The 144179-nt window shown below is 51.5% G+C and overlaps 3 protein-coding genes and 1 long non-coding RNA gene across 8 annotated transcripts; 1 reads left to right on the top strand and 3 right to left on the bottom strand.

Annotated features, from left to right (window-relative positions):
* The first annotated feature begins 29248 nt into the window (after positions 1–29248).
* On the top strand, positions 29249–34496 carry LOC122373046. Its single transcript, XM_043350783.1, has 3 exons — positions 29249–29296; positions 30219–30315; positions 30881–34496. The coding sequence occupies exon 3, from the start codon at positions 32493–32495 to the stop codon at positions 34119–34121; it is 1629 nt and encodes a 542-aa protein (XP_043206718.1). The 5' UTR covers positions 29249–29296; positions 30219–30315; positions 30881–32492; the 3' UTR covers positions 34122–34496.
* Positions 34497–45558: 11062 nt separating this feature from the next.
* On the bottom strand, positions 45559–48415 carry LOC122373047. The gene is made up of 3 exons (XR_006254965.1): positions 47882–48415; positions 47419–47532; positions 45559–46614 (listed from the first exon to the last, which is right to left on the bottom strand). It is a non-coding gene; the product is annotated as an uncharacterized LOC122373047 (long non-coding RNA).
* A 2282-nt stretch (positions 48416–50697) lies between these two features.
* LOC122373052 lies at positions 50698–54282 on the bottom strand. Its single transcript, XM_043350793.1, has 3 exons — positions 53774–54282; positions 53159–53501; positions 50698–52882 (listed from the first exon to the last, which is right to left on the bottom strand). Exons 2-3 carry the CDS (start codon positions 53478–53480, stop codon positions 51120–51122), a joined length of 2085 nt encoding a protein of 694 aa, XP_043206728.1. The 5' UTR covers positions 53481–53501; positions 53774–54282; the 3' UTR covers positions 50698–51119.
* A 160-nt stretch (positions 54283–54442) lies between these two features.
* Positions 54443–121037, bottom strand: LOC122373051 (neuroglian-like). Of its 5 annotated transcripts, none has more exons than XM_043350789.1 (21): positions 120654–121037; positions 105134–105233; positions 100810–100939; positions 72856–72971; positions 66337–66530; positions 65805–65944; positions 65135–65296; positions 64210–64866; positions 63637–63728; positions 63071–63224; positions 62472–62639; positions 61708–62032; positions 61072–61306; positions 60397–60515; positions 59902–60088; positions 58863–59133; positions 58178–58496; positions 57732–57947; positions 57310–57433; positions 56368–56514; positions 54443–55737 (listed from the first exon to the last, which is right to left on the bottom strand). In XM_043350789.1, the coding sequence occupies exons 2-20, from the start codon at positions 105213–105215 to the stop codon at positions 56405–56407; spliced, it is 3801 nt and encodes a 1266-aa protein (XP_043206724.1). In that variant the 5' UTR covers positions 105216–105233; positions 120654–121037; the 3' UTR covers positions 54443–55737; positions 56368–56404. The 5 variants fall into 5 exon arrangements, 4 of the variants coding, with proteins under 4 accessions (XP_043206724.1, XP_043206726.1, XP_043206725.1 ...); XM_043350791.1 differs by lacking the exon at positions 120654–121037 and adding an exon at positions 116836–117289; XM_043350790.1 differs by lacking the exon at positions 120654–121037 and adding an exon at positions 111893–112104.
* Between the last annotated feature and the right edge of the window lie 23142 nt (positions 121038–144179).

The following is a 144179-nucleotide window of genomic DNA, read 5'->3' as shown; positions in this document are numbered from 1 at the left end:
GGCGATCCGTGCTCTGTGAACTGTGCTCGACCTGTGCTCTGTGCAGTGGCCCAGGTGCTGACTGAGATCCAGTCGATAGCTACCCGGCCCGTTTTGCCGCACACGCTGCACAGGTTCGAGGCCGCCCGGGTCGCTGGGGCCTGACGCCAGTCGTCTTTGTTGGTCGTGGCGGCATTGGCGAGTTTTGTCCCCATTACTTCCGCCGCGGTCTGACGAGGTATTGTGGTAGCGGAGCATTGATGCAGCAGTGTCGTTTATAACCTCGTTTGATACTGCTCTGAGATGATTAGGTACTTCTGGACTCCAAAGCACGAGCAAAACTGCAAGCAATTACATAGCAGCAAATCCCGTTCCTAATCATCGAAACCTCAGTAGCGTTTCAGAAGACGCACGATTAACAATTTTCCAAAGTTTCAAAATATAGGCCGAAGGGTTGAATGAATGGTTGTGAGTCCGGGTGCACCGCTAAGCGCAGCTTGCATGACATTGCTGACTCATCAACAAACTAACTCGCGCAGACCCGATAATTACATACCTACCTACATATATTTTGACCGAATTTTAGAAACCGACAGCGGATCGCAGTTAAGTTCTCTGACTCTGTCACTAAGTCCCAACTAGATTAGTTTAGATTGAAAAACTGCCTCGCTGTTGCATAGATCTCCATGACCAGTCACGGCCGAAGCCCTTGCCTTTTTCAATTACAATGCAATCATACAGGGGTGTCGTTTTATGAAAATGATTGGTAGGGCTCAAAAACGGTGGACGGCCATTTATGACGTGCTTACAAAGGTAGGGTACCCCCAAATTTGCCTTTCTCATCGGATTTCGGCCACTTATATTTCCGCTTTGAATTTGAAATTTGAAAACTGAATTTGACAATCAAAACTAAAACACAAAGCTTCTTGGAAATCTTGGTACTACCGAACCAATGCACAAAATATGCATTTATAGAGGCATTTGTGTCAGAGGACACGCTCGCTTTTTCCGTGAAGCTCTACCTCGATCAGGGACCGAACGGTTCATAACTGCCCTTTTCATCAAGTGATATCTGACAAAAGATTGGTAGGGCTCACGGAACATTGATAGAGCCCATATAAACATTGGTAGGGCTCAGGCCCTACCAGGCCTATACAAAACGACGCCCCTGCAATCATACCAGTGCAAATGCTCAGAAATGTGTGGCAAGTGCTACATCAACAGCGAGAACTTCTAGTTCTCCAAATGGCCACCAGGGTAAAATCACAAACCACAGCGCCAGCCTCCGGGTAGAGATTCCCCAAAGCTCAGCTTCGAAGTCCACTCGCCAGGTGGCGGAGGGAGCACTGGCTTCCCGCAGCCGGGCACGTGAGGAACCGGGGAGGGGAGTGGGGAACAACAAACCCTCGAGGTTAGGTCGATGGTGCATGGATGGCCTGCATCGGCAGTCGGCACCGCAATACACTGTGAAATCGAAGAATTCAGCAAAATAGCCGAGCATTGTGAAAGTCGAAACACTGACAACAGAGCAACCAGACAGGCAGTCGAAAATCAGGCCAGATGACATGACCAGGGAAGGGAAGAAGCTATAAGGACTATAAGGACTATATAAGGACTATAAGGACTATTTAGAAAAAATAAGCCAATATGTGACGAAATAAATGAGAATTATTTTCAGGGTGCAGCGGCTAACTCAGCAATGAGTCACGGCCCCTGCGGCCCAACCTTTGACTTCGTCGCTGAGAGCAGCCCCTTAAATATTGAAATGAACACTCGTCTGCTACCCGTGATGAGCGGAGGTCCACTGTCCCAGTTACTCGGCGCATTGCCGTCACCGCTGCCGTCCAGCTGAGTCACCGGTCAATGATCACCCGGACAGCGAGGTCCGTGTCCCGTCCATTCATACCGTGTCGGAAAATAAATAAAGCCACTGCCAGAGAGCTATCCATTCATAGCAGCGCGAGAAAAATAAATAAACCGACGAGCTGCTGGCACTGGTGAAGGGGGAGGGTTGGGGTGGGCGCAGCGCCACCATCGACCGGCTAAGAGTTGCAAAGAGCGGTGAGCACGCTGGCTCCCTCTCCTCAGGCTCAGCCTGACGGTCAGGACAGGAATACATACAGTGTCTTAGAGTGGCAGTCGACAGCCGCCACCATACTGGCTAATACAGGGAAGGTATGGGGCGTGGGCCAGCCCATGCAGCCGGACAATGCATTTAAACACCAGTGCGGTAGCAACATGTCCGATTCTGCCCCGACGCAAAAACGGATTCACATGCTGGTACTCGATCTGTGTGGTGTTGTGAAAACGAGTTGGCAGCTGAAACACCGATCCGACTGTTTGAGTGATGCATATTGCACGAACCCCACTTTATAGCCAACACATCTGTTTCTTTCCAGAAGATCAAACATCTGAGCCCGACTTTATCTAAAAGCCACTGTCCACGATCATCCTATCGTCACGTACGAAACGCTATTGAATTCGGGATTGATGACATCCAGAAGGTATGTAGTTAGGCCGTTAGTGCGTCAGCGGAGTAGTAAAGTAATCTTGCGTCAGCGATGCAGCTGCTATACGTGATGGGGGGGGGGGGGAGTCGTCAACGTTGGCACAGTGGAACGTCTATGAGTCAGGACGCCCTCGGTGACAGTGGCTGGTCAGGCGGGCACCAGGTCAGCTGGACAGGAACAGAGACCATCTGTGTGTGAGAGGTACCGCTGTAAAACCTTCCCATCTCACAGCATAGAGGCGGTCTGTTCTCTGGTCTCAGCACTAGAGACGTCAATCGGATACCAACTTTTTGGTATACCGATACCAAACCGATACCAACTTGGTATTTGGTATTTCAATCGTAATGTGTTTGGTATTTTGTTGGTATCATAAGCCCTCACTAATGCATAAGAGGCTAAGAAATCGGTAAAAGGTTGGTATTTCCCTCAGTTTCCCAAGTTGGTTTGGTTTCGGTATTTTCCCGTGGTTTTGGTTGGTATTTGGTTTGGTTTCGGTATTCCGATTTTCCATAATTGACATCACTACTCAGCACTGACGACGGGACCGGACCCGGCGCTCTTCACAGCCTCAGTGCGAGGTGAGAGCCTGATACAGGCCATCAGACTGAGATCCATTTATCACCGGCACCACCTTCTGCAGCGGCACAGCTCTAGCATCCGGCGCAGCTGGACAAACTCATCAGACATAAACCATTATCGGCGAGAGAGTCCACATAATGCACATCATTGAGCATGACCGGGTCCAATGACACAGCGGGCGAGGTGGTTTATACCACAAACAGTGCAACGGGGACATCTGCTGCTCCATCCAGTGGTCGCCAGAGGAGCCCCGCAGCCCGCCGTGCCTGCTTGACGTCCCTGCCGTGGCTCAAGCCGGCTCTGTTGTGACCGGACGGTCCCTGACCTATTTGAACCGGCTCCATCCCTGCCACTCCCTGTTGAAGCTGCAAGAAGTCGCCAAACTCTGAGCGCACGCCTTTGTGACCGCGCTGCTGGCACGCCGGCAGCGGAGAGCGGTTTTTCCAAGAGGCCGGCGTCGCTCCTTCTGCGCCCGGCCGGCCCGTGTGACATGTGGCCGCCCTCTGTGTTGGCCCGGCGCGCCTCTCATTGGGATGCGGCGCGTGCTGACGGGACAATGGTAACGTCAGAGCGGCCCGTCTGGTGCCGTCTCAGACCGGCCGCCACCGCTGCGCCGCTCGCCAAGTCAGCGAGGTGCATCGGGAGGCTGACCCCGGTCGGCAGAGAACAGACGGCGCGCAGCCACGCGGGGCTAGACTAAGCGGACCTGGCAGCCGGCGGCCAGCACCTGGCCACTGGGCATCTCGACGCAGACAAGCCGTATGAAGAACAGCCAAAGGCGGTTCCTATAGTAGATGTGGAACATTAGCCGAGCCGAACCAGACTTTACCGACAAGCCGATTTTTATCTGACCGATATCCGACATGCGCCAGCCGTCTAAATCTCTATCACGTTTAGTTGAGGCGTCAGACCTCGGAGCTTCCTACCCCCGTGGTAAGACCGGACGGACGAGCTGATGAAACTCGACACCAACACAACTTCCTTCTTCCCAGAGTGCAACTCCCATGGAGCTGTTCAGCATGGAACCTTCCGCCCCAGCCGGAAGCCGTCAGATTGTCGCTGCACTCACTTCGCGACCGACATGCAAGCTCTGCTGAAACCACCGAGCTGCATCCGAACAAGCATACCAAAACATCCTCTGTGCACGACAGCGCAGCATCTTTGCGCTGCCTCGCCGACCACACTGACAAATCGCGACCAACAACGCCCCGCGAAACGGCCACCATGTAACTACCGTCCAACCAACAGCGCTCACACTAAACAAAGAACCGCCGTGTTGGCCACAAACGCCGCACGCGCCGCACTCCGACGGCCACTACCCGCCCACCTGCGGCAATCAATCGCTCCCCGACCGAGGGGTGTCGACTGCTGGACTGGACTCCCGACAGCCATCAAAATAAGAACCCTCGGCGACGGGGAGGGGTGGGGAGTTGAAGAAGGGGGACGAGGCGGTATGAGTCGACCGCCCGGGCGGCAGTCATAGCCGCGGGCTTCCAATCAACAAGCCCTGCACCGGCCGGCCGACAGGGGAACAAACTACCCCAGTGCCGCCCGGGAGTGAGCGCATCGATTGCTGGTTTATTTATGAGCCGTCCACCTGGCGACAGGCTCTCCCCGACAGGGGCGGGGGAACAGGCCGGGGGCGGGAGCGGGGCGGGGAGGGCGTCAGTCGGGGACGGCCCTCTCAGTGTTCATGTTACAGCCACAGACAGAGCCTATCAAATATGTTTATTTATCTTATATATTTTATCGATGTAAAGCCTAGAGCCTATCAAAGATGCTGGAGCTACTACTAAGGACCTAAGGACCTTGAGGATCCCTCCCGTCTACCCTAAGAATCATCCCCTCCCGTCTCACTCCTGATGATTCCCTCCCATCCCCTCCCAAGGATCCTCTCCCCGTCCGACCCGCTCCCACGGCCGTAAATCAGAGGGCCACAACAGCGCGGGTCGGCCGACGACCCTGCCGGCCGTTTCAGTCCCAGCCAGGGGTCTGAGTCATGACGACGCCCGGCTGGTGGCCACATCGTCACATGTCCCCGCGAGGCAGCTGTGCTCCCAGCCTAGCTGCCGAGTTTACCGAGCCGAATCATCCACAGAAGAGTCCCAGAGCTATGCTAGAGATTTCCGGACACATAAATTTCCCCGGATGTATTACGATAGAATGCCTTAGCTTTTTTTCACAAAGCGCAAAAATGACAATTTATCTGGAAACATGTATTATGGCACCATCGCATTACGACTTACGATGCCTACAAATAATACCCGGCGCCTTAGGTTTTCTGGCACAATAAATACAATGTGAAATATACATTGATTATGAATTTGGCAAAAATAATCAAGTAGCCTCATATATGCAAACCATTGGATATCTGAAACAACAAAGGATTGTGGCTGAAACTCAGAAACGTGACGATATCAGCCCGAGCCTTACCAAAATAATCAACACCCGTGACTAGTAAAAATACCGCAGCCGAAGGGACTGGCGCAATGTGTGACGAAACCCGCTCCGCAACGCGCATACCTGCCACACGAAGGCGCCGCAGCGTCGGCGATAATGGCTTGGAGGCCATCCAAAGCTATTCTCGACCACTCTCTATCTGCTAATGTCCACTCAACAGCTCCCATCGAAAGGTCAACCAACTGAAGTACACCTACTCGTTCAGTGAAAGTACTTAATGTTATATTTAACATGTCTGGGAGAACGACAAATGGTGTGTACTGTTTATGGTTAAAACGTTTTTACAGCGTATGAAATGTAAACAGAAGATGAGAAACATTAGGTCAGCAAACGACATTAAGGGTTAAAATGAAGTTAAAAACACTAGAATGTTAGTCAGTCTAATCAATAAACATGCCCTAAAGAGAGACAAAGACGTTTCCCTGACCTCATCAAAACCAGAGCCGGTCTCTGACCAAACAATGACAATGTTTGGAGTTAAAACAGTTCACTCGGCGCCGCACATAGTCCGTCAGCAGAGACGCGTCAAAGTCCGCAGAGGTTACATGTGTACATAAATCAGCTACATCTGGTTAGTGACGGCACAAAAAAGTGTCGTATACGCACAGCCCTATGGTTAAAAACTGGAACGAGTTAGGGAGGGGGGCGGAGAAACGCCTCTAGGCGAAGCCTGACCCGCAGTTTTCGCTGATCCTGTGACCTTTACAGCCGAATGGTTACAGACCAAACGAACAATAGACAGCTCCCACAGGACCGGCAGGGAGCGGTAAGGCACGGCAGCTTCCTGAGCCACCGCAGAGTGCGAGAGAGAACCCACCAGGTTGACAAAGAGGCACTATGGAAAACGCAGTCGTTCTGCCCGCACACCTGAGACTGAATAAACGGCCGACCGGGACCGCCGCAGGCGCCGTCCCATTCTCTAAAATCACCTCGCCACCTCGCTCCAAACCTCCACACCTGGTCCCGGGCGGCCCTCCCTCCTCCGCAGTCCCCTTTCCAATTCAGTCCCAGTTTTAGGCCCGCCACCCCTCCAACAGTTCGTCGGACGGCGACGGTCGGGCGGCAGCCCGCCCAGTCGATACTCGGCAATCCATATACCGCGGCACTCATAACGACAGCGTCGGCCCGGCCCGGCGGTGAAGACGCCAAAGCCATCGACCCGTCGCATCGGCGACGACAGAACGGACAGCGCCACGGCACCGCCGGGACACAATAGACCCGGGCTGTCGGAGCGTGCAATTCATAGCTGATCGCCGCGCCACTGAATTACGGCTGCAGATCGGTGCAAAACCTGTAGATCAGACAGGCGTCCACTAATTGGCTAGCTAATGAACCAGCGACGGATCAATTGCGATTAATTTGACAACGACGACGAATGTATTGCGTGTGGCTATGACTTGAGTACGACCGACAGAGAAATAGGCTTAATAAAGTTGCCCTAAATCTTACTCAAATAGACACAATCCGAACCTTTATCCCAACTCTAAATCAGATGTGATTAATAAGGGCCTTCAAAACAGATAAAGCGTTATCATTGCTCGGACACCACTTTCGACTAATGTGCCTAATAGCGCCAGACTGAAGACACCTCAACGATCGCTGATTCGTCGACTCGCTGACTTGTCGACCCGCTGACTCGTTGACTCGGGCTTCCCGCAGAGTGCAGACCACTCGGCGCAGCTTTAGTTCCGTTCCGACGCCCCGCTGAGGTGCGTGCCAAGTCGCACACCCGGCCGGGCCGTAACAATGGCCGGCGTGGTGGGTCTACCGGCGGGGGGTGGTGTATTGTTCCCACCACCGCACACCGCGGTAGACGGGAGAAGGGGTGCCACAGCGACCTACAGGGTCAGCGGTGATCCATCGCGACCTGTGGGTCACCGTAGGAGGTCATCTATCCAACGCTGTCCTGCCATAACCCGCCTTACAGCCAACCTGTCACAGCTGACGCAGCATTACAAAGCCAGCGACGTAAATCTTTTTGACAGTGCCGCCCAGAACCGGAAACTGGGCCCGCTGCGCCACTCGTCAGTCAACTAACCTACGTTCCAATCGGAAAAAAATGCCGTACCCAATGCCCTGGGCAGGCACTGAATGGGTGGAGGCCATTCGCTGGCGTCCCCGCCGCCTGTCGTCCAATATCCTCAGGAGCGACCGACGTCATGAGCCACTCCCGGCCGTCACACAGAGCCCTCGCTGGCCTCCCCGGAGAACCAGACCCGGTCGCCAGACGCAGGAACATTGGCGGCCCGCCGCCGGGCCCTCATTAGCGCTCCGTGCCAATCAGTCCGCTGCAATGGGCGCCGCGCCTCCATAAACAGCCGGGCGAACGGAGCCGACCGACAGGCGGGGGCGGGGGCGTCGACAGTCGACCTGTCGTCAGCACGCTGCTCGGTGCTGCAGCGCGGCATCGTTTTTCGGCCGTCAGCACGTCATCCGTCAGTCCGTCCTCGGAGGCGGCCACACGCGGCCGTCAGTCGTCAGTCGTCAATCTCGGCCTCCAATCATTACTTTCCAGTCACATTCGTCAGTCCGTCGGCAGTCGCCATCATCTGATCGATCGTCAGACGATCCGGACGCCGATCTCAGGTGCAGCTGCCTCTCGTGTCCGCCCCAGCCGGGCACACCTGGTCCGCCGCGGGTCAGACGGAGACACTCCGCCGCCCTTTGGACCGGCAGCTGCAGGCGCAGACAACGACCTTCAGAAGGCACTTGGACAGTAAAACAGGGTGACCTTCACAAGGCACTTGGGGCAACATAGCAGCGCCCACGCGAGCTGAGGTTAGCAACTAACAAAAGGACGGTCCATGCTGGTTTGTCTTCTTAACTCTGATTTCTCTCAGTCGTGTCTAATAAGCCATGAAGCATGCATGTTACAGCGTGCTGCGGCATCCACTCGTCCCAGCACTCGGTGACCCCACTTCCATCATCCCCTTGTGTACCCGATAACAGTCGGACGTGACCCGGCATCCACTAGCCGGGCCTCCGCCCTCCCTGTTGTTTCTCTCTAACCCTGGGCGGTGGCCTGGCAGCATGGCCGCTGACTGAAGGGTAACTGGTGAGACATCTGTGCAGTGGGTAAAAGTTTGGTCCATCGGGACCCGACCTTTCGATACGAGCTCAGAAACTTCCGTGTCGGGTTACGGGTTAGTTCAAGTTGTAATGTCGCCACAGATGGCTGCCGGGTTATTCGATGACATCTCCGACACAGCCGTGTGATTGGGATCAGAACGATCCGTCTCAGTAGCTGTCAGGCCAACAGTGAAAACTGGCTATCCTATCGGTGGGGCCACAGTTGTTTTTCCATTCAGCCCATTCCGACACCACCCTGGTCCTATCACGATCGAAACGACTGATCACTACACACTTTGTTATCTGACAAAATCGTCTGAAATAAGCGTCAGCGTGAACTAAGCGTGGACTCTCACTTGAGCTCCAAGCTCTCATTCTTTCTGCGACATCTACCTACTTCAGGCCTCCTCTCCACTAGAACCAATCTAGCCCATTTCGAGTCGTCTCTGTCACCCAACTCACTCTTGCGGCCGCGCCAGACGTTCTCTGCCAGACCCAGACACAACCCTCGCCACGAACCTCGACACATCTTTCCCCACACCATCGCTACAAATACGTCAACTCAGACGACACTCGCGACCGCACATTCCCAACGCGTCTAAGCAGATCGGACACAGCCGTCGCATAAAACAGCGTCAGATATACCGACGGTCATAAAGTCACCGTAAATCACAGACAGCTCTTAGTGCCAGCGAGTCGCGCCTGGTTCTCAGCACGGGTGGCCAGTCAGGTCAACGGCCGCCTTGTGTACGGTGGGCGTGTGTCAAGACCCCCCGTTCTTCATCTGCACTCAATGATGGTCAGCAGTGGCCGCCGTATCAGGCAGAAGACGGCGTATCGCGGCACGCCCGTGCTAATGAGAGGGCGGCGGCTCGCTGCACCGGTCTATCTCCTCCCCCACAGGACTAGGAGCAGCGGCAATCGCGGTAACGGCGGCAGCAAGGGAGGAGTCGACAGCCTTACTGCACAGCCGCCGGGGAGGCTCTTTGCCAAATAAGGCGTTGGGAGATAGCCCCGCACCACGGTCGCCACCAGCGCGCCATGGTCATCGGCAGTGCGCCACGGTCGCCGCCAAAGCGCTACGGTCGCTGGCAGCGCACCATGGTCGAACACTCACAACAGGCGCACATCGCAGCTTCCGCCAGACGCGCTCCACGTGATCATTTTCATCGCGCAGCTTCTGTAACCGATCACTGCTCGGCGGCAGCCGAGCCCACACTCTCCTCTGTATAACACACAGGCGATACGAGCCAAGTGGGCCGTAAATTGGAATATACAGCCGGCCGCAGTTGGCGCATGGCCGCCCGGCCGGCGTGATAAGCGTGTCCCGCGAGGGAGCCGAGTCACTGAGCAGGATATACACAGAAGAGGATCGGTAACAGCGTGCGGTACTTCAGACGCTCTGACCTCACCCTCAGTCTCAGTCGAACGGGCGGTCACGGGACAACCATTACACGGACTGACTTTGCTGTCTTTACTCGCCACCTCCAGGCTGAACTCTCAGCCGGAAACGGTTCCAGTTGGTGCCAACTAGCTCTCAGCACCCGTGGGCGGCCCGTCCGTCCGCGCTGGAGCGGGGGCGGGGGTTCGCCGCACGCCGCAGGCACATCTATCGTAGCCGGACGAGATCAATCGGTGCCGGGTGCGTGCCCTCCAAGGTCGTCCACTTGACCGACGAACTGGCGACGACGGCGGGTCGTTTGTGACGGGCCGACACTGATGATGACAGCCGCCACAGGAATGTCGGTGCGCAGCGCGCAGAGGAACGGACAGAGGACAGAGACAGAGCCTGACCGACGGACGGACGGACTTGTGGGCCGACGGGTGGACGGGAGGAAAGACAAGCGAGCTAGAGCAGGAGCGAATGCAAAGCACGCGGTCCGTATCCTGGACATTTGTCAGAGTTTGACAGAACCGGCGCCAGGCCGGTGGGCTCTGTGCGTCACCTCGTGACCTCACTGACCTCGGGTGACGCAGAGAAGGGTCACAGTAACGTCATGATAGCTTGGCGTTATGGCTGCCCTCAGGGTTTAACAGCACGAGATTAGTTGACGATGTGCATACCGAGGATATGAAGTCACACGCAAGGTCATAGCAATGCTGAGTTATACCCCGGCCATTAGTGCCTACGCCGCTGGGGTTTTGATTAACGAGACGTTGCGGTCTAATATCTTACACTGGTCACTGTGTGTGATGTTTGCTCCTCCCCGGGGCGGGGGCGGCTGGTCGCTCGGCCAGTGATCAATGGTGTCTGGCGCGACACCAGCCGCCTCCGAGCGCCTGTTTACAGTCGCCTCCGACAGGCGACAGGCGCCCACCGGCCGGCCGGTCACAGTCCCCGCGTTATCGCCGTCTGCACGGCCGGCCGAGTGTCGCGCCGGACCACACGGCACGACCAGCGCCGTCCGCGAGCCGTCACGAGCAGTCATCTACAGTCTACATACCCGCCCCAGGCTATGTCCTCAGGCGTCTACCAATCCGGCAATCACTCCTCCCTCCTCAAACCGTCAGTCCGTGTCATCTTCCACCACCCCTCGCCAATTGGTTTCGTGTTCTCCGCGATAAATTTAGCACCTGCGTGGGCCTGGTTCGACCTCACACAGCCGTCAGCTCGATAATCAGAGCCATCGGTGGATAATCAGCAGCTTAATACACCATCAGCTGGCGCTATATTCAGCCGCCAGCGGCGTAAGGAGGCGCCATCGTCATACCTAACCCGAGCCGCCGCCGAGCACTCAGCGCCCGAACGAGCTCACATCCGGCAGGCATCGGCACGGCCGACCGGCCCGGCCTGCTCTGATGAACCTGCACCGGGCGCCGGCCGGGCGAGGGGCCCGAGCGTGGGTGCACGCCCGCTGCCGACTCGTGCCAGCCACGTGCCACGTGCGGCTGCTCCGAAACGAGCCATCAGCGCGGCGCGGCAGGGGGCTGCACGGCGTACGCCGCAACGGCGCCGGCGACTTCAGAACTGGATGGATAGATAGATGGGCAGACGCGGAAAGGGGAGAGTGTGAGAGAGGGCAGAGCAAAGAGAGAGGATAGGAGAGGGAGATGGCCTAGACAGCAAGTCCATCCCGCTCCGTTTGCGCTCATGTTCATCCAGGCCTGTCTCCTACCTTTCCCAGTTGCTTCGACAGCCTACCGTCACACACGCGCGGCGGCAGCCGTAGACCACAGCACAAGGGCAAAGACCGGACGTTCCAAAACAGAGGACCACGCTCCACGCAGCAGCTTCTGCCCCGTCACAATTAGGCGACCATTTGGCACCAGTGACTCGTCGTTCCAGCCGTCGGTCGTCGCTCCACAGCAGCCTACGTCACAGCAAGCTGAACGGGGCTGGATGGTGACCGTGACACCACCCGGCTCGACACAGGGTCGAGAGGAGCAGGGCGGGGCGGCATCCGTCTGCAGTTCGGCTGGGGCGGTCCCACTCGGCCGCGACTGACGGAGACAATGCGGATGACATGGCTGGCGCGGTGACGGCCGTGGGGGCGGTGCCGAACCTCCACAGCCACTACCGTCCCTGTCACCGCCCTCCGCTCCGCTCCGTCTCCGCGCCCTATTCTGCTCCTCCGCTCTGTCTCCGCCCTCTGTTCTCTCTCTCCAGTGGGCAGAGCAGTGAGGACAGAGCGGGGCCGCGCCTTCGCTCACGGTCACACCTCGGCTGCCGCCTGCAGTGGCGCTACTGACGTAGGGCGGACGCCGGCGGCCCAGCGGTACTGAGTTGTGAGGACAGCTCGACGGGGCGCCGCCACAGCCCCACAAGGACAGAGTCTGCGGCTCTGGCATTGGCTGCGAGAGTAACGCCAGACCGCCTGCGAACCGGCAGGAGGCCGCGATAGGGAGCGGAGCGATCAGCAGGTCAGCGAGGTCAGCGGGGTCAACAGAGGTCTGCCGGGGTCGGCCGCGGGGGACGCCCGCCGGCCTCTCCGCAGTAGATGCACATAACGCTGCACACGAGCGCGTCTGCCGACCGCCGCGGTCAGAGGTCAAGTGGCGCCGTCCGTCGGGTCACAGAGGTCGTCACGACCCGGCTCTGTTACACACCTCACACCGCGGACGGAGGCGCGTGCCGGCTGGTCCATAACTGATGCTCGCAGAGGGCCGCAATTAGCGGTAATTGGTGATCGGCGCGCGGTCGGGCCGGCCCGGCACTCTATTAGGCCGGGGTGTGGCGTGTTTTTGTCAGCGGCGGAAGTTCGTTAGCGGATGCTTCCGTGGCGTGTTCTACACCAGCAGGTACAGGGGACGAGTACATGGAAACTGGCACCTCTGACATGGAGGGAGGCGGGCTCCCGTCCCAGAGGACCGAAAATGAGCCTCGAGCATCAGAGACCAGGAAAAACAAGTGACAGACACGGGAAACAGCCCTAGGAAAAGGCTGCATTCATTCATACAGTTATAAAAACGAATAAACGAGCCTCACCCTGAGGTCATGTAAACAGCATTTCTCCCCGACTCCCCGACTCTTTAAAAAAGTAAATCAAATATTTTCGTCCTACATCATAACTCGAGACTCCGGAAACCGTTCAACGATCCGAGACATGAATGACGTCAGAGGCTGTCATCGAGTTCCATCAGCGAGAGCCGCGCAGCCACTCGGGCCACTCAGTTGAGTCCACAAACCGGCGTCGGTGCCCCGGGGTGCAGTGAGGTCACTCACCTGGCTGGAGCCGCGCCCAGCGGTAATGGCAGCCGGCAGCCAGCCCACAACCGAGGGTCGCGAGGGCTTCATCACGCAAGGATCAGGAAAAAGATGAATGGATGAATGACAAGTGGATGAAGAGACATAGAACCTCCGCAAGCCCACTCAACAAACAAGGCGCGATCTTTTTCCACAAGTGGTTCTCCTAATGGATGTAGCTCTATTGTGATGGAGTGCTACCCGGCGCTTATCCTCCACGGTTATTAGCGTAATCGCAGTAACGTACCGATAATTGTGTTGTTAAGCCGCTATGGAGTATCCTGAATTGTTATCATAAATCACCAGCTCATGTTAATAAGCCGATAGCTCTTAGGTCGGGATATTGGCCCAACGAATAGACTTATACTCCAACAGCTGATGAAGTGCGCAAAGAAAACGCATTTTAAGGAGATCCGTCCCTGCGTCAGACCGCGATATTACGAGTAGACTGAAGCATCACTCCATAATGCTTCAATCGCTCAACACGACACAGCCACTACAATATTATCCACATCGCCGTCCGGCGCTGCCCCGGCGCCCCAGCCGACTGACCTGGTGTGCGCAGTGAGCTCGCGCAGCTCCAGCTGACACCGCAGCTGCTGCAGCTCCAGATGCAGCATGTCACGCTCACCGGTGACCGTCTCCAGCTGTCCACACAGCTCGGCTATTCGCCGGCTCTGCAGCGCTATCACCGCGTCCCGGTTGTCCATGGCGGGGGATCGTCCGCCCCGGCGGCGGGCCTGGAAAGTGAGGTCACCGGTCAGGTCAGGTCAGGTCAGGTCAAGTCAGGTCAGGTCAAGTCAGGTCAGGTCAAGTCAGGTTAGGTGGGGTCAGTGATCACCGCGTTTCGATTGTCCATGGGTTGCGACCGACCGACCGGATGACGAATCTGGAAATAAAGTCACTGGTCAATGACCAGGGCAGTGGCCACGGCATTCCGGTTATCCGGTTGGTCAGGTCAGGACAGGAGATCGCAGGTCACAGCACGGGAAGGACAGGTCAGAGCAAACCAGATTTTGGTTACTTTAGCGATCATTGAGCGATCGTTGTCCATAGAGAGTTGGAGGGCCATACCTACTTGCGGACGGACCTGTGGCAGAGGTCCCGTGATACCGGACATACCGTTAATAGAGAAAAGTCTTTGGCTCCAACAACCAGCGACAGCTACCGCTTAATCGAGGAGAGACCTACAGCGCAGGTCGCATCAGACTTTAAACCAAGTTCGAAGATCGAATGCTTATGCCACGATGTTTGAACTTTGCTAGCAAAGGATTAGACTCGCAAATTAAAATCACTGCTTGGCTTCCGAACTGAACAGAAGATTCAGTTCGAATCATCCAGCCGATCAGTCAGACACGAGAATTCCATTTGCCGTCTCCAGCTACTCGGAACTACGAACTGGGTCTCTCACCCGGAAGTGTCACTGATCGTTCGGCTGCCCGTTCGATCAAACCAGCCCTCCCCTCCCACCTCTGAAGTCCCGGCAGTGCTGTTCGACTGGCTGACCCGTGGGTCGACTCCCCCTCCCCAACCCTCAAGCCAGTGCACTGCGGTCTGAATCCCAAGCCGACCTCAGCCTCCCCCCCCCCCCCCTCCGGCTGAACGGGCAGTCTTGTCGGCTGGTATCGACTCGTGTAGTACCGGCGAACATCTGAGGTCGGGCCGCCCGTCTGGGGCTCCCAGAAGTGTCCAGACATTACAAGGACGGCACGCCCCTCCCCCTAGCTCGGTCAGCCGTATCCACCGAAATCCAAACATTGCACAAATATTCGTACACCTAACACCACCCTTACAGCGTTATGAACTTGGTTTCCGTTGGGTATAGTGAGGGGAAAAAATGTTCGTCTCCGTGTCATTTTCCACTCAGAACTGTTGCTAGCGCCGACCATTGCAAAGCGGGAGTCACTGACTGGAATACAGTTTGTGCGACTGCCTGGCTGTCTACGCTGTTGACAGTTGACCGAAACGCTGAGGTTTACATGGTGATCAATGTGCCCATATTTACAGGGCAGCGCACAGTCACTGACTGGGCACGCCCGACCGATCCGGCAGTGTTCAGCCGTCAGCGGGATTGTTTGAGCGTGACGACCCGGTGTCAATCATATAACCGTCCAAACGGCAGCGAATATGGAGTGGTGGAAAACGTGTGCAAGTACAATGTGCTAAACAGCGTCGGACAGAGTTCGCTGAAAACGCTGTGAATGGCGTGACAAGGGACAATCGATTTCCCTCTTCGTATGTTTCAGTAGCGAGTACTGTAAGCAAAGTGGATGGGCTGTGAACATTGAACGGTTACGGTGGCACAATAGTCAAAGTCCTGGAACATTCACAGCAATGAAGCCAAAGGTCGGGCAATGGAAGCTACATCAGCGTCCTTTGCAACTTTCGGATACAAAGTCATATAGACGGATTCTATTGCGCGCTCGGTTTCGGAATTTATTGCAGGTTTGCACTGATGTCCGACGTCGTTTGCTCACTTCGAACTGGTATTAGCAAACAGCAGGCAATTTGAACCGCAATTTAACCGGTGTAAGCAATAACCCTGTGACAGAGATAAATACAACGAAACAGCCGGCGGTAACCGTGTCCCAGACAAACATTCCACGAACCGACAAAATGACCACAGAAAATGACACTGGAAATTTGTCAAAGACGCAGAAACTATTCGGGCAAAGGTCAAGAGAGGACGGAACTAATAAGAAACAAAAATGCAGAAGCCTCATAATTTGAAAATGAAATAAGAAAGAGGCGACCCAATATGACGGAACAATGCATTTGCTGCTGTTAACCCGCGCACCGACGGGGGGGCGGATATCCGCCCCCCCCCCCTGAGGTTTTTCGCGAATAGCGGGAAAACCGCGGCGCGTAGCGCCGCGAAATTTGGTACGACTATTCTCTCATCAATTTTGCACATGGTGTGCAGGTTTAAACCTCCTAACTTTCAAGGTCAGGTCACCAGGTCACTTTGAATGACCCAACCTCGTCACTTTTTTGCAACTTTGTCACCGTGCCAGAGCTACAGTAGATGTCGGAGGCCTTTGAAAGTCGCAGGATATTATAAGGTCATTAGTAGCTACAATTTGTATATCTCGGAATTTTGATGTCGGTGACCTAAGGTCAGGTCAATTTCGCGACCTCCCCATTATAAGTCAATGGGGGAAAAATCAACTCCCTGTTTTTACCACTAAAACGGGTCGGAATGGCCCCATATACCATACATGACTTCATATACGATCAACCTTCACTGCCTTGAGGCCTGTTTTGCTGTTGGGCAGCTGTAAGAGGTCATGTGACGTCATCAAAGGTCACCAGCGGTTTTTTGCCAATAACTCCGTACAGGAACAAGATACAGCCGCGCAGATGGTCTCATTGTGTTCAGCTCGTCAAGACGCATCGAATGATATGCATGATGACCTCGAGGTCACGTGACCTGAGGTCAACCTTTGACCTTGACCTTTCGAGGTCAACTCATATATCATACGATGCGGACTGACGAGAGGATCACGATGATGCCCTTAGTTTGTTCCTATCTTGACTAATTCGAAAGTTATTCGAGAAAAACTCTCTCCATATCTAGCGCCGCCATTTTGACTTTTTCGACCCCTGTGACGTCATCTTTGACCTGACCTGAAAATGACCTTAGTAAAAATTGTAGACCTTGTCCGTGCGTATCCGATGCCGTTTACCGCTTGTCGCTATCTAGCTTCGTTCTCGAGATCTCAGGGGGGGGGGGCGGTCATCCCCCCCCCCGTCGGTGCGAAGTTGGCGCAGACCCCCGTCGGTGCGCGGGTTAATAAAGATCGAGTTGGGATATACCTGGAGCAAACCAAGTGACCACTGAGTTCTTCAATCATCGACCACCAAAGCGATTATGTGGTGCACCACAGACTGCAGAGGTAAACAGTAAAATGAAACCATGCATTGACCGCCGCCACTTTATGAGCCTGTTTTTTAGGGCCTTACCGTATAAGATTTTTAATTTATGTAGTGCAAGCCCTTCCCATTGACTGCGTCACCATTTCATCGACCGATAGATCAAAAGCGATCACCACGGCGATTGGTAATAAAAAAAAAATAATGAAATACAATAACAAATGGATCCACGTCCGGTGTTATTGTAGGTATGAATGCCCAAGTTGATAAGAAACATTCCTAGGCTAGTCACCAACATTGACTCGATAAAACTTTGTTATTGGACACTGCTAGACATTGAACAGTTCTGACAGGTAGGTATGCTGTATGCATTCATTTAGGATAGAACGCTTTCCGTGATATAGCGATTGATGACACGATGGACATTTTTCTCTCGTACAAACTACGTAGCAGATGGTAATTTCGGACCAGCCTTACACCATACAGCTACCACTGGCCAACCGTATCGCACTTGCACCAAACAGCAAACACCACACATCCGATAGCTTACCTCGCGGTCCAATCGGTGGCCCAAAGACTTCACAATCGTAGAGTGATTCACCCGAACTGATACCCACTTCTACACAGTCTCGTATCAATAGAAGTCCATTCACTTTATTTTCCTCCGGTCTCTAGGAGTCAGCCCGCCAACTTCCTTTCAGTTCCACGGTTCACTGTCCTCCCTTTTCCGCTCTGGGAGTGGTCCACCGGTAACCTTGTCAACTCAGTATCTGGGCACTGCACTGCGCAGAATAATCACAGTACGCTACTCATTCGTCCGCAATCCACACTCTGAACCACCGCTACAACAGTCTGCCGTTTCCTCGCGACCTCTCACCAGTGCCCATACGCTCCTCCTCCGACGGCGCTCGGCGCACGACTGACGCCCGCCCGGCGCACGACTGACGCCCGGCGCCCAGCCGCCCGGCGCGGGGCGCCACCCAGGCCAGCCGACGGCGACCGGTGCGACCCGGTGGCGACTGTGGGGCGGCTGGCAGACTTCTCCGTGGGGTGGCTGGGGGGACTTCTCTCGTAAGGCGGTGGACGCGTGGGGTGGTGGAGTGTCTAAGAGCCATTCTCCGGCGCAGACCGGGCGGGGTGGTCGGAAGCGGGTGATGGTAAACGGATATGGCCACTGTTTCCTGGCTCTGTTCACGCCAACAGAGGCGGAGCGCGGCTGAGTTGAACGCCAAGACAGCCGCTTATCTGACGGGATTCGAGTTACTCGAGTGGAATATCACTTTTGGAGCCTAGGATTTAGGAAGAAGCGTTGAAAAGCTTAATTTCATTTCTTATCAATATTAAGACATTTTAAATGGAGCCAATTCAGTCCAACTGAAATGGAGGCTGCTTAAAATCGGACTAGAATTAGTCCTAATTTCAAGTAGATACCACCGAGCAGCCGAGACGGTCACCAGGCGGCCCGGGACGCCGGAGGAGAGACCGGCCGGCGGTCCGGTGACTCACCCGTCCACCCGTCGCCGACGACAGAAACGGACGACGCGCCGCTGCACAGACATCCCCCGAGCACCCTGCACGGGGCAGTGTTGACGCAGCGAGCATAAACAGAGCAGGGACAACATTTCAAGGCTGCCACAGCAGCGGCGGACGGCGCCGGCATCCCGAGACTGCCGGCCACAGGGGTCACTGGAAACTTTCCGAGAAAAACCGTGGGATGTGGAAGAGTATAAGGATTAGGTACTACATATTTGCTTACAGTATTAACCCTCGCATGTGTGCGGCGTTTGCCAGCTTCTAATGTGTAGGGGGGGGGTCGCTTGGACCCCCCCCTTGCCGTTTGGCCCCTGATCGAGCTAGAGCTTCGCGGAAATAACGAGCGTGTTGCCCGTGACGAGAGGAAGCCGATGATACCCAATTTTAAGGTCCTAGGTCATTGGTTGACCTTCCAGGTCAGGTCAATGACCCAAAGTCGGGAAAATCGGGACCTGTTAGAAAGTCGTAAAGTGTGGCTGCTAAGGGGTTTTTCGGGGTGCTGATCACGAATATCGTGTTAGTTTTGATCACAGATGATGTCTTGAAGCATTTAGACCAGGTCGGGTCAGGTCAGGTCAGGTCAACCAGTAGGCGTCGTGACGGGTATTCGTAGTACGTGTCAACCGCCTCTGACAGCTTCGTAACATGTTACGAAGTCACCAAAACTACTTCGTAAATGTTCAAATGGCTGCTAAATTCGAATTCAGCTCCAAAAACTAGCCTAGAAACATGTAAAACTCGAAAAAGTGACCCGAGGTCACCCGAGGTCACCAAAGGTCAATGACCTGACCTGACCTTCAGGTGACCTTGACACACACGGGAGTAACATCAAATCACATGTTTGAACGTTTGAAACCACGAAAAGCTTGCAAACACGCGGCTAGTGCGAGCCGACATACGCGAAATCGCGATTCCGGCCAAACATGGTCTCGGAAAAGAGGTCACAGGTCAAAGGTCATTTGGGTCAGGGTCATGAAATTTTCAGGGTAGGTGTCAAATTAATCAATGCGAGGGTACTGAAAGTTTCGTCGCGATCGGCCGCTTTTTACGCGAGTTATTCGCGAAAAACCATGGGGGGGGGGTCCATCCGACCCCCCCCCCCTACACATGCGAGGGTTAATCGATGTTTATTTTTTTTCAATTAATGATTAATGCTTTATTTGTGTTTCTAAAAAAAAATGAGCGAACGGAATCCTCGAGTGGAAAAAAGTATCGAGTCATCACAGCTCGAAGAGATCAAATCACTTTATCAGACTAACACGCTAAGCCCATTATGTGGTCTACAAAACCACTGGGACAACAATAAACGTCTAACCACAGCCGACAGAGACTGTGTGAGTCATCTCTGCCGGTTCTTGGCAGACGGTTCATAGTTCACACACTCACAACTGGACCATAACTCCAACTGAGTCAGATGTTCCCCGGAGGGGAGGGCGCCCTGCAGGCGCCGCCACTTCATCACAACAGACTGGAACGAGCTACACGCAGGCTGCTGTCACCCGCAGCGCTACTCCGGCGAACCGCCTCAGAGGCCAAACCGCTCAAACCGTCCAGCCACAAACCACGGAAACCGTCCAAAGCTGACCGCGGAGCGGAGCCACCCGCAGTGCCACCGGTCGACCGCTAACCGAGCAGGGAAGGTGTCGGCCGGCGGGCGACGCACCCAACGGGGGCCAGATGGGTCCGCAGTCCTCAGCCGGCCCTTTGTAAGTATGCACTGAAAAGCCCAAGCCGACCCCTGACACTACCGCAGGTCTCGAGCTGGCGTTTTGTCCCACTGCAGGACCTAGGCGGTCTCTGCCACTACTGCAGAACTCCAAGTAACCCAATAACTCCTCGTGACTACAGCAGTGTTGTTTCGAGCCAAGCCTTGTAAGTTGCAACTGGTAGTGTGCCACCTTTGAAAGATTTCCCATTTTATTTTTCCTAGGATAAGAAGCTTCTGTTTTTACCTAATTTCGCAAAAAAATCAAAAATGGGCCTGGAAAAGTGCCTTTTTCGCCTAAAAGTTTATCGGTTTTTCGATATGTATAACAACTGTAGTGGGCTGACCTGCAAACAGGCGTCGGCAACAATCGCGAGTGCGGCGCACATGTGACAATAAGCAAAGGTCATTATAGAGTTACGACGTACGGGAATGAGTTATCAGCTGTCTAATCGTAGACAACACAATGTCGAGCCTTAAACTGTAAGCCTGTATTGGTATTGTTTCTTTTATTTGGCTGTCGAACATTATTTATGGTTTGAAATATGATTTTATGTAAAATAATTGATATGAAAAAGCCGTCTCTTAAGGTATGACCCCATTTCACCACGCGCAAGTGGCAGAAATGACAATGATCAGCTGACGCATTTTTCTTGGCCGAAGTCAGAGCGCGCGGCCCGACGCACCACCACCGCACCACAAAGTATGAGCAGAAGCCGCGCCCAAAGCCAGGGCCCCGGTAACGTGAGGTAGCCGAGTCGGGGCAGCGTGCGCTGACCCAAGCCGGGGCCGCAGCTTTGGGCGCGGTCTACCGCATCCCCGCGGGCAGCCCCGGGCTATCACATGACACCGGGAGGACGCGCGGCCCCGGCTTGGGTCAGCGCACGCTGCCCCGACTCGGCTACCTCACGTTACCGGGGCCCTGGCTTTGGGCGCGGTCTACCGCACCACCTAACAGGCGTGTTCGAAACCGCAGGAGATGATGATGAACGGGTTTATCGAAACTTGATTGGATGAGCATATCGGTAATAGCGATTTCAGTGTGTGCATTTATTGTTCATAGTGGTGTGAAATGTGGTTGGGGTACGACCGACAACCCGTCGGGGCGAATTTCGCACTGGGGTACTCAAAATTTGAAGAATTTAAGACGTTTCCATGAGTTTTGAAGGTATGGATATTGGATAAGTTCTAAAAATCCGGTTCTCCTTATCTGGGCCATGAACTCCATACGGTCCAGGAAAGCTGGCACACTACCTTTAAAAGCAATGCCTGGCCAACCCCTGTGCAAAATCTTCAATGCAAGTCCTGACCCTAACGTAAAGGGTCCTAAGCCGGCCGTCCTAGCCCCAAACGATCCTCTTATTCATGACCCCGCCCCGGCCGGTGACGGAGAGCTAAAGGTGGGGCCGGCAGACAGGTCGTCCGTCCGACCGACAGCGGCGCCCCACCGACCGCCGTCTGACCGTCCGCCCACACGGGGATCCATCAGAGACGTGCAGCACGATCAGACGCGGAGGCGGCGCCTGGTAACAGCGGCCCACGCATGGCAACATTGGGTGGCACCGGGCGACAGAGTCGAGATAGATAGTGAAACCTATCCTATCGTGACAGCTTGGGACAGATAAACTCAGAGGACCACGTCTGATTGCATCAGGTGATCCCAAGTGACACAGAATGACATCATATGACTACATGCCACAGCTGGTCCCAATTTTCTCATGTTTCTCATATTTCTCATCTCATAATTCTCAATGACAAATGCAGGTGACACCTAGTGGCAAGCGGTCACGCTTGATGACGCTTGTGACCCTACTCGACAAAGAGTGCACGGAGAACACCGGGTACACCATCAGACATACAAATACACCAAGCAAGGGGCTGGCCTTGTGACATGGAGTCATTCGACGGACTCCGGTAGCTAAAAGACCATGGCTCTAGGGGTGGGATCAGACGGCCATATGGCCGCGACCAGTTCCCATCAGGAGACGAAAAGACATCTGGAAACGTTTAGTGTCAATGAGAGGGCACGACATCTTTCGGGTTTTACGATATCGTAATAAAATCGTCACGAAGTCGTGATCACACAGATGGTCGGCAGCACGGCGGCGGTAGATCGACATGCAGATGACACGAGTGTCTGTGTGACCCGGTGTCGACGCGTGTGCTATCCCGGCGGTGCTCGAGGAGGGGTGTCGCTGACGGGCAGCTGATTGGCCACGGCCGCTCGCACCACGGCGCGGCGCAGCGGGCCGACGAACGGGGCGCGAAGATGGCACGTAGACCGCGTACATCATTCCGCGCACGCCTCACCACCGCATGCCTCCGTTGATAGTCCGTGAGACGGCGGACCGTCCGGTATTATGCAGATCACCTGTTGCGAAAGACGGACGGCCGGCGCGTCTGGGAGAGCCATTCAGCGGACAGCGGCCGGGCGCGGCTACAGGCGCTCCGACACTTGTCCAACACCGCCGCGACACGCGAGATGGCACGCGATGGTGCACTAGAGCAGGTACTCGTGTCACCTGCAGATGGCCATCAGAGCGGCTACTGCAGCATTCTGCCCGGTGTGGAGCTGAGCGACGAGCTCCGTCTCCCTGCCTCTCAGGACCGGGGCCGGAGCGGCCGCTCCGGGGACGGGGCAGAAGAAACCCGAGCCGGTCTTCGTTAGGCGCCGCGGCGCATGTCGGCGGCCGCTCACAAAAGCCCCGTCCGACGATGAAGGAGTGCCCGGCCGCGTGGGGTCCGCCGGCGCTATTTCACGCCTGGACGGCGGACGCTGGTCTGGCTGGCAGAGACCGATGTCGGCGAGCTGGTCCGTAACGAGCTGAGACCGCGGACCGGGCAGCTGTCAGCTGTCCGGTCCATCAGCCGGACCAGAGTCGTCCACGGTCTCCGAGCGGGTGTCCCCACAGCTGGCAGACCACTGCCCAGGGCTGCGGAGTCGATGGATTTTCGGCGACTCCGACTCCGACTCCGACTCCGGCTTTCAAAAACCAGCTCCGACTCCGACTCCGACTCCGGGCAGAATTGTCAACTCCGACCGACTCCAACTCCCGACTCCGACTCCGCAGACCTAGCAGGGCTGCGGAGTCGACAGATTTTCGGTGACTCCGACTCCGACTCCGGCTCGGGTTTCTAAAATCGACTCCGACTCCGACTCCGGTCACAACTGTCGACTCCGACCGACTCCGACTCCGACTCCGACTCCGACTCCGCAGCCCTGCCACTGCCGTCGTCTGCACTGCAGCCGTCGATACCAGAACGGATGGTCCCCATTCGTTCAAACGGTGATCAACGGTTGCAAACGTCGGTCACGTGATGAAAAACGATCGGCGCACTGCTGGGCTCGGGCCAGCGTTGACAATTAATTTTAGGTGTTTACATGTGAGCCAGCTGGCCTAATACTTAATTACAAATTCATCTCCTTTACCGAAGCTTTACCTAATATAAAACGCAATGTACCCAATTTTACTCAGAAAACAGTGAGCGGATGATCGTTCAGTATATCCTCCCCACAAAACGGAAACATCACTCATCCCGAACAAATACGTTGCCCGCGTATATCTCTCGCATCAGCGGGAGATCTGGGATGCGTAGCGACCGACTGCGGACCTCCCAGCCTCGTACTGCCTCCGAGACGCACCGAGGCCAAACATCTGCCCCCGGTGATTTCTTATCGCTATCAAATAATAAACGACGATTCAGCGGATACTATCCGTCACTGGCCGCCGTCTGAGACCGATGGAGCCGGCGAGGACCACAACCACAGCCGCCGCGGCCGAGCCAGCGGCACCGAAAGGGGCTGCCTGGAAGCGCCGCTGACCGGAGGGACGATTTGTCGAGCAAACTGCCCGGCGCCGCGTGGCGTTACCATACACACAGACGAGCCAATGATACGGCCGGCCGGCCTGGCGCCAGACGGAACATCAAAAACCGCAGCCGGCGCCGGGGGGGGGGGGGGGGCACAGCGTGACCGCTGCGGAACCGGACTCACGGCACGGGGGTCAGACTCCAGTACGGCTCGACAGCTGGCGCGCAGGATCCTGAAGAGGTAAGATACGCCGGCTGCTTCAGCACGGCTCGTACTAGAGAGGTATAGCGGAGAGGGGGGGGGGGGGTAGCAGCAGCGAGTGCCACTCATGGCCAGCGTCTGCCGTCCGACGGCGCTCGGTGGTAGAGCCGTGATGAGATCGGGATGGGGAGGGAGTGTTGGCCGACCCGCAAATATTGGCTGACATCGACCCGGCCGACGAACGAGGCACGGGCAAGTCGGCAACACCAGCGCGGCGGCCGGTCTGTGAATCCAGTCAAGAGTCCAGAAATAAGATAAGAAATAAGATTTGCAGGTCAGTTTCGCGAATTAGTTCATATTTGCTGGAAACAAAATATACGTTCATCATGAACATTGGACAATCTAGCACTGTACTAAGGTACGACAATGTGCTTGCTGGGAGCTGCAACTTTGAAGGGCTGATCGCGATCACGTATGATATAGTATCTAGCCCTAACGTCTTGTCGTCCAAAACTCATCTCCATCCGCTAGCCCACTTGTTTCTTAGTCAGTCCGAAATCTATGGAGCCCAGCTTCGGATTCGAAAATCTCCTTCATTACGGGCAAGTTTATCCGTTCTGAGCCAAGCTTCATCTTAAACAAACAAACTTGACGGTTAGTTCATTAGAGGGGACATCAAAACTAGCACCAGGCGCGTCCGATTTCCGAAGGAAAAAGTTCGTACTACATTGGGGTCCACAGGTCACATTAAAGGAGCATTGTGAGCCTTTACTATCCCGGATTGCTTCCTAGATTTGGTGGGGTCCGTGTTCAGTAAGGGAGGTTAACAATCTTTACGTAGTAGTGCAAACTTTCCGGACTCAATCAGGGTGTCAATCTGAATCAAACAGTACACGGAGCTTGTTAAAAGACTGGAAAACAAGGTACAGGAAGCAGCTAAGTGGTAAACTATACGAGGAAATGATGTAAAAATATTTTGCTTCAACATCCCCATCCCATTGTCCAGCACGGTGAATGAGGCTATACGAGGACGTATAACACCTTTTTTTCGGCAAAAAGGTTACACTCATGGTTTCTTACGTATAGGTTGCGTATAGGTATACTACTATGGACGTCAAACCCCTTGAGACCCCACTTTTTTGCGATAATTTTTAAATGCGTCAACTCTCGTTGACAATATTTTGGCAATGTGTGTTTCAGAACCTGCCGAAACTTTTATTACTAAGGTATTTTGACGCCAAACGATTATGAAAGGTACTTCTCATTCACTCGTAATGTTAAATTTCACGGAACGAATCTGCTGTTTGGGTAGAGGCTACGCGCTCATGGGGCGGAGCCACGTAATGACGTCAGCGCTAAGCTCCGCCCTACCCCTCCGGCGCTCCTTGCCCGGCGACCGGTCACTCGCGTCTCTCGTTCCATTCACGGTAGATAAAAATACTAGGTAACGCCAGTGGCGGTCGCAGGGGGGGGGGGCCATCAGGGCCATGGCCCCCCCCCCAAAGGCAAATCAGGGGGGGCCATCATATCATTTGGCCCCCCCAAACAACCGATGGGCCCCCATGGCCGTATGGGGCCCTGGCCCGTATTCGATTGTCACGAGGCTCGAGAAACCCACGCCAGCTATTAGCAGCTCCCATACCAGTCTTTGAGGGTCCTACACTGACCTCTGAGGGCCCTTCAGTGGCGGTCAAGCGTCCACATTGACCGCTGAGGACCCGTATTGACCTCTGAGGGCCCTCCATTGGCCTTTGAGGGCCCCTAAACCGGCCTCAGGGGCCCAACCGGCGTCTGAGAGCCTCACACCGGCCTCTGGTGGCCTCATTTCTGTCTCTCGAGTCCCAAGACTAGCCTTTAAGTGTCTCTGAGGGCCCCGCACTGGATTCTGAAGACCAGATGTCGAGCCAGCATCGGCCTCTGGGGGCCCATCTTGGCCTTTGAGGGCCCTCCGCTGGTCTCTGGGGTCCAACGCCGGCCCATGCCGGCCTTTTAGGGCCCCACACTGACCTCTAAGGGCCCATGCTGGACTGTAAGGACCCACATTAGCCTCTGAGGGCCCCCCGCACTGGATTCTGATGACCCAATGCCGGCCGCTCAGGGCCCGCATCGGCGTCTGAGGGCCCATCTTGGCCTTTGAGGGCCCTCCGCTGGCCTCTGGGGTCCAACGCCGGCCCATGCCGGTCTCTTAGGGCCCCACACTGACCTCTGAGGGCCCATGCTGGCCTGTAAGGATACACATTAGCCTCTATGGGCCCCACACTGGATTCTGAAGACCCGATGCCGGCCTCTAAGGGTCCGCATCGGCCTCTGAAGGCCCATCTTGGCCTTTGAGGGCCCTCTGCTGGCCTCTGGGGTCCAACGCCGGCCAATGCCAGTCTTTTAGTGTCCCATTCTGATCTTTGAGGGCCTCATGCTGGCCTGTAAGGGCCCATATTGGCCTCCGAGAGCCCCCCGCACTGGATTCTGAAGACCCGATGCCGGCCTCTAAGGGTCAGCATCGGCTTCTGCGGGCCCATCTTGGCCTTTGAGGGCCTTCTGTTGGCCTCTGGGGTCCAACGCCGGCCCATACCGGTCTTTTAGGGCCCCACACTGACCTCTGAGGGCCCGTGCTGGCCTGTAAGGACCCACCTTAGCCTCTGAGGGCCCCGTACGGGCTTCTGAAGACCTGATGCCGGCCTCTAAGGGCCCGCATCGGCCTAGTCTGAGGGCCCATCTTGGCCTTTGAGGACCCTCTTCTGGCCTCTGGGGTCCAACGCCGGCCCATGTCGGTCTTTTAGGGCCCCACCCTAACCTCTGAGGGCTCCATGCTGGCCTGTAAGGACCCATATTAGCCTCTGAGTGCCCAATTCGGTCTCTGATGGTCTCAAACTGCCCTTTGCAGGCCCTGTACTGGTCTCTGAGGGCTCTAAACTGGCCCTTAAGAGCCCAAACCAGCCTCTAAAGGTCCCACGACCCACACCGGCCTCTGATGGTCCCATTTCTGTCTCTGGAACCGAAACTGCCCTTATGTGCCTCTGAGGGCCCCGTACTGGCTTCTGAAGGATCGATGCCGGCTTCTGAGGACCCATGCCGGTCTTTAAGTGCCTCATAGGGACACCTGAGGCCCCACACTAGCCTCTGAGGGGCCCGCAAACTGGCCTATGAGGTCTCTACACCGGCCACTGATGGCCCTATTATGTTCTCTGGGGGTTCAAGCCTTACCTTTGGGCGTCACGCACTTGCTTATGAAGGCCCACATCAGCCTCTGGGGCCCTACCTGGGGCCTTTGAGGCCCTTCGCTGACCTTTGGGTCCAACGCCGGCCTCTGGGGGTCTGACACCGTACTCTAAGGGCCCCATTGCAGCCTCTAGGCGATAGGTATCGCCGAAGCGCTATCGATGGGCCCATAAGTGTAGGAACCATGGGTACAGTGGGCGTAGTTGCACCAACAATAATTCTGCAGTGAGTGCAGACAATGTATTCTGCATCCACAATAATCTGGAACAAAATCCCCTTTCTTCATCCGTCTTTCGAAGCATTTGCTACTGTAATGGTCTTCAAAATTTGCATTTGTGCTCAAGTAAAAAAAAAAGATTAAACGGAAGTCGGAACACATGTGATTGAACAGTGAACAGATACCGATGACCCACTGTTCAAAGTTTTAGCATGATGATCTTAAAAAATGGCAAAGTTTTATTGGCAAAGAAAATGGCAAAGTTAGCCGCCTTTACTTTTGCGGTAGTCCATTCACAGTTGCGTGAATTATTGACATAATCAATGCTTCAAAATGCACTTTTCGGTACCTTTTCCACATGGTGCACCCTCAAAGTTCTCAATGAGCCTCCGCTCGGGTGCCGCTCCCTACCCCCCCCCCCCCCGCTTCACCGGCCATGGCCTAGATTTCTGCACCCGTGCACTACGCCCGTGGGCCCCTTTAAGCTAGCACCGGGCCCCCCGGGTCAGCGCAGGGGCCCCTTTGCCAAGTTGGCCCCCCCCCAAACTCCAAGTCTGCGACCGCCCCTGGGTAACGCCGAGAATTTCCTTCAACATGGACCCTATTGGTTCACATTCCTGGCATTCCATTAGCAGCATTTACATTTTCAAAATCGATAACTACACTACAGAATTCGCCCAAACTGGCAAAAAAGCCGCATCTTTTGATTTCATTGGTGAATTATTTATCTCTTGACTCTTGCCCATCTAAATTTTACTTACGCAGAAAAGTAATTAAAATCAGGCACTCAAAAAGCCTTTTTGCCAGCGTCGATTTCGTGAAATCCAAAGATTGGGTTGATGATATTAGGACACTCGTAAATTCAAAATCGCTCAGAGATTTCAATAAGGTACAACAATCCACTCAAATAAGATGTTAAGGTTAATTAAAATGCGGAAAACCCTGGGGCACCCTCAGCCATCACCTCCTATTTTCCAGTATTTCAGCTATTTTCTTCGCTAAAGAGGTCTTGCTTTGATGATTTTTTTACTTCCACAAAATCCTCAGTTATTGATTATTCCAGCTATATGGTCAGTAACCACTCAGTTAGATGTTATCGGCTATAACTGACCCTTTCTTACAAAAATTTTGCTATGAAAAAAAATGATAAGTACTAAGGAATTCGCCCAGTTTCGAGACCATGGGCTTCCGTTTGATATTTTCTCAGCTGAATCTAAATAAAATACTAGAAACAATTTTAACTGCATTGACGTTTTACCAAAGTTTAGATGTTAAGGAATCACAAATTGGAAATAAAATATTATAGAATTTCGTCGGCCGTAGGGAAAGCATGCTTCTATTGTTTTGGAGCTGCGTCTCGTGCGTCTCGTGTGCGTCATTTCCGCCGCACCGCCAAAACATGAGAAGTGGGGAGGGAGTCACGAAGCTATCAATTATAATTAAATTAACTCGTTATCAGGTGAGACAGAAGTTGAATTTCGTGTTTGAAATCAGATATGTATTCATATCAGTTAAACTTTGAAATATTTTTCCATTGGTTGTGGCAATTGTGCTTGCTGTTGCGTGAAATGGTATGCCTGGTTACATCGCATTTTTGACTAGGCTCTAGCTTATTTATTTTGTGATAATTTCCATGCAGTGATCTTCGCATATTTAGAGGGGATCATTCTGTAAATTGTTCAGCACCATTGCCATCTTTTGCAAGATAATGGATGAAGCCAAGGCCCTAAAAACAGATGGAGCTTGCAACGATCTCTATGTAAACACGGCTATTGTCCTTTTAGCAGCACCAAAAAAAAAAAAAAAACAATACAAACAAAGAAGGCAAATGTAAAGATAAAGTCCTAAGAAGATTTCAAGGATAATGTTATTCATATTCTTACATTACTTAACATCCTGAATCCTAAAATGATACTTACGCGTCTCGCAAATAAAAGAAAAACAATCAAACCTGACCTTACCTTACCTACTTACCTATAACCTACCAACCTACAACCTAACAACCTACAACCTAACAACCTAAAACATACAAATCTACAACCTAAACTAACCCAAAACCTGAAATTTCTGTTGTTGCATATCAACAGTGTCACAATTGTAGTTAGGACTTCATGTTGACAAATACCAGAAAGAAAATAATAGCCGACAATGTCCTACATTTTACCAGCTACAAGAATTAGAAATGATATTATTTTTGAGAAGTGCTTTAGCTTGTGATGTAACATCCAAATATAAATAGGTATGCGCCCCCATATGAGGGTGCATATTTGGCTTCACATGGCTCAGGCAACCTCTCCATAATGGCCATTCTTTGTATGACACCCACACTGAAAGTGCATCTTTGCTGTAGTTATTGCTGACATGCATTCTCATGTTTGCAGGACAATCTCCTATCATTTATGAAGAAACCAGGGTTATTTTGAAAATATATCACTCAGAAAAAGCAGCAAGCCTATAATTCTGGCCAGTTATCAATGGGTAAGTTTATTAATAAGCAAAGGTTTCCTCTCTTTCTTCAAATACATGAATGTCAGTGAGGTCAGCCTTCTGGTGGTACAAAAGGAAGCAGCCACTAAATATTTACAAACTTTTGGTTGTGCTTTGCATTGTTATCATTTTCATTTAGAAGCACATATTCACATTGCTCATTGTCATCTCAGCAAATATGAATTGCTTTAAAACATCAAATTTGAGTCAGTTAGTTGTGCAATCAGCATAAAATGTTCATGCAGTTGAAAATATGAAAAATTGTTGACTTTCCTGGATATGGTTGAGTCATCAACAATGACTTGAGCCTGGAGTACTTGGGTGGCCAGTGGTGTTGGGTTGCTGTGAGCATGTGCTATTCTTTATTATTGCAAATAATACTGAATGTATACAATATATGTTGTATGGTGCTCCATTATTCTTATTAAGCCCAATGTTAACTTTTTTGTTCTGTGTGGAATCAATGCAGGTTGTATTTTTAGTCATGACAAGGTTCACTGGCAATTGACTTCAGTGTGCATACCTTTTGAAACCACTTTTGTTTGTTTGTTTTCAGATTAGAGAAATGAGCTTATCAAACAGCACGAATCCACGATGCTGGCGGTCTAGGCCAGTAGCCAGCTTCAGCTTCTGGCGATGGAAGGGGCCTTCGGCTGATGCAAGACAGCCCTGGCCCCTGCCAGCCTGCCCCGCCACTGGTGACGAGCGCTAGCGCGTCAGCGACCGCCCGAGCGACTCTGATCATCAAGCTGTGCAAGTAATGCTCTACCTGCTGATCTACCACCGAGGGCTCCGCGCCGGCCGCATCCGAAGGAGGATGCGCCATGTACTGCGCAGCCGAGGAGACCTACTGGCCACTCGTGAGGCCTACAATCTGCATGACCATCGAGTACGTCCGAGGCGCTCTTTCTCCCAAGCCACCTGGGTATGGACGGACGGGCCGGCTGACGCAAGAGTCCGCAGCGGAGGGGCCGGGGCCTTGGCCAGCTCTGCACCAGCTAGAGCGCGGAGATGGCTGCGCTCCGCTCAGCCATCAGCGCGACCACCTGTGGCACCTGAGCGCCCCGGTCGTCTTTTGCACAGGCTCCCAGGCGGCGCTCGCGACACTGAGGGAGGGCCCAGCCACACAGAAAACCTCGATGGGCGCCGCCGTGTGGACGGGGCTGGCAGTCCTGTTCCGCCAATTCCACCTGCAATTGATGCCGTCCCATTCCGGCATAGATGGTAACAAGCGCGCCGACCAGGCCGCTAAGGAGCCTCGAGCGCGAGCCTCGAGCGCGGAGGCGGCCCCGCTCCCCCAGGCGACAGTCCCGGGGGATGTTGGCACTGCCCACCGCGCGGCCATCAGATTGGCCCGCCACTGTGCCACCGCCGCCTGGCCGGACAGTTGGTGCCAGTTTCTGATGGGGGGGGGGGGCTGCCTGCCGCCGCTAGCGGTTGCGGAGTACCGAGCATCGGCTGCCGATCTCTACCGGCTTCGTACGGGCCAGTGGTTGGGCTTCCGCCAGTATCTTCACTGTATAGAACAGAACCCTACTGACGAACGCCGCCAGCGCTCCGACATCGATTCCCCCCCCCCCTCCCCCATCACCTATTCTTTCGGTGCCCGGCCCTCATATGACGGAGCCTCCGTCGATTCGTCACCGTCTTCCTGAGCCCCGAGGCGGTCCGTGAGCCGTGAGGACGAAGAGGTGGCGGCCCTGACGACCGCCGTGAGAAACCTCGAGAGCTGTACCATTACGCCGCGGTAGCGGCTGGAGGAAGCAACGATAACAACACTGAAGGTCACAGCCGCCGCGTGGTCCCGTGCGGCGGCGTGCTGGCTGATCGTAAAATGCCCACGCCGCGCGGCGGTCCTGGCAGTGGTGGACCGGGCTGTGGTCCAGTCGTAGCCCGACTAATGTTCAGATTGGCGAGGTCTGCTAAATGCCGCCGCGCGCCGTCCGTGCTCCGTGACCGGGACCTCGTCCGCCCACTCCCTCTCCGAGCTGACTGATACGCCGATGATACTGCCACCCTCAGCGCCGGCGCGACGATCCAGACAGCACTAGCTGCAGCTCAGCACTCGGCGGACCTCATGGTGGGGTGGGCGGCGCGCAACAAGATGACGATCGCCAGCCAGAAAACGCAGATAATGGTGTTGTCCCAATGGAGCCGGGACGCCAAAGATGCCGTCATCAAGGTATCGGACGTTCCTGTCCGTGCGACCTCCACCATCAAGCTGCTTGGGGTCACGTTTGTTTGACAGGCTGCTCCATTTTGGAGAGCACTGCACCAACCTCAAGAGGAAGGCTCGCCCTCGCACCACCCAGCTGCGCAAGCTCACAGGACACTCCTGGGGACTTCAGGAGCACCACCTACGCGCGGTGGCCAACGGCTACGTCCGCGGCGCCATCGAATATGCGGCGGCCGCGTGGCTCCCCGCAGCATCCCGCTCCCACCTGGAGCTGGTGGACCGGGAGCTGCGCGCAGCGGCCCGCGCCGTGACGGGGTGCCCCAGGTCAGCGCCGACCCACGCTCTCATGGCGGAGGCCGGCCTGCCCACCGCGGAAATGCGACGCGCCACCCTCGCGACGAGGTTGCTGACGCGCGCATCCGCACTACCCGCCGGAGATCCGCTCCGGGAGCTCGCCGAAGCCTCACGTCCCTGCCGACTCCGCAACATCACAGGATGGCGCGACGAGGGCAGACGGACGCTGGACGCCCTGGGCGTCACCGCCTCCCAGGTGGAACCCATGGTCGTTGCACAGCTCCCTCCGTGGACCTCAAGTGAGGGGATCACGATTTCCTGTGCCGTTCCGCCCGACTGCGTCCGTAGCGCCGGCGACCAGGCTCGCCGCGCGGCAGCGGAGGCCATGCTGGCCGACCTCCCCGGAGCAGAGCGGGCGACGTGGGTGTGGTCTGACGGCTTGGCGGAGGGAGGCACCGTGCGAGGAAGGGGCGGCGCCCTGATCGTCCTCCCCGCCGGAGCCGAGTGGACGGTCAAGACCCCCGCCGGCGCCCTATGCTCCAGCACCAGAGCTGAGCTGGTGGCCCTCCGTGCTGCCCTGGAGGAGATTGCCGAATCAGACCTCACACCGGACCAGGACACTCACCCGGACACCATCATCGTCTGCCTCGACTCCAGGGCGGCACAACAGACAGTGGATGCGGGACCGGCGGCGCAGACGAGCCAGCTAGGCGACGCTATCTGGCGGCTCCTAATGCAGCTGGCCAACCGCGGTCGCCGTCTCCACCTCCAGTGGGTCCCGGCCCACTGTGGTCTGCCGGGCAACGAGCGGGCCGACATGCTGGCGATGGAGGCCGCCGAACTCGAGCAGACCAACGCCCCCCCCCCCCCCCTGGATGTCAAGAGCATCACCCGCGCCGCCGCCAGGTCTGCGCGCCGATCATGGCAGGAGAGCCTGCCCGGCGGCTGGTACCGCTCTATCTTCCCGGATCGGACCCTGCCTGCACCGGTGCGACTCGACAGCAGAGAGGCAGCGGTGGATATTCACCAGCTACGGGCCGGCCACTGGAGCGTATCAACACAGTACCTCCACCGCATCGGCCGCCGGCCGACCCCCGACTGCCCCGGCTGCATGGACACCGCCTGCCCTGCCGCTCGGTGTCTAGTGTGCGGGGAGGAGGCGGACACCCCGCAGCACGTCTTGCTGCGCTGCCCGTGCCTGTGCGGGGCCCACCTGTGGCTGGCGCGATGTCTGCCCCGATATGCTGATTACTCGACGTGCCCCGCTCCTCGATGGAGCATGTATGGACTGCCTCATTGCCGACTACTGGCAATCCTTGAGTCCTAATTGTCCCCTAGACAGAGGGCTGCCGTTGGGGACCGGGGTCGCGTTATGCTCCTGCTGCTAAATTAACAGGCCACAGGGTTACTCTTAAAATGGAGTGGTTGCTGGATAGCGTAGGACATATCGGGCTTAAATAATATTTATGAGATCTGCGCTAGGATCAACATTTTTACTCGTGCCAACAATCATTCGATGCGTCAGGTACAATTATGTTGTTGACTGAATTGAATGTGTGTAAGGATATGTATGAGTTGTACTCGTAATTTTATTGTGTCCTGTATTTGTTCATGAGTTGTGTGAGGGTCAGTGAACTCTCTCCTGCGTGGCCTTAGTGATCCGAACCGGGTTTTTGACGTTCAATAAACGACCGATGATCTATATCGATTTATTTCTACTTGTGAAACTGTGTCACATTACCTGCGTATAATAAATGCAGTGTGAAGAGACATGGTTTGCTCGAATGAGTATTAAACGGAGGCGTGGGTTGCGCTCGCTACCTTCAATCATTGGCTGACTGATCCTAGTTTGGTTATTGTGAGGACATTGCTTAAGACTTCCTGGATTTCTGAAACATTCCTGATTTCCCGATCGGAAAATGTTAATGTTTCGCCACTGGTTTCAATGGAGTATACACGAGTTCACAAATGGAGTTCGGGTACGCGGCGCTTCACCGTAGGAATCACAACAGTTTCCTTTTCGTCATATATTCTAAAATCGAAAACTTCCCAAGAATCAAACCGTTTGGAGTCATGGCGTAGCAATATCTTCGGGCTATGTATAGGTATTAGTGGCGTCAATTTCAGAAAACCTTTGTCCAAAGTCCGTCCAATGTCCAATGCTTACGTCGACTGTCCGTCCAAAAATGTCCAAGCCAGCCATTTGTCCAAAGATGTCCGACACCTACGCAATAGTTAAACCTCAACACTGTTATTTAATTTGCTTTTCATCTACCGTTACCAGCTCAAAAGTGCTAATCATATGGAAAGCTGAGCTTTCTAACAGCCAATCAATGTTAAACACGATTACTTTTTAAAAATGTTGAGGTGTAGCAAGCGATTGTCCAAAGTTGTCCAAAGCCTGCTGCCACGGTCCAACCAAATTCCGAATTGGACATTGGACAAAATCGGAATTCCGAAGATTCAAGTTCCGATTGACACCACTAATAGGTATTGTAGATGTTCTTCGTGACCGGTGCTTATCCAAACTCTGGCTTTCAATCAGAAATGAAGTTGCGAATGCACATCAAAATAGATAAAGGACTAAAATATCGACTCTTCTTATTATGAAAGTAATAATCTGTTACTTAATCTCAATAGTAGTTCAAGCATTCGGATCCATTCTTGTGGCATGTGATGATAGCAGGTATTATTTACTAGCCACGACTAAACATGGAAAAAGTGAACCAAGGCATCCCCAAAGTCTGATCTAAAATTATTTTGATCATTTTTATTCTTTTAGAATGTAGATAATAAAAATTGTAAATGTGGTGAAGTAAAAAGAAAATTATCTATATGTCAATTTAAATAAACAACTCAAGAAATCCAACACTTCTAACTCCATTTCCCAAAAATATAATTTACTAGCCACGACTTTCTCCGTACAGTAAGAAAAACAAGGTGTACCCGTAGATGACGCAGTTCAAAAGCAGCAAACATATAATCAGTTGGCGCTGTTTTCCCGTTGAAAATGCTCACGGTGCCCGCCTGGTTCCATTCAGGCTTCATGGTGGACGGTAGCTGGTAGCGGTAGCGGGCGCTGGCAGATGGCATTTAGAGCAGATGGCGCTGGTGGCGGGGCTCGAGTGAGGCCGAGCGCAAGCCTCTGCCCGGGCCTGAATTGATCTTAGCATTACGAGTGAATGAGAAGTACCTTCCATAATCGTTTGGCGTCAAAATACCTTAGTAATAAAAGTTTCGGCAGGTTCTGAAACACACATTGCCAGAATATTGTCAACGAAAGTTGACGCATTTAAAAATTATCGCAAAAAAGTGGGGTCTCAAGGGGCTTGACGTCCATAGTAGGTATTCGAAAATTATCTATCGTTAACGATACTTGTGTATCGGGCAATTGATCCGCAAAACAGCACCAGACTGTGGAGTGTGGACAATGAACTTGTGCAGTATGAAATGCGAAGGTCGGGCAAATGGCAGTTGGGCATTTTAGGATGCTATAACATCCTAAGATGCCCAACTGCCATTTGCCCGAACAAGAGGAAGGGAAAACTAGTTTTCCTTCCCTTCCTCTTGTCACAGGCAACGCGCTATTTTTGCGCAAAAAGCTCCGCAGCTCCAACAGCCTCCCAGCCAGATACGTTAGACGCTGTTAAACGGCCCATATGAGCGAGGAATCATAACCAAGTTCATGCTTACCTGTTAAGCAAGTAATTGTCATCCATGTTTTTTGCACTCTTAATTGCTTGGTTTGGGAAGCACATTGTACCGTTCTTCCTTCTATGCATTTCACCCTCTGTAGTCTGCACCAAAAGTACCTATGGCTTGCTTAGATGATGGAATACGGAAAAAGGCTTCTAGAGGACTTTGGGTACTCTCTTAGCAGACGTCACCCCAGTTGCCAGATCTAATGGCCACTTTGAAAAATCTAGAGACTTTTTGAAAAGTCTCTAAATGGGCAGGAAAATCACCCCAGGGGTCAATTAGGGGGCGGGGAACACGAATTTGACACTTATTTTGGCCTAACTCCCCTCCTTCATCCCTTAATCCTCCCTTAAAGGACGGGGTGTGTCAAAAGTGCCTCAAGGATTCGTCTGATCGCCAAAATAAGGGTCGCAATCGATTCCTCGCGTCAATATGTGGCCGCAGCCTCACGTTCCAGATGTGTGCAGCGTACCCCTTATCCCTTAATCGTCCCTTAAAGGACGGTGCGCGTCAAAAGTGCCTCAAGGGCTCGTCTGATCGCCATAATAAGGGTCGCAATCGATTCCTTAGGTCGATATCTAGCCGCAGCCTCACGTTCCAGATGTGTGCAGCGTATCCCTTATCCCTTAATCGTCCCTTAAAGGACGGGGCGCGTTAAAAGTGCCGGAAGGGTTCGTCTGATCGCCAAAATAAGGATAGCAATCGATTCCTCAGGTCAATATCTAGCCGCAGCGTTGGGTTCCAGATGTGTGGCACCGGTCCCTTACCCCTTAAATGCCCCTTAAAGGAAGGGACGCGTCAAAAGTGCCTCAAGGGTTCGTCTGATCGCCAAATAAGGGTCGCAATCGATTCCTCAGGTCAATATCTAGCCACAGCCTCACGTTCCAGATGTGTGCAGCGTATCCCTTATCCCTTAATCGTCCCTTAAAGGACGGGGCGCGTTAAAAGTGCCTGAAGGGTTCGTCTGATCGCCAAAATAAGGATAGCAATCGATTCCTCAGGTCAATATCTAGTCGTGGCTTCACGTTCGAGATGTGTGCAGACTGCAGCGTAACCCTTATTCCTTAATCGTCCCTTAAAGGACGGGGCGCGTCAAAAGTGCCTCAAGGCGTCGTCTGATCGCCAAAATAATGGTCGTAATCGATTCCTCGGGTTGATATCTAGCCGCAGTTTTGGGTTCCAGATGTGTGGCACCGGTCCCTTACCCCTTAATCGCCCTTAAAAGGAAGGGGCGCGTCAAAAGTGCCTCAAGTCTTCGTCTGATCGCCAAAATAATGGTCGCAATCGATTCCTCGGGTCAATATCTAGCCGCAGCCTCGGGATCCAGGTGTGTGGCACCGGTCTCTGGCCCCTTAATCGCCCCTTAAAGGAAGGGGCGCGTCAAAAGTGCCTCAAGGTATCGTCTGGTCGCCAAAATAATGGTCGCAATCGATTCCTCGAGTCGATATCTAGCCGCAGCCTCGGGATCCAGGTGTGTGGTACAGGCATCCAGGCAGACATGTGCATGGATCCGAGAAAATGGATCTGGGATCTGATCCCACGGATCCTGATCTCGGATCCGACGGGATCATAGATCCAGCTCTGTAATTTATCGAGAAATCCGTAGGGATCACAGATCCGAGTCTCATTTTTTGCTTCAGATCCAGTGAGATCACAGATCCTCACTTATTTTTTATCAACACATATATCCCAAAAAAGCACTTGTTTCAACTCACAAACGTTCTGTTTTAGTGATTTTATGTGATCACACGTCATAATCCATAGTTTTGTGTCACTTATTGGCATAGAAACCCTTTAAAACATGGTTTCAAATGTGGTGCATAGTGGGATCCACTCAGATCATAGATCCATATTCTTAATTTATCGTCAGATCATATGAGATCATAGATCCAAGATGTATTTTTTCACGCCAGATCCGGTGGGATCATAGATCCCAGCCTGTACTTTGCTTCGAGATCCACTGAGATCATAGATCAATCGCTCGGATCCATGCACATGTCTGCATCCAGGTACCGGTCCCTGGCCCCTTAATCGCCCCTTAGAGGAAGGGGCGCGTCAAAAGTGCCTCAAGGTGTCGTCTGATCGCCAAAATAATGGTCGCAATCGATTCCTCGGGTCGATATTCTGGCTGGTGTAGCCAGTAGAAACACTGTAATATACAGATATCTCTTGTATTTCGCCACAAAATCGAGACATATATAGTTTTACATACGAACTTAGTTATCTAGTATTGCACACATGTGGCGAGAACATCGAATGTAATAAACGAATACATATGGTTTTCAATATACACATTGCCAATACAATTGTCCAAACAATACAGCAGTTTAAGCGAACGGAACGTAAAAAAGGGGGGCGCACAACTTAATCAAAGGCTTTAGCAATTTCGAGACTGGTAAAAGCGACATCTATTAGAAAAACTGAAACTCGCGGTTCACAGCATCTAGCGGCGACCGGCAGAAGTACATGGGCCTAGCGGTGACCGGCAGAAGTACATGGCTACATCACTCCCCCGCCCTAGTTAAACACCATAAAAAGAAGTTTGACGGCGAGTACGCGATGAACGGCGGAGAGGGGGTGGCGAAGCAGGCGGCGGGTCCGGCGGCACGCGGCGAGCCGGGCGAGAGCCGCCGGGGGCACCTGAGCGGCTGGGTGCAGGCGATGCAGCAGGCGGGCGGTCCACCGAGCTGTCTGTCGCTGTAGTAGGCGTGTCGTTCACCAGGACGTCCGGTGCTGCAGGCGGCGTTGCGGCAGGCATGTTGTCCGTGAAGGCCGGTTTACACCGAGCCAGGGTGACGGTGTCGCGTCGCCCGAGACGGTCGATGGTGACGGTGTGCTGGTCGCGGGATAGGACACGATAAGGACCGTCATAGACGTATTGGAAAGGAGAGCGATGCGAATCGCGTCGGATGAAGACGTGGGAGCAGGTTTGCATGTCTTGAGAGATGAAGATTTGGCGGGAGCCAGGACGAGGAGGAGTTGGACGGAGCTCCGACATGGCGGCACGGAGACGAGAGGCTAGGGAAGCCGGATCAGAAGTGTCCGACGACATGGGGGAGAGGAAGTCACCAGGAAGTCGGAGACTGCAACCATAGACTAGGTCTGCAGCGGTGCATCCGAGATCCTCCTTGAGGGCCGTGCGCACTCCGAGTAGCACCAGAGGAAGTCGGTCCGACCAGGAAGCGGCGTCGTCATCGGTCCGCAGAGCTGACTTCAGTTGGCGGTGGAAGCGCTCTACCATCCCGTTTGCTTCTGGGTGGTAGGCGCAGGTCCGGATCCGAGAGGTGCCGAGAAGCTTGGAGACTTCTGTCCAGAGGCGGGACTCGAACTGGGATCCTCTGTCGGTGGTGATGAGTTCGGGTACTCCGAAGCGGGCGATCCAGCCGCTGACGAGATGCCGAGCCACCGTGACGGCGTCCATGGTGGGCAGAGGAATTGCCTCGGGCCATCGGGTGAAGCGGTCGACGACAGTCAGGAGGTAGGAGTTGCCATGGGACGGAGGAAGTGGTCCGACAAGGTCGATGTGGATGTGCAGGAAGCGAGAGTCAGGTGGCTGGAAGCTGCCCATGGGTGGCTTCGTGTGGCGCTGGATCTTGGCACGCTGACAGTGCTGGCAGCTCCGGACGAAGGCACGGATGTCCGCGTTGATGTGGGGCCAGATGAACCTCGATGAGATGAGATGACGCGTAGCGTTGATGCCAGGATGAGATAAGTCGTGGAAGCTCTTGATGATGGAAGGGCGGAGTCTGGCTGGGACTACAGGTCTAGGTGTGGCCGTTGAGGTGTCGCACCAGAGACGTAGATGCGGATGATCAGGGACTGGGAAGTCACGGATGATCAGAGATGAGGATTGTTGCAGCTTCGGCAGGTCAGGATCGTTGGCTTGGTGTAGGGCGATGTCGGCCAAGCTCAGAAGGCCGGGTGAAGGTGTAGCTGCGGCAGAAGCTGGCGCAGACACTGAGCTGATCCGTGAGATGGCGTCAGCTACCGGGTTGAGGTGTCCAGGAACATGTCCGATCTTGCTGGTGTGCTGCAGAATCAGGTCCATGTGACGTTGTTCACGGAGAGAATGGTTGGCGTTGCCGTTGGCCTTGAGAGCAAAGACGAGCGGCTTGTGGTCCGTGAGGATCTCGAAGTCGCGTCCTTCCAGATAGGGCAGGAAATGTCGCACGGCGAGGTACATGGCGAGCAATTCCCGTCCAAAGGTGCTGTAGCGGCGTTGGGTGGGCGTGAACTTGCGCGAGAAGAAGGCGAGAGGCTGAAGAGAACCACCAACTCGCTGGTGGAGCACGGCGCCGGCTGCCGTGCTGCTGGCGTCAGTGCTGAGGCTCAGAGCTGCATCTTTGACGGGATGAGCGAGCTGGGTGACGTCAGCGAGGGCGGCTTTGGCTGCAGAGAAGGCGGCGTCTGCCTCTGGGGTCCACGTGACTGAAGCAGCTCGGTCGTCTGCGGCAGTCAGGCCGTGGAGAGGTGCCAGAAGAGCAGCAGCGTGTGGGATGAAGCGGTGGTAGAAGTTGATCATCCCCAGGAACTTCTTGAGGCTCTTCTTTGACTCTGGACGGTCGAAGTTCTTGATCGCGCTGACTCGATCGTCGAGAGGAGTGATGCCTCCGCTGGAGATCTGGTGGCCGAGGTAGGAGATGCTTTCCATGCCGAAGGCGCACTTCGATGGGTTGAGGAGCACACCGTTGCGGGAAAGACGGCTGAAGACCTCTCGGAGGTGTGTGAGATGTTCCGAGATGCTGCTGCTGGCGATGAGGATGTCGTCTACATAGACGAAGGCGAAGTCCAGGCCACGGAGGATGTGATCCATGAACCTTTGGAAGGTCTGAGCGCAGTTCCGGAGACCGTACGGCATACGGAGGAACTCGAAGGCGCCGAAGGGCGTTGTGATCGCTGTCTTGGCGATGTCTTCTGGGGCCATCGGTATCTGGTTGAAGGCCCTGACGAGGTCGAGCCGAGAGTAGACCGATGTCCCAGCGAGGCAGGCAGTGAAGTCGTGGAGATGTGGTAGTGGGTACCGGTCAGGCACTGTGATGCGGTTCAGTGCACGGTAATCACCACAGGGTCTCCAATCTCCAGACGACTTGGGCACCATGTGCAGCGGTGATGCATACCGACTGCTGCTGGGTCGGATGACTCCGAGACTGAGAAGGCGCTGGAACTCTGCCTTGGCAGTGGCGAGTCGAGCTGGATCCAGACGGCGTGGGCGGCAGAAGACTGGAGGGCCGGTAGTCTCGATGTGATGTCGGACTGAGTGCTGTGGCTCCGGATGATGTGACGGCTGGGTGAGGCTGGGGAATTCTCGAAGGAGGGTAAGGAATGCTGGGTTGTCGGTTCCGACGACGGCTGTCAGTCCGGTGGATGGCACTGAGGAGTGGGAAGCAGGTGAAGACAACTCAGTTAGGTGGTCGATGAGACGGCCTCTCTTGGTGTCGACGAGGAGATCATACGAGGAGAGGAAGTCGGCTCCTAGGAGAGGATGGGAGACGTCCGCGATGATGAAGATCCAGTTGAAATCTCTTCTGAGGCCGAGAGAAAGCGTGAGCATGCGCTGACCATAGGTCTGGATGCTGCTGTTGTTGGCTGCTTGCAGATCCAGTCCGTTGGTTCCGCGAGCACGATCGGTGGGTGTCGCTGGAAGAACACTGTACTCAGCTCCAGTGTCGATGAGGAAGGTGATGCCAGTGTTGTTGTCCTTGAGTCTCAGAAGGCCGCTGGCTGGAGGGACGTCAGGGTTGAGCAGGGCAGGTGCAGACGTCTGTGTCACCTGTCCTACTGCTGGTTTCCCGAGGTCTGAGTTGCGGTTGCAGACCACGAGCACGGTGACTGACATGAGCGCGCGTTGGTACCGAACTTGTGGTGGTACCAGCAGAAGGAAGCACCAGCGCCGGTAGACGTGTTGGTTGCAGGGCTGGGTGACCGGGCAGCAGCAGACAGGTCGCGTGGTGGACGGTGGCGAGCGCGGCCGGGGGCACGGGATGCAGACCTCTCTCGGCGGCGCGTCTCGTCCACCAGTGTGGCGACTGATGTTGTGAGGGCCGTGATACCAGTCAGCAGCTGGCTCATCAGGTCTTGGAGGTGGAAGGGTCCTGCAGGAGCAGCAGGTGAGGCTGCAGCAGACGCAGAAGTCGATACCGCGGCGAGAAGGCCTGAGGTAGGTGCAGCGACGTCCGACTGCTGCGGAAGCTCCAGGAGTCGGTCGGCAGTGCTAGCGATGGTCGCAAGGTCCGTCCCAGGCGGCAGGCACTGGAGGAAGGGCTGAGTCCGAGGCGGAAGAGCATTGAGGAAGATCTGACGGATGAGCGGGGAATCTTGTGAGCTTTCAGCTTCAGCAAGGTCCAGGAGATGCCGAAGGAATTGGGAAGGACGTCTGTCGCCGAGTTGTTGGCCAGAGAGCAGGCAGCGAAGACGCTGTTCGACTGATTTGCCGAACCGCTGACGGATGGCGTCGGAAAGGATGGTGTAAGGTCGGTCTAGAGGAGGGTTGCGGAGGATGTCGGTGAAGTCGCGCAGGAGGTGGCCAGGAAGGAGAGTAGCGGCGATCCGGAAGCGGCTGAGCTCATCGTCCACAGCTGCCTGAGAGAAGAAGAGGTCGAGCTGGACGAGCCAGATCACGGGGTCCTCCTCGAAGAAGCGCGGCGGCGCGACGTGGCTGCGTGGCGCGGTCGCCACGCGGAGGTAGTCCGGTTGGGCGGCAGCGGCAGCAGCAGCAGCAGCGGCATGCGTGGCGGCGGCGGCGGCTGCACCGGCGCCGGCGGCTGCACCGGTGCCGGCGGCTGCACCGGCGCCGGCAGGCTGGGTCTTCTGGTCCATGGCTGCCGAGAGCAATGGTCGGGAAGATCGGTGGCGGCGACGGCGACACGGCGATCGGCAGGTGCTGCGGTGCAGCTGCAGAGGTAGCCGGACGGTAAGGTGAGCCGATGAAGAAGCTGGTCCGTAGTGCAGCAGTAGTAGTCGGCGTCATCCAGTTTCACACAGCACAAAAAAGGATCCTCGTGGAGACACACCATCCGCCACTTCCTTCCTACACAAAGAGAGCTGGAGGAGATAGCTCAGGGTGCAGGCCAGTGTCGGTGTGACTGGGAACACGAGGGGATAGCGATCCCTTAGTGCGTAGAACGCGGGGTCACCAATCTGGCTGGTGTAGCCAGTAGAAACACTGTAATATACAGATATCTCTTGTATTTCGCCACAAAATCGAGACATATATAGTTTTACATACGAACTTAGTTATCTAGTATTGCACACATGTGGCGAGAACATCGAATGTAATAAACGAATACATATGGTTTTCAATATACACATTGCCAATACAATTGTCCAAACAATACAGCAGTTTAAGCGAACGGAACGTAAAAAAGGGGGGCGCACAACTTAATCAAAGGCTTTAGCAATTTCGAGACTGGTAAAAGCGACATCTATTAGAAAAACTGAAACTCGCGGTTCACAGCATCTAGCGGCGACCGGCAGAAGTACATGGGCCTAGCGGTGACCGGCAGAAGTACATGGCTACAATATCTAGCCGCAGTTTTGGGTTCCAGTCCAGATGTTTGGCACCGGTCCCTTACCCCTTAAATGCCCCTTAAATCGCGCCCCGTAGGGAGGGGGGCGATCAGACGAAACCTTCAGGCACTTTTAACGCGCCCCGTCCTTTAAGGGACGATTAATGGATAAGGGATACGCTGCACACATCAGGAACGTGAGGCTGCGGCTAGATATCGACCCGAGGAATCGATTGCGACCCTTATTTTGGCGATCAGACGAGCCCTTGAGGCACTTATGACGCGCCCCGTCCTTTAAGGGACGATTAAGGAATAAGAGATACGCTGCAAGTGCAGTCTGCACACATCTGGAAGCCGAAGCCACGGCTAGATATAGACCTGAGGAATCGATTGCGACCCTTATTTTGGCGATCAGACGAACCCTTGAGGCACTTTTAACGCGCCCCGTCCTTTAAGGGACGATTAAGGGATAAGGGATACGCTGCACACATCTAGAATGTGTTATGTGAGGCTGCGGCCACATATTGACGCGAGGAATCGATTGCGACCCTTATTTTGGCGATCAGACGAATCCTTGAGGCACTTTTGACGCGCCCCGTCCTTTAAGGGAGGATTATTAAGGGATGAAGGAGGGGAGTTAGACCAAAATAAGTGTCATATTCGTGTTCCCCGCCCCCTAATTGACCCCTGGGGTGATTTTCCTGCCCATTTAGAGACTTTTCAAAAAGTCTCTAGATTTTTCAAAGTGGCCATTAGATCTGGCAATTGGGGTGACGTCTGCCAAGGCCGTATAAGTTAGGTAAGATCGTCCGGGCTCGCTAATGTTACAAATCTGCAACACTACGGTGACGTCACCGGCGCATACGCTCCCTGGCTCCATCCTGACCCTGATGCGGCGGCTGGAATCGCTGCAAATCGAAAAATTACTTGTGCAATAGCGCTTTTAAATGACTTTAAAAAGGGGGAAAATATGATAACAAAATAATTATGAGAATCCCCTGTCCCGACTTGGATCGTACGACCCCGCCACCTAGCGGACAACGCCGTAATTAGGGTTGAGTTGGCGATCTCCAGGTGGCTCGTCACTCGTCAGCTGTCAGCCGCAGGCAGGCGAGGGCCGGCAGGCGCTTAAGTTATGTTAACGCCAGGTCATGCTCAGGAAAATGCGACATGCTTCATAACGGTCATTTATCTCGAAAAAGATGCGGTGCCCTGTGGTGCTATGGCCCACATGACTCGGGACCCGTGAGGCCCCTGTAGTCACCAGCAGCTCCCAAGGCTGCTACGGACGCGATACCGCAGATACGTACTCAGAAAATTGCTAGACAAAGGACTGCGATGGAGCCTGGAGGAATGCATTGCAAGGACTATGTTTTGGTTTATGTTCCTGTGCGTAATCGCGGGGCTATCGGTGTTAGGGTCCCGGGGGCCAAAGCCATGCGGGCAACTGGGGTGTATCTGGATGGTGAATGGTGATGATATCGTGTTTTTGTTCGGCCACATGGGCACAATAACGAAAGCATTGATTCACTCCGTCCGAAAGCCTAGGTACCGAACCAATTAAGAACCACCAACAGATGTATTCCATGACAGGAAACAAAACGACCCCAACACTGCTCGCGCATGTCTATCCAATATCCATCCAGTGAGGGAGCACATGTGGTCCGTGTCCCCGCACACACGGGCACACAGACGATGGGTAACGCAACCACGAGTCGGCACAACGCAATCACGAATGGTTAACGCAACCACGAGTCGGCACAACGCAATCACGAATGGTTAACGCAACCACGAGTCGGCACAACGCAATCACGAATGGTTAACGCAACCACGAGTCGGCACAAAGCAATCACGAATGGTTAACGCAACCACGAATGGTTAACGCAACCACGAGTCGGCACAACGCAATCACGAATGGTTAACGCAACCACGAATGGATAACGCAACCACGAGTCGGCACAACGCAATCACGAATGGTTAACGCAACCACGAGTCGGCACAAGATGAATGAGCAAAAGCGACTGTCAACCACGCAACCACGAATCCGCACAAAATGAATGAACCAAAATTACTGTTCAACAGGGGTCAGCACTGCGCGCGTCCAGAGAGGCCAAGCCGGCAGCTCGCGTGATCACGCCCTGGGTCCGCGCCCTCAGCCGGGGTAGGCTCACCGTGCCATCGCCGAACTGGATGACCATCGTGGAAGAGTTCGAGGTCATCTTCCGGTTGATGATGGGTGCTACCGTCGACGGTCAGTCCGGTATCGTGCAGAGGCTGCTGGCGGCACTCCAGGTAAAGCGTCCATCTCTGGACGCCAGGATCGCGAGGAAGCTGGTGACGACGCGGGTCCACCTTCGGATCCGCTCACTAAACCAGCGCCAGGACGAAGTCGTAAGCACAAGTGATCCGCTCCTCGCGTAGGCCGGCCTGGCTCCCAGTGATGGTGCGCCGGGAGCTGCTCGCTGCCCGGCTGAACTGTCTGACAGCCTCAGAAGACAGAAAGTGACGGCGCTCTCCACACTGGCGAGTGATGCCGGGGTAAAGATGTCGGCACTGGACGCCGCCGGCAGACGCAGTGCGTTCTCCATCTGATTCAGCTGCTTCCTGCCGATTTACCTGAAACAAAGTCAAGTGAAATCAATGATCCTTCTTACCTAAGTGGTGGCCTGAGCTCTGCAATACGTGGACGTATCAATGGCCACAAAATCTATCTAATTAAGGTGCTGTTTAAATAAAGATAGAATTAATAGTGAATAGTGATTGTTGAAATGGCGACGGTCGGTGAGCTTAAACTAATGTAAAGTGGGAAACCCCAAAATTTAGTGTGTACAATATCTTAGCGCGAGCACCACTGAACATTACGTCAGCTCGCGCAATTTGATAGCCGCGTGCTGCTATCACCGGTGAAACAGGGCCCAGGTTTAGAGCCTTGCCCACAGTTTCCACTCAAGTGATTCAGAGGTAAGCTTAGTCTGAGTCTGATTGCAACATCATTCTCAAAGCTAGCATCTGAGTGTATTCAGTCTCTATCAAAACTACTGATTGCTGGAACCCTTGGCCCTGTTTCACCGGTGATAGCAGCACGCTACCTACTATCAAATTGCACGAGCTGACGTAATGTGATGAGGTCACACTAATGACGTTTCGTGCAATCCGTGAGCTTCGTTTGGACCAGAGTTGCTGTCTCGTTGAATTGCGTTTGATAGGTACATTTGTTTGATCGCATGGCCGTGAAGATGCTAACAGCAATATTTGATGACATCACACAGATTGACTGAGTCATGCTTTGTTGATGTTTCCATGGAAACCCAATTTGACACGTGTAATAGCAGCGTGCTGCTATCACTGGTGAAACAGGGCCCTTGTATTGACAGTTCAAGCACCTAACAAAGAAAATATCAAATTCAATTATCTCCTCACCTTGATCTATCACTCAGAGATGAGGACGCTCCCTCAGTGTTGATGATGTCCTGCGCAAGGGACTTCATCTGTCGGCGATCACTCCTTGAAGCCCGAGTGCTTTGTTGCGCCGGTCTGTGAAAACACCATTTACATCAACATTCAAATAGGGCACAACTTCAGTGAGCTGCTTTGAGCATTGGTGACTGATGCACAGATTATATTTGATATGCAAAATGTTTCAAGTATCATGCAAATATGTCGGTAGCGGTACCTAACTTGGTACCTACCTGCTTACTAGCAACCTAATTTACAAATTAATGTGTCATGGTACATATCTGACAAGCGCACACAGTCACAGTGCAAATCCAAAAGCAAATATAAATTTGTTACAATTTCCATCACAATAAGAAAGATTCGAATTAGTACATTACCAACTGAATAGTTGGCATTCATATCAAATCCATTAAAATGAAATACATACCCCGAAGACCCAGCACTGCGCAGATTCTATGTTGGAACCGCATCAGTCTTCAGACATGGGCTCACACCTGGCATCAGGGATGCTTTCACAAGGTAGGAAGGATCATAATCTGAATCAAGAAAGTGGTCTGAGCAAATCCTTGCCTGCAACACATTTATAGGATCCTGCCTCGAACATCTATGCACCCAGGTCGCACATGTGGCTGGATCCTTCGGGAACCGAAAAAACGATTTTGTGCAGAACTTGCCAGTCCTTCGGTAACTTCGGCATGTAGCCACCGCACAGTACGACATCCTGAATCAAGTCCTGAATCATTCAATCAATTTAAGTTTCAATGGTTTCAAACAATCAACTCGATGGTACAACCAAGGTACAACACAAGCAAGAAACAGGAAATGAACTTGTTTTCAACCGTGAGTCCGTGACCCTCAAAATCGAATTCAAGGCCAAATTTGCGGGGAAGGCCAGCTGAGAAGTGTCCGGTCCGCTGACGTCACGGGTAATGTTAAAGATCCGGGTGCCCGGCAAATAGGAAAGCTCGGGATGACAGCCCCCTGACGTCTGCTAAGAGAGTACCGGACTTTGTACTCTGCATGCTTGGCAGTCTATCTAGTCAAACATAAAACCATAACTCACTACAAAGTTTTTGCAGCATGCAAAACCAAACTTATACATATCCTGCAGCATATAAATAAAAATGTTGTGCCCTGTGGGCTGTGATCAATCAGATATTAAAAATGAATGCAGAAGCTGGTGCATATCACTGAAAAAGATGAGTGAGATCAAGACAGGAACTAATTATGGATACCCCAGCCTTTAGCTTTTTATCTACAGGATGTCATTTTAAGGTCTGCCTTCCCAAACTCAAGATGTATGCCAATACAGTTCCACAATGAGATGTATGTTTATCATTTGATACCTGTTGAAACTTGAAACATGAATTTTGATTTAACGTAACTGTAAAATACAGTTTCAATCATACTGACGAATGCATTTGTTACTTCTCAATGCACTTACACCTCAGTCCTCACCATTGATCATTAAATAAACTTAACATGCAAATATATATGATCTTGACAACATTCAATCATTGAATTCAATCACTGCTTAGCATGGCATTGACTTAAGGTGCAAATGTTACAGGTTGAGGTCACCAAAAATCAGAGAAAATGAATGCACTTCAATTTTCAAGCACACTAACACGATAACAACAGCACAATAGCAAGAAATAGAAGATGAGTCAAAATGTGATGGTTGCTACTTGTTTGTCAGATGATGAAATATCGATCTCAAAAGGTTGAAGTGACCCCGGAGATGTAAAACTCCAACTTTAACTTTGAACTCACCTTTCAGATTGACGCCATGTTAATTGATTCTTGATCTATATATATGATGCAACTTTTTGATCAAGCACGATGGGGGTAAAATGTATGACACCAAAGTCCTAGCACACACCGGGAAAAAGCCAATTAAAATTCAAATTGAAATGCACAGAACCCCCCCACAACACACGCGTGCACACAGCGCACACACGCGCCCCACACAAATGTAAACAACTTACCCCGCGTTCGATGTCTCTCGGACGGCGAAGATTCTACGCCGTCCGGCCAATCACGTTCCATAACCGCAGCCGAGCCCCCGCTAACCTTCAACGGGATTGGCCGGACGACGTAGAATCTTCGTCGTCCGAGAGACATCGAACGCGGGGTTAGACTTCAACTTATCAATTTGTTTTTAAATTCATTATCATCAAAATAGCAAAACAAAGCCTACGATATTTTAAAAATTAATGATAAAAGATATATAGGAAAAATATTTTTGTTGAGTTTTTACAACGTAATGTTATCGCTATTCAGACAAGAATCTGTCGGTTCTGTAGTAGCGCGTCCTCTATATACCGATGACAGCGACATCTGTCAAAAGGTGAAGCGACACCGCTGCTCCCAGGATCTATATATATGTCATATACGTCATATATACAGTGCTCCCAGGGGAGCACACCCGTGGCCGGGTGCAGTCAGTGCTTGGGGGGCTAATAGGCCTATCCTCTGAACGGGCTCAGCCCCGGCGAATCACTAGGATGCCTGCCTAGACCAATGGTAGCCCGGGATGGTGATGGACTGGCCGGCAGCCGGCTGGACCTCCTGAACAGCGGCAACGTCCGTCTTAGTGGTAGAGAGCCAGCGGTGGAACTCATCCCTCTTGGGGCGTAGTCCTTCCGCGTTCCAACTCGCGATGAGTAGTCGGCTTCTGTTCTGACGGTTCAGACGGTACCGTCTGTTCTTGGCCCGCCTGCTGCGGCCCCCCCAGGCTCCTCGCGCGCCGCGTCCGGTCGAGCCCCCGCCATCGGCGCTCATGGCGGGGGACGCTGGGTTCACTTAGTTAGGCGGACCGAGCCGCGCGCGCGCGGCCGGTCCGCAGGTGTTGCCGAGGTCGAGTCGGTCGAGTAGGTCGAGTGTCGAGCCGGTAGGTAGAGCAGCTGAAGACGACGGCCGGTGGCGCGTCGGCCACCGGCATCCGCCCTGGAGGGGCGGTTGTCCCCCGTTTGGCTGGCTCGGGCGCTGTCCACGCACCGAGTCGGGGCGAGGCCCCACACCGTCCACCACTTGAAGGCGGGGGACTCCAGACGGCAGTAGAAGCTGCTCGGCCACTGCGCCTTGCGATACATTACACCAGTCTTTAGTCACTTTATTCCAGTATCCCCCATCCTAGCTTCCTCTCAACTCAACTCATAGCCGTTAATTGTCAAATCGTGTTTTAATGAGGTCCAAGAGAAATCAACGAAATTAGTACCTATACGAAGAAACACTGAAAGGTTTAAAGATATCCTGTATTTCGTTAGAAAAAGTACCTAGGGACTCATGGGAAAGAACTGAAAATCATAAAATCAAAATGAGCTTCGCGTCCATCGTTCAATAAATTGATGTCTATGCACTTGAGGCGAACGGCCGCAGCTTAACAAGTTTGTGAAATTTTTCATAAAGTTAGCTATTCTTCATCATGACATGTCTCAGGACTGATAATGACGGTTCAGCATGGTAGTCCTTCAAGTGCATAACACTCAATAGGCTAGTTATAGGCGATCCTTACTGCCGTTCAATGTAGATGTTCATTGTTCATGCATTACATTCATTCCCAGGAGCGGTAAATCTGCCCCTGCGCCAGTACCGCGTCCATCGTGCCGTCCGCTGCGGACCATGGCCGGCGTCTCTCTCACTGACGTCCCAGTACGGTCAGTTCAACTCTTCAGGTTGGTACTGATGGTGATGAGCCGCTTGGTCTTCCCGCCTGGCTTTTTGCCTCGCCCCGACCCCTTCCTCCTTCCGTTTTGTCCCGTGCGCTCTAGGTACGTATCAATAAACTGACGGGTAGGGTTGGCGACTGCTGCGGCCGCGCAGGCGACCCCACTCCCACTCAGTTCTCGGCCGTCCATGAGTCGCGTGGGCATTCGGAGCGGACTGAGGGCAGGACGCTGCCACGCGCCGCCGCCCCCGCACGGCACTGTCGACGGCCGGAGGGGGCGCACGGGGCGACACGGCGACCAGGCATCCTTCAGCGGGCGGCGTGGCGAGCGGCGTTCCCTGCGCCGGTCGCCGCGTGCCCCGGCCACACACTCGCCCGGTGGTAAAGGATCTGGAGGTGGCGGTGGCGGCGGGGGCGGAGGACGACAACGCATCACTCGCGTCATCTTGCTGCGCACGCGGCCCGGCTCGACGAGGTCGTTCTTTAGCACCAGCTCGCGGATGTTTTGCGTGCGCAGGAAGTCGTCGGTGACACTCTTGATCCAGCGTCGGGGGTCCCTGGCACGTCGCTCGTCGGCTGGCGCGTCGTCACGACCGTCGCACGACTCGGCTGTGCCGGTGCTGACTGTGAGAGAGGAGATCTCGGCGTCCAAGAGGTCCTCAGGCGGGCCGCCGCCACCGGCGCCCGCCCGCAGCTGCTCCAGCAGTGAGTCCTGCTGAGAGGACAGGCTCATCTCCGCGCCGTCCTGCTGCTGCTGCGCCTGGGGCGGCGGCGCGCCGACCTGGCCGCTCACCGCCCGCAGCATGGCTCGGCAGCAGCGGCACTGGCCGCACGGCTGGTCCGCCGTCTCACTGCCGCCCCAGTCGGCCGGCCCGCCGCGCCGGTCGCCGTCACTGTCCCACGAGTCCCAGCCGCCGCCGTCGTCCCTGTACTCGTCGTAACCGTGGTCGTCCCACCTCTCCTCGTACCTCTGCTGATGACCACGTCCCCTCTGAGGTTCCTCTCTGTACCCTGCGCCGTCCCAGTCGGGCGGCCGGCCCTGTCTCCCTCCGCCGCCCGTCTGCCGCTGCTCCCACTCTGCAGCGGGCGGCGGCGGGGCGGTCTGTGTGGCCGACTGACGCTGCCCCATCACCCGACCCGACTCGGTGACGGTGATGGCTGGCACCTCGGCGGGCTCACTGTCACTGCCCCCGGAAGGGTTGTCGACCACCACTTGCTGCTGGTCACCGTATTTGGCCTTCAGCTGATCAGTGATGCCCATCTCATCCATCTGGCACGAGACGCGTCGCAGCCAGTCGAATACGTCCTCACCGCCTTTTCCTCCCTCCGCGGCGTCCTGGCCGCCACCCGGCACTCCAAGACGGACGCTCTTCCCGCCGGGCGGGCTCGCCTTCCCCTTCTTCCCCGTCGAATCCGACGAACCTCGCGTGTCAGCATCGGCGTCGTATGTGCGGTCTCCTCTCGTACCGACGGCGGCGCCCGGTCGGTGCTCACGCCGGCTAGCCTCCACTGAGTCGCGCGAGCCAGGCTCTGTGGTGGCTGAGCCGGCCGGCCCGTCGGTACCAGGTGAGCTGGTGAAGTCGGAGAGGTCCTCGGCGCCCTGCAGGCCGTGGTCGCCGGCGTCGAACGGTCCCAGGTCGACGGCCAGCTGCTCGTCGTCCTGCAGCTCGAATCCCTCCTCGTGCAGGTCATCAGGCGGAGCGCCGTCCGTGTCTGACGCAGAGGCGCCCGGGTCGGCGGGGGCCTTCTCGGAGAGATCTGCGGTGAGAAACATGCATGGTGATTGGTGAGGACTGCGACTTACGGGAAAACAAACTGGGAAATAGAGCAGTCGCCAAATCACAACTACACCACGTGCAATTTAACATGATAGGCGTCAGGAAGGTGCAAAAAAAAAAAAATCAAGCGAAATGAGCAGCAAACATCAAAAGAAGGATAAATTCAATTTATCTTGGCGACTTCAAAAGGAGTGAGCAAGCCTACAAACCAGTAACCGCACTCTTGAGAGTTGAGAGAAATGTCTGAATCGCTTACCAGCTCCTACTGGCACAGTATCATGACTGCCGCTCAACTGATGCTCCTCCTCTCCATGTTCCTCCTCATCACCATATTCCTCTTCGTCTCCTTGCTCCTCTTCATCTCCCTGCTCCTCTTCCTCCTGACCCTCCTCCTCCTCCCCGCGGTGCTCCTCGTTGTCAGCATGTCCTCCTCCGTCGGTGACGGTTATCTGACTGCCCGCCAGCTCGCTGTCCTCCTCCTCCTCCTCCACCGATCCGGGCTCCTCCCGGTCCTCTTCCTCCAGCTCCTCGTCATAATCTTCCTCCACAGGGTCCCGTGAGCTGCCCTTTCCAAGCATATCTTGCTTCAGCGGAGAAATCTAGCGGGGAAATGTGAGTGAGACGGGAAACAGCACGGAACTTAACGCCGGAAAACATAGGTTCTGATAGGGCACTCTCAGTCGAATTTGAAGTCACATAAAATGCCCATCAGTCCCACGGAACCAAGAATTACATTGGGTAATACACAGCCGTTGCACGTGTGAGACAAATTCAATCCACCTCAGCCAATGAATCGTGACATACTGGGTTAGGACACTTCCCGAAATCTTACCGCAGTGCTGAAGCAGGAACGACTCCCGCCAGCCCTCACCTTGCTGTCGCCGGTGATGGACGCCCTGACGCTGCGTCTGCGCTCCGCCGCCTCCCTCGCATCGGCAATCTCTGTCGCTCTCTTGACGATGGCTTGCGTCAGCGTCACAGCCACGCCCGCCAGGTCCTTGGACGCGGTGGTAGTGGGCCCATGGCTGCCGCTGCTGCCCTCCGCGCTGGCCACCGATGAAGAAGAATCCAGCTTGGCGCAGATGGTTCTCAGTTGGGTATTCTGTATTCTTAGGTTGCTGTCAGCTTTTCAGGGAAGTGTCCGAGATTTGGGCATTTTAGCTTGACCTACATGAGCTAGGGGTGATGATCAATTCGTGGTCGTTCGTTTCGTGTTACCTACTGGGCATTTGATGTGTTAAATATTCTATTCGCTGGTTTGTAACCTACAGTTAAAATTTGAAGACTTCAAGACACTCGATGAAGGCCTTGCAATCGATAATGTGCTGGCATTGACGTGATACGCTACGTCCGATTCGTAAGCTGCTGAAGAACTGCACCTCGAATTTTGCCAACGGATATGTCACGTGCATTTCGTGAACAATAAGTTCTCTTCAGACGAAACGTCAGCCATGGCCCAAAAACCCACTTTTCATAACTTTCAACTTCACACGAATGCTCGACTTTTCCATCCGCACGGTCCGAAAAATCTACTGAACGGTTGGCGTTCGGACTGTGTTTATTTGACATCAAAATACGCACGTCACTCTCACACCTACATACTGAACGGGGCGGATCGCGCGCGTCGAACGACACAAGAGAACACAGTGTGCAGATAGCCGGAAACGGTGAGCGAAACAGCGGCCAAACGCTGACGTAGCGACGGTGCGGCTGCGGCAGCCAAGCCCCGACCGAACCCTGTCCGACTCGCGCGGAAGAACTAACGCTCTAGGCACTTAACACGCGCCTCGTTTACAAATGTATCAACACACATACGCTCAGCCAAATCATGCTGAGCCCGACATACCAAAAATGGAAAATTGATAATGTAACGGACTAACCAACAAAACACGAAACCGACGCCATCACTAAATATAAACTCTCTCGCTCACGAAGGGACGGCTGGCTGCCGTTCGCCGTAAAAAGTGCAGCTCCACAGCGCCAGAAGTCGTGAGCCTGTCATAAAAAGACGAACACATTCAAATGATAATGACGAAGCCTGAATAGAACTCAAATGCTTAATGGTCCAAAAGTACTAATGGCCAATCTTTGTCACGAGCTACGATAACGGTGCCAGCGCGACCACCGGAGATCTCTTCTGGCGGCGCTCGACGTGGCGGTATGCATATGTGTGTGGAATATATGTATGTACAGGCTCGCCCAGACAGGAATGACATGATCTGGCATGATCGGGAGGCGTCACGCCCCGGCAGCGGCGCCGGAAACAATCATAGCTGCACAGAAACACTGCCAGGCGCAGCCAGCGACCGCGCCGCGAGGCCGGCACGGGTACGGCAGAAGCGGTCGGTAAAATAGCGCACAGGAATGCTATCGTTCTTTCTCTCTCTCTCCGCGTCTTCAGATCCCGGGGTAGACGCTTCGTCTCAGATCCTTCATCTCAGATCTTAGACGTGACATCAGATCATCGGTGCCTCAGATCAATCAATCTCAGATCTAGTGATGGGACGCACGATCTTTCAAATCAGATCAGATCAGTTTTCTGGCCCCTCTGCGGCCCTTTCCTGTCCTTTCTCACCCCTCCGAACACCAGCACTTTCCCACCACGCCACGCAGCAGCACAGTCTCGCACGACTTACGCACGAAACGCGAGCGATTTCCGCACGATTTCCGCGCAATTTCGCGAGAATTTCGCCCTCTCCTGGTGCCCGCGAGGCCGGCAGTTCTCCCCGGAGACGTTCATCGTTCACTAGACGTAGGCGGCACCCGTGGGCGGCGAGCCTTTGCGCTTCTGTGCGCCGTACTGACCAATGAACGAGCCGTCCTCGGTGAAACGGCCTGTGGACGGGGAAGGAGAGTTAGTGAGGGAGCAGTGGCTGCAGCAGGCGGGGAAACGGGGCCGGCCGGTATGTGGAGGACTGGGTGACGAGCCGAGTAGTGAAGGGGAGAAGTAAAGAAGATGACATAAGCAAATCGGTAAGAAGAGACAAAACATACATAGAACAAACAACAGAACGGCGAATCAAAATCAACATGAAGATAAGCAACAATACAGGAACTTAACAAAATAGGATTGTGGTAATCGTCCACGAAACTCAACAAGACAAACATAAGTTAACGGCTATAGAAAACTAATTAATCAAAATATTAGGCAAATGAACACATATCTACAATTGCCTATTTAGACAAAAAAGTACATACTTTAATCAAGGGAGGTCAGGGGCGCGGGTGAAGAGACAGGAGCCGGGCGAGAGGCGGGTGGCGTGAGGTGATATGAGGAGGTGACGCAGCCGTGGAGTGAGTACGGTACAGGAGTAGGAGTGACTCTGCACAGAACAAAGCTGCTGAGGAGACCAGTTCCCGGTGACGGACCGTGCGAGGGACGAGGCGGAACAATCTGGGACGGGACACATAAAGCAGCTCAGGACGTGGGTACAGCTCGGGGACGTGCAGTCGGCAGCTACAGACCGTGCGTGGCGGCGGTGGCGGCGGCGGCGGCGGGCGGCTAGACGAAGGTACCGACTTTGTCGACGGCCGGCGGCGGCATCGGAGCACCGTGCTGCCTCCGACCGCGGCCGTACTGGCCGATAAACGAGCCGTCCTCGTTCATACCCTCTGCGACGGCGCGGCGGGGCCGGACCGTCAGTGGGACACAGCTGAGCCGTGAGGGGCGGAGCCGGACGGCCGGCGGGCACACAGACAGACAACGGAACCGGGCGGCGGCGGGACAACCGAACCAGGCGACCGGGGGCTCCGACAGGGTCGCGCGGGGAGCGACCCGGTGGAACAGTTCGCACCATGCAGTGGAGGGGTGCACGTGGGGAGGGGCGGGGCAGACTAGGTCATATGTATTGGGTCACGTAAACACGAACGGGCGTGGGGTGACGTGTCATCCACCAACAACGGAAAGGCACATCTAGTGATAAAAAGCGAGCTCGTGCACAAATATACTGAAAAGTGGACACAAGCATAATAAAAAGATTTATACTGTTGCTTAATTTATGAAACCAACTTTATATAAGGCATTAAAACTGCAACGTAATATGGTGGTAAGTTGACTGATCTAATAATACACACATAGAAAATATCATTCTACGGGTTAAAAACAAGCTATTTATCAATAACATGTATAAAACTAAATCCAATTATAAGCGCAGGCGGTAAAAATGAACAATCACACTCCAAGCGGTGACTGGCTGTATTCTAAGAGTGACCGGCAGCAGTGATTGGTGACCACCGGCGACTCTCGGCGCCCGCCGAACTGACCTGCCGGGTCGTCGCCGTACTGACCTGCCGGGTCGTCACCGTACTGACCTGCCGGGTCGTCACCGTACTGACCTGCCGGGTCGTCGCCGAACTGACCTGCCGGGTCGTCACCGTACTGACCTGCCGGGTCGTCACCGTACTGACCTGCCGGGTCGTCGCCGTACTCTGCCATGGAGTCCGTGTCACTCTCGTGCGGGTGTTTGACGTCCGAGCTGACGCTGCCGCGACCGCCCGGAGGCATCTTCGCCTCCAGCGGCTGCTGGTACTCCTGCACACACGAGACAGAACGGAGGGAATGGTGCTCAGAGAAACACAACCGAACATCAACTGACGATTCAAATGTGGTCAGTTGTACTCCATCCTCTGAAGAAGGGAAAAATAATTGGTGGCCCTCTCCCAACAAATAAAATAAAATAATATAAAATAAAATGAAATAAAATAAATAAAATAAAATAAAATAAAATAAAATAAAATAAAATAAAATAAAATAAACGAAACAGGATAACGCTCAGACACCTGAATCAAAACAAGAGTCCGTCTGCCTCCCTCCCTCTCTCCGCTCTCACCTGGAAGCCATCCTCCGGGTAGAGGTCTCCTCTCCCGTGCGCGATCTCGCGGTCCTGAACGTCGTATTTTCCTCCGCGGTTGCGGCGCACGATGCAGACCAGGACCAGGATCAGAAGCAGCAGTGCCACGGCCAGCATCATGGCGATGAACCAGCCCGAGGTGTGGACGGACTCGACGGGACGAGCGTACGGAGCGTTCGGAGAGTAGGTCTCCACCTGAGAGACGCGGGGATGAGCGGTGTTAATAGAATGGAGTACAAGATAGGAGTACAAGATTGACGTGATACTGATAACACTTAAATCATTTGACCAAATAATATTGACGTAATATTCAAAGGTAAAAATGAATACACACACAAATGCGCATACACCAAATTAACCACCATCAATCGGATGAATCTCTTGTCACCGTACGGAGCGTTCCCTCCCGTCCCCCGTTCACCCACCTCCTCAATATCCGAGGCCTGGTAGTAGACGCCGTCCACGGACACAGTCCTGATCTCGTACACCATTCCGGGCTCCAGGTCCCGCAGCACGATACTATCGTTGTAGTACTCGGGCGGGGTCTTCTGGAAGTCGCTCTCTCCGTGTCGGCGGTACTGGACGAAAAAGTGCGAGCCCGGCCGGCCCTGCGTGTTGGGCAGCCAGGTGATCTTCAGGTTGTTCCCCTCGGTGCCGTCGTCATTGGGCACGTGTGACCAGACCAGACTGGGACGGTCCGGCGGGCGGGGCATCGGGTCGCGCGTGGTGCGCTCAATGAAGTACCTGGAGGCATGGGCAGAATAAAGACGGGTGAGTTGGTGCAGGGTCATGTTTTAGGGCCTCGGTTCAGGGTCTCAGGTGCTCTAGGGGGTATCATAATGGGTGGAGGGCTGACGACTCTTACGCGGCTGGTGTTGCTGAATGAAGTAGTCGAAGAAGGTGCAAGCTGGTAAAATAAGGGAAATCCAAATCATGGACGACAGGGCTATAGTGTACGCCATAAATTGACAATTGACTCACCCGACCTCAGCTCGTCAGTGAGCAGCTTATATCTACTTAACGTTTTTCTCAGCTACCCACTACACCCCAGCCCATCTCCTTTCTCTAACCCCTCCTCTGCCCAACTCTCTCCCATCCCGATCCACTTACGCCTCTCCCTCTCCGGCGGCCGTCAGCGCGCGCACGTGGATCCGATACTTGGTCGACGGCTTCAGAGTAGCCAGCTTGGCCCGCGTGACGCGCGGATCGTCGATATGCGGCGTGCGGTCCAGCAGGGGGCCCATGGTCAGGTTCTGCACCGTCTGGTACTGGATCTTGTAGCCGGTCAGGATGCCGTTCGGCTCGAGAGGCTTCTTCCAGATGAGGAAGAAGGCAGATGAGCCCATCGGGATGGCCTCCAGAGAGTCCACGGCGCTGGGTCCTGCGGCACGAGCGGGAAGGAGTGAGAGGCTATTCCCGGGCCAGACACAGCCAGAGGCAGCTCTCTTGTGCCAAAAGTTCACGCGTTTCATAAAAAAACAGTTTGGTATTACATTGGATGCGCCATTGACGCGCGTCGTTTCAAACCATCCGTACTGACCAACATATTCACTCGATCTGTAAATCGACACCAGAGCAGATAAGGAAACTAATGGTATCAAGTAGGTCGTCAAGTAGGGTCAAACGTTATGTTTTCGCTCTAAATCCTGGCGATTATGCTAATTTGGTGTGGTGAGCGGTACGAGAAATGAAGGTCTTTCCGGTCTAAAATACGGAACGAGGGAAGAATGATAGGGCAGAAGTAAAACGACTATCGTAAAACACACATTGGTTGGAAAATAATCAAGATCCCTGTCAACATGGGAGGCATTATGGACTGGTGTACTTGCGGCAGGTCCGTCTGGTGATACAATCTAGGGCGGACCACTGACGCGAAAACTACCGGGACTAGCCACCACAGCCCACAGGGCGGGGTCAGCGCCTGCATTTCATAACATAAGAGTATCGGCAAAGTAGAACTTCTCGGTGATCAAGGACAAAATATCGGGAGAAAACGGCCTACATAACAGGATGTTTTTGAAAATCAGAAACCACAAGGACACTAAGCCAGTAGATGCAGCCCACTCACCATGACTACCGTGCCATGTCTGCACAGAACCCCTTCCGCTCCAAATACCAGTCCCACGGTCACCCCTTTTCCCATACTCACGTCCTTCTGGCGTGTTGAAGGTGATCACCTCGCTGGGCGGACCCTCGTAGGCCCGGTTGAACGCCAGAATCTGCACCTTGTTGCGCGCGTGAGGCTTGAACTTGTCCACCAGGCCCTTGGTGGCCGTCGACTCGAAGGACATTTTGCGCATCTTTTCGCGTCCTTCACTCTCCGTCCATGTTTGAATCTGAGTGGAGAAGCAACAGAGTGAACAGGACGAAACGTGAACAGAACGAGACTAGTGGAGGATAAACGATGATAAGCAGTGTTGAGCTACTCTACGGCATTGGTCGAGTGTCATGTTTGAAAAAGTTTTGAAAACATCGCCAACTATAACGCAGCAAATGCGCTACACGGGATGTTACACCCGCAAGGGGCCTCTCATTCACCCTTCTCTAGTTATACCATTCATGCACCCCAATTCCCTGTCACTCGATATCGAACAGGTTTATTTCCTGTACCCGTTGTAGCCATTAGCCACCCGCTCCCACTGACCCGGTAACCGAGGAACTCTCCGCGCAGGGTGCTGTTGTCCACCGGGTCCCAGGAGAAGGTGGCTCGCTTGCCGTCGTGGATCTGCACCAGACGGAAATTAGTTGGCGCCGCCGTCGGTACTGTGGGTAGAAGCGGCGGCGGTGAGGCGGGTTCGGGGGTGACGCCTAACACCGGTATCGAAATAGTACGAAAGTAATGTGTTCTTGGCGTATTCGGTCAACTAGTAAGTTGAGAGTGATAAACTGACAAAAGCTGACATATTTGACGAACATTGAATAATCGGGGCATTCCACAGATGCTCCAGAGCCGTTGTTCCTAACAAAAAAAAAAAAACGGTTTCAGTAAATATGCCAGAAGACAGGCTTACTCTATCAAAAGGTCACAAGAGCGGCTGGCTCACTGAGCTCACAATTAGCCCCTAGTTCGGTAATCAAAACTTTATCAACACCTCTACCATCCCATAGATCACGACATCGGTCCAAAGCACCCAACAAATGACACACCCAAACCAAGATCACTACATTTCATCACCATCGCTCTCCCAATTTTCCGCAGCCGCTCCTTATGACTCAACCACCCCCCCCCCCGCTCCCACTGACCCTTAGGACCCTCCCCTCCCCTCTACATAGCGCTCCGACCGACCCTCGCACCACCCCCCCTTCCCCTCCAACTGACCGTCCTCTCCGGAGTATCCGATCACCTCCACGGGCGAGACCTTGCTCTCGCCCAGCTCGTTCTGTGCCTCCACCCGTATCCGATACGGCACGTAGGTGGGTTGGTTGGGGATCAGCAGGTGGCTGCGGCGCCAGTCGGTCACCACCTCCTGGTTCCACTCGTCATCCGTGTCGTTACGCTTCCAGTAGACGCGGTAGCGGAACTTGCGCGCGTTGTGGTCGATCTCAGACATCGGCTGTGTTGGGACGGGAAGCGCAGGGTTTCAGTCAGTTAGTCAGTCACAAGAAGTGAATGTAAGCGGGATCCCTAGCGTTAGTGTTCTGAGAAATGACACTTTGGTATTGGGGTGTATAATTGGCAAAGATGGTAATATAGGGTATTGCGCATCAGCTTATCTTATACTCCGTTGCAGCGAGGGCCAGGCAGCAGCCAGGAAGAAGAAAAAAATGCAAAACATAAGTGATTTTCGTATTATCAATGTCATCAGTGTATCGAAATGTTGCTTAGCCCTATTACATAAAGTTCTATCGATCGATATCTGAATTTTGCCAGTATCCATGAGTACACCCTCTCATCCCCCCACATTCTCTCCCAAACGTCATTGAAGACAGTCAGTCTCCCTCTTTTCTCACTCACCGTCCAGCGGATAACCAGGTTGTCGGGCTCCGTGCCGCGACCCTCCACATTCTCCGGGTTCTTCTCGGGCAGATTTTTCGGCGTCGTGCACACCTCCGAGTGGCCGGACGGCAGGGACGGTCCCACGCGGTTGACGGCAATCACTCGGAAGGTGTAGTTGGACCACGGACTCAGCGACACCACGTAGCTGTTGTCGGAGCTCTTGGTCTCGGCCGCCTCCACCCAGGTGTCGGGGGTAAAGCTGGTGTTGTACTGGATTATGTAGCGCAGGATCGGCGCCCGGTTGTCGCCGTTCGGGGCCCACTCGACGTCGGCGCTACGCTCCCTGTTGGGCGAGTGGGGTGGACACACGTGGGTAAAGTTGGGGAATGCAGAATGAGGGCTTGGGCGGTCACGTGGATATATCACAGAGAAGTAGAGAAAGTGATGCAGTCAGTCACCCCCAAACTGACTCACAGGGCCTAGTAACATCAATTATTTAAGCTATCGGTACATTAAACCACAATATTCATCAATCCCAGTCCAGCTGCTTCCCGAACCCAACAAGACGTAGACGTTTTCATTCATGCAATCTGACTGGCATTTGTTCTAACTTTTGGAAAAAAACGCATGCACACACAAACTCTGACAAATGACAAACAAACAAACAAACAAACAAACAAACAAACAAACAAACAAACAAACGAAACTCTCACGCCACCAAATAGTTCCTCCAGTTTACCCCACATCCCCTCCCCCGCCACAGCCCGGCCGTCACTGCGCACCTGCAGGTGGCGTGTTTGAAGACGGGCGCGTTGGGTACGTCCTCGACCTTGAGCGTAGCGTTGGACTCTGCACTGTCCAGCTCCGTCGAGGCCACACATGTGTAGCGCTTCGAGTCGAGCTCGGTCGTCTTGGTAATGGTCAGCGAGTTGTCCGAGGTCTGGATGAACCTGCCGCACGCCAAAAAACAGGCGCAGTCAGTGTCAGGACAGGGAGACGGGCATCAAGCACTGTCACCGCGCATGACCAGTTCAGGACCAATAATGAAGCATGACGTCAATAAAGAGCAGTAACATAAATAATGCACAATTGATTGATCAGCTTATGTCTAAACCAAGTAACGAGAGGTATTTCTCGAGAAGAAATCGAAAAAATATGTTTCACATCTAAGAAATGAGGCAACTACAAAAGTCCATATCAAATTTCATGCTCTGTTTACCCGCTCTGCCCATTCATTATTAGACACCACTTTACCCACTGACAACATACCATAGTGCTATAAAAACGCCATAAAGCTCGTTACACCCTGTCCAAGCCTTCCCAGCCTTCCATGCCACCGTTCGCCCTTCTGTCCCTGGTCTAGCCCCGCTCTCGGTCTCACCTCGGCTCAGTCTCAAAGTTGATGGGTACGCCGTCGGCCAGCCAGTCAATGCTCAGCTCCAGGGTCGGGTCGACAGTGGCAGTGCACCGGAACGTGGCGGAGTTGCCAGCCACCACCTGGTAGTCCTCCGGGCCCTGTGTGATCTTGGTCGGCTCTGCGCGGTAGAAAGAGACCCAGACGCACAAAGAGGGGGGGGGGGGGTGTCAGTGGTTTGATGGGACCAGTGAGACGAAGATGAAATCGGGACAGATAACAAGCGGTGTAATACAGCTTACTCGATGTGTTTTGAAGAAAAATTTTAGTTTTCAAATCAACCCGTATGAGGAGATTCATTTCAGCTACAAAATCTGGAAACACCGAACTTTTGTTTACAAAAAAAAAACCTTTGGGGCACTATATCACATCCAAACTGAGAGTCGGAAACCTAATCACAGACCCAAACAGACGGGCAGGCGGCAGCCGCGGTAACCAGCCCCGTTTAACCCCACCCCTCTGCACATCACAAGCCCGCCTAGGCTTGGGTCTGACCGTGCTAAGCCGGGACAGTCTGTTTGGGCCTGACGCACCTTTCACGACGAGCGTTCCCTCTGCCTGGTCGCTGCCCAGTCGGCTGGTGGCCAGACACATGTAGGTACCGGCGTCCGACGAGGAGACGCGCCTGTGGACGGGGGCAGCGTGAGCACCGGGCTATCCAGGAAGTCAGGACGTCGGAGTCGAGGGAGGAGAGAATAACGGCAGCAGCATATAATGAAATCGGGACAGACAAGACATGGAAAATGTCAAGGCAGTCGAAACGGATTCACTCGGGAGGAGCCTTAGCTTCTATTTCACTTGGCGCATGAAATGGATATCACATTAATGTGAGCGTTCTGAAACTGCTGCAAGTAGGAAAGGCCTGCGTATTCCCAGCATGATGAAAAGGAGCAGTTATTGGCACACACAAAAAAGAGATAAAAACTACCGTACACTAAATCCAACTAAGAAATGAATCCTCGCAATGACCAAGCCGCAGCGTGTAACTTTAAAAGAACTAACTGTTCTAAAAAAAGTAAACGCGTATCACTTGACACGACCCGCCCAATCTACCTGCCTCCTCACCATTCCCGCCCGTCCACTGTCTCCACCCCGCCCATACTCACTTGATGGTGAGCGTGCCGTCTGGAGCGGTCTGGAACCGTCCCCCTGTCCTCTCGTCACCGTCCTCCCCTCCGTAGAGCCACTTCACCTCCGGGAGAGGCGCGCCGAACACCTCACACACCATCTCCACGTCCGTGCCCTGCACCGTGGCCACGTCCTGCGGCCGCTTCACGATCTCCGGCGGCAGCTCCAACACGTTCACGTACACGTCCTTGTAGACATAGCCGTTGTTGTTGGTGGCGTTGCAGCCGTAGTTGCCCGTGTCCGACTTGCGCAGGTCGCGGATGGTGATCTTGTTGGGGGTGGCGATGCGGCGCGGGTTGGGCTCGGCCTCGCTCAGCGGCAGGCCGTTGTGCGTCCACTTGATGTCCGGTTTGGGCACGGCGACGGCGTCACACTCGAACACCACCGTCTCGCCCTCGGCAGCGTTCTTCACCTCGGGCTCTTTGGTGAACTCGGGCACGGACTCGAGGCGCAGTTTGAAGGAGCGTGTCTGCGCCGTGCCCACGCCGTTACTGGACGTGCACACGTACTCGCCCTCGTCACTAAAGTCCACATTCCGGATCACCAGCGACTTTCCGAAGTTGTTCATCTTGATGCGTCCGTCGCTAAGGTCTAGCGGCCCGTTGGATTTTTGCCACTGGGTGCGTGGCAGCGGCCTGCCGAGAAGGTTGGATCAGTGTGAGATCGAACGATCTAGCGCCTCGGGAAAACAGCACAAGATGTGCCTGAGTGACTTGACCAAGACGAGCTAAGCATGATCAAAAAGTTAACTCTGGGCTGGATGAAACCGGTATTTCCCTTAACTCTACGCGGCCTGTGTCTACTCATTCATTCTCGCTGCATCTTACTATTTAAACACCACCCTGACATTGGCTACTCCCTCCCGCCTCAGAACCCAGCACCGCCCCACGCTCTCCTACTCACGTTCCGCCGTAGATACACCAGATCTCGACTGTGCTGCCCTTGATGGCTGCGATGTTCTTGGGCGATACGTACTGCTCCGTCGGCTGCCGCTTGTTCTTGGAGCTGACGCTGCCCGTGCGCAGCACGTTCAGACTCACGCGGTTACCGACTTTGTACTCGCTCCTGGTGAACACAGGCGTCCAGGGAGGGTCAGCGCTCCGCGCAAGGACAGCGTCTGAACGGGGACCAGCGGGAGGTTATATAACAACTAGGGGCAGAGAGACACTGCTGATGAAATCTGCAGTCGCGAGGAAAGCATGAACACAGTCACAATTCATTTTAGGGTTATAGAAAATAGCATCAAACATGTAAAACACGCAATTTTAATCGCATATGATAGCTTGATAGCTTAGCTTGCTTGATGTAGCTTGATAATAGCTTGATACTGAATAATGGCAAAGTCCCGGTTGCGGACGCTAACATGTGCAGTTAAGAGTGCAAGGGAGGGACTGTCTCCAAAAGGGGTGCTGATTTCGCTGACAGGGGCTGCTGATGTCGCCAACAGGGGCTGCTGATGTCACCAACAGTATTGCCGCTGACAGGGCCTGATGTCGCCGACAGGAGTGCTGATGTCGCCGACAGGGAGTGCTGATGTCGCTAGGGCGCTGACCGGCGGGGCGGAATGGCTCACCGGAAGGGTGACGTGGCCGAGCAGGCGTAGACGAAGCCCTCGCTGGCGTCCTTCAGGGTCACGTTGCTGAACCACAGGTTTCCGAAAGGGTCCACCGTCTTCCGAGAGGAGTTGATGCTCGACAGAGAGCCGCCGTCACCCTGTGGCGGATCACGGTCCGGTTAGTGAGGTCGGGGCGCACCAAGATCAGGTAGGTACAGCAACATCAGGTCAGAGTCAGACCAGTGGCAGAGAGAAGAGAGGGAGGGAGAGAGAGAGAGAGAGAGAGAGAGAGAGAGAGAGAGAGAGAGAGAGAGAGAGAGAGAGAGAGAGAGAGAGAGAGAGAGAGAGAGAGAGAGAGAGAGAGAGAGAGAGAGAGAGAGAGAGAGAGAGAGAGGCGGGCGAGGTCCGTGTCAAAGTCGGGTAAGTGAGATAGCGGTGGATCAAAGCCAGTAAACAACAGTTCGAGCGCAGTCATCCCAAATCTCACTCAAACGTCCCTCATGCCCTCCGACAGGCCTCCGCCGTTCTCCGGGACTCTCTCTGCCCTCACCTGGTACATCCAGTGCACCAGGGGCGCCGGGTAGCCCTCCGGCGGCTCGCAGTTGAGCACTATCGGCTCTCCCTCGTTAGCTGACATGGTGACCGGTGGCGCCACCTTGAACGAGTTCAGGTCCGACTTCCGGACGTGCACGGAGTTGGACGTAGCCGTGCCGTGCTCGTTGGTCGCTTTGCACTGGTACGCTCCTGGCGGGAGGGGGGGGGGTCAGTTAGCCATGCTCGTTGGTCTTGATCGTGAAGATATCATTCACAACAATCACTCACACCACCACCCTGGCAAAAAAAAAAAAAACGCCCACTTTCTAACGTAAATTATGGGTAGCTTATTTCAGTATAGACATTAGACACAGCACACATCATTCAAGAAACACTTAATACTGTTGGCATTTGTCTGTGCCATTCCTGTTCTTTATATTGAACCAAGCTATGGTCTCTTTATGATCCGTTTTCAACAGACTTTCCTTAACTTCTACTCTGCTACAATGAAGAGATCTTGTCAACACAAGGTCTAATGTATTTCCACGCCTAGTTGGCTTGTCGACCCATTGCTTTAAATGCATTCCGTTAAAGTTCTTTAGGAAGCCCTTCGCTCTTCCTGTCCGTCTACGCAAAGTCGGTGATGTAGCGTAACCTGTCTTCTTCCAATCTATTTCTGGTATGTTGAAGTCCCCCACTATTACCAGAGGGCCGTTCACAGTACTCAACGCTTCCATTATTTTGGCCAAGGCGTCGTTATTTTTCGGAGGCCGATAGCATATCGCTACGGTTACCGATAACTTATCGAGGTGAATCAGTAATACCTCGACACCAGCCGGATCCCTCAGCCGGATGGGTACCAGTGAGTTGCGCACGGCACACGCCACGCCGCCGCCGCGGCTTCCACGGTCGCGGCGGAACCACGTATGGTCGGGGAACGCTGCCTGTAGCTCCGAGTCCGCCACTTTGTCGGTGAGCCAAGTCTCCGATAATCCAAAGACATGATATTTCTCGTACCGTGGAGCGAGGGACCGCAGATGCGCTAGCTGTTTGTTAATACTGTTGGCGTTGCAGTGATACACAGAGAATTGTATGTAACCAGGCATAGTGGCGTGACGTGTCTGCAAGTTCAGCATATGCGTCATGTTTTATTATAGTCTCTACTAGGGTTACCCGCGTGCTCCGCAACGCGAAGGGGGATTTTTTGACCCGTGGGTATTGGGTTGGTCTGTGTCGATTTGGTTGGTAGATATCCATTTCGTTCGATTGCTTTTTGACGGCCAAGCATTTTGTAAGAAAACAAAAAGATACATCGCATCGAGGTGCCCGTGTCGTATTATCATGCGTTCTACTTTAGAATGATTCGAAAACTGGCGTGAAGTCTTTTGAGGGCCATCGATGAATTTCGCTAAAAATGACAATGTAATGGTTTGGAACATTTACATTTTTAAGGATACTGTTGCTAATCATGCAAAAATGAAGAGTGAATATTGGACAGAATTGAATGCTCTATCCAATGATACCATATTCAATTGCCAAAGGTATCAGGTTATGCAGCAAACCCCGTGTGATTAATAAAGTGGCACAAAATTGACAAACACCATTTTCTCCTGTGATTTGCACCACCTTGATTTGGATCAATCAGCTTTTCACAATTTTTATATGAGAGGCGGTACCTTTCTCTTGCAAATAGGCGTTGATTTAACTCGCTCCATTTAACGGTCACCTAAAAATAAAATCAATTCCAAAATCCCTCAAAAACCGCAATTTTTCAAATAAAAGTGCCCTCTCCGGTGCACGTGGCGCGTGCTATCCTCTGCATTGCACACCATTCAATAGCCCGTTCAATTCTGTACACGATGCTGTTTTCCCCGTGCCGGTCGGACCCCTGGTCACCAAGATATTGCACGGGAACTGGACCCGTGTCGGCCAAAATTAGCCGTTTTCGCCCGATTTCGCACGCCGATTTATACATGTAAAGTCTATGACGCGAATTTGCACTTTTTGAGCACGCGCCACGCGCTCCCTATCAATCCGATCGAGTTGAGACCCCTCAAAGGCACGTCGCGCATCCTTGATCTATAAGTTGTGCAAGTTTCACCGCGCTAGGTGCAACGCTCTGGCCTGTAGTCCACGCAAAGCACCACCAAGTCGGGACCTCGGTAACGGACAGACGCACCCTCCTCAAATAGTAATATAGACAAGCGGCTGCGCCACTTGCTTTGCTGCGTGGTAGGAAAAAATTGCGGCACCAGCCAATTTGCTTTCGAATGGTGTTCGATTCAAATCGATGTGTCGTCTAGAAGCATAGATATCGACGGAAATGTGAAGAGATTTAAAAAAGAACTGTTCTGAGGGCTTTGTTGGATGAAATTTGGCTGATACGGGGTCAAGGGGTCAGCCCCGGTCACTTTGGGTCAGGCCAGGTCACATAGGTCACCTCTTGTCCGATGGGATCAGCACGGGCCACTATTCTACTTTTGCCTCCACTACTACCTACCCCTACCCTTACCACTACCACTACCACTACCACTACCCCTACCACTACCCCTACCCCTACCACTACCACTACCACTACCCTTACCACTACCCCTACCCCTACCCCTACCACTACATCTACCCCTACCCCTATCACTACTACTACCCATACTCCTACCCCTACCACTACCCCTACTACTACCCCTACCCCTACTACTACCCCTACCACTACCACTACCCCTACCCCTACCACTACACTACCCCTACCACTACCCCTACCACTACCCCTACCCCTACCAACACCGCTGGGTCATGTCAGGTCACAGAATAATTCGTGCCATTCCATTGCCCTTACTCAATTTTGTCGGAAATGGCGCTTTGTGGCAAATGTGGCGCATTGCGGCAAATGCGGCGCATCTGTACCTATTGTTTGAGCATGCATCTTGGCACCAAATTGCACCCATATCGGACCATATTTGACAAAACTGTGCGAGTTGCGGCAAAAATGGCGCGTTGTGACCAATGTGACGCATTGCGGCAAACGCGGTGCATTTGTAAACTCGTATCACAAACTGTTCCCATCGAACGAAAATCAACACATTCTCTCGCCACTTTTTATTCAAATTAAAAACTTGCCTATCCGCCAATGCGAGGCACTCGCCACCGATCGGCATGCATTTAGCTCACAAAGTTTGTCGACCCCGGCTCTCAATGAAGATCTACGAACCGATCAAAATTTCATTGGCGCTCTTCCAGCGCGTCCCACGCGCGAACCGTGCACCCCAGCGAGTCGGAACCTAGAAAAGGCGCTGACCCGGTCTGTCACCTATAAGGTGTGCAAATTTCAACCACCTACGATATACCGTCTGCCCTGTAGGCCGGCTAAATTGAACCCACTACACGACGTGGCGGACAAACAAACAAACAAACAGACGGATCCTGTTCAAATAGTAGTATAGACAAGCGGCTGCGCCACTTGCTTTGCTGCGTGGTAGGAAAAAATTGCGGCACCAGCCAATTTGCTTTCGAATGGTGTTCGATTCAAATCGATGTGTCGTCTAGAAGCATAGATATCGACGGAAATGTGAAGAGATTTAAAAAAGAACTGTTCTGAGGGCTTTGTTGGATGAAATTTGGCTGATACGGGGTCAAGGGGTCAGCCCCGGTCACTTTGGGTCAGGCCAGGTCACATAGGTCACCTCTTGTCCGATGGGATCAGCACGGGCCACTATTCTACTTTTGCCTCCACTACTACCTACCCCTACCCTTACCACTACCACTACCACTACCACTACCCCTACCACTACCCCTACCCCTACCACTACCACTACCACTACCCTTACCACTACCCCTACCCCTACCCCTACCACTACATCTACCCCTACCCCTATCACTACTACTACCCATACTCCTACCCCTACCACTACCCCTACTACTACCCCTACCCCTACTACTACCCCTACCACTACCACTACCCCTACCCCTACCACTACACTACCCCTACCACTACCCCTACCACTACCCCTACCCCTACCAACACCGCTGGGTCATGTCAGGTCACAGAATAATTCGTGCCATTCCATTGCCCTTACTCAATTTTGTCGGAAATGGCGCTTTGTGGCAAATGTGGCGCATTGCGGCAAATGCGGCGCATCTGTACCTATTGTTTGAGCATGCATCTTGGCACCAAATTGCACCCATATCGGACCATATTTGACAAAACTGTGCGAGTTGCGGCAAAAATGGCGCGTTGTGACCAATGTGACGCATTGCGGCAAACGCGGTGCATTTGTAAACTCGTATCACAAACTGTTCCCATCGAACGAAAATCAACACATTCTCTCGCCACTTTTTATTCAAATTAAAAACTTGCCTATCCGCCAATGCGAGGCACTCGCCACCGATCGGCATGCATTTAGCTCACAAAGTTTGTCGACCCCGGCTCTCAATGAAGATCTACGAACCGATCAAAATTTCATTGGCGCTCTTCCAGCGCGTCCCACGCGCGAACCGTGCACCCCAGCGAGTCGGAACCTAGAAAAGGCGCTGACCCGGTCTGTCACCTATAAGGTGTGCAAATTTCAACCACCTACGATATACCGTCTGCCCTGTAGGCCGGCTAAATTGAACCCACTACACGACGTGGCGGACAAACAAACAAACAAACAGACGGATCCTGTTCAAATAGTAGTATAGATTTATTCATAACCATGCATAACTTCCGACTTTAAGTATCGTTATTTTTACGCGTGGTGTCGTATATGCAAAGTTCAGCATATGCGTCATGTTTTATTATAGTCTCTATTTATTTATAACCAGGCATAACTTCCGACTTTTAGCATCGTTATTTTTAAGCGTGGTGTCGTATATGCAAAGTTCAGCATATGTGCCATGTTTTATTATAGTATCTATTTATTCATAACATGCATACCTTCCGACTTTTAGCATCGTTATTTTTACGCGTGGTGTCGTATATGCAGTACATGCAATTCTATGTTTGGCCCTTCTTGGTTGACTGCGGGGTGTTGTGGCACTTCCAAATTCTGTCCTGATGTTGTATGCTCCGCAACTTCAACTCGATTCCTCCGACAGCCCTTTGTTGTATGGAAGGGACACTGTTGCCATTGGTTTATCCCGTGGATGTTGATGGGAAACTTCTCCACGCCGGGTTGATCGTTCTTTCTGGCAGTACATTGTCACATTACAGTGCTGTTTCTTGCTATGCCCAGAGGGCACATTGTCAGTGGGCACATTGGGGAACAGACTCACCACAGCGAAGCTTGCCATCTGTGAGTTTGGTGATGGTCACAAGGCCCAATCATGGGTTGATGATAGTGACGCGAAACTAACTAGGGGAGGAGACAGGAAACTCATCAATGGCAGCTTACTAGAGCTTGTATATCTTTAACCCCGAGTACATATGGAGGCATGCTGTGCTTTTGGTTCCGTTTTTGTTGTCCATGAGATGTCCCCCGTTCCTTTTCCTCTTTGGGAGAGTTGCTAGTTTGTTTTCACAAGCCGGATTTGGGCCTTTCTTCAATTTGGTGTACGCTCTATCACAAGTTTGTTCATATATCCTTTCTTGCCCATGGCAGCGATAGTGTAATCCTCTTCTGCTGGGAGCAGGACTGTTCTATTATCCTGTTTGAAATTCTTCATACCAACTTCCTCTTCAGTGGTTTCGACTAATTTTCGGCACTGTACTTCTTTCTGCCTGCCGCTGTCAATGACAGCTTTTCTTCAATGCCCTTCATTTTTTTTCTTGCACGATACATGGTCTTCCCTGGTTTCACTTATTCGGTTGAAGTCGCGACACACTTTTTGAGGTTGAATATCACAACAGAGGAATGCGTTGGAGCTGCTTCTGCTATTGTACTTTCAGATTCCGGCACCATCGGCTTCGGCATATTGATGCAATCTGCTTCCTAGATGCCAAATTGGTCAACAACAAGATTCGAACCAGCAACCTTCCATATCCACCGCGGGCGCCCTAACCAACTACGCTACAAAACCCACCCTCTCCAACAATATAAAAGAGAACGTAGTTCACACCGTGCGTCACCGACGCCTGATAGGGTCGGGGCGAGTTGCGTGACGTCACGGCTAAGTACCTACACGAACCCTATCAACAAGATAGGTATTTTGAGCACCTATTGATTGCTGAAGTAGATCACAGATGAAGTCACGTCGAAGTTCAAAACTGAGAGCCCCTACATTAAGGACTTCGGAGCCCAATCGCCGAGCAATTGACAGAGAAGTGAGATTGATGACACAGAGTCTGAGCAACCAAAACGAGCTGCATCTGACTTCTGAGAATATCTACATTTGTCAATGGCAGCTGCCCCGTATCGTTCGTCTTCACTGCGGCGGACATGTACACCTTTTGACATCTGTGAAAGGCTACAGAGCTGTGTGTGGAGCGTCTACCTGTGCCTTGAGGAGTTTATCAGCGATTGTGTCTGGCAAAATGTGTACTGGTGAGTGCCCACTTCGTGTCCGATAGCTTGTTGATACCGTGGGGCCGCGGGGCGGCATGCAGTGGTCTGAGCTCTCTCACCTATGTCCTCGTCGCTAGGTGAGGTGATCACCAGGGTACCCCGGTCGGGCTGTTTCGACATCCGCTTGTCGTACACCTGCCAGTGGAACGGCTTGCCGTTCTTGAACCAGGAGAACCTGCCGCAGACAGACAGACACACGTGGGTCAGACATCCGGGCCGATCAGGCAGAGACGATAGTGCAGCGGCCAGATAGCTGCACCATATCGATGGCAGTGGTGTATTGTAGCTCAACACGTGACGTTTCGGGAATATGTCCAGTAGTGAGATGGTGCAGTACTGCCGTGGTAATGGAAGCGGTAAGGAAGAAGAGAGGCGACAAAGCGACCGACACAATCACATGATATGATATGGCATTTGGCACTTGCATGACAATATTGGGAATCTGTATGGAGCAAGCATAAGCGTGACTGCCGTACTGGAATGTATGAGCGCTAGATGTGTACACAGAAACGATGCCTGGTACCGTGGTGATAACGAATGAGATGTAAACATTGCACAAGCAAGTGAAATGTTTACCATCTGTATCAGGTCCAATCATGGGACCTAATATGCGTTAGCCCATATTGGTGGCCAGCACAGAGGTCCGTTGGCACAAGTGGCAATTATCAGATTTTTGCAAATTGCCAATGGCCAACAAACACATCAGAAAACAATATTAGAGGACACTATCTACCCAATCTATCATCGAGTGTCCACCCTCCTGCACATTGACCTCCTGCATTTCAACTCGATTCTTTTTCACACCTCCAGCCGTCCCCACTCGCTCATGGGTGGCTCCGCGGCGCTGCAGTAGCGCCTCCTCACACAGGACACGCTCTCACGGGACAGGCGCTCGCAGGCGACACCTCTCACATTGGGCACGCTCTCACAAGGACGGACGTCCGCCTCACCCACAGCTTCAGCCGGGCCATCGTTCACCGGTGCCCTGTCAGCCCTTCAGAGCGAGCCCACAGCCTATTCCAGTCTCTCTAGCTCCACCCTTCGTCGCGACTCGGAACAGTTTTCTGTCCATCGGCGGCTTGGAGCTACACTAGCGCCCCTGGCGGCTGAGACACCAGCGCCCCTGGCGGCGGCGGCGGCGGCGCTCAGCCGCTGGGACTGTGATGGATGATGAGACATGAGAGAAGCCGCTCGATGCCGACGGCCGCCGCCACAGACTCCTTCTCGTCCCAGGTTCCCTGACGATCCTATTCCACTCGCCGTCGTCCACCTCGCTCTCCGACGGACTGTCGGATAGCGTGCTGTATGTGCCCGCGCGGTCCGATACCCACGGCGTGGAGGATGTCGGCGAGCGGCATGATACCCATTACCCGCCGCTCGCCGCCAGTCACCACCAGTCGATCTTAAAAGTACCGCGCATCGGTGCGGCGGTGCCAGCAAGCTCGACCGAGGGAGGACTCATATGAGGATGAGGATGTTATCGAAGGAGAAGGGGTGAGGGCCGAAACAACTTAAAAGGGACCCTCCCACCTTAAAGGTAGTGTGCCAGCTTTCTTGGACCGTATGGAGTTAATGGCCCAGATAAGGAGAACCGGATTTTTAGAACTTATCCATACCTTCAAAACTCATGGAAACGTCTTAAATTCTTCAAATTTTGAGTACCCCAGTGCGAAATTCGCCCCGACGGGTTGTCGGTCGTACCCCAACCACATTTCACACCACTATGAACAATAAATGCACACACTGAAATCGCTATTACCGATATGCTCATCCAATCAAGTTTCGATAAACCCGTTCATCATCAGTTCCTGCGGTTTCGAACACGCCTGTTAGGTGGTGCGGTAGACCACGCCCAAATCCAGGGCCCCGGTAACGTGATGTAGCCGAGTCAGGGCAGCGTGCGCTGACCCAAGCCGGAGCCGCGCGTCCTCCCGGTGTCATGTGATAGCCCGCGGGGATGCGGTAGACCGCGCCCAAAGCTGCGGCCCCGGCTTGGGTCAGCGCACGCTGCCTCGACTCGGCTACCTCACGTTACCGGGGCCCTGGCTTTGGGCGCGGCTTCTGCTCATACTTTGTGGTGCGGTGGTGGTGCGTCGGGCTGCGCGCTCTGACTTCGGCCAAGAAAAATGCGTCAGCTGATCATTGTCATTTCTGCCACTTGCGTGTGGTGAAATGGGGTCATAACTTATAAGACGGCTTTTTCATATCAATTATTTTACATAAAATCATATTTCAAACCATAAATAATGTTTGACAGCTAAATAAAAGAAACAATACCAATACGGGCTTACAGTTTAAGGCTCGATATTGTGTTGTCTACGATTAGACAGCTGATAACTCATTCCCGTACGTCATATGGTCGTAACACTATAATGACCTTTGCTTATTGTCACAAGTGCGCCGCATTCGCAATTGTTGCCCGACGCCTGTTTGCAGGTGAGCCCACTACAGTTGTTATACATATCTAAAAACCGATAAACTTTTAGGCGAAAAAGGCACTATTCCAGGCCCATTTTTGATTTTTTTGGCGATATTAGGTAAAAACAGAAGCTTCTTATCCTAGGAAAAATAAAATGGGAAATCTTTCAAAGGTGGCACACTACCTTTAACATTAGTTTTGAGTTGAGATAGCCAAGTTTGCGGCCAGGCTCAGAAACCACCATTTATCCTGGTCGCAACCCCCGCAGCTTTATGGTGTTCAAGAAATTTCTTCCCTTTACTTGCAGGGTGGGACCAGCGTGGTCCCTATCTCTTAACCATTACGGGAATCTGATGACGTCATCAGGCTTTCCAACGTCCGTTTAATGTTTGACTAAAACGTTTTGTAGCACGCGGTGGTATATGCTGCTTAACGCGCAACAAATGCCGCACTTTCAAATAAAGTCGCTAGGAACAGCGGAGATCCCAAAAAGTAAACAAAAGTAAAAGTCTAATATCTTGAAAACCAGTGAATATTTTTCGATGAAATTTGGTAGATATTCGTTTTTGCTCTTTTTGAACTGAGCGACATCACTTTCATGCCAATTCATTAACTTTTTTGAAGGTGGGAGGGTCCCTTTAACCCTCGCCGGCCGAGGGGGGGGGGCGGGTGCCGCCCCCCCATAGGGTTTTTTCGCGATAGCTCCGAACACGCTGGCGATAGAGAGCTGAAACTTGGCATACCTGACCTTTGATCCAAGCCGCATCTTTTGACGCCAACCGCATTTTTGGGTCAGGTCAGGTCACTGACCTATGACGTCATAAGTGAACCTCTGCACGGTCTTCAGATGTCGCAACTTCGCAACGCCCTCACTGCCAGCTAGGAGATGTCACAGGGAAATGAAACTTGCAGGATCTAGTATCCATTATGAGTCCCACAATTTGTATATCTCGGATTTTTCCTAAAGGTCATATGAGGTCAGGTCATTTTCGTGACCTCACCATTATAAGTCAATGGGGAAAAATGAAAGCTGCTATTCTGGCGCCGGGAACGATCTCCAACTATCTCAAGCACACAGAATCGTGATTTGATGCACTCCTTGCAAGGTTAGATGCGTCACTTTTGCAATGTTGACCTTGCGTGACGTCATTTATGACGTCATCAAGGTCATATTAGTTTTTCGTCAATAACTCTTGATCAAATTGAGCTAGCGAGTCGGGAAAGCCACCAATGGACTCAGGAAGACCTGCCAAATCGAATGATATGCGACATGGCCCCTTTCGACCAACTTCGTGACCTGGGGGTGCTGACCTGACCTTGACCTGAGGTCAACACCCCAAGTTGACCTGACCCGGACAAAAAGTATATCATTCGACGCGCCTGAGCGAGACGAACACGATGCTGCCAAAATCGGCGCTCTGCGGCCGTTTTTTTGCAAAGTTATTCACCAAAAACTGAACCGTACCTTGGGGCACTTGACCTGACCTCAGAGGTCACCGGTTGACCTAGGACCTTAAAATCGGGTACCAATCTCTGCGTCTCGTAACGGCGCACACGCTCGTTTTTTCCGCGACGCGCTAGCTCCACCAGGGGCGAAACGGCGAGGGGGGGTCGTACCCGTCCCCCCCCCCTCGGCCGGCGCGTATGTAGAAAACCAATAGGTCCGGCGAGGGTTAACCGTTGGTTCGCCGGTACTTCATTTCCCCGTGTAGCGATACTTTGAAAAGAGACTGTAACTTCTTTCCAGCGCGCATGATCTTGTCTAGCATTAAGGACTGTAGTTACTACTTGCTTCATCGTCAAAGTCCGGGTCGCAAAAAAATACGGTACACTAAACAGTGCATCATCAAACGGAACGATATCATGCCCGAAGCTATCCGGCGTCAAAGGCGGACACCGTGGACGAACATGAGCAAGAAGATGACAACACGACCGCTGACCAGCCAACTTACCGGAAAAAAAAACAGCTAAGGAGACAGTGCTTGGTTAATTCCAACATCAATACCAACAAGTCTCTATCAACAAGTCACGGCATGGACTAGCAAAACACAACACGCTTGTCGATCTGATAGAAACTCAGTTGGTATAATACCGACCCTCATCAGCACGAAGGCAAGGGCGGCGCCTTAGTCAGCGGCCCAGCAGTGTGGATATTCCAGGAGCCGGGCCAGGCTGACGCCGGCTGCGGTCGCGGCAACCGGTGAGCTCGGTCAGTGTCCCAGCCGAGTACCTACCGCAGGCACGGCCGGATATTGGTTACACCACTCTGTGTGTACGGACGAGCCGGGCGGCCCGGGCCCAGAGGCGGCTCAACAATGACTCAGGCGGCGCCGCACCACCCCCTCAGAGGGAGTTCCAAACTCGCGGCCGCATGTATAATATTATCACCGAGGAATGCCGTGGGGCCGTCGGGAGGCCCAGTGTTGCGCAACACAATGGCCGGAGTAGCACTGACCGCTGACCGGGAACCTGCAGAGCGGGAGCGTCGGCAGGGCCTGGGCGTCACTGCAGACCAAAATAGCATCGGCGGCGAACTCACCGTGTAAGGAGAGTCCTTCATGAACACCGAATATGACAGCGGCGCGGTGGCCCGACAGTGGAACTGAGGATATCATTTCGAGGTCGAGTGGCCGAATAACGACAGCCAGCGGCCGATTTCATAAAACTACGTAAAATGAGACTGACGCAGTTTTATACCCATTCTGCTGCATTTTACGCCCGAACCGTTTCATAAGGTAGTTGCAGATATAACCATGATATTATAACTATGATTTATGAAGTGTGGATGTAGTAAAATGAGCCCCAAAACAAGAAAGAACATACAATTGGCGCATACTGCGCCCTCGGACCCTTATAAAACCGCCCACATCTTAAGGATACAGTTTCTTAGGGCGTCAAAATAGACCCTGATGTAAAATACTACCAAGTTTATGAAATCGGCCCCGCGAGATCCAGAGAGCCATGGATGTTCGCTTGGTTATACAATATACAACCAAGTCAGCTCAGCCGTACCGGCGAGTGCATCTACTATGAATACATAACATATGCATCGTGCATTATGCAGTATTGAAAGGTGACCGGAATCAATTATTCAGCAAGTTCTCGTGAACAACAGAGGCGCTCTTCGTTCAACCCGAGGCAGAAGTCACCAGTCAGTCAGACTACAACTCCTACCCAACTGGAAGGTTTGAATTGGATCATGAGCTAATTGATACAAATCCAAATGACAGACACAACAGCGAAAATCCCGAATACTCTGAGCAAAAATACAAATCAATTCAACGATTGCCTGCACACTGGACAGCCTGAACCGCACAGTCAGCGACAAAAGGGTTAAATTATAATGGCTTAAGTTCAACTTCTGCATTTATCAAACCTACGATTAAGGAAAAAAATGTTCTCTGCGAGTTGACAGAAACCTACTAAGCGACAAATTTGTCAGAAGTCCAATTTATTGAACAATTTTAGCACGTACTATAAAAAGCGTGAGCTTCATCACGACTCTGCAACTTACGCCTTCCTGAAATGAAATTGATCAGAGGCCAGTTTTACCAACAGAAAAATAGCAGCCTGCCGGAATTTTTTCCTAAAGACCGCTTCACATACGGTGCGTAAACGTAATGGGCACGTCAGCGGATATGGCTTTACCGTTTCACTCTGTATGTGAAGCGGTCTTTAGGCAATAAATTTCGGCAGGCGGCTATTTTTCTATTGGTAAAACTGGCCTCTGAACAGTATAAATTCATAGCATATTATCCCGAACCGTAGAGTGTTTATAATTGCTTCACGTACAAGGAAAATTATCAGATGTCGTGTAACTGATTTGTTAAACGTCGAGACGATTAACAAACTGTTAAACGTCTAGAAGACATTTCGTTTAGTCTGAAATATGTCGTATTTTTTACATAAAATGTATTTCTTACTTTAAGCGCCCGAAAGATATCAACGGTACGGGATAAAGTTATTAAACCGCTCGTATCGTATGTAGAAAAATCTTTCAAACGTCTCGCCTATCGGCTCGAGGTTTAAAATATTTGTTCTACCTACACGCGGTTTAACCCTATTAGTGGCAGGGGGGGTTGTTTTTATCCACCCCTCAGGTTTTTCGGGAATATCTCCGAAACCGCTGAAGCTACGATGCTGAAATTTTCTGACTTTTCCTAAAACTAAATTGGGCACATTCCCTGAAAATTTCAAGTTCATAACTTTACCAGGGGCGGCTCCAGAGCACTGGGAATTGGGGGGTCCTATTCGTGAAGCGAGTCATTTGGGCAAAGATCACGATGCTGCACCAGTTTTACGAACAGTGAATGAAAGGTATCATGTGATAACATATACAGTTATTGTGCATCCTCTTTTGACACGTTTTTGCTATAATAGGCGGATCCAGGCGTCCAAAAAGGGGGGTTATGTTTTACCTCCCAACATAGGTGCCCTGACACCGCCTATGCATGACCGATACAATTGTAGTCGTTCTCTCATAAGAAAATTGTAACATAACAAGACCATTGCCACCCTTTTTAGAAACAGTACCAACAAAAACCTTATTTACTATACTTTTTGTGTACCCCTAATCTCAATGATCTGTATCCGCCTATGATTTTTGAAAATGCATATTTTTAGGATCCATGTGAATTCCTGGTTCATTCTCTATCGATCGGCAAAAGTTGCGTTAAGATTGGTTCAGAAACCTGGCCGTGATAAACAGTCTAAAATGTATCTGCAATTTGCCCGTTTTTTCCCCCCTCTACCCCCCCTATTGACATTTTTTAATTTTTATTTTTTAGAAATGTAGATCACGTTGAGCGAAATCGAATGCCGTTTGAATTTTAAAAATCGGCCCGTTAGATCTCGAGATATCAAGGGGGGGTCGTAAACAGCCCCCCCTGCCACTAATAGGGGGTAGCCAGGAGCCTGCCACTAATAGGGTTAATATATAGGTTCCAAAACATCCTTCAAAGTTAAACACGGCCCCGACACTCAGTATCGGTCACAGGATTAGCGGATCGGGACGAAGGTCAGTTTCTTAGGGCGAAAGTCATAATTGTTGGAGACCACATTTTATCTTGCATGAATTCGGAAAACATCACAACGCTGGTATCATCTCAGCTTGCCTGAGATCGGCGCTGATCAGAAGCTTTAATAATTTGAAGTTGGTTAATAATTTAGCCTAAAAAATCCACACCCATTGGCCGTCAGAGACAGTAGATAAACTCGGGTAGCACCGACCGGTATAGACACACCGCCACCGTAACTTCTTATTTTTTTTTTATAAATTTAGTCCGAACCTTTTGATGGGCAGGATTCACAAGGACAGAGCCACCGCTAAGCGAAGCTTGTTGCGATGACCCTGCCCTCTACCCTCCGATCGCGCAATTCCGATTCTATGGCAGAATTTAGAGTCCAAAGTTTAACGTGCGCACAAAGCCGCGCACGGCCGGTCCCCTCGCTGACTTCACCTGGCTACGGCCTGCCACCAACCGCAGCCATACCTGTCAGGAGGCCCATAAATGTCGAGCGCCCGTCGCGCTTCGAACCCAGACTGTCATAACCGGGAACGCGTGCTCTCACCACGCGGAGTCCAACGCTCTAACCAACTGAGCTACGGGACCGGCAATCTTACTGCATCGACTCCGATTTTCTGACCACTGGATACACGACAAGCGCGTGGAACGCGGGGCTAGGTGTGAGTTGACGAGGCATATAGCCGCCTCTTCTCAAAAATACATTTGTTATAAGCATTAGGCATAGTTTGGCCCAGGACCCTGCGCGTCGTCGAAATGGAAGATGAAGTAGCATATATGCTCATTCCAGTTTTCCAACTGTGCTATCTGTCCCCGCCTTCTTCGGCGCCTTTTCATGATCCCGTCGTTCCCCGTTCGGTATGCGGCCGCTGTTCACGCCGCTCAGCAGCCCGAGATACCCGAATAACCCCCTTCCCCACCGCCGCCGGCCATTCCATTCCACCTCCTCCCCGGAAGCAGGCGGCACATAAGAGCGCCGCGGCGGACCTGCAGTCTTCACACAGCCTCCGACCGACCGTCGAGCGCCTCTGTACGCGCCGTCGGCGTCTCTCTCAGTCTCCGAGAACTGTTTTCCCTCTCCGAGTGTTCACCATGGCAGCCGCCGGTACCCGCGGAGCGAGCGGCGCACTGTCCGTGCTGCGTCTACTGCTGGTGGCGGGTCTGCTGGCCGCGGCGGCGGCCAGCGTCTTCATCCCTGGCCGAGCCATGTGTCCGTGCACAGCCACGGAGCGCGCCTTGACTGACCAGCTCACCATCACCGAGTACACGTGTGAGCGGCCGGGCGGTCCGTGCAACGCCGGGTCCGGCCGCTGCTCTCAGCTCCGGCAGGATGTGTTCGTCAACGGCACCCGAGTGGGGTCGGTGGCCGCCGGCTGCGTGTGTGCCCTCAAGATTGACTGACCGCACCTGGCCGGCCGGCTCGCTGAAGGAGGCCGCCGGCAGCGTCGGCAGGGGCGTGACCTGCCAATCGGCTGTGACAAGGCAGCGGGCAGCGGCACCGGGTCCGCTCGTGCAGCCCCGTGATATTTTAACAGTATTTATTTGTATTTATCGCCCATGTTACATTTCAGACATAATGTTCCGATATTTATTTCCTTTCAAGATATCGAGTGGCATATTGTTTCATTATTGCACCGTTGACTTTTGTATACAGGACAGGGAGCTATGATTGTACTTGTGTGTATGCTAGTGATGGTGACTTAAAGTCGCACGAATCGATCTTGTTTTAAGGTATTGTTCATGCTTTATATATGTAAATATATTATTTCTATGGTTACTGCCCATTTAACATTTTGTTTCATGTGTACCATTTTACACTTGGATCATAGTACCTACTGTTTAGTGTCAACTGTCTACTCATTACTTAATCTTGCAAGTGTGGTGCTGTCTCAATACCTCATATTGATGATGGTTCTAATAACATCTGCAACAACTTCCAATATCGTCGACGCATGGCTTAACAAAGTAACAAATTACACTTTGTTTGCAACAAATTACTTTTTTAAATTGCTTACTTTGTTAAATTAAATTACTTACTTTGTAACAAATTACAATCCCACAAATGGCTAAACGGCTTAACCCTCGCCGGCACAGGCCATTTTGAGTCCTTCGACGGCACAAGGGGGACATAAGCGTCCGGCAGGGGGGGTACAACCCCCCCCTCGCGTTTGGCCCCTGATGGAGCTAGAGCTTCGCGGAAAAAAACGAGCGTGTTGCCCGTCACGAGAGGAAGCCAATGAAACCCAATTTTAAGGTCCTAGGTCATCGGTTGACCTTCCAGGTCAGGTCAATGACCCAAAAATCGGGAATATCGGGACCTGTTAGAAAGTCGTAATGCTTGGCTGCTAAGGGGTTTTCCGGGGTGCTAATCACGAATATCGTGTTAGTTTTGATCACAGATGATGTCGTTAAGCGTTTAGACCAGGTCGGGTCAGGTCAGGTCAGGTCAACCGGTAGGGGTAGTGACGGGTATTCGTAGTACCTGTCATCCGCCTCTGACAGCTTCGTAACATGTTACGAAGGCACCAAAACTACTTCGTAAATGTTCAAATGGTTGGTAAATTCGAATTCAGCTCCAATAACTAGCCTAAAAACATGTAAAACTCGAAAAAGTGAACCGAGTAAAACTCGAAAAAGCGAGGTCACCAAAGGTCAATGACCTGACCTGCCCTTCAGGTGACCTTGACACCCACCCTAATGCATGGGAGCAGCATCAAATCACATCTTTGAACGTTTGAAACCACGAAAAGCTTGCAAACGCGCGGCTAATGCGAGCCGACATACGCCGAATCGCGATTTCGGCCAAACATGGTCACGGAAAAGAGGTCACAAGTCAAAGGTCATTGGGGTCAGGGTCATGAAATTTTCAGGGTAGGTGTAAAATTGATCAATGCGAAGGTAATGAAAGTTTCGTCGCGATCAGCCGCTTTTTACGCGAGTTATTCGCGAAAAACCTTAGGGGGGGTGCATCAACCCCCCCCCCCTGTGCCGGCGAGGGTTAACGAAATCAATCAATCATGTTACTGCTACAATAACATCGTTAAATAGCCATGACCAAGGTAATGACAATGTTACCATGCTAAAAAAAATATACGCATCAACACTTGGAAAGTGCTCCATCAACCTCTCAAATCTTCGTTTGTAATTGAAGCAAGCGCAATAAAACGCACTACATCGATGCGTTCTATGGTATCAAAGGATCATTTTCGATGACGAAATCGTCGCCAGAACAGCTAGCCGACAGCAAAAAAGCGCCATCAGCGCGTCTCCAGCCCTTCAGTTCGAAATGACTGACAGGCTGACGCGATACAGAGGAGTTCAGGGTATGTACAAACAACACAAAACCATCCGGCACAAGAAGCGACTGAAACTGACTGGAACATTGTGACTGACACGGCCGATTCATGAACTACTTACAGTTCACCTCTATTTTCGTCGAAGGGAGCAAGTCCACAGAACAGGGTCATATTTGATGGACTCGAGAGAAAAGATGGTTGCCTCAAAAACATGGATTCCCAAATGCATGAATCTGAGTCCGCGAAGGAATTCGTTATCCGTCCGGATTTGGAGCCGGTGACATTCAGCACTGAGCACATCCAGTTGGTCTGGTGCGGCGTTGCGCAACTCATCTCAGTTTACGTGATGATGATGATGATTTGGAGTGACAGGGCGCACCAGCTGCGAGGCTATATCGCGCCCATTTCTTCCTCAGTTTACGTGTCTACCCCAATGCATTGTAACATCACCCAGTACACGCGTCAGTGACATGACGTCATACCGTGGACTGTGTGACGTCAATAAAATATCATCGCTGCTCAGAGCGCAGGAATGCATAACCGCAACCGCATGACCACCACGAGATGTCCCGCAGAGACGTCAGTGCGCAAAGCAGGGCTTGGCAACAACGCAGGGGAGTCCCGCGTTTGCCGGCCGGCCGGGTGACGTTAACAGGCCGGAGTATGACGTCAGATAGCTGGAGTATGACGTCAGATGGCTGGAGTATGACGGCAGAGGGCCCGAGTGCGTGATGCCTGGGCGGTGTTTCATGGCAGTGCGCTGCGCGCGTCGGCGCGTTGGGTTTCCATGACAATATCAGCAAACTTCACTCTAACGCTAAGCTACTATATGACGTCATCGCAAAACGTTTGCGCGCCGCGGCGCCAGCACCAGCAGCAGGCTAGCAGTATTCGCACTCAAACCTCTGTTCTAGTTGTATTTGCTGTTTTTTAGGACCTCTGTTCCAAACGCGATTCATCATAAGCTAACGGATCTCACGCAACGTCATTCGAGTCACAGGATTCGAGTGACGTTCTGGTATGCCATAGCTCCTAGCGCGTTGCAGCGCGTGCAACGTCGCGGCGTCGAGGCGGGGCCCTGTTTCACGGCCGCTGCCAGCGCGTTGCTATCAGTTATCTTCTCACAATGTCGAATTGGGTTCCCACTTTCCATGGAGACACTTTCCTGGTAGTGTTTGAGCTCGGATCTCAAACACTGCCACAATGACGTCACATATATGACGTCAGCTCGCGAAATGCGATAGCACCGTCCAGTGAAACACCGCCCTGGCTGGAACGCGGTGGTTCGGATGCCGGGGATTCCATTGCCCAGGAGGTGTTTAGAGACTAATCTAGTCAGTAGTCATCAAAAAGTAATTTGAAGGGTGCTGGGCATAACAATTTAACACCGAAGCCGTGAAATACCCGGCAACATAGACTTCATCAGATTTTACAACAAAAATATACACTATTTACCGTTTAATGCCTACAACTGGCCTAAAATTAAAGAAAAAAATCAGAACCAAGCCACAAAATTTTTCACAGGTAACGCCAAGTTGTATTGAGCTAAACTAACCGTTTCTGAGCCAGATGCCTGACGAGATCTCAGCACAACTGATCCTTATTTCTGGCCAGAGACACGCCCATTACCAAAAGCCGCAGGTTTAGGGGAGAGTGGTGCAGGAGGCCCCCCCTTAAGCTCAGTTGCTATTTTTAGACAACTGATAATATTTAAGAGCTAACGTGTGCATGCGCTGTGAGCATGCATCATTTTCCCATACATATTTGCATTCAAAATGAATCTAGGGGGTACACAAACCGTAAACTTTAACATTTTGGAAAAAGTTGCAAAAGGGCCTCTTACACTATGGGTATGGTAAGACGCCCCCCCCCCCCTCGGGCGTTTAACAAGGCAAGTCGACTTGTAAAAGACGTTTTGCGAACACAGCTGCAAGGCCTTTTATTTCGAAAAGCTAAGCAAATACGGTGTTATCGAAACCAATAACACTTCCAAAGCGCTCGAACAATGCGAAAACTAGCACAACCAAACGCTGATGACCAACGAAAATTGTACCTATTACCTCTAGAAAAAGAAACAGAAAAAAAGAAACAAAAACAAACTCCTTGAAAAAAGAATGCCACGCCTGCCGCAGGTGCAGGCGTTTTAGCATCGGGGGCGTTTTTTATCGGGGGGGCGTTTTATAATCCTCGAAGGGAGGGCCTCTTAAAAAAATGCAGTGTTTTAACGTCACAATATTTATGGTTTATGAGACATTTGCAGCGCACCAGAACATGGTCTATTCTGAAGCTAACATGTCACAATTTCGATGAGATAAGATTGCATTTGATAGCCATTGTTTTTTCAGATATATAAGGGTGATAAAGATGCATATATCTAGCAAGTAAAGGGGCAAAAACAGAAACAGGCTTACCAAAAGTCGCTGCGACGCACCTGATACCTCAGGTTTCGTGAGTTGTTGTTTCAAGAGGGCTTCTGCTTTACAAGAACATTAAAAAATAAATAACATTATTGGTTTGGTAAAAAAAGCGATGGGGCCTCTTACCGACCCTGGGCGTCTTACACGGATCTCCCCTACCACTGAGATCAGCAACTATTAAGTTCCTAGCTATATTTCACCAAAATGACGGTCCTCTCAACGGGAAGGAGGGACCAGCTCCCATAGGCGCGGGAGCCGGGGGGGGGGCAGTGGGGGCAGCTTGCCCCCCCCCCCCCCCCAACTCTGGGGCCGTGGGGGCGGTGCCCCCACAGCTTTGAGACGGAATACCACACTTTTTTGCAAATGTTTTCTTTTTTTGTTGAAAAAGCCGAGGGGTGAAAAATAAGTGGCCTATAACCGGTGAGAAAACTAGATTTGGGGGTACCCTAGGTTAATCTCTACTATGGTGTGCCCCCCCCCCCCCCAGTCGGAAAGTAGTTCCCGCGCCCCTGCCAGCTCCCCAGTAAATGGAGGGGACATCTCAACAGGATGAGAGTCGGATAAGCCTAAACCAATATAAAACTTATAAATACTTCCCGATAGAGAATGCAGCTCGCATATTCGTAGGTGCAGCCTGGTTTTGACTGTTCAATACTGGTGGATTATCTAGTAACTTGCCAGATGAAGTATGTATTATAAGCACTAGCTGGTCTAAGATCTGCTCATGATTGAGCATTGTATTGATCAGCACCGTGAGAGCAGATTACTATGCAATCACTCATCAACCTCAACGCTGCGAACGCCAACTTTTGACCTGACCTTGAACCGACCTGAGACCTCGAAATTCAACTTTGAAGTAGGGGAGAGTGGGGCACATTCGTGCATGGGGCACATTCGTTTTCAGCAGTTTATGGGAACACGAGTGACTGCACGAGCTCAAGGTAAATTATGGAAATATGTCTATCATTGCCGCCCTTCGTTCACCGTAGAAGACAACACTGTACCTGCTGTCATGCTTGATAAAAACGCAAATTTGTAATATTCGTGAGCTTTCCAAACTTTTCTCATATCATCCATTTTCGTGATCCTGACTCGGAAATGTGGTTCAGCTTTTCAAAATTGGGGGTGAAGAAGCCCACTCTATTCACGGAACTGCTGCAAACTTGTTTGTTGAAAAAGTGTCATTTTTTTCAAAAAGAAATTTTGAAATATATTACTAATAACGTTGTGGGGCAGGTTCGTGTACGCACTGCCTGGGGGCACATTCGTGCATATTTTTTTTTTAGTTTTAGCGATTTATGAATTTATCTGTAGTAGGTTTCTCTAATGACGCTCGCCTGACTCAGTCTCGACTGCTTGCGACGTCGTGACGAGCAATTCACGCGAACTTGGCGAGGTCACGGAGGCCGGCAGTTGGCACATTCTTGTTGGCCAGCCCATTCTTTCTACATTTGTTGTGCAATGCATTCTTGTCGAAAGGAATCAAGTGAAATGACCCCCTGCCAATTTCCTTTGGTAAATTTCTGGTAATGCCCGGTAATTTCTCGAATTTTGCCGGGTGAACGGAAGAGCCCCATCTCTTGAACGAATGAGTTTCGTGCAAATGTTCAGAGTTAATAAAAGTCATTTTTTCTAATGGAAGCAATAATTTTATAGGATAACTTTTAAAGAGGAAAACTATCTGCAATAGTTCCTTTCCATACTACAATCAACAATTTTGCCATTGCACTAACCAAAGAACAGATATATGGGTTTATCCATTTTTTGCACGAATGTGCCCCACTCTCCCCTACTCACCAAGCGTCTCGTCGGCCGTCGCATTCTTTCGTTTGCCGCCTCGCACTTCTCGCTGCGCCTATTGGTTCTTGAATTATCGGCTGGGGACGTTTAAAGCCCCCTCCCCCCAAAAAAAAAACAAATCGTGGGTGGCGAAATACCCAAGCAACCGCCTGGTTAAGGAGAATGAATACAACCTTAAGCTGGCCCATACAAATATGTGACGAGGCAAATGTAAGGGCATCGGAAAAGGGAGCAAAGTAAAATATGCCAGTTTTTAATGCATTATATATTTCCGGATGAAAGACATGTGATAATGATCATTGATCATGCACGTTGATATGTCATACTCATATCGACACAAAATATATGAATAATTGCATACAATACACAAATAGCGGATAAAAGTAATGACACAGCCATAGGCGTCGCCAGAGATTTTCGGTTGGGGGGGCAAAATCAACTTTTGTGTTAAATTTGCCTTTCCCCAGTCATTACTCACTCGTTTTACATATCATTCGACGCGCAATGATGCGAAGAGTCCGATGGTGACAAAGGTTTCCTTCTAGCTATGACATGTAATTTTTTTACAGAAAAATTCGAAATTTAAAAATTTCATGACAAAAACGACTGGTAGAATTATAGGGGCTGCGATTGCCGACGCACTGCAGAGGGCCCCTGTGCAGGCACTTGACGCTCATGATCATTAACCCAGAAAAAGGTGAAAAACGCTCCATTTAATCGGATCACCCTGCTAAAACCTCCATTCACGCATGCATGCAGAGGTTTTACGTGAAATGCATAGGACTTATCCCAGCCGCCGATCGTAGCTAAGTTGGGCATTTGGCGGAGAGCGAATGTCAGAAGTGTGAATCGGAAGTAATTCATCTTTGCTCCAGTGAGAGGAAGTGTTTTGTTCACTCGAGTGTGAACAAAAGTTTCTCGTTTTTCGTGTGAGGGGAAGCGCTGCAAACGCGAACAAGTACTGTTAAACGGAACCAAAAGTTAGTAACTTTTGGCTCCTCCACTGATCCCTTGCCGCTATGCCGTGTGTAACTTTAAGTTACACATGACATAGCGGCAAGGGATTCCTTAAAGGTAGGTTTGGGACTTCCAGGCCATTTCAGGCCACTAAGGGTCAGTGCTGACTCTCAGAAGCATGCTTAGGATCTCGGAGATCGGCGTGGGTCACCTCAAATATTTACGTGTACATGGTGCCTTAGGGCTTTCCGAGCCCAAGGTGGGGCCCTCAGAAGCCAGTGTGGGCGGCGGGCGCTAAGAGACTAGGCCCAGGGTGAGCCTGGAGCCCTCGGATAACAGTGTGAACTCTCGGGGTCTGTGTCGAATCTCTAAGGACCCTACGTAGGGACATAATACATAAACATGTGTTGCGGACCTCAGAGGGACACGTGAGCTGTGACCCCTCAGATGCCGGCTTGGGGTTAGCAAAGTCTGTCGCCTCAAAAGTTTGGCTGAACTATCAGAGGCCAGTTAAGGTTCTCAGAAATGTTCGAAGGCTCAAAGATCCCTGCATGGGCCCTCAGAGAACATGGACACCAGTGGGACTTTCAGAAGGCCGGTTTGGGCCCTCTGAAAGCTTCTTTAGGGATCAGTGGAGCTCCTTAGCAGCCTTTGTTTAAAGCAAGCTCATGAGCCCTGCGACACTTGTACGGTACTTGAGCCTGTCGCAGACATTTGACGAGAGTTGAGAAAGACCCCGAAGATTTCGTTTCACGCTTTGAACGAAAATCGTGTCAGCACTCCAAAAGTTATGAAAATCAACTGTAAAATGTAATAAAGAACGAACTAGGAACATGGAATGAATCACAGCATTGACATTTCCGAGTCTGGACTCGGAGTCTTGAAGATTTTGGCGACTGCGAGTCAGACTCTGGTTTGAACTGCACGCTCCAACCGAGTCTGACCTCACAGGCATTCTCAGAAAGGTACCCCCATTTTTTCCCGACTCCAAAATCTCATCGGATCTGTATCGATCTCAGGGGGTGCCCGGTCCGAGGTTGGGGGGGCAAGCTGCCCCGCTTGCCCCCCCGTGGCGACGCTAATGGACACAGCACAGTACATATAAAACTTAAGCATCATTTCGTGTAAAAAAGTCACAGCCAGCCAATCCAGATCGGGATAATCCTGATAAACATGCCAGCGGGTTCGCAAGGCAGCCGATGCTAAGCACTGGCCTTCTGAGATGACTAGATCCGGTATCACAGGTCTGCACGAGCGGACCCGGTGCCGCTGCCCGCTGCCTTGTCACAGCCGTTTGGCAGGTCACGCCTCTGCCCACGCTGCCGGCGGCCTCCTTCAGCGAGCCGGCCGGCCAGGTGCAGTCAGTCAATCTTGAGGGTACACACACAGCCGGCGGCCACCGACCCCACTCGGGTGCCGTTGACGAACACATCCTGCCGGAGCTGAGAGCAGCGGCCGGACCCGGCGTTGCACGGACCGCCCGGCCGCTCACACGTGTACTCGGTGATGGTGAGCTGGTCGGTCAAGGCGCGCTCCGTGGCTGTGCACGGACACATGGCTCGGCCAGGGATGAAGACGGTGGCCGCCGCCGCGGCCAACAGACCCGCCACCAGCAGTAGACGCAGCACGGACAGTGCGCCGCTCGCTCCGCGGGTACCGGCGGCTGCCATGGTGAACACTCGGAGAGGGAACAGTTCTCGGAGACTGAGAGAGACGCGGACGGCGCGTACAGAGGCGCTCGACGGTCGGTCGGTCGGAGGCTGTGTGGAGACTGCCGGTCCGCCGCGGCGCTCTTATGTGCCGCCTGCTTCCGCTGGAGGCGGGGCGGCCAGCGGTAGGGGAAGGGGGGGGGGTATCCGGATATCTCGGGCTGCTGAGGGACTTGAACAGCGGCCGCATACCGAACGGGGAACGACGGGGTCATGAAAGGGTACCGAAGAAGGCGGGGAGCCGACGGTACTGAGCCAAAGTAGGGCTACAAAAAAGCAATGCAATAGCACGCACGCATCATGGCCGACTTGGCCCAATGATCAAGTCAAGGTTTTTGCAAGTTGACCTTATGTCATGCAGGAAGAACTATGTAGACTGCGTCTCTTCCTTCCCAATTTGTAAAACCATCCAAGTGAAGAGAACAAAAAAAAGACATTAAATTCGCCCGGAAGCCTAGCGGAAACCAAATAGCCGGTCAGTTTCGCCACGATGTAAGACGAATACAAACGTCACAATACGGGAGCTCGGAATGCGGCACTGTCCGGTCCGAAACGACGAATCTTTTCAGAAACTTGATGGTCACGAACTACCGTTATTTTAAAAGTGCATCTTTTTAGATAATATCGCTTGAAGGCACGTGACACAAGTAGCCGTTCTCAAAATGTCCGAACGCCGGACAGTTGGCCACTTGGCGATCAAAGGCATGCCGAATTCAAGTCCAGAATCCACATTGTTCCTGCAACACCAGCCCAGACCCGTTTCGAATCGCCTTTCCTTCAAATAAGGATATCGGAAGAGAGAAGTCTTGTCGTGCCAAACTGGACAGTTAACAGCACGACACGAACCAAACATGAGGCAACTGAGGACGGTAGAATAGTTGCCCGCGGAAAGGACAACTAGAAATCATGGCTAACTTAAATACCTTTGCATTTGGGGATTATCGGGTGTTACAATGCCGACAGCACAAACCCCTCTGTGAAATGTGGACGAGCAGGTAGACTTCGTTAGACTAAAAAATGTCATATTGTATCATGCGATGCGCAGTGCACACGCCCCAATCCGAAGGTCGAGCACTGTGGGAAAGTAGGTAGTTCACTCCGGCATTTATTTAAAAAAAAACTTAAGTCAACCCTACCGCAAATAAGCACCGATCTATCGCTATTTTCCCGCTGGTCTAACAGCAAAAAAAGTTCGCCATTCCGCCACCGAGCTAGTCTGTTAGCGTCGGGCACGCTCCATCACCGGACCACGAACAGTTGCGACTCGATTCACGACTCACGAGCTTCCCAAAACATTAAGTGGCTTTTCGCTCGCAGCACGGTTGGTCCCGTTTACCTGTTTGACCGAATCGCTTCCAGCACGGTTGGACCTGTTTACCTGTTTGGCCTGAGCACTGCAGGCGTCAAAACAGACCACGACTGTAGATACCATGTCGAGGAGTTCGGGTCGTTTAACGACACCTTCACCAGCCTCCAGTCACGCGACTGCCGTCCCAACGTGAACTACTTAAACCACGGAACTGCATAGCTGAACCGAGCGGCCGACCGGACAATGCAAAACAGCACAGCACATCGCCTGGAAGACTTGCGCACCACGTTCGACCTCCAATGTGAACGGTGGCAGGCTGACAGCGGTCGTAAGTCGTTTGCGACTCTTTGGATGAGATGTGAGCGCCACAGCAGGAAACATAGCCATCAATGTCTCGCACTATCGAGTTGTGCTTTCAAGCGTGTAAATCGCCCCTCAGCACCTCCCATTGGAATACCGTAAACGAGGAAGACGCTGCCAAGCGGGGTAACTTTGCCACGTTTCTCGAAAATGTTTTAGGGTGATCTCCAGTGAATTTTACAAAGGAAGTAATCTGTCCAAATGAAAGATAATTGATGGTCCTTCCAATATAATCAGCATCGGTAGATATGTTAGTACTTAGTACTCAATACCTAACTGCGCTTCATTTTATTGGAACCGTTGAAATGGTGAACTTTGAAGAGGTCCAAACTTCTTGTATAATTAATCCATGTTTTAGACCAGTTGCGAAGTTGAAGCTTGGTATGGTTGATCCAGGTTGATCATGACAATTGGCTGTTATGTTAGCATATAAAAAAGCATTTATCAATTCAATGAGCCAAAATTTTGGGTGGCAATTTTACCAAGTGAAATGCAGGCCACATGGGGTGACTTTGCCACCATGTGCAAAAATGAAATAACTAGGTATCCAATCAAATGACGAAGCACTCTGGTGAACAGCATTATATGTAATATATATTTAATGGAATAACCTTCTGTTCAAAATTCTAAAAATTGCCAAAAGTTACCAAAAACACTTGAATATATTTCGGAGGCGTTCCTTCATCGGTTCAAGTGATAAACATCACTTGATGTTTGTGAGTTCAAGTGATGTTTATCACTTGAACCGATGAAGGAACGCCTCCGAAATATATTCAAGTGTTTTTGGTAACTTTTGGCAATTTTTAGAATTTTGAACAGAAGGTTATTCCATTAAATATATATAACTAGGTATCCAATTAAATTCGAATTAGTTTCTTAATCTAGCATGATTTTGACCTCCAAGCATGTTTTTAAAAAGTCAAAAGTGTATAAATTGAAAATTAAGACAGGAATGCACAGTGAAGGTATAGAACGGCAATGTAGCAAAATCAAAAATGGATGAAGCTGGGCCGAACTTTTCAGCACAGCCAAGATCATCTACATCTCTTGAGTCTGCCAGTAACACTGGTTGTAGCAATCTGTACCATTTTATAGATGAAAACACTGATAATGAGGGTGGCGGTAAGTTGCCACAAGAATGTCCTCTTTCTCCTTCCTCTTGATGCCGCTGGAAGACATTGGGAACGTCCTAGAGGCAAACCAATCATATTTCTGCTTATATTAGGTATTCTGAACCATTCGTAACATGTCATTTACAGCCAAATGTCATTTATTGTCAACAAATATAATGTCTTTAAAAAGCAACGTCTCCCTCCTTTGGTACATCATTTAAGAGCAAAAAGCCTTTAATTGCTATATTTTCATTTGCAAAACAATGCAGGGTAGTTGCCCTACCCCATACAATGGAAAAGTACTGTAAAATATTTTGTTAGTTAAAAAAAAAATTATTTGGCATGGTGGCAGTCACAACTTTTAAAGTTAAACTTTGCCACGACTCTTTTTTAACGAATATTTTCAGGCAAGACATAAACACGATAATAACAAAGCTTAAAGAGCTAATCTTCATCCTTGTTTTCAAGGTAGTCGCCCCAATAAGTTTGCAAAATTAAAAAAAGAAACAAGCGTCTTGAAGTTGAAAAGGTGGCAGTCACCCCCTTTTATGATACATGGTATATTTTCCGCTCGCAAATTCCCAGCTCAATGCGCCACTAGTTGGTACCGGAAAACATGTCTTGTATGTATTCCGATAGAAGTTGCTGAGACGCGATTTGCACGCTTGAAAGCCATGTTCCAGGCTTAGCCCTCGCCAGCCGAGCCGCCGGTTAACTATACAATTATACATACACCAATACTGGGTGTAAACGGGTCAATTGAATGCACGAACAATGTACAACTCGTAATGTACATTGACATTGAAGATAAATGCGTACAAAACATTATATATAGACTATAGACATTATAACTATAGACATTTAACGCCGGCGTAGCTGTTCAGTGCTGAAAATTCCAATGCACGCCTCATTGGTAAGATAAGGTTCTGGTGAGCATAGAACCAGAGTTACAGTTGCAACCCTAAATACCGACTCTGGTCATCAACCGCGGTTAATGTTCATCAAATTATTCAGATACAGCATAGAATTGATAATATATTTGGCATAAAAATCACACATTGGAAACAAAAGACATTAACATTTGGTAACGCTTCGCTTTGCCAAAATGACAAGCATTCTTAACCCACATCATAGTGCATAGTCTTTTACCTCAACACCTCGCATTATCAAAGATCATTAAAATACATAAATACACGCAACGTACGTTCATGGCGTATTAACAAGCTTAACAATAACAACAGACTTAAATGAATACGCGATATATGTGATACATGACATGCAAACAATGAGAGTATGAAGTCTAGCCCCATCAGAGTTCGACTAGATGGCAAGCATTAAGTTACACGGCAGTACAATTGTTGAGATCAAACACCCAGCTGGTTTCGCCAAGGACGCTGCTTTGGAAGCCCACTGGTCAGCGGTGAAACAACGCCATTTGTAGACTGGTAGAAATGTCACTTCTTGTAGTCGCCAAACTCACTTCATCTTTGCCACCCCAAAACGCAGCAGCAAGTCAGCAATGAGCAAGTGTCCCAAATGAGCCGGTGGGGCGTTTTATACCCGTGCTCCCAAGAGTCTGTGGCCCCGGAGCACCGGCACCCACTCCCGTCGCTGTGTTTCCAATCAGTCATTAAATTCTTTGGCGCAGCCGCAGCCCGAGTTGATAACCAGCGAGCCGCCCCCCACGTGCACCCTCTGCCGAAACTGGCGGCACACGGTGCGGTGCAGCAGGCCGTGCTGGCGGCACGGCTGGCCCGCGGTGACACACGTGTGCTCCTGGACCACGGCTCCGGACCGGCCCACCTTCAGCTCGGTGGTGACGAACGGACACATGGCGCGGTCGCACAGGTCTCCCGACCGACAGTCGTCCGAGCCAGCGCCGTCCTCGACGCCCGCCGACGGCGCGGGGGGCGGCGCCGCCGGAGCCGATAGGGGCAGCGGCTGGGACGGCACGTTCTTTGGGCCGCAGGCCGATACTGTCAGCAGCGACAGCAGACAGGCAGCGATGGTCCGTATCAACAGCATCTTCAGACGATGGCAGTCTCACTGGTAGACGAGAGCGGCTTCTCAAAAGCCAACACGCTCGAGCACAAGCGTACGAGACAGACGGTCCCCGCCTTTGGTACTCCGACCTTTGTGCCTCTGCAACACCAAGCTCTTCTTCCTCACAACCACCTCGCACCAATATATCACCAACTCTCGGGGGGCGGTACCACGACGGTCTCCGCTCCGGCAGCGCGCGCTAACACTCCGCTGTGTCCTGTCGCGATTTCCGAGACATACTGGAGCCGCCGACCGTCGCCGACGCCGTAAGTACGCGCCGGTGACTCAGCCGGCAGCGCTGTCGTAGCCTCCACGACAGTGGGCGAAGGGCCGCTGCAGGTGAAGTCCCTCCGGGCGGCGGCGGCGGCGGCTGACGCGCGCACCCCGCCGCCGCCGCCCCTGACCCGCTGCCGCTCCCAGCGCAGCGACATCGACCCGTCGGCGTAATTCAGCGGACCGAAATCAGAGCAGCGTTCCCAGCACACCGTTCTACAGGGATGTACCGTCGATAATGTGTGGACGGAACCAAGGCTCAGCCTTTCCCTATGGCTTTCCTAATTTCCTTGCGAGCTCGGAGGTTTCGCTTGTGGCGTTCTTTTCCTAGTGTCGACATGCCCCGCCTTTCCATGGTCGCCTGAAGTCACTAATCGACACCAACTGTAGCAATCCGTCACCAATCGATACCAACTGACACCAGTCACCAGCCCTCTTTGAACAGTTAGTGGTGGGCGCCCAGAGGGCTGCCGAACCGACAACATTACCCTGTTAGGAGGGGACCCTCGGAAGACGCTATAGGGGCATGCTAGCCACAAACCACTGGATTCAGCACAGCAGCTCCCACCCACACAGCGAAAGCCGGCGTCGGCACTTGGTCTAAAACATCCGAAAAAAGAGAAAACTGTGCGAGACCGCAACGCACACCGTGGTGATGACCTTCCCCAAACTAACCATTGTGTGCCTAACTAAACTAACCATATGTGTCCAATGCCCAAACGGGCCTGAAGATAGCCGTCTAGCTGGCCTTTCAGTTCATCTAACTTGAGATTCGATACGAGGTCAAATCGCGTTCAAGTACCTACCTAGCTCTATTTAAGTTTGAGTGTTTCGACATGCCGTAGCATGTGTTTCTGTGTTTATCTGCCACGGCGCCGAGCACGAGTGTTTGTTTGTACACCCAGCTCTCGTTGTGTCCACTGATGTTATCATAACATTATTGCATACGACGGTATCCACAAATGTTATCATAACATTATTGTATAATTGAGACGAGCACCGCCTACTTGGCCACGCTACCAATCAGTCGAGTGTCGAGTCTGAAAAGTTGTGTCTAAACGTGCCCCCTCACCGCGATATCATGGAGACCCACAATAAGAAAATAATGACGGTCCAAGCGCGAAGCCTTAAGCAACCGTAACTTCATGCATATCACATATGGAACGCTCAAGCAGAAATGAATGATAAGAACGCATCCATTCAGTATAAAAACATGTGATACGAGATGCATGGAAAATGGAGCTCAATCTGGCTTAGTTCACATCAAACCAGTCGAGCGTGGTGAAACGGATAACTTTAATGAAGACCTTACTACACAAATACTGGAGCGTGTAAGATAATCACGATACATGTCAGGAACTTCGTGAAACTTTCTGATCATCTTATTCCAGCCCGATTGTGTTAATAATTGTGGGTCTTCCGATCTCACATGCTGGTATTTGTTCGGATGTGGAGACAAAACAGTATGTGTGTCGACGAGCGGGAGCCACCGGCACCAACCAGACATCGACAGCCGGCCATACTGTTCGCGCCAGTTTCCTCTAACTTCTTCCTGAACGTCGGCGAATACCCGAGTTCTGAGAACGCTGGTTACGGCCAAACGGGCCGGACTGCCTACGGCCAGGACGTACCGGTAGGCATATCTAAAATCACTCCAATACACCTACCCGCAAAGGCGCCACATAGCAGCTTTCAAATCAAAGCGTCCATGTTTTTAATGTCGTTTTAAGTAAGGTGCCAATTAACAGCCCACCGACAGCTCAATGGCCATTCGAGGCTGGCGGCCGTGACAAGCCAGAAAGCAGCGGACCGTTTGCAACTCAGCCTTAGTCCTAACTCCTATCCAGCACCGCCACGGCCTGCGATAGTGCCTCGGTCCCTGCACATTGCAAACCGGTAGTTCCGGGGCCATTGTCCAGTGCTGGGCGCCCCACACCGCTCTGTCGACCACCCTCCTCCCTAAACGGCCGACAGCGGCGACGGGCCCGTGCAACGCATGACTACATTTTCCTGTCATTTTTCAAATATCCATGACCGACGCTCCTTTGAGCAACGACGCACGTCCCCGAGATTTTCCCGTGATATGGGGTGACAGATAACCCCACCGCCCACAGACCTGGCGTGGGGCGAGCTCACAAAACTGACAGTTTAGCGCACCATCGGCTCACGCAGTTCATGGGTGGCGCTTCAAGTCATTTTTCGCAAGGACGCTGCTTTGGAAGCCCACTGGTCAGCGGTGAAACAACGGTCACAACAACAGGTCACACCCCCTTTTTGCGTCAATCACCGGTATATGCGTTTTATCTTGCATCAAATTTGATATGGTGCAGCCTATCTTTTGACTCCAGGAAACGGAATAAAAGTACAACCGGACAGGAATCAGGTAGGTAAGCAGTAAATAAACAGTGAGGCAGGCTCATTACTGTCAGAAAGTTATATTTTTAGTGACTAGCCGACAGCCGTTCATTATATTAGTAAAACAGCAAACCAATGGTGAAGGTTCACCTCTGCAGATCGGTTTAGTGGCCCGATTTCTACAGTCTGCAGATAAGATCCTTCCTCTCCCAAGTGCTGCACTTTTTGTTCAATACCAGTACATTCTTCACATACCGCCTAACTATTCGACATTCCTGACCTAGTTATGCTTCTCAATCGTAAGGGTTTCATGTAGTAATTGGTATATTTTCACACAGAGAGCGTAATTAGTAGATACTCAGTTCTAATGCTACCATGGTTTCCCTTGTTTCACCCAGCATTGTCCCCCCAGCACCCTCAGCGGGTGATTATGTCCCCGCCATTCACCGCTCACTTCCAGGTCACACCCCCTTATCGGCCACCATGCCAGCTCACGTCCTGTGAGATTTAAAACCACAGCACTCGGCCTGTGGTCAGTGTGTGTCCCGCACCTTCCAGCTGCTCCCCGGGCCACAGAATCGCGTCACGGCTGGTCGCTACCAGTATTGTAATCACGAGCGACACCGGTCATGGAGCGGGGACAGGCGGGAATAGGGCAGCTCTATAACAGCCGTCGGACCCCTCCCTCGTCCCGAAGCAGAGAACATGTCACGTTTTTACCTTCTTAGCCTGGCAGAAAGCTTAACTCACTTCAACAGTAAAAAAAAGAAAAGCAATCGGTTCAAGATTGCAACCAAACGAATGCTGGGGAACATTCCCATAGATTGGTGGCAAGATTTTCAAAGTTGTTAGGTACAACGGACTGGACCAGAGGAATCTTTTTCCGAGCGTCACGTAGACGCATGGAGGCAAAATGCCGCAATTCATAGCCGTACTTACAAGCACAGGGGACACCTCCGACCAAGACCGGCAATGTCCGCAAGGACTAACAACATTTCAGCGGACCCACGTCATATGACCAAACGGTCGAGTGCGTCACGCGACTTTTTCAAGTGACCCGTGACGTGCAACCGTCAATTACACCGTGCCTATGTTCACCTCTTTTCACTTCGCACCAGTATACAATAGTGTGGTCTCATTTTTTTCACTCGCGAGTTACAGCATAATTGTGCAACTGACTCCGACCGTTGGCGCTAGTATGACGTAGTATGCCATTACCATGAACAGTTCCATGAAGAGAGGTCTTCGGAACCCCGTGAACTCTGCAATGATATGCAGGCTGACCGGTCCTTGCATCAGATAGTAGCAAATGTTCAAGGCCAGAAATACTGACTCCGCTTAACAAGTAGTTATTGGTATAAAACTAACGACTCTGAGCGATTGGATTGCAGGAACTAAACCCGCTTTATGAAACTAGCCTTCGCATAAATCGTTCAACGCAGATGTTTGCTAGCTGCTGATTTTGTAAATATTATAATCCACTAGACTTTGACGGTGTCCATTTGAGATGACATTAGAAAATAACACAGTCGTAGACTAGCACGTTACTAGCCAAAACCCTGGCTTGAGCCAACTCAGACTTTCCCGCCGTCCGTCGCCCACGTTTGATGATGATTGATAACCCGCCCACCGTCTACATATGTCGAGAGACGGACACGGGGCAGGACGGGCAGTGTATGCGGCATTACGACAGGTCCCGCGGGAGGTTTGCCTCCACCCCTCGGTGTTCTGACGCAGATGACCTCATGGCGGTGCCGAACCAGGGACCGGGTGGCGGTCACCCAGGAGCGTCACAGGCCCGCACTGAGTCACTTCAGTCCCGATCGACGCCTTTTCTGCGTCAGATAGTCCCCGGGCCGGCCACAAGCATCCGGCCAGGATAGGTCCGTGACATAGACCCGACCGTGGATACTCTCGGTCTGGGCGGATGCAGTGCAGTTCATACCCACAGTTGAACATCCGGACACCCGGGCATCCGGCCAGGGCCCGGACCGTGCGTACCCGATCACCCTGGACCATGACCAGTCCATGAGCGAAACGCACAACAAAATATGCACAGCGAAGGCGTGGTTGTAACAATGGCCCATTCAAGGAAAGGATATGACCGACGAGATTCTCTGGTAGTCAGCATACGCGGAACACGCATGTGTACAAATGATAATTTGCGATGCCACCTCTTCCGTTCCGGTAATCTAACTAATGAAAATCTGCTGTATCAATGTCTGATGCAAGTCAGCAGGTTCCTATTCTTCGAAAAGAGCATTTAACTCTTCATAATTAAGGAAACTCAAGCATAAGAAATCGACAGTAGAGCATTTTGTCATATTAACAAAGAAAAGTGAGGAAACTGTGAACCCGGAAATAGGTGTTATGATATAGGGTAACGTATGCCGGAAATACCTCAGAACTAAGTGGATGTCATGCCGTTTCGGACGAGTCGACACACATCAAAGGCATTTCGGTGGGAAACGGAGCGCTATCAGCGGCATATCTCATTCCGTTGGCTTCACGCCGATAACTGCGCAGCCACACCGACAGACTCCCCAGGTCTGTGCCGATGCCGGACAGGGAGGATGGGCCCGAGGTATGCTCCTTGCGCTAGAAAAGGTGCGCGGGACAGTCCCGACGGACGCGATTGCAGGTTAGGTCAAAAGTTCCTCAATTCGCACTCGTGGCGTCAAGTTGGTTGCAAGCCAAGTAACAGCTCAGACCACGGTAAGCCCATTGTGGGGGGAGGGGGGGGGGGTGTATGTGTCTGGCTGAATTCACGTCGAAATACAACATACCACGGTATATCAAATAAAAATTCACAAGTCTCAAAACGTTCTGACTTCGGACGAATGCCACAGAACCCTGCTCGGTAGCTGAGTGTCGGTGGCCAGACTCTTTTCACTAGTCGCGGAGGGTTATCGGGCCGAGCCAATGGTATCGGCACTCACCTGGGCTGCGGCTCGCCATCGGCCTCGCACTCGATGATAAACGGTCGGTCGTTCTCGTCGTTTCTCTGCTTCACCTGGAAGAGCAGCTCGGTCGTCGGCGGCTGCTTGGTGATCAGCGGCGGCCTTTGAACTGTAAACAACGGGCGACACGAGGTCAGAGGAGGTCAGATTGGGTCAGACGGGGTCAACCAGCTGGTAATATGGGTGAGATGGGGCATGGTGAATCAGATAGGGTCATATAGCGGGATGGACTAGGTCACACGGGGTCAGAGAAGGTCAAGCGATGTCAAACTGTGTCATAAAGGGTAGGCCTAGGTCAAATGAGATGGCACGATGGCCAGTTAGTTCCTACAGGAGCTAAAATAGATCAGGTAGGTAGCTCAATCCACAGTCACATCAATCCACATGGCACCAGATGGAATGGGGTGTTCCCAGACGGGGTTCAGTAATGCATACCTGTACACTGTATAAGTGTATAGTGTACAGTGTGCAATGCATACCTTGAATAATGCATTCGTGGTGGTTGTGAAAGCGGTCGGATGTGTCCACTGCGCGACATTTTTTTTTTTATTGGCTCCATTCAACGTGGCACTGACTGTGAGTGGGATCATGAGTGTGAGTGGGACTGAGTCATATGTGATAAGACTACCACAATAGTCTTGTGTGTTAGTGGGACTGAGTCATATGTGATAAGACTACCACAATATTATGGTCGTAGCATAGTAACACATCAAACAGGGTTCAAATCAAACCCATGTCAACCCACCGAATCAGCAGTGAATATAAATTAATACATTAGTCTTCAGCAGGGATCAGAGTATGATGGATGGTACTTGGTAGGTGCCAATACGTTGGAATTATTTCAGCGCACGAGCAGCTAAACCAGCAGTGGACGAATCATTCGTTATCTGTACTGTTATGCGATGTTGAGTGTGAGTTGAGTGTGAGTGGAAGTGTCTTGCATCCTTCTCCAGATGACGCAAAACAGTTTTTAAATGAATAGGATTTCAATGTAATATCGTGATTTTCACGTTGAACCGAACTCCGAAGCATATGTTGAAATAGTGTCCCAAAATTGAGTTTCGTCTTGGGTATCAGAGGGGAAAATTACCCACCAAAAAGAGGGAGAGTGGAAAACTGCTGATTCGATTAGATTCAAAAAGAAAGAGAAACGACAAAAGCATGTATTTTATTATAGGGTTTAGAATGGTTGACGCTAAACCGGGCATCCACACCACTGCTCTTTCTATAGGTAAAAAATCTAGGTTTTCTTGGTTGGGAGTGGAAAACAATTTCTTAAAAATTGGTGGTGAGAGTGGAAAATGAATTTCATTTGGATGTCGTTTCCCACCCAAATCGACAAATTTTGGGACATTATGAACAACGAACAATTTGCACGTTTACAGACACGACTATACATCAGTGATTCAGTCTCAAGCGTTTTAACCCGAGCGGCTACAATCAAGTGTGAGTGCCTCACACGTGCACACGCAATACAGACAGAGCCGATAAGCAGATGACTCCGAGCCTTCACTTACTCATCAATCACGGCTATCTTTACGGCAGGAAGCACCACTCAGAGTCTTCTAAATTTGGATCCTATACGGCATAGACTGCTATCGCCAGACGTCAAAAGCAATAGCGTCATGTCTGAGCCGATCGTCAAACAATGACGTAATATGTGCCAGCGTACGATGCTGAGAGATACGAGTACGGAAGTTCCGGCGTGTGCAACCAATCAAACGGAAGCACGCGTTCAGCCCCGGCCAATCACCGCCGCCCACATATACCTACATATGACGTCGCAAAACTCTGGAACTCCATGTATCCAGTGCGTACACTGGGGATCCCGAGATGTGTGCCCGGCCCAAATAGAGCGACTCGGATAAGTGGCGTGGCCGGGGGCTGGCACAGGGGGCATGTTCCCTTCCGGGGCTCCCCGATGGACCCGTCAAACTTTTGAAACTGAGTCGGCGTATGGGATCCCACACTGGGCCACTCGGTTTCCAAGGAGCCACTCCTTCTCCCGAGCGACCTCGGGGATATTAAGGCCGCACATAGGTTCATGAGGAGACCCGCTAATCTCCAGGGTCACGGCCGACTTCTGCGGACCAAAACTGGCCTCTCAGGAGCCTCTGAGGGGTCAACGTTTCAAGATCACACCCCGTCTGGCTTTAAAAGGCCTTTGAGATCAAACACAGATCTTTAACCCGGCAGGCGGTGGGCCTACCAGCCACCTTCCGCGCGGTGGGGAGGGGGGGCATTTTTTTGCCCCCCGTATCTCCGAAACTACTGGACGGATCCGGAAAATTCAAACGGCGTTCGATAGCCCTGTCAAATTTGTCGAAGGAAACCAAATTTCATTGACCTCGGGGTCACCGATGACGTCACAGGTCAGGTCAAAGATAAAATGTTTCACCGTTCACGGGGCTTCTAGGGAAAGCGCTATAACACCGAGTAAAACGCATTTTGTCGAAAATCAGCGATAAGGCGTCAGTTGTCTAGTACATATGTTGCTATTAGAGGTCACTGGTCATACCAGGTCAGGTCACAGGTCAAGTCACCAAAGGTCACCAAGGGTCACCACATGAGCCCAACTTTACTGAGGTTATGCGATGCATGTTTTATGGCCAGTTTTTCATTTCCAACTAAATGGTGTTGGTTATAAGACCATCAGGTACGGTTCAGGTCACTTTCTGGTGGAGGTCAGGTCAAGGTCAGGTCAAAAAAGGTCAAATTTCAAAGTTGATATTTTTGCATAAAATGGGTATCGATTCGATGCAGCTCGTCACGGGGAGTCTAATGGTGGTCTTTGTTTTGCGCTACGAGGTCTAAAATTGCTAAAAATTGAGTTTGAAAATTTAACGTCATCAATTTTGAACAGTTTTTTCGCTATAACTTGGCCAAAAACAGAGGTATCGATCTCAAATTTGGTATGTAGATAGAAGGTGGTAGGGACTATCACATATATTCCGGTTTTTTGGAAATTCAAAAAACTTTTTGGATTTTTTGGCTATTATATTCAAAAAAATCTATTTTTTATTTTTGGGGGTCAAAATCCAAAAAAATCTAAAAACCGAAATAGCAGTTTTGTAGCCCTTTTGATTTCACACCTTTTGTCTGAAACATTTTTCTGTATCTCTAAAGCTGTAGGCCTGACAGCTCTTCCCGCGAAACCTTTTTTTGGGTCGAAAATGGCAAAAATGACGTCACTCTGACGTCATTAGCGGCCAACCTATCATAGCCTTTGGAAAAATTTTTGGTCACCATGTGCGCTAGCTGCTCCCGGGAGGGTACTGAAAGTTTGGTGACGATCGGCGCAGCGGTTCTCGAGATATATTGAAAAAACTAAAGGGGGGCAAAAACTGCCCCCCCCCCACCGCCTGGAAGGTTAAGAACCCCTTCGCAGGCTTCTGAGGGTCTTCGTCGGCCGCCTCTGAGGGCTCCATCGATGTCTAAAGGCTCTTCTCCAGTCTCTGAGAGCCCCACGTCGATCTCCGAGTACTAATACCATGCTGAAAGGCCACGGAGTTTTTTTTTGGGGGGGGGGCACATGCAAGTCCCTAAAAACCTTCTCTAGCCTCTTATGAGCGCCTGAGACTCTATATGGGCTCCTATGGGCTGTGGAAACCGGCTCCTATGGCTCCTATGGAAACCGGTAGCTGAGGAACCATGCATATAAGGGCTCCTATGAGGGCTCCAATTGACAAATGATGACCTCACATCAAGCCCTGAACTCTATCACGGGGGAGGAGCAGTGGTGACGCCCCACGACCAGTCCGAGGTGGCGACACTTGGCGACACTTGGCAGTGGAAGCAGTCCAGAAGGGGTCGCTCCCAGCCCCCATAGGTGGCGCTAGCTGTCCAGGCAACGCGACACGGCACTGCAGCGCTGGGCCGTGGTGGCGGTGGTGGCGACGCAACGCATGCCGATGCCCGCATGAATGCAAATGGGTCTAGTTAGTGTGCTTGAAGTTGCAACTCTACGGACAAAACTACTATACGGACTGGTAACTGGGCATCAAAGTACACTGTTAGCCTAAATCATGGATGGAAATAGCTAATAACATGACGGTAGAGGGGAGGCAGGGTGGCACACATACTGATTGAGGGAGAGCTGTGAGAAGCAAGGGATGTGTCTGCACAGATCGGCAGTGGGAGGGTGTGGCATTAACAGCGAGAAAAAAATACCGACAGCGTAGGAGCTGGGCAGGCACCAAGCAGGCAGTGAGGGAGGCACAAAGGACAGTGAATGTGCCAAAGATGATGGGACGGTGCCGGGGGTTGTGGCGGCGGGTCGTTACTGAGGGTGACGTAAACTCACGTGCTATCGCCGTCTGTACGCAGAGAAGCAGCACCAGGGGAAGGGCCGCCACCAGCGGCGTCACGCGGCTGCTGAAGAACATGTTGAAGACGTGGCAGGCCTGCAAACAGGGAACAGAGGTGTCAGTGGAGGAGCCCGGATTACAGAGGAGTACACTCGAGGGATGAGAACACAGGTGGAAACAGAAGCAAAGATAGTTTGACGTAAGCAATGAGCCTGAGACCAATTATGAGCACTCATCGTAACAACAAATACATAGGGGGCTGACAGAGACACCTTGGTAATCGGCATGGGCAATCAACTGAGCGTAACTAAGTGGCAAGTGCACCGTCAGCCCATAGCTCATAGTTATATGAGCGCAGTCTCATATCAATATGAGACTCGTTATAAATTCAAAATCCTGACTAACGCATAAACGAGGAAGTAGCACACAACCACCGTACTCGTGAGAGTAATGTCACTGTAACACTAACCTATCGGTTCACTGAGCTCCATAGCCCAAATAACCACGTCGCGGCGATCTGTACCGTCATGTCGGCTTCTACCAAATGCCTGCTGACAGATCCTCTGATTGATGCGGGAACAAATCATACAGCAGCGCGGTGCAGCAGATAACGAGGCCAATTCACCATCACAGTGCGGCCGACACCGCTCTGAGTTGGCCGTCAGCCCAACGAGCCGAGATTGTCAGCGCATCTGGGGACCCATTCGGAGCGTTTGCGTCTCGGCGCCACCAAAATGAGCTATCAGCGGTATTACAGCCGTCACGCTCGATTATCTCCTCAAGGGGTTATAATGATTAGCATTACGGTTCTTCGCTACCAGCCACTGCCGTGATAATCCTCAGCAGCTGAAGTGATATCACGGGCTTCCCTGCCAAGCGGCCCGGGATCGTCCCACTCATCGGCCCACTTAAGTGGTTGGCATCAAAAACGAACCAACGCCACGCCCAAAAGAGCCAGCCAACCAAAGGAGGCATCACTATCGACCCGAGGAGTAAGCCAATCCACCAGCAGCGCCCGACGCCGGACAGTGTCTCTCAGCAACTCATTCGAGAAACTCGGAGAGGCATTCAAGCACTCCCACGCGTGTGGACAAACTCTGGCACTCCCCAAAGTCGAGGCACACTCCGGCACTCCCCAGGGAATCACTCCGGCACTCTCCAATTCGTGTCATCAGACAGCGCCAGCCCATCCACGTGACGAGTGCGCTAGTCGATGAGGGTCGCAGCCCTCCCCTCCCTGCCTGATCGCTAGGTGGCTGCTGACCGGCAGAGGTTCGTCAGAGGGCGCTCTGGTGCGGGTGTGGTGGACCCTTGAAGCAGGGGAGTGCTCGGCCTCGAGCAGTGGCGGGGACGGGGCGCGGCCGGCCGGCCGGTCTGCTCGAACTCTGGCTGCACGCACCGGCGGCGGCGGCGGCGGCGGCGGCGGCGCCGTCAGGGCGGGGGCGGGGGCGGGGACATCGATCAGCGGGCTGTGAATCAGCCGGTACGGGCGGGGCCGGGCCGGGCCGGGCTCCGGAATGGAAGGCGCCGGTACATACAGCGAGCTAGTCTGTCCCATTGAAAACGGCCCTGACCAGTAGCGGGTCATTGACGTGCTCACTGCTGATGACGGCTGACGAACTGAAGCACGGTCACTAACGCACCGAACGCCTGCCGGACACTAGAACACTGAGTGTTCTGTTCTGTTCACGCAATGTGCCGACATCTCCCATAGTGCACAGTTCAGAAACAACCACTTATGTGGATCTTCCTATAGGCGCAAGATGTAGCGTCGGCAAATGCACTTGTAGCAGAACAATCCTGTATTAAGAAAACCAACGTCATGCGAGAGCATCTAATATCCATACGTGCAGAACATGGAATAACGTCATCTATTCCAAGACCAGATGGCCAGTAGAGCGGATTGATTACAGAATGTTATGGTCAGAACGAAAATATGTGATATGGTGTGAAGCGGTGACGCGTCATGGATGCTTCACTGAATGAAGGTAATATTACGAACGATATTCAAAACACAGATTGCTTGTCCAGACCTGACGGGAAAACAGCATAAAAAAATAGATTGAGTTGAAAAGAACCCAATAAGTCAACGAGGTAGGTCGAATCAACTAAGCAAGCACGCGGCTTCAACAAGTCCAGAAAGTACAGCATTTTAACCGCTAAAGTTTCCTCGCAAAGAAGTTTCAGCGTTAATATTTCACTGCATCTCGAGCAGAATTGCGTCCAGAGGAGTATATAAGCTGCAGCGTGCAACGAACTCATCACGAGATGAGCACTCATAAGTTGACGAGTGACGCTGCCGCCGCTGTCAGTCTCGCCCATCACCTCAGTCGTGGCAGTGGTAGTGGTAGTGGTACGAGCGAAGCGGAGCGTGCCTGTCGTGCCGACGGGCCCGCTCGACTGAAGGCCTAATAAGCGCGGGGCGGCACCTCTCTCCGGGCGGTACCGGCCGGGACCCGGCCCGCTACGACCATCAGCTTACAGGGCGGCCGGCTGCCCCGGAACGGGTCGATAGGGACCCCCGTACCCGGCGCTGGCAGGGTCATCGGTAATAGCAACGTCATCATCAGTCGGTGGAGAACATTGAGCAGCCCAGGCACTGGTGTTCATCATTCTGCACTGATCACGTAATGAGCAGCACATGCACCACGCCAATCCACAAAAATATACACCATGGCCATTGAACTAGCAACAAGCAAGCTTCAGCTCTCCAGCACACCAACTCTCAGGCACGTGTCACGGCTAGCGAGGCGACACGCGCCGACACCAGAGTGACCGCTGTGACCCCGTGCGTGTCAGACGCTGCCATTCCAACTCCTTCACCTTTAGACAGACTCTGCGGCCAGCGGCGGATCCAGCCGTCCCGCCCGCCTGTCATGACAGTTAAACATTCAGACACCGCGAAACTGGCAGTGGCCGACAGTTTATGACATATAGCGCGTGACAGTGACTGACAGTTTATGACAGCGACAGCAGGCTGACAGCCCGAGGAAAATGTCTCCAGACGGCTTGCATCAGCCGACCTAGAAACTCCATCCGTAGAAACAGCGTAATAAGGATAGAGTTGAAGCTAGCGAAATTATTAAACCCGTCTTCGGAAATCCTACGGAATTCCTTTCCTAATTGGAAATGGCAGTGAATTTCTAGAAATGAGCCTTCAAAGTAGCAGATGCCCAAATGCATAAAATCCTTTTAAAAAACCATCAGACACTGCTAGGAAAATTCGCTTACAAGTTACAGAATGGTTTAAATTAGTTCATCGAAAAAGTAGGCTCTGAATATAAGCTACGTGAGCCCTGCCAACACATGGAGTACACCCTAGTACCAGCTTTACGGAATTAAAACAAACCTTATTCGTCTATTCAAGTGAATTTTCAGAAGACCGACAAGCAACAAGGATATGCAGCGGCAAAACACGAACTCGGAACTGACACCTAAATGCAGCAGGAACTAGGAAGAGATTGATAGTGTTGTTAACCAGCGAAATGCAAAAGCTGTTTAACTCACAATATTGGAAACCAAATAAACATCTGAAAGTGAAGGCTAATTTGCACCGCAATCAGCACCGAAACGTTCTCCAGAGTGGCAGGTCTGCCTTCATGTCGTAATGCATGACAATTCACAGACCGTTCACAATGGATCAATCCATTGTTGATGCAATCAGCGGATACGGTGACTTATTGACGGCTTCTGCCTGTGTGAGGGATCAGCCATCTCTGCTGGACTCTACCATGCAACCCCATTTCATCACGAGTACCCAGCCTCATTATAATGAGAGGAGGGCGCAGGGGTCCTCTGGAGCACCAGTCGACAGCCACCTCCCAGCCGCCCAGTGAGCCATCAACAACGTGCCAGCTAATCACGCGCAATAATCGAGCTCGGAGGCGGACAAACAGAGGGACATGAGCTAATTTGTCCGGTCGGCGGCCGGCCCCTGACGTCTCGATGGATGGCCGACCGGTGGCTGATGGGGAGGATAGCGGGGAAGGGAGGGATAGAGGACTGGCTGACGGTCCATTGACGACTTCTGGCGGAGGCGGTGGGGAAGCAAGGCCATGTGGTGGCAGTGGGGAGGGGCAGAAGCGGCGGACGGTAGGAGGAACACCCTATGAGTCATCGCCATCGGTCACGGCCGCAAGGCACGGTAGCCGCCGCGGCGGCCAGCGACATCCCAAAGCCGATCGAAGGGAAATCGACCATAGCGAGTGGAGGCAGCCATTGGGTCAAGCCCAGCATGTCGTCGTCATCGTCATCGTCACTGTCTACATCACCGGTGCCGCTACAGAGAGCCGACTCGGCTCGATTGGTCCCCTTTGGCCACCACAAAGACTCCGGAGCAAAAACAGAACAGAAGCGGTGACAGGCAGTTTTTGATTGAAGTCGATTATTGATTTATGAATCGACGATTTGATTACAGTCGAGCTCTGCGCCGCCAGAGTCAAGAATGTCCCGGTGCAATCAAAATGGCAAATGGATGACAGCTGAAAAAGACCGATGGGGAAAAAAATTGTGGCAGTGAGAGAACAAATAAAGTTTCCGACAAAAAGATAACCGAGGTCCGAGGCAGGATTATTGCAGGATTTCGGGATAAGTAAAGAGACTAAAAAGATCAAGTCCTTCGAAAGCTTTCACATTAAGGATCAACAAAGCCAACTAAAAAGCTCCAGACCCGATTGATTGGATCTTCACTGACGCATCAAGGAAGCAACCAAAGCCCAATGATGTCTCAATCAAAGAAAACGACGCCACCATATCCTCTAACCCTTGAGAGATTCGCTGAGCCCTTTCGCACTGGTTCCAGCTCGTGGCAGCCGGGACCGGACGGCGAGTTACGATCCATCATTGGGCGACCGGTCAGAGTGGACGAACATAAAGCAGGGACACGGCGCCGGCCGCTGTCGCCAGCAGCTCGGAGTCCACGAGCGAGCCCGCGGTGGAAGCTACTGTCAATGACTTTGACGGGGCCCGAGCAGCTTCCGAGGGCTTTAGGGTGTGTTCCGGACCAACAGACCACTGAGAGCTTTGGGTGGTTTCTAATCGTCGCGAGGTTGTGAGTGTTCATGTCATGACTATGAGTTAGGGTATAAAAGAATATATCGAGCGGAAGAAAAGATAATGAGAATACGAAAGAGAAAAACAAAGCCTGGGAGATAGCGGAGGAAGTAATGGATGAAGAGACGCAGGTTGAGAGATTATTGAAAGGAGGAAGGAAATGAGAGAGGGGAGATAACGGAGGCACAGGCAACGTGGCGGGAGGACAAAAAGATAAGGAGCAAAAAGAGAACGGAAGAGCTCAATACAGTTCACCGGCCAAACAAGGAGCTAGATGGGCCGGGTAGATTGACAGAGAGGGGGTCCGTGGCTGCGTTCGATCGAGCCCGCCTCCGCTCAACATCGCATGTAGACGTTGGTGCAGGACCAATTACTGGTTCCGGCGACATTTACTGCAGTGCACACCAGTCCCCTGCCCGGCAACGGCCACCCGCAGGATTTCAGCGCGCCCCTCCATTCCAAGCGGCAATAGACATTAAATCGAGCGGCCTTAATAAAACGCCGCCGGCGCAATGTCTATGACGTCACCAATCCGAGTAGCTTGGGTTATCGAGCGAGCAGTGCCGACTGCCGAGCGGGCGACGGTCCGCCCGCCGCCGCTCAGGGACCGGACGGCCAGCCGCTCGGCCGGGGTACAGACTCCACCTCCCACCGCGCGGCGCGGCACGGCAGGTAGTCGGAGCCAGCTGACCACACCAGGCAGCCGGTCCCTGCCACCTGCGGCCGGCGGCGCCCGGCTGCCACAGCGCGCGTCCAAAGGTAGCCCGCGGCGCCGCGTGCGCTGTTGCAAGGCCGTTTCCATTGTGGCGTTTACCGGTCGGCTCGGCGTAGCAGGAGGCCGGTACGGAAACGCCACGGGGCCCTGTAGGAGCCGACTCGGCGTGGCAGACCGCCGATACGGAAACGCCGCGGGGCTCAGTAGGAGCCGGCTCGGCGTGGCAGGAGGCCGGTGCGATGGGACCCAAAGGTAAGTTTAGTCATCAAAGAGGCAGCGCTAGGCGGTGTTTCCAGTTTCACCGACGCTGCCAGCATGCGTGGCAATTTGGGTTTCCATGGAATCATCAACAAGCCCAACACTACCACGAGTATGACGTCAGCTCGCGAAATGCGCTGACAGTGGCTGGCAGCGTGGCCGTGAAATACCTACCGCCCTAGTCACTACAGCAGGGGTAGTGGCTGGAGCCATTACATAACTACAACAGAGAAACGACAGCAGGACTCAAGGAGTAGTGGCTGGAGCCATTACATAACTACAACAGAGCAACGCGAGCGACGGCCAGTGAACTGACACAAACAAAGCTGAACGTATCTTTAATAGATCGTAACCAGTCTGCACTACCAAAGCGCTACAAAAATGAAACCATAAACACTAACACAATGACGTCATCCTCAAGTCGAGTCGCCATTTATATCGGGTACAGCTGGCGTCTACGAATTGACGCGCGTCACGTCATCAAAGCATACGGCGCCGGTTCACGAAACGTGCCAGTAGTGAGTCGCTGAGGCGCACGCGACGGTCGGGAGGCGGCAGGACACAGCGGGCCTCAGGGGCCCAGAGGGTCGGTCAAATGGAGGGGGGTTAAACTGAAGCTGGGGGTTGTCTTCTTTCAATCGACGCAACATAATACCTACATATCCAAGATGGTATAAGCAACTAGCGCGACACATGAAGCTGCGAGTGGACGAGCCTCGCATTTACTCACAGCACAACAGCCAGTCGCCGGGAGGACGGAAATAGTCGGTCCCAGACACTTCTCCGATCACAGTAGACTTTGAGTCCCCGATATGGCTACCACCACCGTATGCTGACCACCGAACCGAACAACACGAGGCGACATTCGACAATGCCAAAGCCAGTCAATCTACTGTTCCGGAGCTGCACACCCGGCGCGGACGCCCTGGTGACTCCGTATCTGTTTACGGGTCACGGGAACACACTGACCCGTCCACGGGCACGATGGCGGTCCGCTCGGGAAGGGAGGGGGTTCTGCAGCGGCCGCAGAGGATATCCTTTGAGGCAGCTGCGCTCGCTTTGCAGAGGACGCCAGCGGAAGTACGCTGAGGGGTGACCGAGTGCTGGCTTGTTATGAAGCCGGAGAGAGGAAACGAGTCCTGTCAAGGATGACGGGCAAGGGCACTTGGGGAAGGGAGTGGGGGACTATCGGGCAGAGGGAGACCACGGAAAGCGAGAGGGAAAGAGGAGAGGAGAGGAGAGAGACTGCAGCAAGCGGAGAGAAAGGCTACGTTGGGCGGAGGGGGTATTAGGTTGGGCGGAGGAGAGTTAACAAGAATAACTTCACCGGACGGATATATTATCTACGATAGCTTACCGTAACCATCAATAATGGCCACCAGCCCTGAGGACCTGAAAGTCCAGCCGGCTCTGCGGCCACAGCTCAGTGTTTCTGACACAGTCCGTAACGTCAACATTACCAGACACACCGACCGGCGGCAACCACGGGAGCTGTTTACCGATTACGTCAATCCAAAGCCAACAGTCCACAGCTCCGTGGAGAGATCATTCGCGAACGCCGAGGCCGCGGTGCCACCGGACCGGCCGCGTACCGTCTGACTGTCCTCTCGGTCTGCTCATCAGGCGCTCTCACTGCATCGGTAATGAGCCTCCGCTGCGCACCGGTCGTCAGCTCAGCTCACCTGTGCACGGAGGACCCTGCAGGGGGACGGCTGGCAACGGGGTGCAGGTGACACGGACACTCGGACAGTCAAGGGTATATACGTGAAACGGACAGTCACGGGATCCACGTGACACTGTCCGCCAAGGGACCCACGGGATCCAAATAAGAAGGGCATGCCATGGAATATAAGTGGCAAGGAGAGCTACAATGACAGATCGGAACAGACAGGATTTATGCATAAAAGAGAGCAACGGGAGTTGCTATAAAGGACAGCCACACAATCCACACTCGTGACACAGCGATGCCACGGCCCACGGTGACACATTAACTGTCTCCAGCACGTGCACTGTGACGCCAGCGCTTCAACAAAGCGTCGTTGAAGGCCGGAAATGAAATTAGCCCGGCCCCCCGACTACATAGTCGAATGACCGGATCCGCTCATGTGTCGGCATCAAGCCCCCCTGTAGAGATCATCTCAAGCTGCCCAAGTGCATTTACTTAGCTTTCAAAGCTTAAAGCTACTCGGAGAATTTCGCTCCACCATTTATTCTTCTAACACGTCATATTTCACAAACGTTTGTCTTGTCTATGGAATAGCTGCAGTTCCTTCAAACAAACGAACTCTCGCGGTTGGTCGCCTTCCTGCTATGAATTTCGATGCTTCCAACATGTCAATTCAGAGCAGTTCAGGTCAATTTTGTGTGGAATCCTGTGGTCGGTCTTGCGAGGACTGTTTTCCTCACGTCGGCTGTGTGCGGTCGGCAGTCCACCGGCCGGCTCAGACCGACACCAGAGTGGGAGGGAGTTGGGAGGAAGTTGGGAGGAAGTTGGGAGGAAGTTGGGAGGGACAGAGTGGCGGCACCAGCCAGCTCTAGCCCGTCAGGGACGGAAGCACGCACCAACCCCAGCCAGGCGGTCGGGAAATTAGAATTGATGTGTCCATCACGGCTGGATGGGGAAACGCTGCGCCCGGCATCAGTGCCGTAGCATTAAATGAGATCCAGTTTTGGGAAAGGTCGCAACAGCTCAGGATTTAGGACAATCAAAAATCAACTCACAGCATGCAGCACGTAATGTATATGTGTGATCATAGACAGAGCTTCAGAAAGTTTTCCAATTAATTTCTAAGAGGAACGTTCAGCTGTCCCTGAACAGGCAGAACTGATTTATCAGGGAGCCATGTTTGGAATAATAACGTAACCTTCAAAGATAAGCGGCACAAATCGTACTGGTCCATCCCTAGCCGTGATCATGCTAGTACTAATCCCCTGCCTGGCTCGCGCGGAAATCTTATAATAGCCCACCAGCAGGCTGCTCAGCCCTGGAGATAATTTGTTCCGTGTAAATCCGTCCATATTGCTCGGCCAAGGAGACCGCCCGGTTAGCTAATGCGCTGCAGAGAGACAGCTCAGAGGCCAGAGCCACTTCGCGGCTAGCCGTTCAAGCTCCTCATCGGGATGACACGCGGCTTTTCATCCAACGCGCACGAGCTCTTCTGGGGACTATGAATTTTGGGTCAGGTGGGCGGGGAGATTGAGAAGAAGCAGTGAAAACTAGCGGACAGCCGGCCGGGATAACTATCCAGCGCAACCAGCGGGGCGGGTACTATACCGAGACGGACTTGCTTGTCAAAGGAATCTGGACGCCACTTACTTGCAAAAATGCATTAGAAGTATGAAACTATTTCCTATGTCGCATTAACCCGCGCCCTGATGGGGGGGGGGCCATTTTGGCCCCCCCTGTGGTTTTTCTTAAATAGCGAGAAAACGGCGGCGCGCAGCGCCGCCAAATTTTGGGTACCTTACCGGACATCAATTTGACACCTTCACACAAAATTTCAAGTCACAGGTCACCTCAGGTCAGGAGTTATTGAGGTCAAACTGAGGTCATGTTCGAGTAAAAATGAGCAAAAAACATGACATCTTGAAACGCTCACCAATTCTACAGTTAACAAGCAATTTTAAAGTTCTTTATGTGGTTGTGTAGAGAAAAGACGGCGCTACAAAACTGCTATCTCGGATTTTCGAAATTTTTCGATTTTGACCCCCAAAAATAAAAAATTGATTTTTTTAGAAAAACTCAAAAAAATTCCAAAAATTTTCGAATTTCGAACAAACCGGAATATATGTGATAGTCCATGCGCTCTTCGATATACATACCAAATTTTAGATCGATACCTCTTTTTTTGGCCAAGTTATAGCGAAAAAACTGTTAAAATTGATGACGTCAAATTTTTTAACTCAATTTTTAGCAATTCTAGACCTCGTAGCGCAAAACGGAGACCACCATTGAACTCCCCGTGACGAGCTGCATCGAATCGATACCCAGTTTATGCAAAAATATCAACTTTGAAATTTGACCTAATTTGACCTGACCTTGACCTGACCTTGACCTGACCCTGACCAAAACGTGACCTAAGCTGGCCCTTAAGTCTGTCTGACCCACATAATCGCATTTGTCATGTGAAATGGACCATAAACATGTATCACACGACACTTTCATATTGTGACCCCCCAGTGACCTGACCTCTGTGACCTGACCTGGTATCAGTGACCTCAAATAGCAAAATATGTGTTTGAAGAACATTTCCCCATCGATGATTTTCAATGAAATGCATTTTACACGATTTTACAACGCATTTCTTGAAATGCCTGTAAACGGTGAAAATTCGACCTTTGACCTGACCTGTGACGTCATCGGTTTGACCGAGGTCAATGAAATTGGGTCACAAGGTAGTTCCCCGTTGGGGCTATCCAACACCGTTTACCGCTTGTCGCTATGTTGCGTGGTTCTCGAGATCTGAGGGGGGGCCAAAATGCCCCCCCCCCCCATCAGACCGCGTTGCTCGGCAGACCCCATCTGGGCGCGGGTTAAGCCACAAACAAAGCATTCGATAACATGATGTCAGGTTGACTGCAAATCCTGGCTAGGTGCAGCACTCAATGTTTGCACGCTGCCGGCGGCCGTGGCGGCTCTCGACTTTCATGACCAGTCTGCATCACCACTAACAAACATCCTATAATAGGTCGGCCAGCCTCCATGAAAACATACACCAGAGCCCATCACACCGCAGCCACCACCACCGTGCACCAGCGGCGGGCCTAGCGTCAACAAACGTGTCCGTCAGACGAGGAGCGCGGGCCAGACGGCTGCCGCCGCGCCGGGCAGCACCCGGGATGACCGCCAGCTCACCACACAACAGCACGTCAGTCGTCCGCGCCTCCTACGCAGTCCCGCAGCGTGGGAGGGACCCCGCGCCACGACCCTAATTCGAAACGACACCGCAAATGAAACGCCCGCCGCCACCGCCGTCAGCGGTCGCCGGAGCCAGAGCGGGCAGAGCCGAGGGACAGTGGCTGTCAGCCCGCATCGGCGCCGTCGTGCGTCTCAGACGCACCGGGCACATAGCGAGGACGGCCGTCCGACAGCCGGTGGCCGCGGAACGCCAATGAATACCGAGCAGCGTGCCGCGCGCTCCTCGGGGATCCCATTGGGCTCCTGTGTCGCCCGAGAATGCTCCGTGGGGGCACCCGTCGGAGAGCGGGCCACTACCGGACGCATCCGCCGGGGCCGATTCACAGCGTGACCGGAACCACGCGTCGGTTACAAACGGTGTCGGCTCCGCCCGCCGGCTTTACAACCGGCCGCCGCGCCGCCACGTTCTATAGTAATTGGCTGTCGGTCTGTTGAGAGAGACAGCCGCCCCGGACAGATGAACACGTACGGGAAGCGCTGTCACGTCCCTTCATGCCAGCGTGAAACGGGGACGCCGTGCCGGCTGTTTGAGCTCGCTCCGGTCGGCAAACGTGAGGCGAGGTATCCGCCGCTGGGGTAAAGTGCATCCTGTGGGGTGTCAGGTGGCAACGGCCCCGCCCGACCACATCAACAGCGCCCCGCCTTCCGCCAACACCCTCCCAGCTCCCGGGGCTTCAGCGGGGCTATGCCTCGCTCACCCGGCCCCTCCCAGACCGACCAAACAGACGCCCCGACCTGGTGGCGCCATACCGTACCGTGAGGAGTGCCGCTGGGCGGGGCGCCGGCGGCGTCCCGTCCGTCACAGGTCCGAGTCCACGAGTACCACTCCGGTCACCACTCGTCACCGAATCACCGAGCGTCACCGGTCCGTCACCGCGGGTCACCTCAGCTCAGCGGCCCGTCACGGCAGCTCCCCAGCCGGTCACCGCGGGTCGCCGCGCCGCCGTCCGGCTCGGAGCGCCGTCGCCGCCGACACGCCCAGCCCGCTCGTCGGAGTCGACTGGGCGTCGGCGACGGCGGCGCGTGACCGGCCGACCGGCCGACGGGGGAACGTCGCGCGGCGCACACGCACGGCGCGGTCCGGGACGGCGCCTCTCCGACAGTTCAGTTTGAGTCTCGCCGACGGCGGTGGCGCACCTGTGTAATTGGTCGGCCGGCCGGTCGACAGGCCGGCCAGCGCACCCCGCCGCTCGCCGACGGACCCCAGCCGGGCGGCGACATCGATCCGGCGGCGGCGGCGGCGCACAGGGCGGGGCGGGGGCGGCCGGCATGCTCAAACATCCATTCCGGAGGAGACTTGGGGATTTCACAGTCTCCAGGGTGAAGGGGGAGGGAGCTGAGGTAGTGCTGACGCGGCAATGGTGTAGCTCAAGGATCCACCCACACTGGGGCCTTTCGCCAGGTATTCAGTGAGGGCTCGTACGGTGCCAGAATAACGAAGTCGGCCGGCGCCGGCTTTATACCAAAGCCGATAGCTCACCCAGAAATCAGCAGCCACGCCCAACCGACAGAGAGGCTCGGTTTTAAACTAACGTCTGGGCATCATGAGCAGACTTATTGGCCGGCCGCCCGCCATCGCAGCTGATTTGAACGAAACTGCTGCCGCCTTTCTGACCAGGAACGCGGAAGAAGCAGATCGATAAAGCCATTGCAAATAAATCAACCCGCCGACGCAATTGGGCTTCTCTACGTGACAGCCAAAAATATTAACTATGGGCAAAAGACGAGTTAAAAGAAGTTATGAGGAAAAACAAAGAGCTAAATGGAACCAATATAAATTTACTAACGTAAAACTGACAAATGAATGTGCACTCTATGCTTTTCAGCATCAAGTTTTTTCATAATGTTTCGCATATTTTCAGTCCTCACTCAAAATGCTCCTCTTATGAGGCACAGGAAGGAAATAAAGCAATTTAGGAGTCACAAGCCTCAAGCCCGACAAATGTTACATAACAAACTAGTATCGACGGCAAGCCTTCCAGCACTCTGCATCACGAGCCGTACCAGGAAAGAAATCGCTCTCAAGTAGCTCGCTCCTCTGGACACAAACACCCGAGGCAGGCGTCCCTGCCAGGACCACAGAGCGACACTGCGTCGCCTCCCGTCCCACGCCAGACCACTAATTGATTGGCCTCGGGGGACCGTTTTTCGGCCATTGTTTGCCTGATTCGCGGCCAGATTGGCCCGTCTAATGAGAAAAAGCCGTCAGTCTGGGCGCGGCCACACACGATCTCCGCACGTGCCGCCGTGATCAATATACCCGCGCGGCCGGGGGAGACGTCCGGCCAGGCCAGGCCAGGCCAAACGGCAAATACCGCCAGAAACCTGAGCTGCCCCCACCTCCGCCTCCGCCGGCAGCACACAAAGACAGAGACCGGTACCCAGACAGAGCGGCCGCAGCGCAGGGACACGCAGCGTAGAACAAGGAGAGAAGTCCTAGCTAGCGCAAGAAACAACAGAGAACCGGCATGATGGAAGCCAAATCAAACACTCAGAACGGCAAATTACAGAAGACCATTTAGGAAAATGCACACCAGATATAGAGCACCGGAGCCATTCTGCAAATGAAAAGAAATCGATGGCAGATATCGAAAGCGTGTTGGCTATGTTGCTTACACATTCACAGGCACAAAGACTCTGTGATCTTCACTGCAATGATGTGGGTGAGGTCAGAGGTGATTAAGACCTCATTTAAGTATGATATAATGTGCGTAGAAAATGACATTGGATTGGAACGTCCACAATATCTCACAGTAGGACGCTCCCCACCCTCCGTCCGCAGGTGCCGTGTCCGGCCAGGTGGAGGGACCGCCACTCTGACAACAGCTCTGGACCAGTGCGGCCGACACCTTCAGACCACTAGTCCAGACCGCCTCCGAAAGCCTACAGACCCACCCCGGTGACCGGTCTCGCTCCGGGCAGTCCCGCCTCCAGCCCTCCGGCACCATCTCCGGTCCACCCTCCGGGACGGCGGCGCCCCGCTGACGACCCAGATGGCCGCGGGCCACGGGCGCCGCCGGAAGAGCACCATCGGCGCCGGACGCCGACCGCGCCGGCACAATGGGGTGCGGCGCAGCGGCGAGCGCGCGGCACGGTTCCGCCGCCGCCGTCGCGTCAGCCGGAGACGCTGGCAGACACACACTTGGATACACAGGCATAGAGATGCTCATAGGCTAGGGGATAGACAGACACACAGGCACTCAGGCGCCTGGGGTATGATAGGGAGAACCACTCAGCTGGGTATATCCAGACGTATCACATGCAGGCAGCTAGGGACAGCTGGATGCCAAAGCACTCAGTCCCATGTTTTGATGGTGAGTTTTCAAGGTGTTTCAAAACTTTAGAGCTCCTATTTCTAGTCCATATTAAAGTAAGAAAACAAATGACAGATAAAGTTTCACTAAAATTTTGGTCCGACTATTTTACAGACTTCCACACACCTGGTAACCAAAATGATGACATTTGGACATTGCCTGGTGTGGCAAAGGTTGGTGAACTTAAGGCCTTGGAAGGGAAAAAATCATACAAAGCTTATAATTCAAACACAACTTAGGTACTTCTATGGAATAGGTCTATTTTGATTCAGCATTGATCAGGAATGCATTGTGAGGGGTAGAACATGTAATCTCTTTCCATTGAAATAAATAGTGCAAGGTGAACAAACAGCCTGCAAGCCAGTCAGTATCATTCCAAACATGGCACAAAACCATAACTTTTTAAGAGCACTCTTAAATATGATGGCATTTGAGAGATGCTGTCTGAGATCAGATTCACAGAGAGAAACTTGCCACAAACTCAAACTGAAAATTATCCTGGGCCCTGGGCTGGGGTTTGGGTAAAGACAATTGCTCCATCCAGCATGCCACAAACCAGGCCAGTGAGTTGACAAGTGTCAGTATGGCCATTCAACTTTAAAAAAAGTTATTACACATATGAAAGTGACCTAGCCTAATCATGAGCAAAACAAACATCCAAAAAGATGTGTTTTAGCATGCTATTGATGGTGATTGGGCAAAGATGATGACTGAAAGCTGCATGATCAAAAGCTCAAATGTGCTTTGAGTGACCAGTAGTTGGCAATGGATACTGAACCCAACCAAATTTTCATGCTCAGCAATCAAATTTCTTTTATCAATCAAAAACACAATCAAAAGTACACTTGTGATGTATCACACTAATGGGCATATTGATGAGGCCGCAGCCCATCACCTCACCTATAGCCATATACAAGGAAGTGTGATGCCATGCCTGCTTGAAGACTACCAAGGTAAGTACCTGACCAGCGACACAGTATCAGCCAACTTCCTGCTTAATTTGGGCTATGCAAGTTACCCTTATTTTACCAAATATCACATGCACACAGCACACAGTACGCATCACATTGGAACCAAAGAAAGGGGCACTTGTCACGTCTAAGTGGTGGGCCAGTGGCATTATACGTGCTGCGCTTGATCAGCGAGCAAGTCTAAATCACGGCTCGGGCCAACCCCAAAAACCACATAAAAATTTACTTGAAAATCAGGACATTAAATCCAAGAGTGGGAAAAATTCCTGAAAGTCAGTCAACACTCACCTAAGGCCTAAGGGCAGGATAAAGATGTTCCCTGTGCTTCAAAGGGTAAATCAAAACAAATACTGATGCCGACTCGTGTCTCGGATTTTGATTTATAGGCAAAAATCTTGTTTCTCCAACTGGTGGCAGTGTGGCACGATATCAGCAGTCTGATTGATCCATAATTGTTTGTTATAAAAACTACACCATATTCACAAGCCAACACTTGTCACCACAACTCCACCACACCCCTCCCTCACAATGCAAAATTCAAAATTTACAGTTCAAGTCTACTTCCAGAGTGTTACGCGATCGACAATGCGTCATTTGTGTTATATCGGATGTATCAGCAGAGGGTAGAGTCAGAACTAGCAGTAGATTGTCCCTTCTTAACGGTAGATTAGGATTCGACGTTCATTTTCGTTCGAGGTATTACAGTAGAATACTTCAACGCATTCCAGAATCAGTAGTCAAGACATCTATGACGCAGCGGCATTTGTGGACCGCGCCCTTCGTTTGACGAACTTCACGTTTTGGAGATGCAAATCAACTTGAATTTTGCAACGCAGGGCGCGATGCACATTGACAAATGAATAATGATTACATATTCTGTGACCATTCATTTGAAAACAGCGCCTCTATGACATCATACAATATTGATATGTAAAAAGTCACTCCCGAGGCTTCCACTCATTTCACGATAGATTGGTGATGTAACTTCTCTCAAATTTTGCAGCCCAACAAGCATGCCCTAAAGTGCATTGGATGCCAGTGGCGGTCGCAGGGGGGGGGCCATCAGGGCCATGGCCCCCCCAAAGGCAAATCAGGGGGGCCATCATATCATTTGCCCCCCCCCCCCCAAACAACCGATGGGCCCCCATGGGCGTATGGGGCCCTGGCCCTTATTCGATTGTCACGAGGCTCAAGAAACTCACGCCAGCTAAGGAAATAGTTCACTTTTTAACATGGGTTTTGAACTGGAATAGCAGTTCCGTAGCTTGGGCTGAGACGAGCATAAATCAGGAGCTTTTACAGCCCAACGATCACCCTAGGCAAAGATATTCTATTTCTCGTCCCGAAAAAGGTGTCTTGCGTTGAGGATGTGTGCCTTGCATATATTTCCATCCAGTATGAAAAGAGCATGGGTCCCGAAAATTCTTCAGAAACTAGAGAAATTATCTACGAGAACTCTAGAGAAATTCTCGTACTGATCAATTAGGACATTCAGGCACGGACGTATAATTAAACTGGACCCGCAACCACCTCCATTCAGGTGAAGCCGACAAGGCGCCATTTTACGTTGCCAAAAACCCATGCTCTGAAAGGTCATCGAACCATTACAATTGGAATTGCGTCTAAAAGGATGATCGGATCGAGATGCTGGTGGTACCGTTCGATGGGTAATGCTTTGAGGCAGGTGATGATGCATGACACAGGTCATTCGGTGTCACGTGGCGCGTGCCACGTGCCGACAAAGTCGGGAAGGGCAAAAACCTTTAAGCGACGCTCCAAATTAAACCGTGGACGGCACAGGTGCCAAATTCACAGGTCACATGTCCCGGTGTTTGACCATTACCATATGGTATGCTCGGCAGCAGAGGGTGCGGAATGCACGCGCCAGGGGCGAAAAACATGTTTTGAGGATGCATCCTCCGATTCCGGAAAACCTTGACCTAGGCACACCAAATTTGGTACACTGACACTGATGGACACGCGCTTTAAGGTGCTGTATAAATAGGCGTGCTTGGGTACACGGTGCACGTGCTGTGCACGTGCAAACCTTTTGATGTTGCACTCTGTGTCACACATGCGGGTAGGGCGGGTAGCGCTGGCAAGCTCAAAGTGCCAAATTTACACAGGCCACCCAGAATGCATTCCAGCATAGTTATTGAGCATATCTATCTCCTGGTGGACCCCAAAGATGCGCTCTGCACGTGCAAAAAATTATCCGCGCCGGGCGGTGGGGATGCTTGGACACCCCATGTAGGTTTATGTAAATATATCTCGAAAACGGCGTTGTGGAGCGCCGCCGTTTTTAGCACACCCTTTCATGCATCTTTTTCACGCATGCTGCATAACTTTCAGACCCAGGTCACTCAAGGTTAGGTCACCAGCAGGCTACGTCCAAGTGGCCTTACCTTAGGAAAAGTTATAATGCCCGTCATAGCTACACAGACTGAACAATCGGTCTAAAACGTTGGCGGCGATTATTAAGAGCACCATAAAGGTATACGTAAAGTATCTTATCCATATTTAAGTATCATTCTTATCCATAGTAGGTGTCCACCACCACTGATGGCGTCGTAACATGTTACGAATGCAATAAAACTATAACTTCTTAAATGTTGAACTGAATGCTAAATTCGAAATCAAATCAGCTCCAAAAACTGTCCTAGAAACATGTAAAACTCGAAAAGGTGAACCAAGGTCATTAAAGGTCAGTGACCTTGACCTAATTTTCACGTGACCTTGACACCCACCAATCACCATATTGCATGTGACCAACATCACATCACATGTTTGAACGCTTGAAACCACGAAAAGACAGCAAACGCGCTGCTAGTGCGCGCCGACGTACGCCGAATCACGATTCCGGCCAAACATGGTCTCGTAATAATATGTAACTTAATATCAGATGCTGATTTACCGCTACTCAGTCAAGTTGGAGCCATTTCTTCTTGGCCGCGGTCACCGGTCCAGGCCACCACATACCTAATGGCTAATGGTATTACACCGCGCTTGCTCAACGCTCAGTTCGTATTGTAAAAGCACTGCGGCACAGCATAGATGCAGGCGCTCTGCTACTGCCATCTATGGGTGAAAGATGAAGATAATGGTTATTGCGGTACAGTATCACTACAGGCGCAAACAACGTGGAAACAAAGATGCCTATGCTGCGCTATCGGGCGATGGTAGCGTAAATTTGCGTTGCTGGGTAGCTAAAAGTTTTGGAGCCCGAATTTGACAAAAGAAATGGTTTGCCGTTTTAAAGACCGTATCAAACAATCTGCGGTTACTCTCAATTCTTGCTTTGAGATAATTGGTGATTTGTTTATCAAACTGTGGTACTAGCTATTGCCAGCACATAACAAACTTCTTCAGGCGACACCGCTCGTCTACATATGTTTTGTGTCCTTTGCCTCACGTGAGGGTGATGGGTACCTACTGGAGTAGGCAAAAGTGATATCATCTCCCATTTTCAAATGGATCAGCACCTAAATGGTGAGCCGACCAGGGGGACCGACGAACGTTGTTGTCGTCATCATCGACCATAGGTCATAGGTGGCCATCGACCATCGACTATCGACCATCGACTATAGGCCAACGTTTTAGACTGATTGTTCAGTCTGTGTAGCTATGACGGGCATTATAACTTTTCCTAAGGTAAGGCCACTTGGACGTAACCTGGTGACCTAACCTTGAGTGACCTGGGTCTGAAAGTTATGCAGCATGTGTGAAAAAGATTCATGAAAGGGTGTGCTAAAAACGGCGGCGCTCCACAACGCCGTTTTCGAGATATTTACATAAACCTACATGGGGTGTCCAAGCATCCCCACCGCCCGGCGCGGATAATTTTTTTGCACGTGCAGAGCGCACCTTTGGGGACCACCAGGAGATAGATATGCTCAATAACTATGCTGGAATGCATTCTGGGTGGCCTGTGTAAATTTGGCACTTTGAGCTTGCTAGCGCTACCCGCTCTGCCCGTATATGTGACACAGAGTGCAACATCAAAAGGTTTGCACGTGCACAGCACGTGCACCGTGTACCCCAGCACATCTATTTGCACAGCGCCTTAAAGCGCTCGTCCAGTAGTGTCAGTGTGCCAAATTTGGTGTGCCTAGGTCAAGGTTTTCCGGAATCGGAGGATGCATCCTCAAAACATGTTTTTCGCCCCTGGCGCGTGCATTCCGCACCCCCTGCTGCCGAGCATACCATATGGTAATGGTCAAACACCGGGACATGTGACCTGTGAATTTGGCACCTGTGCCGTCCACGGTTTAATTTGGAGCGTCGCTTAAAGGTTTTTGCCCTTCCCGACTTTGTCGGCACGTGGCACGCGCCACGTGACACCGAATGACCTGTGTCATGCATCATCACCTGCCTCAAAGCATTACCCATCGAACGGTACCACCAGCATCTCGATCCGATCATCCGTTTAGACGCAATTCCAATTGTAATGGTTCGTAGACCTTTCAGAGCACGGGTTTTTGGCAACGTAAAATGGCGCCTTGTCGGCTTCACTATCTTCCATAGGAGGTCCATTGGGATCGTCAGTCCAGTTTATTTATACGTCCGTGCATTCAGGGGAACATTATCAGATCGAGCAGATCGCCCAAATGCCGGTGGCTGCGATAATTTCTCTGTTTCTGAAGAATTTTCGGGACCCATGCTCTTTTCATACTGGATCGCGTGTGCCTTACAGAAACTGAAAAGTTCTTCCTATATCAAAATATAGAAAATAATATTTTGTTATAAAAAGGTTTTATTTTCTTTGCTGATTATTTTGAACATAAAAAATCATAAATCCGTTGCAAAAAAAATAATTTCGTGAAAGTGAACTATTTCCTTTTTAACAGCTCCCATACCGGTCTTTGAGGGTCTTACACTGACCTCTGAGGGCCCTTCAGTGGCGATCAAGCGCCCACATTGACCGCTGAGGATCCACCTCTGAGGGCCCTCCACTGACCTTTGAGGGCCCCTAAACCGGCCTCAGGGGCCCTACCGGCGTCTGAGGGCCTCACACCGGCCTCTTGTGGCCTCATCTCTGTCTCGGGTCCCAACAAGACTATCCTTTCAGTGCCTCTGAGGGCCCCGTACGGTATTCTGAAGACCCGATGCCGGCCTCTAAGGGCCCGCATCGGCTTCTGAGGGCCCATCTTGGCCTTTGAGGGCCCTCCGCTGGTCTCTGGGGTCCAACGCCGGCCCATGTCTGTTTTTTTAGGGCCCCACACTGACCACAGGGCCCGTGCTGGCCTGCAAGAACCCACATTAGCATCTGAGGGCCCTGCACTGGATTCTGAAAACCCCGATGCCGACCTCTAAGGGCCCGCATCGGCTTCTGAGGGCTCATCTTAGCCTTTGATGGCCCTCCGCTGGTCTCTGGGGTCCAACGCCGGCCCATGCCTGTTTTTTTAGGGCCCCACACTGACCTCAGGGCCCGTGCTGGCCTGCAAGAACCCACATTAGCATCTGAGGGCCCTGCACTGGATTCTGAAAACCCCGATGCCGGTCTCTAAGGGCCCGCATCGGCCTCTGAGGGCCATCTTGGTCTTCGAGGGCCCTCTGCTGGCCTCTGGGGTCCAACGCCTGCCCATGCCTGTCTTTTAGGGCCCCACACTGACCTCTGAGGGTCCCGTGCTGGCCTGTAAGGACCCACATTTGAGCCTCTGGGGGCCCGCACTGGCTTCTGAAGACCCGATGCCGGCCTCTAAGGGCCCGCATCGGCCTCTGAGCCGATTTGCCTTGAGGGCCAATCTTGGCTTTGAGGGCCAATCTTGGCCTTTGAGGGCCCTTTGCTAGCCTCTGAGGTCCAACGCCGGCCCATGCCGGTCTTTTAGGGCCCCATGCTAGCCTCTGAGGGTCCCGTGCTGGCCTGTAAGGACCCACATTAGCCTCTGAGGGCCCAATTCGTTCTCTGGTGGTCTCAAACTGCCCTTTGCAGGCCCAGCACTGGTCTCTGAGGGCCCTAAACTGGCCTCTAGGGGCCCAAACCGGCCTCTAAAGGTCCCACACTGGCCTCTAATGGTCCCATTTCTGTGTCTGGGACCCAAAACTGACCCTTATGTGCCTCTGAGGGCCCCGTACTGGCTTCTGAAGGATCGATGCCGGCTTCTGAGGACACATACCGGTCTTTAAGGGCCTCATACCGACATCTGAGGCCCCACACTAGCCTCTGAAGGGGCCCAAACTGGCCTCTATAGACCCCCAACTGGCCTATGATGTCTCTATGATGTCTCTCCAACCGGCCACTGATGGTCCTATTATGTTCTCTGGGGGCCCAAAACTTACCTTTGGACGTCACGCACTTGCCTCTGAGGGCCCCATCTGGGGCATTTCAGGCGCTTCACTTACCCTTGGGTCCAACACCGGCCTCTGGGGGTCTGCCGAGCCCCTTGCAGCCTCTAGGCGATACCTATCGCCGAAGCGCTATCGATGGGCCCATAAGTGTAGGAACCATGGGTGCAGCGGAAGCAGTTGCACCAACAATAATTCTCCAGTGGGTGCAGACAATGTATTCTGCACCTACAATAATCTGGAGCAAAAACTCTTTTCTCGTCAACACTTCTTCCCATGCAGCAGCAGCAGCACGACTAATTCAGGATATTTTGCCCACTATCCATCTTTCGAAGCATTTGCTACTGTGATGGTCTTCAAAACTTACATTTGTGCTCAAGTAAAAACAGAAGAAACGGAACACATGAGATTTAGCACATAGCTACCGATGACCCACCATCAAAAGTTTTAGCGCAATATCTTCGAAAATGGCTAAGTTAGCCGCTTTTACTTTTTGCGGTAGTCAAATCACAGTTGCGTGAATTATTGGCATTAACAATGCTTCAAAATTCGCTTATCGGTACCTTTTCGACATGGTACACCCTCAAAACTTGCAAGTTGCAATGAACCTCCGCTCGGGTGCCGCTCCCTACCCCCCCCCCCCCGCTTCACCGGCCATGACTAGATTTCTGCATGGGCCCTTTAAGCTAACACCGGGCCCCCCAGGTCAGCGCAGGGGCCCCTTTGCCAAGTTGCCCCCCCCCCCCCAAACGCCAAGTCTGCGACCGCCCCTGACAACAATTGCGGTCGCGGTAAGCAGGCCTTGGTAAGCAGTATGTGAGCAGTATCTAAGCGATATGGAGTGGTAGGAGTGACAAATGGAAGTTGAAATAAGTAACCGCAAACAAGGCCTAACTATCGATATTTTCACTTACCATCAGTCCACCCACCACCAATTACCAGACACTGACACGGTTTAAAAAAGTGTTGTCTGGTGTGTTTCTCTCTCGGTCTCTGGTTCAAAGCAGGGGTGCGGAGAGCCGGAGCCGCCGGAACCGGCATATTTTGCCCGGAGCCGGAGCCGGAGCCGGAGCCGTCAAAAAAGGGGGCGACTCGGGCTCCTTTTTATGAAGAGGAAAAAATTATTAGGCCGAACTTTACTAGTATAGTTCGGTTTAACAGTTCAAGGTAGTAAAACACGCGGTATTCAAAATATGAAAATAGCCTTGTTATGCAAATATAGAAGCAACGTGGCACGAGCACCAATCCCATCGTCTTTTCTCTTCCAATAGCGGCGGAACACCTGACCTTCACTTCGTGTGACAACTATCAAAGGTGACAGCAGGGGCGCGGGAACTACTTTCAGACTGCGGGGGGGGGGGGGGGAGGAGGCACAACGTAATAGAGATCAACCTAGGGTACCCCCAAACTAGTTTTCTCACCGGTTTTAGGCCACTTATTTTTCATCCCTTTGCTTTTTCAACAAAAAAGAAAACATTGGCAAAAAAAGTGCGGCATTCCGTCTCAAAGTTGCGGGGGCACCACCCCCACGGCCTTAGAGTCGTGGGGGCAAGCTGCCCCCACTGCCCCTCCCCCCCCCCGGTTCCCGCACCTATGGGTGACAGCCTAATGGGTGTATGTCTAACTGAGCTGTCTACAAGGGCTAGTGAAGTTTGCCCGAAACCGTTGCACGGGTCACTGACTGAAGTCGCGTGCATCCATCCAGCACACTGCAGTTGCACAGGGGCTCACCGTCGCCCCGACCCGACTTCGCTACTTCCGCCCCTCCCCTTCGGGCCAGTGACATAACTAGTGCCGCCCACGACCGCACGAATTCGGAAAACCGACAGATTTTGGCCCCCATCGAGGTGCACCCGAAAACACTACGAAGAACACAGCGACACGAGAAGGCGGCTTATCTAGTAGCCAACATATATTTGCGATTTCATCCCATTAACGATACAGATCCCGCCAGGCGCATGGCCTAATATGCATAAAACGGTGATTATGAAGCTACACGTTCAGTTAGGTACTAATTTGCAAGCCCGACAATTGAATAAAGCCTGAAACAGACTTTTTCCGCAGTCAGGAAATCGCATGCGAGAGCCTATTCCTCTCGCATGCGATTTCCTGAATGCGGAAAGTCTGTTTCAATTCAACCTTAAAAGTCATAATCATTAACCCCAGCGCTGACGTAAACAACCCATTGAGCTACGACCAATCACCGATCGGCTAATGCCTAGCAGACACAAAACACGACAGCATTCAAATACAGCGTGACAAGCAAAGATCGATGCCTTACGAAGCATGATGAACGAAAAAAAAATCATGCAGTACATTATTCATGGCAGAAAGGCACAATACCGACACTACATGGTATGCATTCACCTTCGAGAAACTGTAATAAGAAAATACTAATCGACCCGCAATCCGCATTCACAAGCAGCAATAAGAAACGAAAATCACCCTGCAAATCACGTACTACAAGGACGTAGGTATACAATCTATTACTCTTTAGTACAATTTTCGTCTTCGTACTTTCAGTCACCTTCGTCCGTTCTCACTCCTAGACAAACTGCATACAATAATTTCGATCATAACGTGTAGTTCCAGGATTCCGACCCCCGAGAGCAAGACTGTCATCTAAGAATACAAAACTGTTCCCAATACGCATTCCAAAATGGTTCAACAAACTGCAACAGTACACCGACCATTCGAGGAGCCTCAGGCCCAAGTTCATCATCAAATCATAATCATCACATCAAGCATCAACATCACATGATGCCGGGCATATACCTACCAATAAATCAGTCTGGCCCCGGCTCAAAGTGTTTGGGGGCCCGCCAGCCTATAAGCTGTGCCGTTTCGGCCCGGCGAAACAGCGAAACATAACTGGTAAAGTACTGGTTATCTTATGTCAGACAGAATATTGGAAGTTTTTACGCTTTTATGCGGGTTCAGATGTCGGCGAATGATATCAGGGCGAATCAACACGCAGCGAAAACAATATTCGGCATGTAGGTATATCGATCACAAGCTTTAGGTATAGAAACAACACCCGCGAGTTTTTACATGCAGAATCGTGCGGGTCGCGGTACAATAGCGTGGGGGTCACGGCGCGCGCCGCCTCGTCCGCAGGCCCGGTGTGGCCCGCTAGCCGCGCTAGCGGCTAGTACCTACGGTTTAATAAGCCGGGGTCTGGCAGATAGGCATCTGGCCTATCAGTCTGGTCCAAATGACGATAAAATTATTTTAGATTATTTCAAATCTAAGTTCGTTCCACCATTTATTTTTTTTTTCTAAAGAAGAAACGGGAGAATTAACGTGCATAAGATGCACGGAAATGTTTCAGGCAAAAACAAGCATTAAATCAAGAAAACAAAAACAAAAAATTATATCGAATTGAAATGTGTAGTTTATCAAATTAGATTCCAAAAAGGATAAAGCCGCATTATTACACCAATTTAATAATCAAACACACATGACAAGTCATGATTATCTCGCATCACATTGTAATCCGGAATCCTTATTGGCATGATCCTCACAGCACTATTATAGAGGTAGAAGACAATGGATTAAAAGATGATTGGGACAACAAAAAAAAAAAAATGAAAAGCAGCTGTTCTTACCAACTGTTCCGGGATCTTGCCCCATTTGATACACAGACAGACCGGCCCTATGGCCACGGTGACAATAAATACATGGTGACTACAAAGTACAAATACATACATAAATACGTTTCAACACATGGCCCATGGCCTATGGCCATGTGTTAAAACGCTGGTTCTAAATTGTCACCGCGATTCAGACATACAGAAACACAAAGCCGCAAAAACTTATCACAAAGCTAATAATAGTCAATGAACCTTCTGGATTATTAACATTACTTATTAGTAAAACGCCTTTTGGGCGAAGAACGAGCCAGCGAGGTAGTGAGCCCTGCACGTGCGGAAGGGCGAGAGGATACTTCCAACGGGCTTGTGCAAAGCATCCTTCTAACCGGTCGCTAGCGGTGTACCAAATTTGAACGCAATAGGGTTGGGACCTATCTGCATGCTCTGTATGTTTTGGTAAAATAAAAAAGCTCAGAATTTTTAATGATTTAATTTAAAATCACTTTGTTAAAAAAATGCCTAGTTAGTTCAGAAATTAATTATTTGTGGCTGAAAACAACTTGCTTCTGATTGGTCGGGCTAATCATGACGTCACATGTAGGTATATAACTGTCTGTATATTTGGCGCAGTTGAGACATACATTTTCTATGTATTTTCCTATGGTAAATCGGAGTGATTGGTCGTGTTTTCAGTGTCTCTTTATTTTGCGCTGGTATTGCGTGGCTAAGAAGTTTTATCAAGAATGGCATATACTAAAATGTTCCTTTAATAATGGAGCTTCAATATCTGTGAGTTTTATTGGCAAGCGAAAACTGATTTCGCTGTTATTTTATCTGGAAATTACTCATTTTTTTAGGTCAATATTCAAAATATTTTACGGGAACAAGTTGGCACTTTTCTTGATTTTTGCACTCAAATCGCGCGCGATTCAACTGTATTGGAACTTGCAAAGAAGCTTGGTGATTAATTAACTGTGTTGTTATGGCACTGTTTGCAAAGCATGGATAATGAAACTCTGCCAAAGACTTAGCTACATAGCAATGCCTCAAGTAATACGCAGGAGGAACAGAATTCAGAGTCCGATCGAGAAGAATCGGTGCAAATGCTACGAAGACCAGGCAGCTCTGATACAATAGCTAGTCGTCTCACTACTCTCACTCCATTAGACCAGCTGATTCCTGACAGCACCGACTCGGATGCAAAGATGGAGCTCATCTTCCAAGCCAGAAACCAGTTCTTTGATGGAAGATGTGATGCTGCCTCTGTCTCTGCTTTGTTGGCCACTTTGGACGGGGCGGAGCTCCGCTCCTTGCGTGAGCGGTTATTCGCCTGTCATCCTATGTATCCTATGTATCCTATGTACATGTTTGTATGTCCTATGTATGTTTGTTTTAAAAACGTTGCAGCGGCGCTGGGAACTGCAGTCTTAGATCTGGGTATGTTTGGCATCTGCAACTCTTCATATACACATTAACCCTATTTCGGACGGGGAGACCTTTCAGGATTTTCTTGTACAATTGCCAAACGCCGCGAGACATTCAGCTCATATTTGGTGACTTTTCCTAAATGCTCATTGCGCACATCTCAGCAAAAAAAAAAAAAAAATGCCGGGTCAGGTCAGGTCAGGTAACCAGAGCGGGTTTGTTGACCCCACCTCAGAAAAGTTTGCAAACACGTCAGAGCTTGAGTTTTTCACGAAGTTATTTCCTCTCATCAAGTCTTCAAAACAGTACCTGCAGTATGTGTCGTTTGTATATCTCAGAATTTTTGATCTGTGACCTGAGGTTAGGTCAGAGTCGTGACCTTTACATTGCAAGCCTATGGAAAGGTATTGAAATGCGACCTGCACCTCGAGTAAACGAGTCAAAACCACCCAATTCTTTAAGAATTATGACAAATTATCTTATCTGTAATGATCCAGGTGCCACAGGGACACCGGAGAGGGTTATCTGAGCCGAGATCATGTGAGGTGATATCTACCATACATCAATGCTCACAATGCTTACAATATTGACAATGCTTTTGCTTACAACACTTACAATACTTACGATGAGACCCGCAAGCACTCTGCCGTTACAGTTCTAACTTCTGCTTCGAAAACCGACGTTACACACATTCGCTGCCAGCATAACATGTATTGTTTGACAGTAACAAAATACAATTGACATCTGAACCCCAAACGGACCGCCATCCACTCAAATTTTATAACCCTGACCGGTCAGGGGGCGAATGGAGGTCATTTCCTGGGCATTACACTCAGCCCTTGCACAAAACATCTCACCTCACAGTGATCATTACAACAATAGCACCGACTTGATAGTGGATTTCAAAGTAGGTACTTGCATCAGCTCTTCCTGCTATTGCAGACGATCATCTCCTCAGGGTAATGTTGTTCGGGACATGAATGAAGATCGTTTTCGGAGTTTCATAAGTGCTACTGCAACAGCCTGGCACAAAACAGGACTTGTACGCTCTTCTCTGCACTTTGCCCTTCAGTATATCACAAAAGAATTGTTTAGAATCCATCTTACGCTTCTTTCACAGTCTCCCTTGCCACCGTAGGGCGTAGATAGATTGCTGTTGCTGGTAAGTTAAGGCACGGTAGATAGAAATTACCTCGGTTCTCAACGCCTTAAGTTATTTTCATAAAAAAGAACAAATAAATGATCAATAAGATGACAGGAATGTAAACATTTTAATCGTAAAGTAGTCCAAATATTGGAATGAGCTTTTGCTTTTCAGCATCCTCCGATTCATCATCTTTATCATTTGAAAATTCGAGGTACATAAAATGTTTATCACGCGCTCATGTTAAGTGGGAATATAGTACACGGCAGACACATCAATTTTTGACACTGAACATTTCATCCGTAAATGTTTTAGCATAATTTAAAGTTAAAAACAGCGCGAATGGCAGAGTGAAGCAAACAACATCTTTCACCCATTGATATAACATGTAATCTGTGGTGCGCCAGATGCGCCATTATTTGTCAACCGCAGAAGGTGACATGTGACGTAACAGCATCAAGAGCATCTTTTTCAAGAACTTTTCAAAACAAGTTTCCTATCTTTCTTCCCCCATTTCTCTCAGCTTATTGATTTTATGAGGCAATGGTATGCACCATAAATTCTGTGAAAATAGTTTGATCATTTTCATGCATTCTTAAAAAATCGAGTTCCCAACCCCATTGGCCCAGCCGTTCCTGAGATCTGGAAGCGGCATTCTGCAAGTGCGCACGTGCAAACGGGGTCCAAACTGACTTTTGCACGACACCCTACTAACTGGTCCCCAACCGTGTACCAAATTTGAGCGCAATCGGCCCAGCCGTTCTCGAGATCTGGAAGCGCCCCTGCACGTGCGCACGTGCAGTAGCACCTTAACCGCAACACATGGGAATGCATTGCCTGGTGGGTGCCTACCTGTATGCCAAGTTTCAGCGAAATCGCCCCAGTAATTACAGAGTTATTGAAATGGGAACAAATTTGGCACCTCTTCTTTTTGTATTTTGCACGTGCAGTGGGGGTCACTCACATAGATCAAGAGTATCCGAACTTTGGTAGAAGGGATGCAGCTACCCTACAAAAATTACTGCAAGACAATCGCTCAAGCGGCTGCTGAGATAATGAGCCTCTCAAAATCACTACTTTTGCAAAACAACTTGAACACCCTTGACTTTTCACGTGGCACGTGCCGCGACGGTCACTGAGATGTATCAAAAGTAGTCAATTACGGGGAAGAAGGGATGGGGCTACCCAGCAAAAAAGACCGCAGGCCAATCGGTCTAGCGGTTGCTGAGATATAAGCCTCTCAAAAGCGTTACAGGCCGGGCCGGGCCGCTCATACTGAGATTTTTCCGTTATATTGAAATTCCGTTATATTCCGTTATATTGGATTATTAACAAAACTCGTGCTTAGTGTCGTGACCATCTCACCTTAACATTGGTTTCAGTAGGCGGAACTATGGTCATGAGTACCCAAATATAGGAACGTTCCCATTTTTGGGAACGGAGTTCCCAAATATGGGAACGAGCGTTCCCATTTATGACAACGGAAGGCAATTTTTCGGCCGTTCGCGCACTAAAACTCATTAGTGCATCACGTCTCAAAAAAGTGCATGCTAATTAACGTCTCTACTAAATCTCGACAAAGTTATGTCGTAGAAGAATAACCTTATGCTCACTATCTTTTAACAATCCGAAAATTAGCCTAAAATCAATGAATATATTTCGGAAACGTTCCTTCTTCAGTTCAAAAAGTTAACTATACAAGCCACAGAAATGTACAAATAATTGAACGTCACAAAAGCGCCGAATTAACTGATCCCACCAACGAATATTAGTCACATTCTCGTGCCATATAAGTAGAACGGCCTCTTTTAATCAACGCAAGACTAAAATAACAGGTATACATAAGGTAGCGTAACCAAATACAACTGTATGAGATCACTTGTGACCCAACAATTACTATGCTAGTCATCTTAGAAACACACAATATAATTACAACTAACATGCAAGGTGTACACAGCCGACTACTCAATAGATCGATTGTCTAGCCAACAAACTAGCCATTCATCCAATTGTTCAATCCACTAGTTACACCCATTACATTCAGGCGTGGAGTCGACAAACCATTCAAATATCCATTCCAAATCATTCAATCAAACGTTTTATCATACATCTATCCCAACATCTATCACGTCTCAGGCTGACAGTTCACACTAATCACAGAATTGCCCAAGATGCGATGTTGGTGTTTAGGGCTGGTCGGTATGTCCTTATCCATAGCGACTCTGCTATTTTTCTGTCTCTGCTGGTGTTGCATGTCTGTAGGATCTTGGCCGCGATGTGTTGGGGCTCTGGGCGACATCGAGGGTGGTCATCTCTGAAGTGGTCGCCCCACGGTGAGTCCATACGGTGGTTCTTCGCGTCCCGTAGATGTTCATTGTAGCGAAGTCGTATGTGACGTCCGGTTTCGCCGATGTAGCTCCGGTTGCACAGCGTGCAGGTAAGTTGGTATACCACTCCGGAACTGTGGCACCGGCCCTGTAGTCCTGCAGCACACGAGTGGCAGCGTGAGCCACCAGGACACGGAGGTGGTTTCAGGGCCGAGCGCACCAGCTGGTTCTTGATGGTCTGTTTGTTGGTCCAGGTCACTCCTAGGTTCTGTTGGCCACTCTTGTGTACGATGGCCTGTACGGTTTGGGCTAGCTTGTCATCGATGAAAGGTAACACGAGCCTTGTTACCGGCGTTGCTCGTCTTCTTGGTCTTGGTCTTGAGGTCTGGCAGCAACTGATGGCTCTGCTGATGGTGCGCATGTTGTAGCCGTTGTTCAGGAACAGGTCTTTGATTTTCTCTATACTGCGTTCACGAGCGCTGTTGTCACTGGAGATGTTGATGGCACGTCGGATTTGGGAGTGCAGCACAGCTCGCTTGGTTTTCCACGGGTGTGCCGAGTCAGCGTGTAGTATGATACCAGCCGATGTGGGCTTGATGTACAGCTCAGTGGTGTACCTTCCCGTGGGTTCGACTGTGATGCTGGTGTCCAAGAAGGGAATGGATGGCGTCTTGTCTGTCGATTCGATGGTGAACTTGATCGATGGATGTGCGTCGTTGATGTGACGGAAATACTCTTGAAGATTGGCAGAGCCATGGGTCCACACTCCGAGTACGTCGTCGATATACCTCATGTATAGGTCGGGTTTGTGTGAGGCACTGGTGTTGAAGTCCCGTTCCAAGCTGTCCATAAAGATGATAGCAAGCGGTGGGGCCACACGACTACCCATGGCGATACCGCTTGTTTGGCGATAGTATTTGTCGCCAAATCTCAAGAAGTTGTTGGAAAGGCAGTGGTTCAGAAGGTGGATGATGTCTGTAACTTCCAGGCCGAAGGTGTTGATGTCTTGATGGTGAGTTTCGAGCAAACGTTTTGCACTCTCAGTCGCTTCTTTGTAGGGGATGTTTTCCGTAGAGGTTTTCAAGAGTATTTCCACGTGGTTAGCTCGTGTCGAAGAGTTATTCGATATTTTGGCGATAGGTGTTGCGATATAGCTATTTTCTCGGCTCATTTCTCTAATCTCACAAATCACAAATTTCTTGGAGCCTCTGTTTGGTACTTAGTTTTCTGTTTTGAAGTTTTTCCGTGCGCGTTGGTTGAAGTTGGCGTCTGCACGACGCCATCTTGTCTACTTCATCAGGTCGTATTGTCCATTCTTTTCGCTTTCTTCTTTACTATTCTAGAGACTTTTCATAATCAAGGTTCTTTGTTCTCTATCTGACCATGCCGCCTGCCTTCTCCAAGGCGGTCACTGCCACGCTGGAAGGAAAGTTTGTCCCAGGCGGCCCAGCCTACGTTCTTGCTAGATTCAAAAACAAAGACAAAAGCTTTCGAAACTTTAGCCCATACAAAATCCGGGATGAACTTCTGAAGGTTCTGTATTACCCAGCAGCCAAAGTCTCTGCCCTGCGAAGTGGAACTCTTCTAGTTCAAACACAGGATGCGAAACAGACTGATGCGCTTCTGGCATGGACCTCATTCGGAGAGGATGAAATATCTGTGGTTCTTGCTGATCGACTTAATCAGGTTGAGGGCATTGTGTATGCCCCAGAGCTCATGACAGAATCGCCTCAAACTATCCTCCATGAAAGCCGCGACCAGGGAGTAGTGAGCATCACTCGACTTCCTTCCAAAAACAACAAACCCAACCCGCTTCTCAAAGTCAGGTTCTCTGCAACGCAACTTCCAGCTCACTTCTATGCTGTATATGTGCGGTACGAGGTGAGGCCCTCATACCAACTCCCTCGACGATGCATCAGGTGTCAGAGATATGGACATGGCAGGGGCACGTGCAGGGCTCGCACGGAAAGATGCGCAAGGTGTGCTGGAGACCATCCAACCCTTGGCTGTGATGCCCCACCATGCTGTGCAGCATGTGGAGGCCCCCACCCAGTCACCAGCAGGGAGTGCCCTGTCTGGAAGGAAAAGGCCAACGAGCTTAGAGGAGTAGCCCCACAGCTGTCCAACCAAACCCGGACCCAAGCAAGGGTGATCCCTCAGGCCAGTCCCTTCAACCAGGAGCGCGATTGGCCAGAGCTGGCTACCCCAACAGCTGGCCCTTCTGGTGACAGGTCCCGGCGAGCTGCTCCCAAGCCCCGACCTGCGTCCTGCAGCTGGGGCATTCCACGTCAAATCGAACAAAAATCGGCTGTTTTGCACCTTACCATCAGCGATTTCATTATAAATTTGTGAGCGAGTTCCTGTGTGGCCCCGGACATTACATTGATGTATGTTGCACATTCTGACCACAGGTCTTCTAAATATAGGGCATCAAATTTTTACAAAATGTTGCATCTTTATATTTTTGAACGACCATAACTTTGGTTGTACTTGTTTGATTTGAATGAACTAAACCTTACTGCTTAGGTAATTTCTTAAGCATTTGTTTAGAATTGCACCTACTTAAATACATGACCTTGAAATTTGCTTAACTCTGTTCTTAAGCACAAATATTGAAATAGCAAAAAACACGTCACCTTCGATTTGGCTCATTTTCATATATTTTATTGCCTACCATATTCTTAACAACCTGTGAAAAAATTAGAGTGGGCCATTCATAAGTTTTGAAGAAAATTGCACATATGCAAACGTATGTTAGCACGCGCAGTGGAGGGGGAGGAGCGAATTTCGCTCACCCCTCCTGTTTTTCGCCTATATCTCATAAGATTAATGCGAAATTAATTATGGCTACCTGTCAAGAATTGAATTGGACATCTCATCGTGCAAGCAATAAGAAAATCGGTTCACAACTGTTCTAGTAATAGCGGTGTAAAGTGAACATCCTGTCGCCGCAGCGACGCGGCGACTCGGCAGCCGGCGCCGACCGCTACGCGCCGCCTGAATTGTAGACTGTGCCGGGACGGAACGGAATGGTTCCGTCTTTACATCGCGCTCCCTACCGCTGATTACGTTTGATTCGCGTCAAATTTTGTGAGAAGACTAAGAAATGTACAGGCAATCTTATGGTGAAAGAATTTTGAAAATCGGTTGGTAAACAATTGAAATATGAACGTGTAAACACAAAATTGTGATTGCTGCGTTTCCCGCATCGGCCGAGCCCGCCTCAGCCGGCGACATGTTACTCTTAGCAGGCCTCTAACTGCCATATTTATTATTGGATTAACTAGAAATTCCCCATACATGCTAAAAAATGTATGTTCTTTCGTATAGTGAAGATCAAAAGACGTGAAGATATCGTTGCGTGATAATGTTTTCGCTGAATTTACTTCATGATGCATTTCCACACGGCTCAAAATTCACCGCAAAATACCGTTTGCCTGAGACACTTTTACTATGGAACGTGAATGCTTGACTACGATGACTATGCATTTCCATTGTCGCAGAGTTTGGGATATCACTAATCAGCAATCATTCATTTCAGAAAGTGTGCACAAGCAAGGATGTCTTGACTCTGTCTTTCAAGGTCACGCGCGGTTGCGTGATGTTGATGCATGAAAACGTCGTTTGCCGCGAAAGTTATGAATGGCCCACTCCAATTTTTTCACAGATGGTTAGGAACATTGTGACGGACATAATATGTAAAAATTACCCAAATCGAAGGTGACGTGTTTTTTGCTATTTAAATTTTTATGTTTTAATTCAAGGTCAAATGCATTTCAAGGTCACTTCAATTTAATTTTATAATTAAAAATCAAAGCCTTATCAATTGCCTATAAGACCCTGTTAATATCATTTTGATACAAGAAAATGAACCAGAGTTATAGCCATTTAAAAAATTGATGTGTGGCATTTTTCGCTATATTCGATGACCTATATCTCAGCGATACGTTATCAAATTTCGAAAATATTATACGATAACTCAGTTTTGAACCATGCCCAGTCTGCCTACAAATTTTCAGAAAAATCGAAGGGGATGACGGATTTCGGTGTTTGATTTGACGTGGAATGCCCCAGCTCTCTCTCACAGGCTCCTGCAACCAAACCGACAAAGGGGCCCCAGCTCGTGCATGAAAGTACCGAGGGTCGCCCCCCGGCCCAAACATCAGAACTGAACGGAGAGATAGAGCAGGACAGAACCCCCTTGCTCACTGACCCCTCCCCAGTAACTCCGATACTGCGGTCCAGGGCCCTCGACTCTGATGACTCGACAGGTCGTGAGCAAACAGAGAATCTCACCGATGAGGAGGAGACGCCAAACAGTCGCTCTCTTTTCTCCCTGCAGCGATCGCCAGCCATGTATAGCGATAGTGACTCTGACTCGTCTCTGACGCAATTCACCCAGAAGACACCGAGCACTCGCCTCCGATCACGCACAGTCAAAAAGAAGAACATGGGCGTACGATCGCAGCCTGTGACCAAACGGTCTTTCATTCCTGAATAGGTCATCACAGCCCCTTGCTGTAAGCAGTGTTCATGCATTTTCTTCAATGGAATGTAGGAGGTCTTCTCTCACATCTATCAGAATTTAAGCAGTATCTACAAAAAGAAATTCCTCTTCTAGCAGCAATTCAAGAAACGCATTTTCGGAACTCTGATCACTACAATTATGATGTCCCTGGATACACATTGTATAGACATGACATAAATATGCCAAATCGACAGGGAGGGGTTGCACTATATGTAGCGAACTCTCTTCCTCAGCGTCAAACAATCTTGGCTTCCACACTTAATGTGGTAGCTGTAACAATTTCCTTGTTTAATCGAGAGGTTTTGGTCGCATCGGTGTACTTGCCACCCAACTCAAACATTGTTAACCGTGATACCATAAATGCTCTGTTTGGACAAATGCCTGAACACTGTTTGATGCTAGGCGACTTCAACGGCCACAGTCCATTATGGGGCAGCCAACAGCTAACTCCAAGAGGGCGCATCATAGAGACTGAACTCAACCGCCAATCTCTTATAACTATGAATGATGGAACTCCGACTTTCATCAGCCACAGCTATCATACAACATCCTCCATTGACCTATCAATCTCTTCCCCCAGAATAGCCCCGCTTTTCAAATGGAATGTTTCACCAGACCCCCTTTTCTCAGACCACTTTCCTATAACCATTGAGCTTGCCAACGCCACACCACTGTCTCCTATAACTGAACGCAAAATATGGAAAACGGGTAAGGCTGATTGGAAAGCATTTAACGCGAGTGTCAACCGTCATTCCCCTTACAGCATGACCCGTACGATATCGAACTTCATAAACGCAGTAAGGGCTTCAGCCAGTGAAACGATAAAAGAAAAAACCATCAAAGTCGGTGGCCCAAATTTACCTAAAAATCCACCCTGGTGGAATTGGAAATGTCAGCGAGCCAAGGCTTTGCGGAAAAGGGCATACAAGCAATTTCAAAGGTGTATCTGTGATAGACACGCCCACCTCTATTCAGCAGCACGAAAAGAATGTGCTGAAATTATATATAAGGAAAAAAAGGAAGCATGGGAAAATTACGCTGCTAAGTGTAACCGATTCACCCCCCTCAGCGAGATATGGTCCCAAGTTCGGTCATTTGCTTCAAGAAGAACCGCTCCACGCCCCTTCCCCCAACTGCGTATAAACAACACGTTCATAACGGCCCCGCCTGAAGTCGTAAATGCTCTCGCCAGACAGTTTGCAGCCGCTTCCTCGACAGAGATTTACGATCCAAATACTCATCGAATCCTTATCAGCCAAACCAATAATCTTGATTTTTCCTCAGCTAATACTGAGTCCTATAACGTTCCTTTTACCCTTCGCGAACTTAAACTATCTTTGGCAAAGGCCAGCCCCAAGACGTCAGTAGGTCCTGATGGTCTTCCTTACGCATTTTACATCAACCTAGACGAACTAAACCTATCCACTCTACTCATCGCTCTAAATAATCTTTGGCTAAATGATTCCTTCCCGGATGAGTGGCTCAGGAGTATTATCGTTCCGATTCTAAAACCAGGCAAAGACGCTCAACTCCCAAATTCCTACCGCCCAATCTCTCTCACAAACTGTATTTGCAAAATCTTTGAGCGCATGGTGATCACCCGCTTGCGTTACTACCTGGAAGATAAAAAATGCATAGACTCCTGCCAAAGTGGATTTCGTCAACACCACAGCACGGCAGATAATGTCGTTCGTCTAATCTCTGACATTCAAGTTAACTGGGAACGTCGCCAACCAACAGTTGCTGTTTTCCTGGACCTAGTTTCTGCCTTTAATAAAGTACACAGCTCGACGGTTCTGAACAAACTGCATTCAATCGGCATTAGAGGCCATTTGGCCATCTTTCTTCGTAATTTCCTCAAACCTCGCACCTTCAGAGTTCGTTGTCAAACCACGCTCTCTGACGCTTTCCGAATGGAGCACGGTGTACCCCAAGGAAGTGTATTGTCACCTACCCTATTTCTAATCGCTATTAATGATCTCTTTTTATCACTTCCACGGTTTCTTACCCTCTCTGTCCGTTACTCACTTTTCGCCGACGATATTGCAATATGGGTCTCCCACAAAAGCTATAAACAAGCCTTTTCAATTATACAAAAGGTAATCGATCACTGCGTTCAATGGTGTAAGAAATGGGGCTTCTTTCTGTCAGCTCCTAAGTCAGCTCTGATGGTCTTTAAAAGGGGACCTCTACCGTCCTTGGACGAATCGCCACAGATTGATGGAAATAGAATCCCGTTTTACACATCCCACAAATTTTTGGGGATAATCCTGGACTCAAATCTGACTTTTCGACTCCACGTAGAGCACATCAGGACACGTTGTCTTAAAAGAATAAACGCCCTAAGATGCATCTCAGGTTTTACCTGGGGTGCGGACAGAAAAACGTTGTCAATGCTTTATATAGGACTCATCCGATCTACTCTCGAATACAACTGTTACCTTTTTAGTACACTCTCGCCCACTCTTTGTAAACGGCTCGAAGCCATACAATCAAATTGTCTACGGATGATAACCGGGGCGTTCCGCACAACACCGACACTCTCCCTGCGAACGGAGGCAAACCTGCCAGCACTAGAAGACCGCCGTTTCTTCCTTTTCCTACGATACTACTATCGCGCCAAAAGTATTCCGAACCACTCTGCAATTCCAGCGATGGAAGCCAGGAAACCCTTTTCCCGGCAACCTCTCCGCAGGTCGTGCTTCCTTCCAGAAATTATAAATCAGGCTCATGAGATACTCAACATTGGCCAAATAAACGTTGCCTCTAAACCGCCTATGCTTCCCTTCTGGCTCCTGCGAGATATTTCTATTGAATATCTTTTTAACGATTCAAAATCTAACATTTCGCCAATGGATGCCCAATTGCTGTTCCATGAGTATGTACAGAGAAACCTAGACTCCACATTCTTCTACACTGACGGCTCATGTCTTTCAAACCAAACGGGCGCGGCAGCAGTGGGCCCGAATATTAGGTACAAAATACGCCTGCAAGACCATGCCACTATTTTTTCAGCAGAAGTTCACGCTATTCAAACGGTAGTCCGTCATATACAAACACTTCACATTGAACAGGCAATAATCTGCACCGATTCCAAATCTGCCCTTCAGGCTCTAGAAAGAACTGATAACGTCACCCACTACTGCATCCAAAATATCCACAAAATGCTACTAGAACTAGACGAAAGTCAGCATATAACTTTTCTTTGGGTGCCAAGTCATTGTGGCATCGCAGGGAATGAGCTGGCAGACACCCTCGCTAAGGAAGGAGCAATGAGAGCAGACCCTAGTGGAGTGCCTCTCTCGATCGGGGACGTCTGCCACAAACTCCGAACAAAATTTAATACTTACCTACAAAACAAATGGAATCAAACCCACTCTCCTCATTTATATGCGATCAAGCAAAATCTTACATCCTGGACAACTTGCAACCAGCCAAATAGGATTCGCGAGGTTACACTGGCAAGGCTACGATGCGGACATACTCGTTTCACCCACTGTCATCTTTTCGAAAGGACGGACCCACCAATGTGCCAAACATGCAACACACGCATTACGGTTGAACACATTCTAATCGGATGCACAGCCCTCCGCAACGAACGAAAACATATCAACAACTACCTTACAAAATATCGCCTCAGAAACGATCTTCCGACTCTTCTCGGAGATGATCCAGCACTAACTGATCTAGTACTTGATTTTGTCTTAAACTCACCTTATTCCGACAAACTGTAAAGTAAGCACCATTACTTGGCCTTAGGCATACCGCATTACAAGGAATATATAGTCGCCGAACGAATGCGAAAAGCGTTTTTTTTTTCATCCTTCTCGCTATCATCGCAAGGAACTGTCCACATACTCTGGGGTTGTCCCTTCACCCACTGCACAACGACGAGCAGCGGCCAAGGATTCTTCAGTCACGGACCCGGCCGCTGAACAGCGGCAGAGGCCGGGTTTGGGCGACCACAGGCCCGGGTACAACAATCGGCCCTCAACAGCGGCAGCGACATATCCTCCACTCTTCAAACCATTCCTATCATCCAACTTCTATCGTAACATCGTAACCCTACCAATTACCATTCACAAACTTCCTCCTTCCCTCCCCTCACAAACATCAATTTAACGTTAAGTCTCACTGTCATTTATGTATCTTAACGTAAATTCATGGGTTTTTCCCCATATTCATGGCATAGTACATGGATATGGGTTTTCCCATGTTGTCTTGCAGTAAAAGTGGCCACCGGTCTTAGTTAGGACGGCCGGTTTCCTTTGCGCGGCGTAGTTAGGTCATGGATTAGAGATTCCTGGATCGGCAACTCTCCGTCGGCGCCTTTGATGTAAGCGACCACGGCTGGCCACCTAGCGGCGGAGTGATGAAGCTTGGTGAGATAGGACGGCGGAGGGTTGGGCGCTAAACCCTATGGTAAACTGCGGGCCAAGCTCAATCGAATTTAGGGATTGAACGGCTGGGTGCGGTGTGTTAAAACGAAGTTATGGTGTCGGAAACGTCCAG

The sequence above is a fragment of the Amphibalanus amphitrite genome, unplaced genomic scaffold (assembly GCF_019059575.1).
Source record: "Amphibalanus amphitrite isolate SeventyFive unplaced genomic scaffold, NRLGWU_Aamphi_draft 001437F_arrow, whole genome shotgun sequence".
NCBI classification, from domain to species: Eukaryota; Metazoa; Arthropoda; class Thecostraca; order Balanomorpha; family Balanidae; genus Amphibalanus; species Amphibalanus amphitrite.
Note: the sequence above shows the minus strand (reverse complement) of the source record. Positions and strands in the feature narration are given on the sequence as shown.

What these genes read in the sequence shown, in the direction of transcription:
- LOC122373046 (XM_043350783.1), top strand. Translation starts at nt 32,493, where the DNA reads ATGCCGTCATCAAGGTATCGGACGTTCCTGTCCGTGCGACCTCCACCA.
- LOC122373052 (XM_043350793.1), bottom strand. Translation starts at nt 53,480, where the DNA reads ATGCTTGGAAAGGGCAGCTCACGGGACCCTGTGGAGGAAGATTATGAC. An exon ending in TACTGTGCCAGTAGGAGCTG is followed by an intron (nt 52,883 to 53,158) that starts GTAAGCGATTCA and finishes TTCTCACCGCAG; the next exon opens with ATCTCTCCGAGAAGGCCCCC.
- LOC122373051 (XM_043350789.1), bottom strand. Translation starts at nt 105,215, where the DNA reads ATGTTCTTCAGCAGCCGCGTGACGCCGCTGGTGGCGGCCCTTCCCCTG. An exon ending in CGTACAGACGGCGATAGCAC is followed by an intron (nt 100,940 to 105,133) that starts GTGAGTTTACGT and finishes CGTTGTTTACAG; the next exon opens with TTCAAAGGCCGCCGCTGATC. An exon ending in ACCCGGAGGATGGCTTCCAG is followed by an intron (nt 57,434 to 57,731) that starts GTGAGAGCGGAG and finishes TCGTGTGTGCAG; the next exon opens with GAGTACCAGCAGCCGCTGGA.